Source organism: Diplotaxodon limnothrissa, linkage group LG10, assembly GCF_057381915.1.
Source record: "Diplotaxodon limnothrissa isolate DT_005_m linkage group LG10, D_limnothrissa_male_GT1.1, whole genome shotgun sequence".
NCBI classification, from domain to species: domain Eukaryota; kingdom Metazoa; phylum Chordata; class Actinopteri; order Cichliformes; family Cichlidae; genus Diplotaxodon; species Diplotaxodon limnothrissa.
This window is the reverse complement of record NC_140605.1, coordinates 13,176,635-13,288,234: the sequence shown is the minus strand read 5'-3', so window position 1 is coordinate 13,288,234 and position 111,600 is coordinate 13,176,635. Positions and strand designations below refer to the sequence as shown.

Sequence of the window (111,600 nt, the reverse complement as noted above, 5' to 3'; positions counted from 1 at the left end):
AAATAGGTCCAGTGATTTTTGTACAAACAAGAACATAGAGTATATAGGGCAAAAACAGAGTTTTCACAATTGTAATGAGCTTGAAAGTCAATCTAAACTCTCTTAGGCAGCTTTCTTCTTCAGGAATAGTTCTCCAAGGGTTCTTGAAGGACGTTCAAAGCTCTTCTTTGGATGTTCACTGTCAGGGTGATCCCACACCGCTTCAATAATGTTCAGGTCTGGGCTCTGGGCAGGACAATTCTAGACTGACAGATGTTTGGACCCCAGTTGCTTTGACCTACAACACAGCATTTAAAAGCATATCTGCTTATCCACTAACATCTCAACCATTTTCATTGTATGTGAAGTATGCATGGTATGCATGAGTAGTGACCTGTAATGCTATAGCTGTAATGTAAAATAGCAAACCAGAGAAACTCAGTGAGGTACAACTCTTTCAGCCTCAACCAACTGCATATACTGGAGTGACTCATTTGAGCTGTTGCACCCTTAGCAGTTTACCCATGCAGATATTACGCACTGAACTAAAGGTGGCGCTGCAGCGTCCACTGATTGGTTGGACTGAGGAGAAAGTAGGGGACAGGTACGACTCAGTGGTGCGCCTCTCAGACCAACAAACTTTACGTGGTCTCTGTGGCTGACCCAGAGACCACGAGTCACACAAATAAGCCGAACAGTGGTGTGTGAAACAGCCAAAATGTGATCTTCAAAACGCCTTAAAATCTTCAGTTGTGTTGCACCCACGCGATAATCTACCTGTAGTGTTGGTTGGCCGAGAAACCCCCAAACGCAGACAACTGAAAGGCTGGATGGAGGTCCAGCCACGCCCCCTTACGGTAACCCTATGGAGAGGGCGGTATTGGATGGCACTTTCCTCCAATGACGTCGTGAGAACAGGCGGGGCTTAAAAGACCGCCTCCGCTCTTCGGCAGACTGCAACCAGCCTGCTCACGTAACTTAATATAGTATGTGGACCAGTGGGCGGGGCTGTGAGCGCGGCCGCACACTGGCTGCTGCCGGAGGCTCTTCATTCAGCCTGCATGAGTCCGCGGACAGGAGGCGGACTGACCAGCGCGCTCTAATGAACGTGTGAGGTTTGTAGGCTGGGTCACCTCAGCAGCGTGCTGCAGCCTAAATACAGACAGCGGCAGGAATCGTTAGCAGACTGCAGTGCAGTTTCACATGTGAGCAACTTTCTGGAATGTAACACGTCTGAGTTTTATTTGTTAAAACCCAGACTCACAAACACATACAGCCGCTCCTGTTTGGATCATTATTCGGCAGAATAAGGTGAGTGTCCGGCTTTGTGCTCGTTACTTGTTACGGTTGTTATAAATGTGGCTTCAAATTGGAAACTTTCAAATAATAATAATATTTTAAAAAGTTGTTTTTAGTAGCTACCCTCTTCTCCTGGCTCAGTCTGCTTCACAGTGTTTATAATATCAATAGATGGTATATCTGCTTCTTTATGTCCCAATCAAACACATACATAACTGTTTAGACTGTTTTTTTTTTAAATTTCTGTTTACTAAGTGAAGAAAGTCTTAGTCCTTTAGTGTGTGTTATAATCATTATATTGTGGGAAGCTGTGTAAGAATCTTAGTAAGTGCAGTAACTACTGTATAATGGAACCTATGTGCTGACCTAGCTCTGAAATGTCAGTTTTTTCCATATGGAGACACTTGACTCCATCTGAAAAAGGAAGATTCTTGTGTGTGTGTGTGTGTGTGTGTGTGTGTGTGTGTGTGTGTGTGTGTGTGTGTGATTTGAAATATGAGGAATGAAATATGAATGTGGCTTAATTGGCACGAACAGACAAACAAACTAGAGTCTGATAAGCCAAGACACTTGTCCTAGTAAAATCAGCTCTGATATACATCTGAATGTCTGATCTGAATGACCGATGCTATGTCAGTCACAGCTGTAGTTCGGGGACCTGATGCGAAACAAAACCCAGAGCCAGGGATCCGGGGCATTTTGGTTGTTTTTTATCTTTGCTCCAAAGTGTGCTGCTGTCAGAGTCTAAAAGATTATCCTGTGTGTCCATCTACTTACACTCGTGTTGAGGCTTGTGCCATTTTTCCGGCTTGCTGTGTCAGTGCTGAGGTTGGCCCAGGAGCCATGAGCAGTGATGAGGATGTGTGCTGACAGCTGAGCGGGGCAGGATGAGGCTGTTCCATGACTGACTGAACTGGGCTGTTCATTGCACCATATGCTCCTCTTTATATCGTGCTGCTAAACATTTGGGCCTGCCTCATGACTCATGCTGTCTTCTTCTCCCTTCAGCCAATTCTAATCCTGCTGCTAAATGGGACAATCAGAACATTGTTACACGGTGAGCTTGAAAACGTTGTGGATTCCACTTTTGGCATTAGGTCTACCACTATAAAAACAGTATATAGGAGTCAATCACAATCCTTTTACAGCTTCCAGTAACTGACAGGTATCATGGAGAAGGCCATCCACTACTTGTCAGACTAAAAAATTTGGCTTCTGGGTGATAAACAAATGTAGAGTGAGCCTGGACCAGACTGTGTGGGTGTTTCGGGTTTTTTTGTGTGTGGTAACCCAGAAGACTGGTTTGAGGGTGTCAGGTAGTGGGGTTTAACCATTAACAGTGCTGATCACCTGATACACGAGTCTGTGCACAGAAGAAAAAAGGGAAACCCAATCTGCTAAGGTTCTGCTAAGATGTGTTCGTGTCAAACAAGGATTTCAGAGTTTTGAGAAATGCTGCCACAAATGTTACACATCTGTTTGTTTTTTTATAACCAACATTTATTGTAATGTAATTCGCTTGCCCTGTACTCAGTGGAATGGCAATTTGAGACTTTTCTGCTCTCAAATTGAAAGTTTTCTTCTCTAATCTTCTTCATGTGGTCTTTTTTAGTTTTAGTCTCCTCCCCCGGAGACCTTTAAATGCAGGGAATATAAGTTATATTATAAGTTCTATCTGGATTTATTTCACCTTTAAGTATAAACTGAGCATGGGGCCTTGTAGACATTTCTGTCCTGACATATAACTCTGATTAGTGTCTGTGATTTTTTCTTCTTCTTTCATCTCTTTGCTGAAACTATGCTGTGGTGAAGGTTAGTTAACTGATGACACATAGCCTCTTCTCTGATGTTACAGAGCATGTTGTGGGGAAAGTAGGTTACTGGGCCATGTCCTGCAAGCTTAAACTGAAAGCTAGTCTGAATATTGCTAGAGCTGCGTAGTGTGACTGGGCATGCACAAATGGTGTAGGTCTGTGTTACAGCAAAGGGACTCCTCCTGCTTTCTGTCTCTTTAAGAAAACAGAGCCGCGCTCCACATAGAATGAATGTTGAATGTTCAACCCATGATGATTCATCACAAACACATGAAATGGGGTGTAATCTCACAACAGGTTGATTAATAGATCAGAGGTTGCAAATAACCAAGTCCCGCTTACCTCCGAACACCAGAGGTGTCATCTTTTTGTGTGTGATTAGCTCATTTTGGCCTTATTGTCTCAGTACTGACATTGACTTCAAGTCTTATCACGGTGTTTTGCTTTTTTCTTTAACAAACCATATTGATATAAAATCTTCCACAGAAAACTAGAAGGCATACAAATACAATGTAAGACTTTAGGTTAGCCAGTTATTTCCACAGACATCAAGAAAAGCAGACATGAGCACCACAGTGGCATGCGTACTTGGACAGAGCAGCAGCCAAAACATTTAAATAGGTAAGTTCGAGGTAATAAAACAGAAAAAAAGCTGAGAGAGATGGGAAACAGGCTCCCTGACTACATGAAAGAGGCATTCAGAGTATTTGTAATTTCCATCAGAGCTAGACTTTCACTGCTTCTTACCAACAACAGCTCTTGTTGTTTCACTTCGACTTTTTCATTTCTCTCAAAAGCTTTTAAGGACACAAAGCGAGATATGCCAATTTTGTACAGCTAACAGCTCCTTGGAAATAATTTTGTTAGTGTAAAAAAACAATTTTATTCATGTTGAAAATGTGCTATGTTTTTCTTTTTCATAGATTCACCTAAAGAAATGGGAAGAAAATGTGTTTTTCAACAGGCTTCTATTAAAGTTCCTAAAGATACTTGTTAAAATTGATTATTTGCTCAGTTGTCTGTTATGTGAGAACACAACTGGGTCATCCTTTGAGTTAGGTCCATTTTTATGCTTGATTGTCTCAGTGTGAAGTGACGTAATGAATTAACAAGAGAAATGACTCCTCTTTAAAAAACCTTCCTAGCCTGGAGAACTGCTACTCAAATCCAAAAATTATAAGAAAGGCTGGCTCCTTGGAAGCAAAATATTGAGAATTGAAGGGTTGTTAAAGACTTTTACAGTCTATAAATCTATAAATGCAACTGACTATCGCAACATTGTTCCAGAAATGCTGTTGTTTGTGTTGTGGTTTGACTGAGACTTCTCGTAATTGGCCCCATTGTCCATGGCTCACTTGTCTCCTACAAAAGCCACAGTGATTTTTAATGAACTTCCCCAACAGCCAATCAGAATCAGAATACTTTATTAATCCCGAAGGAAATTAGGCAATTCTGTCGTAAACACCAGGGTGAAAAAATGAAATTAGTTTATTTAAAGTGTCAGTCAAATTGTTATTATTATTATAGTATTTTAATTAATTTGTTTATTTTTTAACTATATTATATTAAAAATTTGATATTTATATATATTTTTTCACATCCAGTTTTATGTCTAAGTTAACTATAATAACCTTGTTTAGGACAGAGCTGAATGTTAAGGAAGTTAACTAAACCTGAAATCACTGTGGCTTCTCTAGGAACTTCCTTCAACTGTAGTTAAAGTTTAATGACCATAATCTTACAACCAAGTGACCGAAGGACAATGGAGCCAATTACAAGAAGTAATTAACTCAGTCAAACCACATGACAAACAACAGCATTTCTGCAACAATGTTATTATAGTCGGTTGTATTTATGGAAAACATTTTTTATTTAGATACATGTACAGTGCAAAAGTCTTGAACCACCTTCTTCTAAAGAGCCAGAATTTCTTGCTAAAGCAACACCTTTGAATTCTTAATTTGGTGTCCAAGTCTAATGAAGTTGTCAAAGGGAATAGTTTTATTGCTGTGCACTTGCTGACCCCGATGTTACCCCAGATCATATCAGCTTTCTGTTAGCTGAGCTTTCTGATGTTGCGCTCTATTGCTCTATATCTTAGTAGTTATAGCCTTTCATTTCCTGGAGATGTGTTTTGGATCTTTGTCACAATGACAAACAAACTGAGCTCAGACCATGATGTTATGTTAGCTCTGCTGGGAAAGCAGTGTTGCCATTAATTTTGAACGAATCTCCAACAGCTGTCAACAGCAAAGTCTTGCAAAGATGCAGCAATTTGAACCAAAAATCTCAAATTTACACTTATGAGAACAAAATGCAGTTTTTCATTGGTTCATTCAGGGTATTTCTTTGTCCTATTGTGTCTTTTTATTACTTGTTGGAATTGGTAACCCATAGGAATCAACCCTTAAGGCCCAGTTTACGCAGTCTCATCCGAATATTTGGTGTTAATGTGTGTCCGCTACTTGAACTCTGGGAAGTAATGTGTCTCTAATGTGAGATGCTGGTAACTCTAATGAACTTATCCCCTGTGGCAGACATAACTCGTTGTCTTTCTCTTCCTGGGATTGTCCCCATGAGGATTAGTTTCATCAAGGTGTTAGTTGGCTTTTGCAGCTGAACTTGGGGAAAAAAACCTTCCAAACGTCTTGAAATTTAATTGAACTTTATATCTTAAAGTTATAATGGAATTTGAATTTTTCAGATTAATGGTTCTTGCTACAGTAGCTGAATATTGTTGTTGAAGCGAACATGTTTATGTTTTAATGGTAAAATCTGTACAGAATCTATAATCCTAAAATTCAAATAGGGCTGTTTCTTTAAGGCCCAATTATAATTGGTTAATAAAAATATAGAAAAACCACAATTATGATTTATATCAAACCAAGTTGGGTGCAAACTGGAAAAAAGCAGCGAAGGCTTACATTTGAGAAGCTGGAACCAGGGAAATTGCTTCAGTGATTCACTATCAAACTAGAGGGCATCATCCTTGGTCTGAGACAGCTTAATCAAGCAATATCACACAAGAGTGAGTGCTGTTTATTGAATATTAGTACAGCTCTGAATGGTTTGCAGGGACAAGGCCACAGCCATGCCGATATTCTCTAAAGCACTATGGCCTTGAGTGAGATATTGCTATCTCAGGTATAAAATTAATTTAAAGTAATAAATGGCAAGAGATTGTGCTTTTAAAAAAAAAATATATATATAGTGTGGTTTATTTTTTGATGTATTCGCCTCAACCATACGCTATTAAAAATGGACTGCTGCCAGAAAATACATAAACACATTAACTTGTCGGCTCCTTTGTGTAGGCTTTTTTTTTTTTAGTGGAACTTTATTTCCACTCTTTGCCTCAAGTTCCATGTTACATGATTTTGCTAAGGCACTGATTCTCAGGTTATGGTTGGTGTAAGAAGTAAGTGTCTTTGCAAATTCTGTATACCATCTGTCACAGCTGGGCAGAGAATATTTCAGAGCCTTTCTGTTGCAGACAGCTGGCTTTAAAGCAGCCACAATTTAGCTTTACAGTCAAATATAGGCGAACAACTATATTTAGCAACTTTGAATGCATGTGAAATGTGTATTGTCCAATAAAAATCAGTCAAATTACTTAGTTAAAATGATTATAAAAACATTGAAGTGACGCTTACCCTTTAAAGGCCAATCCACAGCCTTTATTTGTTGGCTTTAGATCGCTGTTGTCCGGTATTTCTGATTCTTAGGTAACATATTTCAGAGAACAATGACTCCTGATGGGAAGTAAGAAATGGTTCCAGTTGAAAGCTTATACTAAATGGTCCATGGGATCACATGGCACACACCTTATCATTTCCTTATATCAGTGCTGGCATATTTTTGTGACAGTGATAATGAAATTGTTATACTGACTCTGTGGAATTCTGCTTATTTCCTCTGATAAAATTTGTTTAGGAATCAATAAAAGACCCAGTTAAGAAAGTGGCCTATAAGGATAATCAGTGATGGCAGAGGTGTCAGTACAGTGTGTAACAGTATTTGGGTTAAGGCCAAAAGCCACTGTTTATTTACACCATTTATTGCTACAGGGTTTATCTTCGATGGTGCTAGAAGCAACAGTCGCCATTAAATTAAATTAATACCAAGTGAAACTGACAGTTTTAAATTATGAACTTCTCTAAATGATGATTTTTTTCAGGTTTTTTGTTTGTTGATAATCTTGTGCGGCCTACTGTGTATGTCTAAATAATTTCTATTTGTAGTGTTTGTTCAAACTGTTATAGTTTTTAGCAAACTTTGCAGACACATCCCAGTCTTATTTTCTCTGTTTTATCATCTTTAGACTCTTTTGACCTGTTGGTCTGATGTGCTGTTTGGGAATTTTTAGACTTGTGAATTCTTGATCAATCTCCAGTAAGAAGATAATGTGGAAGCATTTATAGCCGTAAGGGCAGACATAAGACAGACATGTAGACTGTTATCATTAATCAGAGCCGTTCCCTTTTGTTCCATACCCCTCTATACCGAGGCCTGCTTGCCTTTTTCTTCCTTTGGCCAGTGGAACTATGTTGCACATGACTCCTGAGAGTATGACTGGTATTCATGTCACCCTCTTTGGCCTTGTAACTATGACAGACAAAATGTTCAGCAGCAGTTATATAACTGCCTCTACTGACGTCATCGGCCTTGCTGGTGTCACTGAACTCTTGCTCTAAAGCACACAGTGATTGTCCTCAGTAGCTGCAGGCTCAGAGCCATTACGCCATCATTAAGACATTTGGCTTTTTCAAATCTATTTATTCCTTTTATAAAAAAGAGAAAGCTTTCCTTTTTCTGGCACTGAGACCAGTCACATTATGTGAATTTGCTTCCTCTCTTTTTATTTGTGGCATGAAATGACATTACCTGAAACTAACGTGTGTGAGAGCTCCTCAGTGACACTGCACTAATACTGACCTTTCGGAAAGGTTTTTATGGTACTTCATCATTCAAAGGAGTGAGAATCTACATAAATGAGGTTCTTTTAGAAGCTGTTATCATCATCTGAGTGATGATGATCACCCCCCCCCCGTGTGTCTCTAAAATATAGCTAATTCACAGGATGTAACATTTATTCTTGCTTCACTACAAAAGGTTACGTTTAAGAATCGGGTGTGGCCACACATTGTGTGTCAGATGAAGAAGAAAAATGGGCCTCGCAGTGTGTGTGTGACCTAGATCTAGTGATTCAGATCTCCAGTTGAGGGTGTTGGCTGCATGTGCATTACAACGTTGTTTGCTTTAGTGGAGTCACAACAAGATCGTGTCAGGTCTGATGGTGAAATGAAAAGGGCCCTCCCACACACATTTCTTTCTTCCTTTAATGTTAAGTAAGCCATATGTAATCTGTGATGTCATGGGGCAAAACCTGAACATGTCCACTGATGGCGAACTGGAGAGTTCACATAGTGCTGTGATACTTGAATTTCATTCTTAGTCTGGGTCCAGCCAATGAGTTCATTACACTTTCCTACTAAAACTTTCCAGTTTCCGAGTTTTTTTGTTTGTTTGTTTTTAATTTAAGTGTTTAAACTTTTTTACTGATTTTCACTCACTGTCCACTTTATTAGGTACATCTTGCTAGTACTGGGTTGAACTCCCTTTCCCATGCAGCACCACCTTAATTCTTCATGGCACAGATAAAACGAGGTGAACTCAATGTCACGTTTAAGAAGTTTGAGATGATTTGAGTTTTGAGAGATTATCCCGTAGAAAGCCATCATCAGGGTACACTGTGGCCATAAGTGGTTGGACAATATTCATGACCTCATCCAAGCTTTCATGTTGTTTTCACTCCAAACTGACCCGACCGTCTAAATGTTGCAATGCAAGACTCATCAGACCAGGCAACATTTTTCCAGTCTTCTCCCAGAACAGTGGAAAGTAGCATAAGAAAGGGCACAAGGCATTTTTGCCCAGAGTAATGAAACACCTCTTCGTTACACCCAGAAAATTTCCCCTCACTGGAAATCTCCTTTCTTCCCTTTTCCGATGCTCGATTTGAACTTCAGCAGGTCGTCTTGACCATGTCTACGTGTAAAAATGTGATTGGCCGATTACATTTTTTCCATTAACGAGTAGTTGAACAGGTGTACCTAAAAAGTAGCTGGTGAGTGCATGCGCATCTTAAGAGAAACACAGAAACATATGATAAAATTGATGGAAATCTACAGGAAGTTCTATTCCACCATCAAGAGGAAGCCAAAAAGACTTTTTTTCAGTTTTTTTTTACAGAGCTGGCAGTGATTTTAGGTTTCTTGAAGGACACTTCATGATTCATGAATTATTGTCACATTAAAGCATGAGTAATGTGCACACATAGTTCCACTCAGATGCAATGGCCTCTTTAAGCTTAGCTGTCTGAAAGAGAGAAAACCAATTGTGTTCCTTTTCATATTTGCACATATACACTGTAACAAAGGTTTATGCTCACAATAAACATGGTGGAATTTCAGTTATTAAAATCAATGTAGGTACAAGAAATCCCTTTAAGCCAAAGGTTCTTTTGTTTGCGAGGTGCAGCCAGTCTGGAGAAAGTTAACAAAAAGAGAGGGTAAACAAAGCTAAAGTAGCTGCACCTGAACTGCGTGGCATGCACAGCTACTCCAAGAAGTCCAAGAAGACAAATGTAGTGTAGGAAAGAAGCATTACAGGTAAAAACATAAAAATATGAAAACTAGTCATTATGCGAGTTGTTTTCCAGAGACTTCTGATGATCCAGCCTTCTGTCATTAATAATGTAGATGTTATTAATTCACTTTCTCAGTTGACTGAGCATCCATCCTGATTACGTGTTAACATTTGTACTACTTTTAAACCACTCATCGGATGAATAAAAGATGCACGATGAGCAGGTTTTGTATCCTGTAGTTCAGCTGAAATGTTAAACTGCCTAAAATAACATGAAATATTTTCATGTAGCTCAAAAATAATCAAATCGAATCAAATATCTGCAGTCCACTGCTTTTTGTTTCGGTAGAATAAGAATTAGGCAGAGTGGATATTTGGCCATAGAGGAAGCCAATATTCAATGTGTTTTAGTCTTTCCTCAAAGAGAATAATTTATAAGCTGCTTTCTACTGTTCTGTGAAACTTAAGAGAGGTTTGCGTGCTCTCAGGAGGAGAGCCTTGAAGATATGGAAGCCATCGTTTCATAACCAGGAAAATGAAACAGCAATAGATAGGAATGGAGACATAAGGTCATTTTTTCCATGGACTCTTTGCGAAAGGCTATTTAAGTTCACTTCAGAGTCTGTGCATAACAGAGGGGCCGGTTGCAGTTTCATAAACACTCACTGGTGAATTCATAACAATGACGTTCGGGTGAACAGCTCAAAAATGCTTCATTTGGAGGCGATGTTTAAGAATGAGACAGAATCTAATCAAAGATCTAACCTGGCATCCGAGCTTGAGTGGTGAAAAGAAAGAGCTCCGCTGCCCTTTCCACCCATGCCCCAGAATGGTGACCCACATATTTGCTCACACTGCCTTAGGTAATTGCATCTTTTTTTTTCCTGAGCAGCAGCAGCAGGCAATAACAGGCTTGGAGTAACTGTGATTCATTTGGAATTGTTGAAAGAATATAATTATATGAAAATTTGAGAGTGGATCTACCTGGTGAAAGGATGTTTGTTTTATGGGACTGCTTTCTCATTGAAAGGACGCGACCACCCACATTCACCACACACTCCGTGCTGTGTGGTGAATGTGTAATTACATGGCACTTTTGACTAAAGTGTTACCAAAAAGTAAACGTGGAATATATGAAGAAGAAAATCTACATAAAATATGCAGGTTGACTAATGGTTGACTAGGTTGATGGCTGTGAGTTGTGAATTAGTAGCTGCGAGGTTGATGTGAACTAGGATTCATGTTCTTAGCTGATTAGCTGATTATTCAACAGGTGCATTAACAGGTGCAGTTAGGAAAACAGGGTAAAAGAACAGTTTTTTCCCCCCACAGGTGTGGATGTGTTAAACTGCTCTGAGTAGAGTGGCGTTCAGCTGTTGCCTGGGGCAGGATTAGTGTGGAGCTTCTGTATGGTAGTGATGGGCAAAGCTTGTGGGAAAACTCTCCCGAGAAGGGACATAATGAATTGTTTCTTTACTGTTTTCCTTTTTCATTTCATGCATTTGAATGAGCTCTAAGGCTTTAGCCGTGGTGCTCCATCTATACTCAATTACACGGTGTGAAAAGTCATTGAGCATCACCTCCGGATGTGATTTTTCTTCCTTCTGTGAGACAGAGCTCACTATTTTGAAGCATTAAGCCACATATGTCTTGAAATTCTTTTCATTTGTTCTTCTTTAACAAGTGGCGTTGAGGTAAATCGTTTGTAGCCTGTAGCTGAGCCCACACTAACAAATTTCTGCTAAAACGAAAGCAACTGTTGCACACTGATAACATGGTGGTGTAGGTCGACACAGCAGAAAAGTGTCAATGATGATGTCTTTAAAAAAAATAGCAACAGAAAGCTACTGTCCCGTCTTACTGCAGTGTTATTTTCATTTGAGTCAGAAAATAAACTTACTCGTGTTGCATCAAGTCACTGTGTGCCACACCGAGCACACAGTCCATATAAAGAAATTTAAAATTAGGTGAAAACTCCTGTAGCAACCCAAGCAAGTGACCATAGTTTATCATAGTTTAAGAAAGATGATACATGAAAATATTGACACAGGGCTGATCAGAAAGACTAGTGTATTTAGAGGTATATTTTACTTTATTTTACAGTAGAAAAATATTAATTATGGAAGCAATAAATGTTAGTATATTGGCAATGCAGTGGCTTATAATATACACTTTATTAGGTTCACTTTTCTAGTACTGGATTGGACCCCTTTTACCTTCAGAACACTTTAATTCTTCAATAAACTGCGGGAAACCTTCCTCAGAGATTTTGCTCCATATTGACATGATAGCATCTCACTGCAGATTGTAGGCTACACATTCATGATGCGAATCTCTCGTTACATCACCTCCCAAAGGTCATTTGAGTTCAGTGAACTCATTGTGACGATCAATAAACCAGTTTCAGTTGATTTGAGCTTTGCCACATGGTGCATTACCCTGCTTGAAAAAGCCATGAAAAAGATGGGTGCACTGTGGTCATAAATGGATGAACAATACTCGGGTCGGCTGTGGTGTTTGAACAATCCTCAAATGGTACTATGGGGTCCCAGCGTTTCATTTTGTTTAAGCCAAATTCGGACCCTAAAGTCAAGATATTGCAGCAGAAATTGAGACTCGTCAGACTAGGCATGTTTTGCTCAATGTGGTGAGTCTGTGTGAATTGCGGTTCTCTGGGGGTAAATGCCCTGTTGATGCCAGAGGTTACAGGAGAAGGGCCCAAGCTACTCAAGCCGATAGGAAGGCAGCATAACTCAAGACAACCACTCATCACAACCAAGGAGTGCAGAAGAGCATCTCTGAACAGATCCAACATTGAATATACAGTATGGGCTATAGCAGCAGAAGATCACACAGCGTCCCATCACTGCCAGCTAAGAACAAGAAACTGAGACTACTGCTCTCTGGAGACTTCCCTTTTTCAGATCATTCTCTATAAACCCTAAAGATGGGTTTGTGGAAAAATCCCTGTAGATCAGTAATTTCTGAAATACTCAGAGCAACCTCTCTGGTCCACTTAAATCAAATTTCTTTTTCATTCTGACGATCGGTTTGACTTTAGCGGGTCATCATCAGACTATGTTTTCATGCCCAGTTTTAGTCATGTGATTGGCTGATTAGATATTTGCACTAAAGAGCAGTTTCAGCATGTGTACTTACAGTATTAAACTGTAGATTTTGGCACATATACTGTAAAATTAACAGTGACATGCTGGAAAACCTTGATGCCAGTATTAAACTTTAGGTTAACATGTACATTTATTGCGAAGCTTGTATCTCATCTGTTGTTGTGGGTTGAGAGTGAGTTAAAACTGCTGTAAGGAGAAATCAAAGCATGCAGCCAGCAAGGTTGCTTTGGCACTTTATTAATAGTCAACAGTATAACAAATGACTTCCTGAGTTATGTATGAGAAATCTTGTCGACCAGAAGAAAAATGGAAACCGGCAGCTTGATGGGCATAGCTGGGAGAAAGTAGACACTACACATTGTTACCATGGGAACACAGAGTGAACAGCAGTGCCACCGTCTAATTAATGAAAGTCAGTGCTTCAGCAGAGGGCCGCAATGACATCATCAATACCAGCAGCACAGATGTAGAGAGAGGCAATATGGCTTAATGTCTGAGTAATTATACAAATAGTCACTTTTCACTGATGAAGCTGGAAGCAGTCTGGAAAAAGGTGCAGCATGTAAAGAACGCAATGATGTGACTTCATTATGGAGTGACGCCTGCTTATGAGCACTAAATGTCATCTCATTATCCAATAGCATGACCTACATAAAAAGAGCGCCACTAATCTCTATGTAGGCGGATGGTGAATAATGCAGTAAAATGTGGGAGATCTTTATGAATCTTAGATCTTGTTGGTTGCTGGCAAGGTAACAATGGACTTCAGAATGTTTCTATACAATCAGTCTGGCATCCTGTACTATCTGCTCAATGATTTGGTACTGTAATGTGTGTGTAGTGTGCATGGAGTATGCTATAGAAATAAGAACACAACACAGATCTTTAGCTGCTTTCAGTTATTTGAAAGTCTTTCATTTGCTGACTTATTTATTCATTTAATACACAACCGTGTCAGGAGTTTCTGTGTTAACATGTCATTAAATATGTAAATAGTGGTCATCACTTTATATGAGAGTTAACAATGCAAACAGGACTGCAGTATAGCACAGCAGTGCTCAGAGCTAAACGCTACTGTTAGCATATGTTTAACTGATATATGTTAGCATTAGGGGTGGGTTTTTATAATCGATTCATCGATTAAAATCGATTCTGGCTTGGATAACGTAAAATCGATTCATTAAAATCCTGAATCGATTTTTTAATATAAATTTATTTTGTCCGAAATGCCAGAATCTCTGGTGACATCTCACAAAATTTCAAGAACCACCAAACAGTAAATGAGAGCAGGTACAGGGATTCTGCACATAGACTTAAACACACAGCGCGACCCGCGGATCAGAATCAGTTAGATGTCGCCTTTCTCACAGTTGGGGCTGAAAGCCGACAGCTCGCTGATCCGGGTCCGCGCTTTGTGTTCACGCCCTTTATGCGCTGATTCTAAAGCTGTTAGTTTGATCTCTCTCCAAACAATATTGACCGAACCAGCAGCTAAAGAAGATCCAAACGCTTCACATAAACATCGTCATGAATTCACTCTTTTACTGTTTTGCTTCCATTGCGATGCGCAGCTCTCTCTCTCTCCCTCCCCCCCCCCCCACCCTCTCTCTCTCTCGAACAGTTTCGCTTTCTTCATTATTCGCTTGCTTGTTACGCACAAGTCTACCGCTGTTTACAGGCTGTCGGCCGCTGTTTTTTTCCCTTTTACATTCTTCCGAAAAGAAAACCTCATTTCTGCTGTTCAATACTGAACAAATTTAAACTTTTTAATATTATTCAAAATGCAAAATGCTTAGCCGTGTGTCTAATAAAACCACTGTAACTTCAGAGGTAATGTTCATTAATTAATGGTTTTCTTTCGTTTTTGATGTACTGCAGAATATTTTTATAAAATCCCAGGCCAGGAAAATCACCTTCATGTTTTTCTGTGTTTTATCTTCAGCTACTTTGACACAAAGGCATCTGCTGTGATGCTCACACCTTGGATAAAGTCTTGCGAGTGTCAGCTTCCTTTTTATAGATTACAAAAATATGTAAATGTTCTGATCTGAATTATACTTCTGACTGTCAAAATTTCCCAGATTTAAATCGAATCGAATCGAATTAAATCGAATCGTGGATCGAATCGATTTGGGACCTTGTGAATCGGAATTGAATCGATTCTAGAAATCAGTGACGATACCCAGCCCTAGTTAGCATGCTACCATTTGCTAATTAGCACTAAATTCAGCACATTTGAGAATTACATGAGAAAAGCCATTTTGGCCCAGTTTTGCAATATACTGAAAACATACTATTGCAGTTTACTCTGAGAATCTTCAGAAGACTAAATCTATATATAATTAGGTCAAGGGCTCACCAAAGTCACTAAGAAACATTTCTGGGAATCATTACCCAGTCAAGACAAACAACCGCCAGACCTGATTGACCAGCACTGTCATCCTTAAAACTAAGCCACTACACACAGCAGTGGTGGTAATTAGGTCAGAGCGCCACATCCTTGTTAGATTTGCTCTATCAGCCCAAAGAACATTATTCGTTTGGCACCAACACTACTCATTCATGGAGGGGCACATTTGGAAGTATTTGTGCTCTAAAATGTTTTGGCGAGAGCTTCAGAACCTACAGTGTCAGACCTTTGAAAAAGACAGTCCCAGTGCTGTGTATGCATTACTGAAGCTTGAGGAAAAAATTAATGGAGCATTAAGAGACAAAGCAAGCATGTACTTAACGGGAGTTAGGTGGTGGAGGAATCCTAAAGTGAAGCACTCTGTTTAGGAAAGAAAAAGTACTCACTGACTTTGGATCTTTTTTTTTCTGATACCTTTTAGGGCATCACAGTTTCAGAGTTGACAGATGGGTAAATCTGAGTGTACCTTATGCAGTTTATTAACTTCATTTTGCTTAATTTCTGGATGGAGTTTGTAGATTTTTACCAATCATAACCCCATGAAGCCTCTGAATACCTCTGTGTGGTCTAATTGTAGGTTGTTTGAACTCCTCGTGACTGATTTATCCTCCAGGACTTCTGTCTGTTTCATTCACCATCTCATATGAGAAAAGTGTCTTTTACAGGTCTGATCACAGTATAAGCAAACCTACATTTTGCAATCTAGTTTCTAGAGGCATATTTACAGTTGATGCTTGAAGCTGACTCTTAATAATTATTTACTATTATTCATGCTTTTAGTCGGAAGTGCATCGGTTTGCTTCTTACTGTTGCCAGACTGTAAGTGAAAGTACATTTTATTCTAGTACTTTTGTGAAAGTGACTTAAGCCTCCAGAAACCATCAAAATTATCTGCAGTAACAAAGCTTTCGTTCTTACTTTCGCTCGCTTTCTTTCGTTCTTGAGCAGGCTGAAATTGCACGCGTATAGTTTAGTTTTCCGTTTTTGGTTTGCGTTAGCACACAGCGCATTTTGCATAGTTTCTTTGTTTAAGTTGAGCCATCTCAAACATGTAAATCGTGCTGTTTCTTCTTTGAGATGGCTGCATTAACGATAGCTTCCTCGGGATACATTAACAATACATCATTCTTGCTATGTTTTCTTCTATTTTTCTTTTTTCAACTTGTCAGCACTTCCTTTTTCCCCCCAAGGTTGAATTAGGTCACATTAGCTGTGCTGCATGCTCTACGACTTGATCGGCTACATTTCTTCAATATAAATAAATCCATTAATTACAACAGGTAGTGACTAAAATTTAAGGACAGTTCACCTCTTCCCAGCCCTACCTACCAGATTTGTCATCTACCTGACTTTCAAGTTTCTCAGTCGTGACAGAAACTAGAGCAACCAGTGTGATCACACTATGGGAGTAACACAGAAAGGGACAGCACTGAATGCAACACTGAATTTGCTCAGTGCCGTATGGGGGTGTCAGAGGTGCACTGTGCCCTCCACTTTGTTGGATGCACTGTTACAAACTTTAGTTTTAAGTAATGCAGACCTGTCAAACTAAGCTGTTCCTTCTGCTGTGTTTTATTTGTATTTTATTTTTTTAAAATAGTATATCTTTTTATTCATAGAAGATACTTAGGGGTTCTGCAGATATCCTAGCAGTTCTGCAGTCACTTTCATAAGTGCAGGACTGAGGATGTTGCACAAACTACACAGATGTTAGGTGTGCAAGAAGTCTGTGAAACTGTGTAGCTGCAGTGGTGCAGCCACTATCAGGAGTGGTAATACAAGGCTTTTAGTTTCAAGGTTGGTTAGCGCTGACAAATCACAGCGGAGTCATGCCAACGATGCAAGAGTCAGTTAAGAAGGTTCAATCACCTGATGGAGGATGTTTATGTCTCCAGAGAGGCTTCATGTATAACTTGGCTGGCAGAACTGGCATCATCCTGGTACCACCTCATGAGCCAGTCACTGAAATTGGGACTACTACAACAGCTGCAGGCTGCATCAGCTGTGTGGAAAATGTGACTCATTACATTAAGATGGTCATTGAGACAAGTGGTCTGCATATCTACCGTGGCCTCAAATGTGCGTCTGGAGTTCAGGGACATCTGGAGAGAAATTCAAATCATAAAACATCACGACGACCGGCCGAGCCAGAAACAGACGCTTTGACTTTGAAATTATGTGTCCATGTTTTTTTTTTTTTAAATTCCAAATACTTTTTTCCTGTCTGGGTTAAAACATTGATTTTCTTTTGTTGTCACCTTAGCAATAAAACCTGTATGCTTTAAAAGCAATGCTGGGAAAAAAGGACCCAGAAGGACCCACAAAATATAGAAAACAAAGTAAAGATTTTCATGTCATCTGTTCAGATTATTTTACTGAAACTGTTCTCTCCTCAAATTTTTAATATTTTCTTGCATTTTACAAGTTGCTCTGTTTTATTGATTTAAATGGATTTAGCAAAACCTCTTCAAAGTACACGCTGGCACTCACAGGTTAACACTCACACTCTTCATTATGAAAAGCTCAATTTTTCTAATTAAGAACATGCACTTAAAGCTCTCTGATGTCAAAGGCTAACTTGTCAAAGCAGTTGACACTCACTCTCTAATGAGATGAGGCACAACAGGTGACAACGTTGATTCTCATGTGCTCTGTGCTCTTTATTCACACGAGAACTGGCCTTGATTAAAAGATCTTCCATTAAAGAAACATATTTATGTAACCCAAAGTATTTTAAATAAGAAGGAAAGGATAGCACATCAGTGCAATCAAAGATGTGGCTATTTCCTACTGAAAAATTTTGGTTTTTTTAGTTATTATTTTACTTAACATTGTCTAAATAATCCAAAATATGGTCTCCTCAGTTGTTTGTGAGTAAGCAAGCCTCACATGCAGTTAATAATGTAAACCATCTATGTTGCTAACAAGTACAGTAGAGCTTGATATTTGGGAAAGTATAAGTGTAAAAAGAGTCTCACATTTACACATTTGGCACCTACCGTAATTGTTCACGATTACTGTTTTGAAGATTATGGTCTTTAAAGATCTTTAAAAATTAAAGGTGCATTCAGAAATGTCATAGGGAAACAAAAAAACTAATTAGTCTACCTACCATTAAGTTATTAGAAATCATTTATCAAGTAATGAGGGCTATAATCAGTAGCAGTGAAATCGTGGCTTTAGCCACATAGACTAAGTGGCATCTATCCATACAAAAGCCATCCATACATGTCATGTTAATAAAATTTAGGACTTGGTTAAAATGGCTGGTGTACTGATAGGCTTTGTCCAAATAGTACAATTAGATAAACTACTGATATGACTGTGACAGTCATATAGGCGTACTACAGTAAAACCTCTGCCTCATTTTTTAACGCTCCAAATAATTTATCCATGTAAATGCTCTCTTTGGTTCTTTTAACATTCTCGACATGCCCACATCTAGCTGCTTGTGAAGCCACTTGACAGACACAAAATACTTGGAGACTGTCCATCATTAAAGCTTGAAATTAGTCATGTAGACTGCTGACCCACATTTGGGACTTCAGCTGAGGAGAGAAGGGAACCAGGAAGTTTAAAAAAAAAACACACACATAGGAAGTGTATGGGGAAGTACTTGGGGGGCAAAACAAAAGTCTACAGCGTCTTGTTTTGGTTATACATTGAGGTGTTGTCATCTTTCTGTATGGCCTGCCTCCTTTCACCCTGCAGATTTAAATAAATGGTTTATAAACTTATAAACAGGGTCAGACAGGCTAATCTGCTCTGTGTTGCTGGCAGGGAGGAGGCACCGTTCACCACCTCCTCCTGCCCATGTGATTTGCCTTAATATATCAGCAGTACCTTTAAGGTCAATTTGCAGCATGCCATCACCCCCTCCTATAGACTCCTTCTTGTGAATGTAAAACTATATCTTAGTAGATTAAAGGTTAGGCTCCTATGGCCAAGTCTCGGTAGGCTTCACAGTTTCAAACAGTCGGAAAACTGCGGTGCAAAAGCCACATTACAAATCTACTCTTCTTTGCATTGCTCTAATGACATTTTAGTGGGTTGTTATTATTCATTAAGCACGTGTTAAAGATTGCAATCTGCCCCCTTCCTTCCCGGTCACAAGCGCAGGTTTCTTTCGGTTGTGTTGCACAGCATTGCTGCTTATGCTGCTGCTGCCTTCGTTACCCGAGTATTGAGCTACCAGCTGACCTACTTTCTCTGCTCTCAGCCACTCGGTCCTGTTTACAAGCCGCTGCCAGCGGAGGATGTGGAGTACAGACCCTGGAAAAGAGAGAGAGAGAGAGAAAGACCGCAACTACAGAAAAAAAAAAGCCACGAATCAGAAATTTGGTCCTCTGTTGTTGATAAATTAGGACTGTCAAAGCCGCAGAGAGCTCACCGGCGATTAATAACAGCACGTTATTAACTTAAGGCGCTGTTATGCAATTTAACGCTTTCAGCGCTCTCGCTTGGTTAGTCAGAGGCTGCTGATTGCGCTCGGCTGCTATGCTGTAGTTTTTACATTTTTTTCTTTTAAAAATGACTAGTTTGGTTAAAGTTAAGTGTGGATTCGGATTTCTGCTGGAGACCTGTTTTCAAGGTATGTGAGATTTAACTTAAGCTTTCAGTTTCGCGTCACTGTGACAGACGAGCGCAAAATGTTGTCATAGGCTGCTGCCACCCGCTTACTCCGTTTTATATGATCAAAGTTCACGACTGGACTCTTTTCCCAATAAAAGAGAGGTGGGCGTGTTTATTAGACGGAGCACAGGCTGATTTGGCTGGTTTGGGTAAAATCCAGGTGTCCGTATGTTTGACAGCGTTAGCGCTCTTGAATGCTGCTTACATGTTTTCAGCTCAGAGTCATCAAGTGCCCTGGTTACAAGGCTGAAATAACCTATTTTTCCCTCCACCCGTTGTGCCCCCGATGATGACATTAATGGCCAAAACACCAAAGGGGTTTTCGTCATTGCTTCCTCTAAGACGCCACAAAGAAAAATGTTAAATGTCACCGGAAAATGTATGCTTAGATAATTTCTCAGCAGGCTTAGGGTCAGGCTGATGTTACCCAACCTGGCAGCTTTAAGCCTACTGGAGTTCACATTTCTCTGACAAACCCACAGGTCTTCGAATTCACAGTCCAGTCAGGGCTTTTTGTTTATTTATTTATTTGTTAATATAATTATTTGAAACTGAAAGGGATTTCTTATTAGAGCAAAGCATTTCCACTGTTTGAGTCTACATCAAGTGTGGCAATGCTATTTATTTACCCTGTACATACTGGGAAGTTAAAGGGTCAGTGAGGGCTGTCAGTGGCCTTTCCTCTGTTTTTCATTTATAGGTTTGCAGCCAGTTGAAGTGCTTCCTGCTTTCTTATCGGTTAAAGGCAGCTACACCTACACTGGAAATCATAACACGGCACATTTAGAAAGACGTTTTTATATGTTATTGAATGCATTTTGAAACAAGTGTTCATGTTTGCATGTGCTCATCTGTGCGTACAGTATGCAGCGTTACACGTGTGTTTGATAAATGGTGGTGAGGTTGTACGCTTTCAAATAACCAATAATATGAATGTTGTACAGTCATGACGCAAATGAGAAAAGGGTAAATGCTGTGCAAATTATTTCAGATTTTATGTAATCTAGGCTTAAGCAGCAAGACCTAGATACATGTTAAAAACGTTTCCACACTGACTGAAATAAAGCTTGTCCAAGCCCAGTTAGTGTTTACCTGACGGCTTGAGCTGTCAGCTCAAACCCAGATGCAGGTGGATGTGGTCAGACAGTTTAAACCTGCAGACGAGCAGATAGTAGTCGTCCAGCGCCAGAGCCACAGAACAGCTTTCTGTGTGGAATACCAGAGTAGTTGTGGGGAATGGTGTTGGCTGTCAGAAAACCTGCAGAGAGACTTTTTCTGTTGCCTGGTTCACTTTCCTGTGTGTTATTCTAGGGTTGCAAAAAGTTATATATAATACTTTTGTGAGTCATTAGGCCTACTCAGCTTATCATGACACAGTTGTCCTGGTTATTCAGAGCCGTGGTTTATCTTTTTTCTTTTTTAATTGTAACCTTTCAATCTGGGAACCAGATTCTTGATTATTTTTGGAGGAGCAAATAATTTATATGTTTATAGCATGTCTATGTTTTTCACTTGTAACTGCATAATGTAAATGTATAACAACTGGTGGGTGACCACCGTGCAGTTTGTATTTCCTAGCTAATGTCCTTTTGAATTCATTACAGATATTTCCTCGTGGCTCCATAGTGCACTGCTTTCCAGGTTTGATCCCGGGAAAAGCACACAATTCCCCTTGGTGTTGAGACAGGAAGGGCATCTGGTGTGAAAATGCTAAAACATGCGGCGCTATCTACTGTGGTGACCGCTTGTGAATGAGGGAGCAGTTGAAAGTAGCTACTTTATTACATCATTATGTTTTTTGTTTGTATTCTAAAGAGGTTTTGTGCATTTAGCAAAATCTGTATATCAGACAGATAAAGCAATGGTGCCCCCATCTTGGGTTTTTAATCAAACAAGAGGTTAGTGTGCTAGCATATTAGCAAAGAACGTACACATACCTTTTAATTAGGGCTAACATATAGAGTATTGGAGCAGGCTTCTTGGTCAGATTGTTAATACTGCATAGCAGACCACATTATATGTAAAGTAATTTGATTTAAAGGCACTAACAGTGGTGCAGTGAGAGGTAGGGCTGGGCCATATTATACCGTTCACGGTAATACCGGTATAATGTTAGGCAACGATAGGAAAATGAAATATCGCGATAGAATGGGAGTAAAACGCGCATGCGCAGTGCCTTTGTTTTCATACGCACATGGCCGATTGTTGAGTGAAACAGATGAACCAGAATTGGTTTGTAAAAATGGTGCAACTGGTTTGGTGTTTGTCCGTCAGATACACGACAAAGCACATTTTTTTGCAGAACATGCAAGCGGCCGTTGTTATTGTTGTATTTGTCGGACTAAGATGCTCTTAAATCTGGGAGTAATCTGGGTCCTAAACTCCGTATACTTCAGGTCAAACAACACTGCAGCATCACTTAGAGTTAAAAACTGTCTAAATTCTTTCATCTTTAATAAAACGATCAGCATTGCTGCTTTACCAGGTGTAACTATAAAGTTAAACTTCCAGGCATCCATGAAAACAAAAGTTATTACATTTAACGGAGTTAGAAGTTAGCAGGAAGCTAGCGGAAGTTAGCTCGCTAGTTTCGCTAGTTACCTAAGCATGATATAGCATGTTCTGACTGAGAGATTTCTGAAAAAAATCAAACGTACAGCTCTGCTATCACTTCCAACATAAATGAAGACAGGAAACTAAACAGCAGTGACGTTTGTAGGGTTACTGAAGTTGGGCTAGCTGGTATATAATGATGTGCTACGTGATCGCTAGCGACACAGCTATGTTAGCATAACATAAACAGTGAAGCTGGAGGACGAACACTAACACTTTTCCACTTATAAAAGTTAACGTGAAGGTTCTTCATGGTTAGAGACAAATGCAATCGCATGGCAGGATGCTGTAAACGGACCAAACTTCAGTCAGGAGAACAACTGAGATAATCCATCCACAATACGAGGTTAGTCATTAATATACTGCAACAACATGGGAATAGAGCAGCTGCCAGAGAATTCAACATTAATGAATCAATGGTACAGAAGTGGAGGAAGCAAGAAGAATGAGTTTAATAAAGTTTGATTTATCTGACTGCTTTGTTTCGCTTAATGTGCCTTATAATCCCGTGCACCTTATGGTCCGAAAAATGCGTACTGCACCTCTTTTTAACTTCAGTGGATATTATACATGGTTATGCTCAGGATATGTCAGCCCATTTCTACTGGAAATGCCTTTTGGTTAAACTTTCAGCAAGGAATTTGCATTTGCACTGTTACATTTTTATAAAGCTTTAATGTACATAAAAACCAGCTTCTTGTTTAAGTGAAAATAAATGGAAGGTTGTCTTTTTGCGCTAGTAATGTTGTGGAGTTGTATTTTGTCTCGCATCAATTATATCGTCGGTTATATCGTTATCGCAAATTTTCAAATATATATCGTGATAAATATTTTTGGCCATATCGCCCTGCTCTAGTGAGAGGAACAGTTCGCTGTCTCTAATTAGCTGATGCTAACACCGCTAACACTGCTGTGTTACCATGCAGTTGTCTGTCAAACCAGCTCTGCCCAAATAAGGCATTACTGTATACCTTAATAGCATTTAAAGGCTTAGTTGTTAAAAAATATATCACCCAGTAGGAGGGATTTAACCTTTTTCTGTAGCCGTCTGTTAGCCTCAAGCTACCATGTTTGATATACTGCAGCTTTTGCATTTCCGAAATGGCCTAATTTTTCAAACCTAGACAATGCATTTAGAGTTTTTTGGGGCGGGGGTTTTGTTGTAGTTTTTAAAACAGTCATAGCTGATAGCTAATATTTAAAGGGATTTGATTTTCCGAGCTAATTTGATATTAGTATTGGTTAGTTTTGTTAGTTTTTTATGTAATGAGCAAATGCTCATTACTATGCTAATGGTTAGCAAAGGTTTGCTAGGTTCTTGTTCATGGATGGAAAAGTAGTGGGCAATAGGGATGCATTTTAAGTCGAATTGTGAATTGTGCTAGAAATCAGAGGGTGAAACAATCCATGGATACATCAGATTTGTTAACTAAATTCAACAAATGCAATTTTTGGAGATTTAGTTCAAATCTCAAAGTACTCCCAGTCTTACTCTGTGCTCAGAGACGTTAAAGAGAGAGAGCTGCCCCACTGTTAACGTTACAATCTAATTTCTTGATTGTAACTCAAAATTTGTAGTTTAAGTGTTTATTTATTAGATCTGTTCAAATGCAGGCTAACTTTGCAGGTCTTAATTCTGATTTGTAAGTTGTGAAATAAAGTATAAGTAGAAAAATTATAGCTCTTGATCAGTTAAATACAGTTTATCACATTATCTGGTCTTTTGCCTTACAAATTAAATACTGAGTTTTGCTCCTATATACTTGTGATTTTAGAAAATAACATTTCACCAAGCTGTACTTTGACAATGACACACTAGCAGTATGTGCATGCCATCAATATAGGAAAATGTTAATTAAATCTATTCTACATCACATGACAGAAAATCTTTAAAGCTCACATGCTCGCTGCCCGTATCGCTAGCGCTGTGTCAAACAGGTATTTTTTTTGTTGACAGAGAAATATCTACTGTCAGCATCTCTCTTCTCATCATGCGCCCATGCCTCTGCAAGCCAGTATTAAAGTTTGCTATCAAAAACAAAACCAGTTTGCTGCTGCTTTTGCATGAGGGTAATCCATCATTAAAAAGATCCACAGATAATATGACAGTTCCTTAGCATCTCATACGTTTTAAAACTACAAAATGAAAAAAATAAAACTCATCCTGCCTGAATGTGTTTGCAGCTCATTACCTGAGTGTTTTAAACATCATCACAAATACCCACCAAAAGGTGAAAAAGCAAAAGTGGAGAGGACATGAGAGCTTTTTAGATGTCATTCACTGCAGTAGAGGAGTACTTTTAGGTCCTCAGCTCTCAGCAAACAGCATGACACCAGCATGCTTTTTTACTCATTAAAGCCATTAGTGAGCTTCACCGACTCACATCTGAAATGAAAATAAGGGTTGTAAATGTTTCAAATGTGAATGTAAATTATTTTAATCTCAAAGTGATAATAGTTATTACGTTTAAATTAAATGCAAAGATGGAGCATATTAAACCTAATAACAAGCTATAGTTGAAGGTGGAGAGTTCTTTTAAACTGCAATACAAAGTCTAAATGCTAAGAATTCACAAAGAAAATGAACTATTTCATGGCCATTGTCATTGGCTCTGCCTTTTTTACAGCCTGTTTACATACAGTGTTCATCATGAACTTGAACTTCAGTGTACCACCTTGCGAAGTGAGCTCAGGTTTCAATGTAAAGGGTTTTAAATACCCGAAGGCATGAGTGTAACGAGACTCGGATGTTTTTTAGCTGTTGACCTTGCGAGGTGTGGTTTAACCTCAGTACTAGAATGCAGATGGATATGTGAGGTTTATTTTAGCTGTGCAGAGAAAAGATACATTTAAAGCTGCATGAGGTGATTCTTAATGCAGTGTTTCTCTTTAATCTTGCGAAGAAAAAAAGGACATTTACACAGTAGATCAGTTTATGAGTGGTAATTTCTGTTGCTTGCTATACAAACTTCAGCTTTTTTGTTTTGTCAACAATTCAGGAAGATCTTTTTCGTCTGTGTCTATGCAGTAAAAGCATAAACAGTCTAAAGAGTAGTTTGGCAGTAAGTAGGGCAGTAAATGCAGAAATTGTGTTTCTGATTAAACATTGGCATTTCCCCTCTGCGGTAGCTAATGTTTTTTTGTTTTGTTTCATTTAGTTTTTTTGCAAGGCATTTCTCATCAATCTGGCCCAATTAAATAAGAGCTTGATTTTTCAGTAACACTTGCGAGTTTCATTCTGAGTCTTTACCTTTGTGTGCAAATCTTTACTAAGCTATGGAAACCTGAAAGTGGAATGGAAGTTTGTGTGTCATAAAGAGGACATCCGTAGCTACACGCTAATGCTAAGACGTCACAAATTTATAGTGACCTAAGGCATAATGTCACCTTGTTAACATGGGAACCTTTTCCACAACAATGTACAAGTAATGACATTAAAGTTGCTTGAATTACTGCTTTGCAGTGAAAGACTTTCAGCAATATCTTCTTGCTTTGTGCCTCTCATTTGAGTTCCTTACCTTATTAGCTTACTCTGACCCATTTGACGCCCTACAAATGGCTTCATATAAGCTACAAATAGACTACATATATGCCCATGAAGTATGGGGAAAGAAGCAAACTAGAAATATAAATTATGGGTGAGTGTTTGATTTTTGCCTGCTGCTCTGTGTTTTGGATTCTTTTTGGACTGGAAGGATTTTACTGCGGAGCAGTTGCAGTAAGCTGAGGGCAGTTTCTGCAGTAAAACACAGACAAGGATAGCATAGCAAAATGTTAAACACCAGAGCCTGAATTTAACGCAAAATGTAGCATTTGGATCTTTAAAAATATGGATTGGCGTGAAAACAAAGCATAAGTGATATGCTTTTAGTTTAACAATGGTCACCTTTGAAATATCAGCTGTGTGCATAGTCTCCAAATATTATACATGCAAAGTTGAAAGTTCACATAATTTTCCTTTGCTTTGTTTTAGATTAGACCCCGACCTATTTATTGGCCATGTCGATATATTGGCTGATATTACGTATTTCAAAACATACCAGTACTGGCATTTATAAAGATCAACAAATAAAAATGTTGCACGGGGCCTGCTGACATCACAGTTCAGGTGTTTTCGTCATGCCACGCTACCATTAACTTAAGCCTCTTATCACTGCAGTGATACAGTTGGGAGGTGTTATTTATTAATAGAGAAAATTGTTTCAATATTTACCGGTGCACAGAGCAGAGAAACATCTTTTAGTTCCCTTATATTCAAGAGGAGGAACACATTTCCAGGCTGATATCTCCAAAGGTGGGCAGCTCAAAAGTAGTCTTTGGTGTTAGCCATACTGTCCCTTTAAATCAGATTTAAATGCATATAAGAGCATGAATTTCAGGATAAATGATAGAGAATAACTGAATAAAATGGTCTGAGGTAAATTACGATATCAAGCATGCCAGTGGGGAAATGTATACTTTAGCATATGAAGGAGGTTGAGAATGAGATTAATCCATGGATTTCCTCTCCAGAAGTTAGCCCATCATCTTTTCATATATTCCCCGTTAAGGAATGCACATAATTACATTTCTACAACAGTGCTGGCGTGCAAGTGGTTACTGGCTCAATTACCTCAGGCTGAAGTGGTGCTTAAACACCAGCTTCAAACAATTGTGTGTTCCTATATGCTCTATAGGAACAAGAGTCTGGAAACCCAAGATAGAAAATGATCCCTTTTATGAAGAAGGAAAGGGTGTGAGCTAAAATGCAGTTTTTCTTTTGCTTAGGCCAGAGACTTTTATTCTTTTTAGCAGTGAGCTGTTAAAGACTGCAACACATCACTCAGATATCTCCAGTCACAGTGATTCTCTTGTCCCTCTGGGTCTCGTTTAGATGCAAAATAATGGAAGCAGCAATATCTAGTAATTTTGCCTGAGGCCACTCAGTGTAGGCTACATTTGGAGTAAGACAAACACAGACGACTGCCTGCATTAAGAAGGACCACTAACTATAATTATAATTTGAATATAACTGATTCAGAGTTGAATTTATTTCCAGACCATGAAACCGCGGACAATTTTAATCAAGGTTAAACGAAAGCATGAGCGTTGCTTTCCTACTGGAAAGTGTCTGGAATATAATAATTGCTCTTAATTTCTGGCTTTCTAAGAAGATGCACGGTATTCTGTCAGCCACAATTAGGGGAAAACACATGTTTTCATGTATAGATTATATGGAGACGTGTTATTAATTGGTCTGTAAGTGAAAACAGTCTCATGCTGTTTAACTGGAGCTGTCCAAAGCTCGTCTGAGTGAGTTCTTAGTTTGGTCTATAAAAGAAGCGTCTGCTCCATGTTCTTTAAGATTGCCGCATACAAAGGATGTGTGAAGAAGGTGGCTGCTGTGCACTCTGTTTTTTCAGGCCAGGTTATCATAAGAAGTGTCTGCTTCAGACATTTTTCTAGGTCAGAGGAGCTCGTTCTAAGCAAAAACACTTCTTAGGTGATGAAGTACTCTTGCCAGGTGAAAATAGCTAATTTGTTTCATGCTGTGTTATTAATGTCTTTCAGCAGCACACATTAAGTCCTCACAGTAAAAACAGCATTTTTGAATGCAAGTCCTACAGAAAATGCTAACTTTCACGGTATTAACATTGGTGCGACTGATTGATTTGTTAAAACGGCAAGCTAATGGGGCGCCTGAGTGGCTCAACGGATTCAGCAGGCAAACCATGTGCTGTGAGAAGGCTTCCTATTGGTTGCAGAGGCCCAGTTTCAAATCTGTGATTAGGCCATTTACTGTGTGTCGTCCTGGTCTTTCTCCTATCTTTCCTGTCTTGTCTCCACTGTCCGCTCTTAAAAAAAGCTAGTGGTCTGTTAGTGGTCAAGCTCGCAACAAATGTCATATTTTCTTGATGCATTTAAAAAAGTGACTTGGGAGAACGTTCGTTTGAAATATTTGAACACAGTGTTCTAATGGAAAATCTTGTGGTGACAGTGATAGCATGTTTGCTTTGTATCCAGGACTTTAAAGGCTCAGTTATTATGGATTTAATTGCAGAAATGTCCTGAGAACAAGCAGTCAGTCTGCACTCACTCACTGGGTAGACCTTGCTAGTTTTTACCCCCGTTTGTCAACAGAACATATGCACACTGAACAGGATGGATCCATGCTTTCATGTTGTTTACACCAACTTCTGAGTTTGCTATCCAAATGTTGTAGAGAAATCAAGACTCATCAGATGGGACGTTGTTCCAGTGTTCCACTGTTGAGTTTCAGTGAGTCTGTGTGGATGGTACCCTCAGTTTCCTGTTCTTAGCTGACACGAGCGGTGCCCAATGTGGTCTTCTGCTGCTGTCGCCCATCTACTTCAAGGTTCAATTTGATTTGTGTTTAGAGATGTTCTTCTACTTGTCTTTGTTGTAACAAGTAGTTATCTAAGTTACTGTTGCCTTCCTATCAGCTCCAAGCAGTCTGTCCTTTCTCCTCTGACCTTTGACTTCAACAAGGCGTTTTTGCTCAGAGAACTGTTGCTCACTATTTGAACCTCTTGTGTTTTTTCCCCATAAACCCTACAGATGGCTGTGTGGGGAAAATCCCAGTAGATCAGCAGTTTCTGAAATACTCAGACCAGCCCGTCTGGCACTAACAAGCATGCTATGTTCAAAGTCAGTTAAATCGCCTTTTTTCTTCATTCTGATGCTCGGGTTAAACTTTAGCAGGTTGTCGAGCAGCTGAACAGGTGTGTCATTGAGTTAATGCGTGCCCTGCAGTTTTTGCTCAGGAGTTTTGTCTGTTTTCACAGGATTTGGCTTTTCGTTAATTGAACTGAGGAGGTGGTGGACAACGGGACTGTGCTAAGTTTTTCTAAAAGAGCCTTCAGACAAGGACGGCGCGGATGGGACTTAAAAGACTTCAGGAAGGGCCTGGTTGGCAGAAGGAGTGAGTATGGACAACCTTTCTGATTTCGGAGGCCCCTGTCCGTCTGGCCGCAGGGAATGGGAGTGAGTATGAAATAAAGTGCTTTATTTAGCTCATGCTTCATAACCATCACTGTAGTGGTAAACACAATATACCATTCAAATAATTGTGAAAGTTTTCATGTAATAGTTTAAAGAAATCTGGTATATCTTTTTAGACATTACCATTTAGCAAAGTTTTTCATCGTCTTTCATTGTGAGCATGCACAAAACTACAACACATTTGAGAAATGTATAAAGATAAACTGCATAACAAACATGTAGTAAATGTTGTATTTTAACAATGAAGAACATATTTATCTTGAATGACCCTCAATTTGAGTTGTGTGAGGAGCGCGCTGTTCAATATTCAGGCAGTTCTCTTAGGACATCATCTGCAATGCAAAGCAAAAAAAACCCTTTTATACAAATGTGATCAAAGCACTTACATCCATCAAGAGTAATGAAGCATTTTATGAATCACTGTGGGACTATATTAATATTGATCCAATACCACAGGAATAATAAGTTACACTCACGCAGAGTTGTGCACTCATAACGTTCAATGTTCCTCAGTAGTAGTTTTTTCTTTTTGTAATACCTGCTGTGTCTATGATGTACAAGCCGGTCACTTCTTTTGATATTTTAAAGATAACGCCCAAGTTACAGCCTGTCACATGACACTCTCATGGCAATGAATGTAATGCAGGTCATAGTCAGTGTAATCATGTAAAAACATTCTTATTTCAGTCTGTAAGAGAAAAATGCTCTTCGGGCAAAGTTGTATTTTAATGTCAGTTCACGCATAATTCACTGTTGGCTCACAAAAGCTTTCTTACAGCCTCACTTATTGGGTCACAGTCAGGAAAAAGTGAGAAAGATTGAATTTCAAAATAAGTTAGTTTAAAAACAAAACAAAATCTGCTCTGACAAATTGATACTGGCCATACCCGGGTCAAAGTCATGCACTGACAAGGTTGATTACATTTAACAAATTTTTTTATGACTGATTATCTCTGTTGCTGCTGATCAATCAGTTACACGCGATAAAAATAAACTCCTGCTGCTGTGTTCTCAGGTAGTAAATATCCTGTTACGACCAGGAGTAATTCGTAAGAAAAAAGATATGGAAGCGACTCGTGACTTGTCTGCCTTTAGACATCCAGCCACGTGAGCCTCTGAGTATAAAGCAATAATGCAAATATGGAGTAGGTCACTTACAAGCCACAGTGACCTGTTAAACATGGGAGAAGACCAGAGGCTTCAGATGCGGTTACCTCTAACATAATCACAGCATTAGTAGTGGTTGGTCCACACATTGTCTCTGATAATTTCTTGAGATTGACAATTAAATGGGCTTTTTTTTTTTTAAATTACAACATATTTTACCATCTCACAGAGGGTAGTGCAGGACCACAAGACAAAATAAACAATGGCTACATTCCTTTTATCTGCTTTACTTGTGAATCCTGGATGATTGAGCCATTGTTGAGGTTGTTAGTGAAAACTGCTCTCATACTAGGACTGCTCAAAAGTCTTGCTGTGAAAACTGTTTGTTATATTGTGCAAAAGACAAAAATATGTCCTGAACTCATTATATTATCACTGACACGTGTTTGATGACGTCAAAGGAACTTCTTCCTAACGCGTATCCTTCTTTTTCAAGCACCAATAGCTGCATGGACGATTTAATGGATGAAGATGAGAAGGACAGGGCAAAAAGGTACTGACGTCTGTGCATACTGGGCAAACACTTCATGTATAGTATCACACATTTATTACTATTTACATAAATGGGAATGGCAATGGAAAACAGATTATTGGTGGTAGGTCATCACTTTAAAAGAAACTGGACTGGACATAATAAATGAAGAAATTCATTTCATTTTCCGTGACATTACGGTTAATCTGGGCCTCTTTTGGCTCATTTTGTATTTTAAACACTTACAAATACTGGTGTCTAAAAGCGACTGAGTTCTTAGTTCACAAAGGTTCGACTCCAGATTCACATATTACTTCTTATCGGAAAAATTCCTATGGACACTCTAGGACACGGTGTCATAAGATATCAAACTCAACCGTTGGTAGAATAACCAGCCTTCTCTTTTTAAAAATGTAAATTCTGTATGATTAAATCTATGTTTAATTAATTGTTTTCATGCCCTATTTTTATAACAAAGTACCCACAGATTTGAATATATTCAGGCTCTGCTTACATTTTCAGCACCGTGCCGCTGTTACATTTACCTTTCTTGTTCTGCTTGTTTTCTTTTTTCCTTATTCCAAACTATCTTCCGTGTAAACAGGATAGCTGAACTAAAGTCACTTAATTTTCACTTGCAATAACCACTCTGTTATAGGGCATCCCGTAACAAATCAGAAAAGAAAAGAAGAGACCAATTCAATGTGCTCATCAAAGAGCTGTGCACCATGCTGCAGGGTCAGGGCCATCCGCGCAAGATGGACAAGTCCACCATATTGCAGAGGACCATCGACTTTTTGCAGAAACAGAAAGGTACGGGCTTTTATGTAGTCTTTCTATTTCTGTAGTCTTTCTATTTAGTTTTGTTAATTTAATAGACGTATTTCTAACATTTTCTCTTTTCCAGACATCACTGCACAGAACGACACCTGCGATGTGAGGCAGGACTGGAAGCCTTCGTTTCTCAGTAATGAGGAGTTCACTCAGCTAATGCTGGAGGTAAACTTCAGGAGGATGTCTTTGAAGAGTAGCTGTTATTTAACTCTGCCATTAGGTAACATTAATAAACACAAAGGCAAAGCTACATCCTCTCTAAAATGATGATTTTTATTTTAAGTGCATGTATTCATAGTTTGCTATAAAATCAGCAGTGAAGACGTGAGGTCTCTTTAGGCAATATGCGAAAGCAGAGTAAATATCAGCACGTTAACACGTCAGCATAATGTGCTGATAGATTAATTAAGACCCGATGAGACATTGTGCAATTATTGTGCAATTTTTCAACATGCTGTAATACAGTAATATAATTGTGGTAACTTCCTCCCTCTTGCAGGCCCTAGATGGTTTCTTGGTTGCATTAACTACAGATGGTAACATCATATACGTGTCTGACAGTGTTTCCTCACTTATTGGCCATTTACCGGTAAGTAAGAGGGCCTCAAATTCATGCAACCATCAAAGCTCTGTATTGTCACTTAAGCATAGCAGTGATTTAGACAACATTAGATTTCACTTCACCATATCTGGTCCTCGTTTTATTTTTGTTGCCATAACAGTGAAGTTAGACAGAAAAAAGCTCTGTTTTGCTGCTTTATCTGAAGCAGATTGCCATTGTGACTCCCATTAAGACTGTTGTGTAAGATATCACTTGTTGAAATGGTGCCAGGAAGACTGACTGCCATTCATCTGTCTTTTTTGCACCAGTCAGATATGGTGGACCAAAATATCTTGAATTTCCTCCCGGAGCGGGAGCACGGGGAGGTGTATAAGCTGCTATCATCCCACATGCTGATGACTGACCCCATTGCTGCTGACTTCCTTGACAGTGAGTATCCCGCTGAGCGGGCTCTCTGCACACACTGTGTCTGGGTCATCGTGTTGAAACACAGCGGAAGTAGAAAGGTTAAAGCCTGTAGACTGTCTCCCACTTTGGGAGATCAAAATGCTGTGGACAGAACAGTTGCCGCTGGTGTAATTCTCCACTAAAAATCAGCTCAAAAAGTTATGTTGGCTCAAGAATCTTCTTTCTTTGTTTGAAGTACAAAAACAACATTTGACTGTTGTTTTCTGTCTTGTAGAATTTTTGTCACAAAGACTGTTTGGACTGAAACTGAGATACAGAAGCTAGTTGAATTACGGTCTGCAGGTTATTGGATTGCTGATTAGTGTGTATCTATGATTAGACTTTTAGCTAATAATAGGAGCTAGCTTAGTATCATAGTTAAGACTTTAAATCACTGTTATGTTAGCACAGTAATCCAAAGCAATGTAGTATGGGAGGCTCAAGAACCTGACCTTAATCCTGTCTTACTATTGGACTTTTCTGGGGAAGAGAGAGGGCGAGTCGCAAGAGTCTCGGCCTATCTTTAGAGACCTAAATAGCAAACTGTCACAAAGCCAAGTCTGCAGTAAACAACATCCTTTGAGCACATCCATCATTTGTTTTTTACCAGTAAAAAGGATTACATTTTATTACCTTGCTATGCAAAGGTAAGTTTATTTTACACTGTCCTAGTACAGGAAACAAAGCAACCTCTTCTATTGGTGCCTGTCAGCATTTTGACTCTTTGGTTTTTCTGTGTCAAAAATACCATTGAGAAGCACCTCAGCTTTTATAATGATGCATGTAAACTTCATTATGTTCAGGGTGTAACCATGACAATATCTGCTTTTTAGGTGAGGCACACATTGAATTTTGCTGTCATCTAGCTAGAGGTAACATGAACCCAAAAGAGCCACCTGTATACGAGTATGTCAAGTTTGTTGGAGATTTTAAGTTTCACAACCATGGTAAGGATTTGTTTTCTTTTTAAAACAACTACATTTAGAAAAAACAAAACAGAAATACACATACATATGTACATGTTCTTGGTCACACAGTGCCTACGTCGTCTTGTAATGGGCTCGAGTTGACGTTACCAAGGAGTCTGCAGTCGTCTCTGGAGGAGCAGGTCTGCCTCATTGCTACCGTGCGATTAGTCACTCCGCAGTTTCTGAAGGTAAAACCAGCTTGAATGTTAAATCTTGTTCCTTTGTTTCTCTGCTTGTGACTCCACAGAGTAACACTTTACACATTTGCCTAACAAGCAAAAGACCCAGGGGGTGGAGGGTGCAAATCTCACGCGGGTTGCGTTAGGAAATCAAATATGTGGCGCTACCTGCTGTGGCATCATCATGTGAAAAAGGCAGCAGCCTGATGGCGCTTCTGTCGCTTTGTTTCTCTGCTTGTGTCGCTGTGTGTGCTGTCACTAAATCACTCGAGGGCTAAAATGTGGCACTAAAAGCAGTTTCGGTCCATGCAGCAATAGTGAGCTTGGATCAGTGGCACAATGAGGTCTGAGAGGTGACACACTTCGGCATACACTGATTCCATCGTGGCGCACACACTCTGGAAAACTTCTCGCGACAAATAGGTTCAGTGTGGCACACTGTGTACTTGCCAACTTGTTACATCATGAGGATACGCTGTGATCCCTAAAGGGCCCTTTGAGTTGAAATCTGGCCACTTGTCAAGTTACAGAAGGGAATTAAAGTCGCACTCAAATTTTTGTGAGATCAGCTCAGATTTTATACCCTTTCCAAGCATCCCAAAGGAAATTTATAAAATGGCACATTTCCAGCGATGGTTTGTTGAAGATTAATTAAATCCCAATATGTAAAAGAAGTCAGTGCAGTTTACATGTACAGGATAGTCAGTTGCTATTAAAAGCCAAAAAGCTTAGAACCCCCCCCGCCTGATCTATTGCACAGACTTCAGCTCTGCCGACTAGTTATTCCAAACTGCAAAACACACTGATTACACTGATTGGTCAGACTGGAACAATATCTACTGGGACGAATGACATGGAACGATTTTTTTCCTTTTTTCCGTCTCAAGATGAATCCTTTGTAAACAGTAGGCATCAGTTTTTCAAATGTAGAGAATACAAAATTCCCCAGTTCTTTTCAAAGGAGCATTGTTCTCATTTTCCATAGAGGTTCAAGGGCACAGCATTTTAACAGTGACACACAAGTGTTAATAAAAACGTTGGCATTTTCCCGGGCAATATGTAAAACGATAGACACAGCAACTGTGTCTTTGGTTTGTGGACTAGCATTATGGCTGTTGCCACGTTGTTTGCTAGTAATCCTTGTTTGGAAAAAGCATCCATCGTGTACATGGGTGTATTGCACAAATACAGACGCCTGTTTGTTAGTAAGTAACATGCTAGTAAAACACTTGACTTTCATTCGGCAGAGCTGGAGCACAGACTGTTTGGCAAGAAGCCATACTGTTTGTCAGATCATTTTATTAACATGTTCCAAAATGCGCACAACAAACGTAAATTAGCTAAGGCGACACCTCAGAGACTGCTAGTATCCTAGTTACCATGATGACACACAACATTAAACCTTTAATATAAAAATTATAGAGTAATAAAACAGAAATCATCCTCTTTACAGTTATTATGGACAAATTAGCCAGAGACCAAAACACTTTTCTGTACCTCCTCTTCTCTAACATTGGAATCTAAAGGGACTGACTCACTTTTGTTGCCAGCCTCAAGTGGCCATTTGAGGAACTGCAGCTTTTTGCACATGCTGCAGCTTTTTGCACAGCAGCATGCTGTTGCTGCTTGGTACCTCTAAGCATATTCTTGATGTGTAATGATCTTTTTGTGTTAAGTTTCATCATGCACTGTACCAACTCTGATATTAAAAACTATGACCATATACAGGACATACTGTACATAAAACACGATCATGCCTTGCTTCCCTGTGAAATATTAGCGGGGACCTTCCTCAGTCTTTTTGTTTTTGTTTAGGACTTGTGTAACGTGGAAGATCCCTGTGATGAATTCACCTCCAGACACAGCCTTGAATGGAAGTTTCTGTTTTTAGATCACAGGTAAAATATTTGTATTATCCTGACAGCTACCAGTCTATACTTAGAAAAAGTATTTCTTGCATGTTTATTGCCCTGTGTGCGTGTGTGTGTTTCAGAGCCTCGCCAATCATAGGCTATTTACCCTTCGAGGTTCTTGGAACTTCTGGCTATGATTACTATCATGTGGATGACTTAGAGCTCATAGCCCAATGTCACAAGCAATGTAAGCTACTTTTCTGTTGCTTTTTTTCCTACCAGTCTCCATGATCACTGTATCAAGGGCAAATGTAAAAATTGACAGAAATGTCAAAGCACTCATGTGGACTTTCTTTCTTCTCTCCTTAGTAATGCAGTTTGGAAAAGGTAAATCCTGCTATTATCGATTCCTGACCAAAGGTCAGCAGTGGATTTGGTTGCAGACTCACTACTACATTACTTACCACCAGTGGAACTCCAAACCTGAGTTCATTGTCTGCACTCACACTGTTGTCAGGTAAGCCTGGTTTCTTCTTTCTGTGTGTCTGTACACATTTCCTCTCTCTTTGGGTAAGGGGTGTATCGATCTAGCCTCCCTTAATACTGCATTTTCTGTTGTCCTTCAGCTATGCTGAAGTGCGAGCTGAAAGAAGGAGAGCGTTTGGCCTTGAAGATCTGTCGCCACCTGAGATAGCCCCGTCCTCTGTGAAGGTAACTCGGACACATACTGCACAGCGTGTGACATTTACAAGGTCAGCTTCAAACTTGGCCCACCATGTTGAACATTACTCTGTGTTCCAGGCTCAAGAGCTCTACCTGGACATCTGCTCCACACTGGACGCTCCACGGGACAGAAACAGCGGTGCACGTTCGGTGTCCTCCCACAGCTCCCGGAAGTCCTCCCACACAGCGCTGTCAGACTCTGCATGTGAGTCATCCTCTGCTCCCCAAAGTGCTAACTCACTCAACAGTAGGCCATTATTTACAGAAATGCTGCTCCTGTGTATGGGTGGAAGATCTGTTATTGGGGATTGTAGGCAGCAAAATAATGTGAGTCTAGTGATAACCCTCTGTCCCTGGGTTTGACATTTTCATTAGCAATGGAAATGGAAGATCAATTTTTAGTTTCCAGAAGAGTCCCACACTCAATCCTTATTTTTTATGTAATCTTTGTGATCACTAATAAAACTCCAGACGTTGTCACTACACCCACCTCGGTGTATGTGGGTGATGATGCATTTGTGAAAGGTTTCCAAGGCTTACTTTAGCCTGCCCTATTTGTTTGAGCCCCCATTCTCAACGACTTGCTGCGCTTCCACCCACTGCCTAGTATGCTAAAACATTTCCATCTGCATATTTATGAAGAATGCACCAGTGGCAGCTTCATTAAAGTTGTAGTTTTTGCAAAGTAAAACAGTGTGCCAGTCTTTCCTTAGCCCACACGTATATTAAACTTTGCTACAATGAAAAACCATTTGTGGTAGAATGAGAGTAATCACAGAATCCAAATCAGCAGTTTGCTATACAAAGAAGTTTTGGCTTTCTCTCAGAGAGGCTATAGTTTCTCTGTTTAGAGAAAAAATGCATAAAGGCCATTTTTGTTTGGGGAACTTATTTTAGAAATCAAAGTCTGTTGATAGGTCTTGTGGGAGTGTGGCTACAGTGTGGAAAATGTTGTATGAAGGCTTAACTGTGCTGCAGAAATTAGACATTAAAATTAGCTTCTTTTTTTTAACCTTGAATGTTGACACAGGCTTTATTTTTATCCTAAAGTCATAAGCAATTCTTTGGGCACCAATTTCCTTGTAGAACTGTTCTAAATAACTTTGCAGGGCAGGTCAGGATTTATTATTTCACGCCAAAAAAAAAAAATTACTGAGCGTCTGCAGATGAAGCCTAATACCTGTAAATGTGTTACTGACACAACGATTATGCCACTCGTGAAATGAGTATAAACGCAAGAAGGTAATTCACTCAGTTGTCGCAGTTACAAGTGTTCACATTAATTCACATGATTATGAATTTAGAGGTGACCTGTCTCTGCCCTGCAGCAGCAAACTCTTACACAGAAGCGTGCACACCATCGTGGCAGTCTGCTTCCATTGGGCCTGAAAAAACATCTGCCAGATTCCAGCCAAGCAGTTCAAAGGTCAGTTTACACAACGTTTACATGTATCTCTTTGTCTTTGGAGATAAAAATGGTTTTCGAGAAACAAGCGTGCACAGATAACACATTAATGTCTCCTAAATTGTGTTACATAAAACGATTTTTCCCATTTTTTCCCCCCTGTAGAATTTGGCACAAAGACAAAATTCCTTTGACCTTGTTTCCCCAATGAGCGTCCCCCTTTCTCCTACCTGCAGCAAGCACTCCGCAATGGTTAGTGTTAAGACTTCCTCTCCAGCCTGTTGTCTTCTGCCTTTCTGTTTGTGTACAATGTCTTACTGTTACTGCTGGATGTGTTTATTTCACCTGCTGGTTGTGCACGGTTTAATAAAAAAAAAAAAGAAGAGTTATTGTGTATTTCTCCCAGAAATCATTCATCCGTGTTACATTTGAACTGTAGAATCAATATTGCACAAAAGGTTGGAAGATTGGTGTACTTTCCTCCATAACAGGAATAAACCATTACATGACTCACGCTACTTGATTATAGCCACATTTGTCCATTTCCCTGAAAAAGCGCAAAAGTGTTCTTACGTCCCTTTCACCTGCTCTCTCTGTCCAGCAACAGCAACCACAGCAGCAGCAGCAACAGCAGCAGTCCTCCATGTATCAGCTGCAGCAGCCGCAGCTCGGTGTCATGAACCAGCTGAAGGAACAGCTGGAAGAGAGGACGCGCATTCTGCAAGCTGACATTAAGACACAACAGCAGGAGCTGCACGACATTAAGGAGAAGCTTCATCTTGCTAACCTACAGGTAGTGTTCCCACACTTTCAAATGAAGAGACTGCAGCGATTGTTTATTCAGCCGCGAGTTAATCTTGAGATCTTAACACAACACAGGTGGAGTGTTTTTGTTCTGTATTGGCAAAATGGGCAGCCTCAACTTCAGAATGAATGCTCATTACGTCCAGATCAGCTGTTGAGAAAAGTCAGCCTACACTACCTATAATAGCCAGTAATGGATAAAAGGCTCCACCTAGAGGCCAACATGAAAGACTGACTCCAGTGATTGTCTCTTTGTTTTGTGCTTACCTTCTGGATGTGCAGGCAACATGAGATGAGCTGTAATTTGAAGCATAAACATGCCACACATCAACATGTAACTAATCTGAATTGAACCTTAAACGATCCCCCTATACGTATCAGTATTACAGCATCCTGACAATGCCCTGTCTTGCAGTTAGAGACAAGTGATTTAGCCTGCGCCACAGTTTGCTATCTCTCGACCAAGTTTTGTGAAATTCAGCTTCTTTTACTTCTCTTGTGTAATCCTGCTGACATACAAATAAACAAGAAGTAATTTTCCAGTACATCCATCCATCAATCATATGGGTGCTGAGGTGTATTCCACCCGTCATGGGGCGAGGTTAGAGGTTATGGAAATCAGTAAGTTGTCTCTTTTTAGAAAGAATTAATTCAATTTGTCTATTTCTGTGTGTGTTAGATGTTGTTACAGCAGCCTATCAACAATGACTTTAGTCAGGCCCAGCAGCAGCCTCAGCAGCAACAGCAGGGCCCCGGAAGGCCTGCCCAGCAGAGTCAGTCTGGGGTCATCAGACAGCTGTCGGGCCACCCTAAACCAGTCTGCGGGGCTCACAGCTCATCCCCACACTCGCTCCTGAGAGAAAACAGCTCACCTTCAACACAGGTACATCGCTGTGCAAGAGAGAAATCCAAACTTGAAACCAGAAACACATCCAGCTGGAAGCTATCCTCTCAAGTAGTTTTATTGAAACCTCGTTTGAGTTGACGGTTGCTCTAAAGTGTCTCTGTTTCTGTAGGTCCAGCCGAGGATTTCCCAGAGTGGGCAGGCTCAGTCAGTGAGTTTGCCAGTGCAGACAAACACGAGTCTGACGATGCCCTTCTACAGCAACCCCATGATGTTCTCTCAGACCAACACGAGGCCTCAGCAAGATGCAAACCAAAGACACCCAGACAACCAGTTCAGCCAAGATGGACAACTACGGTAAGAGCCCTGAGAAACACTCATAGTACTCAGAACTCCAGGTGTTAATGTCAGTATGGCAGGTGATGATGAAACGGTATATTTTAGGAATAACATTCACTTTATGTTTACCTCTTCATGTTATCCAACCTCTAACCCTGATATGTTTCTTTTCCTGCAGAATGCTTCTCAACCAACCAATGCAGACTCTGGTTCCCACCAGCGTTTCCTCGCAGCCTTCCCAGTGCAACATGGGCATCTCCCCATCGATGTGAGTCCTCTCACCGTGCAGACGTCTCTATGTTATGTTATGTTGTGTCTAACCTCTTCATCGTGCGCCACGTACAGATACACCTTGGAGCAGCAGATCCTCGCCCCCTCGTTCCCCATGCAACAGGTCAACTGCAATGCCGTCCTCGTGCCCTCGCCGGTCTTCACGTCTCCGATAATGATCCCACACAACAGCTTCATCACGCACCAGTCGCAGTCAGCCTACCACTCGCAGCCTCAGACCTCTCAGCACTCCCTGCAGCTCCAGCAACCACAGCAGTTCTTTCAGGTACGCTGCAGCAACATGAGTCAGCATGTCGTCCTGAGCATCTTACACAGATTTTTAGACTAAAAGGCAGTTTGGCAAGGATTGCTGCATAATGCTGTTTAATATAAATAACCAAGGCTTTCTATTTATTTATGATCTTTTTGGGTATTAGACTGTATCTGAATACTGAGTTACCACAGCAACAAGCTACGGTGCATTTCCCACAGGTTTTAAAGCCTCAGCTTTGTGCCAAAGCTGTGCTGTGACTTTAGAGTGATTCTTACTGTTTTTAAGATTATAATGAATAATTTTTTTGTGTTAAGAAATGTTCATTAAAATCAACAAATGTTTACAATGAGGGCATATATCTTTAAAAACAAGCAAACAAACAAAAAAACCCACCACACAAACCATGAGGGATGGTGTTGTATTTCCAGAGTGATGCATGTGATGTTTGTGTCTATGTCAGCAAGTATGAACATGTGAGTAACGGTTCACAATTAGCTCGTTGAGGTGATGTAGGTCATCACCACTCTCTCTCTAAAGAAGGCATCCATATAAGAAGCAGCCAGCAGCAATGTGACTTCCTGGGATGATGCAAAGTCAGTCATTCAGCGAATTCAGGCAGCAACAGGTGAAATAACTGCAGGCAGTACCGAGCGAGTGGATCCCGCTTAACATTTCTCAACTTCAAGCTGTGTGACTGAGTTAACTACCAGTGAGAGCCCAGGATGACATGTGATGGGGTGCCAAATACATTAGAGGGTTACTAAGGCAATCGGGACCTAGAATGTACAGTAGCAACCGACTGTCAGTGACAAAGTGATGCCTGAAGAGCAAATTGCTCCCAGTGTGGACACCCCTTAAGTTTGAAATGACCACATTAGGCATTCTTAACCATAGCTGCTGACCTCTTACTCCCAAAAGATGTCACAGGTAGTCACACTGATGACCATCAGGGGTGTGCCTCTCCACTGTTCTTCCAATATCTCACAGTCAGCTCACAATCAGCTCCTTGGTCCAGGGTCAACTGGGCAGTGAAACCTATCCTCACAACTTGGCTTAACAAAGAGTCCACTATCTACCGAAACCCATTTTATATAATCCTCTACCTACTGCAGAGCAAGTCTTGATATTCAGAGACAGCCCTCATGTGTACACTGTTTGCACTGCACATCAGTCGAACATTAGATTCTATAAATAAAACTTGATAAAAAGTATTCTGTCTGCTTATTGTACTATATTCATATTCCTTGTTGTGTCTGCAGATGACTCAAGGACTCGTACACGGTGGATCTACTCCAGCATTCTTACACACCACTAATGTGCCACAGCAAAGCACCGTGGGATACATTCAACAGCCACTAGCGCAGCAGCAACAGGCGCCACAGCAACAGAGGCAATACCAACATTCCCAAAACCAGACTGGCAGCGTTTCAGAATATCGAAACATGCTGACTCGGTAGCGTTGTGGACTTGACCGTTGTGCTGAGATCTGCCTCTGTGAGGAGGCCGTGAAGGTGGAAGCACTTTGTGTCATGTGGGAGTCAAACTGGATGACAAGTTGGTTAAAAGTGTGGAAAACTGCTTGTTGTGATCTTTAGATGTGAAGCTGCTCTTTCCAGATGAAGCCGGCCTTTTATGTCACTGGCGAGAAACCACAAGCAGAGATTGCACTGACCCGACGTTGAACATCGGGGACCCGAAGAAGTGTGAGGCGCTGGGCCTTCATCTGCAGGCTACGTCGCACTCAGTGGGTCCATCAGTGAAACTGCTGGGACGAGTGGTTTATCAAAGCTCTTAAAAAGAAACTTTTTACATGTTTACACGTGGAAAATTTTTGTCTAACAAAGTTTCCTTTAAGTGTCTGTTCACACTTAGGTACCACCTCCTACTCAAAAGTAGAGTATTTATTTTTGCCCAATAGTTGTTTATTTCATTAACTAATGGTGAGATTCTCAACACCCCTCCCACTGGCGACATAACTCAAGTGAAAATGACAAATCTCACAATGGGATTTGTGTGCATGAGAACTCTACATTTCAGTTGGCTCCCATATTGTCCCCAAAACAAGGTATGTTCATGGTAGGTCACATGACAGGGGCTTTACGGTGAAACATGCAGTGGTAAGATGACCATCATATCAAAAATCAGGGTTGGTAAATACTAAGATGTCACACATGCTATAGGACCACGCTCAGAGAGTAATTCTCCAGTTTTTTAGTAAAGGTCTATCTAGATTTTTAAAGCCTCAATCTGGGACTAAAGAAGGGGCGTTGCAGCTATTGCACCACTTCCTCAAAACGAATGACAACAGCAGATATTTGAAGTTACAAATTTTCGGTGCTTTTGATGAGCAGTGCGGGATGAGTCCTCTTTTGATAACCAACCTACCGAGTGAGTGGGGGGGGGGGTGGCTTAAATAATGTGCCTTCAGCCGTGGTACATCCATGGCGCAGTTTGATGGTTGTGTCTGATTACGGCTTTAAAAATCCAGCTCAGGTCTATTTGGAATACAAAGTTATATTTTCATAAGGTTATAGATTATTATTTTGCTGCATCAGAGTTAAATACAAAAGCCTAGATTTGTATTGGATATATGACAAATATATATTGGAAGATTAAGGTCCCCGGCTGTAAGGATAGTGTCTCATTCACAAGTTATCCATTTCCTGAAATCCTAATGAAATCATTTCATTTTTATTTATTACACTTATAACTGAAACACTACACGGGAATTTTTTTTTTTTTTTAAACACATAAGTTTGAATTGAGTTTTGTCTGTTTGTGTTTGTGCTTTAGACATTGAAAGGTCAACACTGGTCCTTGTGTCTTGCCCTATGACAGTTTCACACAGTTCTCCATTCATCTGTATGGACCAGCTGTGGTTTTACAATACAAAGCAATGCAGTGTAAGTTGAGTGTAAGCTTGGTGATTTGAATACAAGGTGGCAAAGTTTTGGGATTTTCACCAGATGACGGTCTGGTCTTAGGAAGCGCACGTTCCATGGTTATTACACAATTATTATCGGTTACATAATAAACTTCAATTTTCAATGTAAATATTGGTTTAAAAAAAAGAAAAAATGGTTCACTTTTAACAATAAATATAAAAAAACATGCAGGTGAGATTCTCTAGTCTGCTGTGACAAGGCTATTGCCATTATTAACCATCACTTGTTATATCACGGTATAACACGACAACGCTGTACCTGCACAGCTGTTTAAATATCTTCGAAACAGGGAAAATTAATTTAAGACATTTTCATTCCATTTTTGTCTCTTTGAACGTCTATGAAGGAAAACAAAGTACGCTCCAACCGTGACCACGTGACCCAATTTATTAGCATCTGAAAAATGCAGACATGGAAGTACAGCAGCCTCTATTGCATTAAAAAAAAAGCCACCAATTTCACTTTACTGTATTCATGCATGAGAAACTGTCTACAGATCTGGAAAGCAGTCCTGGCACCATTGCAGGATGTTCCAATCTTTTTTATGCAGCCCTACGTCTAACCTTTTATATTATCGTGCTTTTGCAGCGACGTGTCCAACTGCAGTCCTGTGTCCATCAATTCAAATCTAAAGCTAAATGTAAACATGCCCTTCGGCTGAAGCTGCAAATCCGCATGGTGTGTTGTCAGATTGTGACACGATGACTTCACAATGAGGAGAATGGAGTGCGTCAGTGTAGACAGATTAACGGTAGAACCACATTGCAAAAGTAAACTCCATAAAGAACATTAATTCATCTCTTATCTTGTTAATGACAATCTCACACAAACTGCTGTGCGTTCCCAGTACAGCTCTGCGTTTCCTGAAATTCTCACTGTGCTACACTTTATTTAAAGCAGCCCGTGCGGCTCGATACGACAGCTTGGTCTCCACACCTCGAAGCTGAAGCTACTGTACTGGTGCTGTTCACGTTGGATAACAAGAAGCATCCGTCAGAATACTTTGAGCATGTCCATTCAGTGCCGTTTTACACTTTTCTATGTGCAATGTCAAACTGAAGAGAAGAATGTTAATTTATAGTTTTAAATGTTTCAGAACAGATGTATATAGAGGTGTATAATAAGCCGCTGTACCATGTAATTTATATGGAAATATTTTTTTAATGAAAATGCCCTAACATTCCCTTAACCGTTTATATCAGCAGTATCTTTAAAGGGTGTCCACTATACACCACGACTGCAGTGATCACACTTTATAGTCTGTCTGCATGGGAATGTGGTGCAGAGTGGTAGCTCCTCACAAGCAGGAGGTAAAACACGAGAGCCTAACCTAACAAAGAATCTCTGTAGTATCATGCATTTACAATAACGAAGAGATTAAATAAAGAAGATGAATCCTTATTGTGGGGTGCAGAAAAAGCTCTCCAACTGTGCAGACTTCACAAGTAATTCAGCCAAAAAAAAAAAAGGGGGGAAAGTGCAATTTTCCAGGATTATCAAAATACTTCTGATGGGTAAAATCAAGTTTCATTCTCCATTTATTCATGTCTATGCTTCTACAAGTGTGGCAAAGAAACAGTAAAGGTGTTACTCAGCAGTACAGAGGTGCCATAGACAACTATAGCTGTTTTCTTTCATTATTCAATAGTTATCAATACCATACTTTCAGACGGTGGTAGTAAAATCTCTCCTTGAGTTGATTTTACAGAATCCAGGAAATATTTCGATCCATGTCTTTATACAAAATTGTTGTCTTGTTTGCCTTGCAGAGGTAGTTGAGGGAACTGCTGTTCATTGAAACGCCACTGTGCTCAATCGCGATGGTTTTGCTCTGGATGTGAGACGATGTTTTGTGTTTTTTTTTTTCCTTTTCCTTGTACGTGTGTATTGCTTTGTTGAAGTTGTAAATAATCCATCCACTCAGTCAGTACTGTTGTTCCTTTTAGTCAAGTTTTAATACTTTCCCCAACAGTAGTTACCTTTTCTTTTGATGTCTGCACCTTTCACAATGCTCTTCTTCCTCCTGGATGTTGCCATTGAGTGTCACTGTTTTTGAAGGTATGTGAATTTAATCACATTTAACTTGTATTTTCCTTTTTTTTTTTCTGATCTGTAAAATAATGACTGACACCCTCAGTGTGAGAGTGGGCAGTCAGGTCAATGTTTTCTGTGTGAGATTTGCCAGGACATGAACAAAATAAACCTGGTATTCAGCCATTTCTGCAGTTTCAGTGCAGAAACTAACATTGAATATATTGTATAATAGAATGTAAAAAAGCAAAAACAAAAAGCACGACTTTAGGCTACATAGTTGTTTATTTTATATGTCTAATAGATTACATATGTATGTTACATGATTTTAAAATTAAAGTAATTTTGTAACAGATGAAGTGTCTTATTAGAGGAGGTGAGGCTTATTTTGCGTTCGAGTTGGTGTTGCACAGTCACTTGTATGGCTCATTTTCTTTCTGTATTTACCATCAAAATAAGCTTTAAAAGATACTGTTAACATTGTTTTAAAAGAAATTTAAAAATTAAGTTTACATTCGAAAATATCTTGATATTAATAATGATACTGAAATATTTATAAAAAATAAATCAACCTGAATATTGTGAAATATTTCAAAATAAATATTTTTAAACATATGCATGTTATTCTGAGTTTTACTTAGAATGTTATCCATCAGGAGGGATATTTCTCATCAGCTTTGAGTTCTTGGTGCAAAAAAAAAAAAAGGGCACATTTTCATTTTCACACCACAAAGTTGTTCCCTGTGGAAACATTTTAATGGTAAAAATATACACTTCAAGTAATTAAAAAAAAAATGTTATAAATTATTTAACATTCAATGTACATATAACAGGGAATCTCTTTCTATTGCTTCTATTTTAAATAACTATTAAGTTACATGATTAATGCTGATATTTACATGCTGCGTTTGCTCTCGTGTACCTTCTAGTCAAGAGAAACCTCCGTCAACCTGTACACCTTGCTGATCATGACTTCCACCTTATCTCCACCCAGGTGACAAAGGTCAAGGATGCACACGACATGTGTGTCTTCAAGCTCACTGGCAGTTGCCAAGATTTCCTCTGCAGGAAAAAAAAACAAAAAACACACATTTTAAATATTAAGTGTAAAAGATGCATGTGTTGGCAAATGCTTCCTGAATGGACGTTGTCTCCCCCACAGTGACTACCTGGCCTGGGAAGAGTCTCTTCACTGTTGTTGGCAGTGTTGCTGAGAGGACAGAGGAAACCAGATGAAAGGCAGGACAGCATCGTGTTGCCATGTGGATCCTGAGGAAGGCCCACAGCCTGTGGCTCGCTGGAGCTAACAACAGGAATATACATAGCATCAACAGCTATCTGCTTATTAATGCCTGCCAGGGAGATAAAAACAGAAAAAAAAGTTAAGTGGGAATTAATTTCCAAATGTATGTTTTTTTTTTACTCCTACTACCACCAGGTAAGCTTTGCATGATTCATAGTCCAAAGAAATTCTGATTTCTTTAATATTGGCCCCTTCTTCAGTCCCTCAGTTGAGCCACAGTATAAACCATGATTTCTTTCCTCTCCCTTTAGGTAAACCTTCCTCTCATTGCCTTCCCTTGTCAAACAAAGGGTTGGGCTGCAGGTGGGATCATCTGATATCCTCGTGTCGGTGTTGTTCCCACATCATCATAATAAATGTTGTTCCAGGTTCAACATTGCGAGTGACCAATCACATTGTTGTGACGTCATACTTTTGCGACTTCGGAAAAAAAACGCCTTAAAAAAAATCTACTTCACTTGCGAGAAACCGCCTCTGTCTGCCGATCCAGCAATTTCCATTCTTTGCATTTCAGGATAATGTTCTTTAATAAACAATAAGCATTATACATATTGTCCTTGCAACACTGGAATTTCATAAATGAATGAATGGCTTGGCTTGCAAAAGTATGACGTCACAACAATGTGATTGGTCACTCGCAATGTTGACCCTGGAACAACATTTATTATGATGATGTGGGAACAACACCGACACGAGGATATCAGATCATCCGGATAAGGCTCCTGTGCTCACAGAGCTCACACAGTCTGAGCTGTGTCTCTGAGATATATTACATGTATCTCTTTCTTTAAATATAGCTAAAAGAGGCAAAAACTGTTTGAAAATGAGTCTGAGGCCTGAGCTTTTGGCTTAGAGACACTATTTTGCACATATGCTGACCTGACTGTTAATTGTTAAGAAAAAGTCTAGCAGGTCTACCTTATTGGTTTATATATCACCATTTTTCTAATATTAAAAAAGCGCTGCTCATCATTAAGGATTTTTGTTTTCACACCATTTCTAGACGTTGGTTTTCATCCATAACTGAAGGAAGACCTAGCTAACAGCGTAGGCGGGGTTACACAATGCTGTGATTCTAAAAGCGATGTTTAACTGAACAACTAAAGGAGACCAGAAGGCACAGGAGCAATGTTAAAAGAAGCAGATCAAGCCTAATAATACAAGATCATATAAATTCTGGTCTTTTCTAAAGGTGGCTCAGACCTCTGACTGTGTGATTGTGTTTCCACTGACAGTGAGTTTCCAGCTCACAATGACTCACTGATGACGCATATGTAATATAATAAAAATCTGTTTGCTTTGGCTATTCAGGACTAAATGAATAAGACCGAAGATTTTTGTCTGGTTGAGACTCTTAATAAGAAAGAAAGTAAGAAAATTTAAGAAAGAAAAAGTGTTTGCTGACATAAAAAAAAAAAGAGTATTATGCAGGAAATAAGACAATATTCCACTGAGGCTGAAGTGGCAGGAACAGCAAAAAGTATGTTTTTAAGTTTTGGGTGTCACCACTGGGTTACTTCACCTAATATTGTTACGTGGTAGAATCCTGGACAAAGCACAGGAGAGAGAGCGTCAGCAGTCCGCAGTGGTGTCCACCGTGTTGGCTGAAGGTTACTCCACTGCAGCAGGACGTTCTTCTCATCAAGCGTGAACCTCCGACAGATGCTGTCCTGCCACAGACCGCCTTTACACAAATGCTCGGACACTTCTTGTTGTTGCCTCACCCAGCTGCTGCTTTCCCATGATAAATCGTTAGAGTCTGGTGAGAGACAAACGTATCAGCATGGCAATATATCAGGAAGCAGAGTTTTTAAGGTGCAGCAATTCACCTGGATTTGGATTTTCAGCTTGCAGACTGAGTCCCACTTGTTGAACTTCCTCAAATGCAAAGTTGCTCTCTTCTTCCGCCTGCTCTTCACCCTCGTTTGTATTTTTACGTCCAGCGTTCCTGCAGAAGACAAATGAGCTCAGACTGGTTGATACATAAATGTTGTGTTACCTGCTGAGTTGTTGTTACCTTTTAGCTGGAATGTTACCGCAATTCAAGGAGGATTGTGTGGTTTTACTGGAAAACATGTTACATCAAATGTAATGAATGGGTTAAAATTAAATAATGACTCGGCATCAAGCTCAAAAATCTGAAAGTCAGGAGTCAATCCTACCTTATTTGAATTCTTCTTTTCCTTCTGCTCTCAGAGCTGCTGTCAGTACAGTGAGACGTTAAACTCTCCACAAAAGTCTGCTTTGTTGTTGAGGAATGACTGGGGTACGTCACAGTTTGATCACACACATCAGTGGAAGCACTGGGCACCTGCAGAAAACCAGCTGACTTGTTTTATATTGTTAATGGCAACTGCTTTTGGGAAGACGATTTAAAATAAGGTCGTTCACCTCTTTGTCTTTTAGTCCCTGTGGCTCTGGAGTTTCCATGTACTGCACTGCTGCGATCTGACCTTGGATTGCGAGTTTCTTGTGTTCTCTGTACTGCAGGGTTTCTAACTCTCTCTTCAAATCAGCTGCAGCAACCAGAGGAACTTGAGCTGAAGGGAAAGAATAAAGTCAGAACCTATGCTGACAACGAAACTAAATCATTTTTGCTGCAGGACAAAGATGTAAACACGAGTAAGGCGATATATTTTATGAAATAAAGCTGTAACACATGATCTGAAAAACAATGTAAGCTAACATGCAACTACACACACCATCAGCCATTGACTGTGTAAACATCGCTGGGGGGCGAGGGTAGCGGTAATAGCCACCAACAGCTGTTTTCTGGAGGACAACATTGTCCTTCAGAGTCTTGGTCCACTGGATGAAGCTTTTCACTCTGGGGTCATTCACGTACGGCTGACCTTTATGGTAACCTGTTGTTTAGACACATCATTTACAGTTCACTTACACAATCAATTTGCCACATTATCAGGTACTTATTGTTCCAGCTTGTTCTAACCTGTGATGAACGTCTCAGTCTCACAGCTGCTCGTGAGGTACGGCAACGAGCCTTCCACATGACAAACCCTCATCTGAGTGCAAACCAGGTAGGTCACTATGGAATAGAGGATATATTTAAAAAAAACTGGCATGCTTACAGTGTGGCAGCAGACTTGACACAGCTGACTTACTCGGACAAATATGACTGAAGATTTCTGCTTGAGAAGTGGAAAAAAGCTCCAGAATAAAAGGATGGTCAGATGTTCCATCCACTGCATGTACCCAGCGATACGTCCAGTACTTTTCTGGACCTAAAAAGGTGAACATCACCGACCAAAATAAATTCTTTCAATTATCAAAAACCACTTCCACGCAACAGACAAGATAAGAACATCTCTTACCTTTCCCTTTACCCTTCACTCTTTCAACACGGCCAACAAATGTCACCAAACCAATTATATCACATGCTGAATTGTTGGCCAGCTTCTCCAACTCTGACCTGTGAGCATCAAAAACATCATGCAGCAGCTGTTTAGGCGAAACTCAAAACAACGTCTTCATTTTGTAGAAACACAAACACGTGGGACAAACAGCAAATAGAGTCCTGCACGCCGTCTAAACACACTGTAATAAATCTAATTTCCCAAACACTGTAATAACTGATTTATTTGCAATGTTTCTACACTTGACTTCATCAAGCAAACTCTAGACTGGAATGTTCAAAATATATTGATGTTTGTAAGTTAGAAATGATGTGGTAGTTTGCAGTAATGCATAAACCAATACTTGCAGCACTGAATCCATGCCTTATGTGCAGATAACAGAGAGATACATGTAAGGCAGTAGACTAACTAATACGGTTCTAATTCATTACCGAGCAGTGAACTGGTAGGAAATGTCAGGCAGTCCCCACTGAGGAAGTATGCTCTTTGGTGAGACCACGGTGATGACTGAAGCTGGGTTGCGAGGGTTCAGGCAGATTTCTTGGAAAAAAACACATGCAGACGACAGTTTACAGGTCTTTACAAAAACCATGTAAACACTAAATGGTGAATAAATACCAAAACAAACCCTAACCCCTAACCCAACAGAAAATTTATCAATTATATATGAAAATACAGATTCTAAGATAGTGTATTGATAATATATGGTGATTTTTTTCACAGAAAACAGTGCTACTATATTTTTAAAAATTACTGATTATCATCAGTAGTTACGTACATACCGACAGAGTTAAAGGTCTTCATTCTATGGTGGTCCATTTGGGGGCGTGACCGGTTTGAATAACTCTGTTTCAGAGTGTAATTTTGAAGGTACAACACTGTGCCAACATTCAGTCGCTGGTAAAACTCGGGACAAAGTTCATTCCAAAGCACAAGGGACATTGTGCCACTCTGGTCAGCAACTTCAAAGTATGCCTGAAATATGATGACATATGAGTTGAAAACATTTAAACTATGCTCTGTCACAACATGAACGTATATTACAAAAAACTGAGATCTTGTTCACATCACACCTGGTATGGGTAATCAATCTTGAGGCCAAACTTTCCATAATACCTTAACCTGGATTTGTGTATGATTTTCACCAGGAGAGGGAGGGGCTTCCACGTGTTTTTGAAGGATGAGTCCAGGCTAGAAAGAAGTGTAACCTTGGACACTGTTGGAATCAAGACATTACAGAAAACCCATTGTCGTTAATTTTACTAAAGTAATAGTAACTAAAACTTTTGTTTACTATAATTTTATAGAAATATATATATATGTTTCTGTATGTTTACTTTGTCTGTGTGCAAGTGTTTTACGTGAGTACATTTTAATTTTGTTAATGCAATCTACATCTGTTTTTAAGTATCTGTGTTGCTGCCCTGTTGGTCAAGTCTCCCGTTTAAAAGAGATCTTTGATCTCAATGGGACTGCATCATCAAGCATCCGATTAGTAGATGACCTGCTCTACCTCCTGAGCTCAACTCCAAAATCTAATACCTTAGGTTATTTCCCCATGTTAAGCCTTTTCCTGTGATGGTCATTTATAATCTTTTATTTTTTCTGAGGTCTAAGAGATAAATCAAAACCAACCTATCAATCAATAGAGGACATTATTTTTGGTCATGGTCATACACCACATCCTGCCTTTAAGCCACTTAATTGCCTCCTTATTTATGAGGCAATTAAGTGGCTGCAAATAGCAAAGTTCACTGCAGTGTTATAAATTATAGGTGACAGAATAATGATATAAACAACACAATGTGAGAGTGAGGGAGGGGTTGAGATAGCAGTATCTCACCGTCCAGCACAGTATCAGCTGAAGGGGATCCTGATATCCAGATGTCGCCCTCTGGGTCGTCGTTGTTCCAAAGTGACAGGTAATGTTTGCGGCTCACCTGAAGGGGGACATCACTTTGCAAGACCACGCTCCTCTCCATTCCCTGCTTGACCAGAATGGGCAGTGAACTGACAGTGTTTACACGAGCCAGCACAGCAGATCTTTTTGCAGCACATCTGAGCTGTTCAATGCAGATGTAGCCATGTCCCAGCCTCCTTTCGTTGTAAACAAAGGAGCACTGCGTGATGCTGATTTCAGACCCGGTCTTTAGGCTGTTGCTGTGCACCAGATGATTCAAACTGGGGTGAAGGAAGCATTTAGCTCGCCAGACTCCATCTGTGACTGTCACATCGTAGCTGTAGCTGTCGAGCTGCTGCCCTTTCGTTTGCTCGGACAGGTATCTCTGAAGTGCGATGACAGCGACAGGAGCTGCCTCCTCAGTTTTCAGTTTCAAGCTCTGTGTAGATGATAACCGCTCCAAAGTCCTCTGGAGGAAAGACGCTTGAGTGACACCACTCACCACTGAAGAAGAAGACGAGTTATCCTCCATCACAAATGTGTAATTAAAGCAGTTAGTTGGTCGGGTAGTTAGCCGTTTTCTGTCACTCTGTCATGTTAGCTTGTTGGCTAAAGTTGTCTTGCTAGTCTTAGCAATAACTAAACTAAACTAAATGCGTTTAACATGAAAAAAAAAACTATCCGAGTTCGCCCAACAGTAGGCTTATCTTACAAGCAATGCGTCATACACAACTTATTGCATTTTCAGGAGGCTTCTTCACCTGTGAAGTTGCAGTTAACGTTAGCTAACATTACAAACATCGCGGCTTGATGGCGTCACTATTAGCCTCGAAAACCAAAACATGTACAAATACAAAGAAACACACTTAATACACAAACGCAGTTTATATGTGTAACCCTGCCATGTCAAATTATTTAATATAACTTCGAAAAGAACTGCCTACTGTACTAAAGGGAAATTCCTGCTTTCAAAATCCGCGCTTTACCTAACAAGGACCATTTGATATGACGTCACCAGAGCGCCTTGCGTAATTTTGTAGTTTTTAAAAATACAATCATGATTCCAAACGTTTTCCCTTTTAACTTACACGGAGTATTATATTTTACTGACAGGAACATGCACTTTACACATTAGAGACCAGACACGTGTTTTATATGTCCTCACCCAATAAAATGAAACATACATTCCCCCAAAATTAATTTCATATCACAGTATATAACAGAGAACACCTTGTATAAAAACTTGCTTCCTCCAGTGAAAATTAAATTAAATTAAAAAAAAAATTAAATAGCATTTTTTGTTGTTGTTCATAGGTTAAAATTCAGGGATTATCCCAAAATGTCCATTTAGTAACTCAAATCTTAGAGGAAATAACTTGAAATTATTAAGTCAGAATTTTTAAATAATAACCCAAAATTTTGACAGTTTTTTTCCCAACAACAGACAGCAGCTTCCATAAACACCACTAAAGGAGCCTTCCTATTCAGTTTCATTGGATTTCTTTTAGATATCATAGCAGACTAAAACTTCCTGATATATAAGTTCATCAAATCCCTGGATGAAATTTGCTCTACAGACAAGACAAGATAAAAAAGACCTGTCTGCATTTTCCAGCATCTCATTAGATTTATTTATGTGAAAATGGAAACTGAAGCTTCAGAAACTGAACTTGTTGGCTTCTGTGTCAAAGTTGTACTCATGAGATGATAAAAGCTACAGATGCTTTAAAAACAAAAATCTCAAGGTACATAACCTACTCAGAACCTAACATTAGCAAGACAGAGACTAGCTGGTGAACACTGGAGAATTTAACAGGAAACAACAGCCTAATATTTCCCTCAGGAGCTGGAAGCCAAAAACAAACATAAAAGAGTGAATTTTGTTTTTGATGTTTGTCAGTTGGACACATATGCAGTGTGGCCAGGAAAACCTGTGATCTGTACCCCAGAGAAGAAAAGCACGGAAACTGTGCGCACTTAGCAAAGACAACGTCGAAAGGTGTATCTTCAGGGTGCTGCTCCAAACTCACTCTTTGTCTCTTTGTACTTACCTGCTCTACGTAATCTTCTTCCCTGTCCCTCTTTGTGGAGATCAAGGGAGTGGCCTCTTCTGCTCTGTGAGACACTGAGGGTTCTGGTGAGGCAGTGAGAGCAAAGAAAGCGGGAGAAATGGCAGCTCTACATCCCTCCCAAAAATCTTCATCTGGGTACTCCTGGACAAGTGGAGAAAGAGGCTACACTTCCACATTTTCATCTTCCGTGTCCAGCTCAGCCTCATCTATGAAGGAGTACCCAGAATCCTCACCGGTCCACTTTTCCCAGTCCCAAGTTCCTCGGTGTCCACATCTCGGCCAGCCTTACCTGGTCCACAAACATTTTCCACCAGGTAGGAAATGCAAAACAAAGGCTGTACTTTTTCAGGAAGCTGCGTCAGGCCCAATTACCCCAGAGACTGCTAATTAACTTCTACCGCTCCACCATTGAGAGCCTTCTGACCTACTGCTCCACACTGGTTTAACTGCTGTACTGTGGAGGACAAGAGGAAACTGCACGGCGTTTATCATCTTCGCCTATTCTAAAAGAATCTGAATGTAAATCTACATTCAATGTAGAGATGCCGAACTGTGTTTCATTCTCATTGTAATAGTGACAATAAAGATCTATTCTGTTTTATTCTATTCTATTCTAACTTTACTATTCAGTGCCACGTCGAGGTAGAAACAACCTAAATAAAAATGTAAAATGTTCAATGATTTTATAATTTCATCTGGAAGTGGTCTTGTTGAACTATTAGAAAACTACACTGGTCAAGCTCAGGATATTACAATATAACAATGTTGTTCTTGACACATACCTTTATTTAATGAGATGTCATAAACAAGTGTTATCAAAGCAAATCCACAATTTATTTTGAAGTGCCATCTAATTTTAATTCATCTCTTCTGGATTAAAAAAAACCATTTTTATCAAAATTTAAAGATATATATTGTTATGGACCAATTTGAAAAACAGGAGTCGTCACAGGAATTATTAGAAAAAGTTGTTTTTTATTTATTTAACCCAAAAGGTTACATTTACAAAAACAATAAATGTTAAGCTCATAAAAGAGGTCAAAGAAACAAAACTGAACTCAGGCAAAGAACTGTGAACTTGACGAAGCAACTGACTGCCCACACAAACATAACTGACCTAAACAGGAAATGACACACGAGGGTATATATAATGGTTGATCAGGTCACTATGACACAACAGGGGTAACTAAACGCAACACAATCAAGAACCGTTAAAAAAGATGCAGTACAGCCCAGTTAATAAACTAAACACCAAAGAAGAAAATCAAAAACACTAAACCCTGAACTCAAATATTTAGTTAAATACAAAAGCTCGTTTAACTAAAGAAAATACACTTTCTCCCCCCCTCCAGCAGGAAGTGGTGGTGCAGACCAACATCTTTATTCTGGCAGCTCCCAGGGATCAATGGGTGTAAGAAACCGGTAAAAGAAGCAAAGATTTGTCAGAATCCCAAAACAAAAAGAAATGAATTGTTATAAATATGTAGGTAAACTAAATGTGCACAGTAAGAAATAAAACAAATGTATTTAAACCATCAATAAACTTACTGCAAACTAAAGTGTGTCATTGTGTTTAGATGAAGGAATGACTAAAAATACATGAGACTGTAGAGATGACAGGTGACTTCAGGAGACATCCCTCAACACTGCTCCCGCTCACCATATTAGACAGCCCGGTGTCTACTGTGGAAATCTTCAAGTTCCTGGGTACCACCATCTCCCAGGACCTGAAGTGGGAGACCAACATCGCGTCCATCCTCAAAAAGACACAGCAGAGTATGTATTTCTGAGACAACTGGAAGTACAGTCTTCCACAGGAGCTGCTAATCCAGTTCTACACTGCAGTCATTGAGTCTGTCCTGTGCTCCTCCATCACAGTCTGGTATGGAGCAGCCACTAAACAGGATGGGTGCAGACTGCAGCGGACTGTACGGGCAGCAGAAAGGATCATCGGCGTCCCCCTGCCCTCCATCCAGGACCTGCACCTCTCAAGAACCAGGAAACAGGCAGGGAACATCATCACAGACTCCTCACACCTTGGACACAGACTTTTTGACCTGCCACTCTCTGGCAGACGGTACAGAAGCCTGCAGACCAGGACCACCCGACACAAGAACGGTTTCTTTCCCCTCGCCATCTCCCTCCTTAACAATTGAACTGTCACACTGCTTCAAACTGCTAGACTGCAACTGCACCTTATGTACATTCTGTGGTATTCATTTCATTTCTGTAATCCTGTATTTTCTGTATATAAGATTTAGATTAGTTATTTCATTGTTGGTTTATACACATATGTATATGTGCATGTGTATATGTAAATAGCAATGCGAGTCTGGCATTGATATTTGACATGACAGCAGAGAGGTGAATTTGGCATTAATATTTGACGTCTGGGCATTACCTCATCATTTAGTCATAGATGATGAATGGGTAAGTCGGTAGAAATTCATTGTTGAACTTTAAAACTAAATAAAATATGACAAAATAAATCATATGCTGAGATGAGATGCAAAGCTGTATGAAGCCGTTCCATCGATGGGTGTAAAAATATCTCAAGAGCGAAAAGTTGAGGAAAAGTTAAAGTAGCTGATTGTTTTTTGCTTGTTTGTTCTCCTCTTGCTATTTCCTTAAAATATCCACAGAAACCAGGCCTGTCTTTCCACCAGATAGCATTCTTTGACTCTGGGTATAATAGCAAAACAATGAAAAACACAGTAATTTGAGCAGAATCAGATTACATTCACATTACTCTTTGTTCCAACACAGTCTGCTTACCTGTGACTGGCCTGGCCTACGAGGTGGTGATAAACCTCCATCTGAGTCCCATCTACTCAGTGGCCGCACCCTGGGTGGAGACTGTTTGGTTTCTGAGGGCCTCCTTGGAGGAGACTGGTCAGAGTCTGAGGCGTCTCTCTTCAGGGGCCTATTCTTTGGGGGTGACTGTTCAGAGTCTGAATCATGTCTATTCTGATCCTTCTTAGCCACCGCTGACCGATCCGGTGAGCGTTTTCTACTTAAGGATTACTTAAGGATGAGCTGAGCTTGCTTTTGTTGAAGTCTGAGTCTGACAAGGACAGTTAATTTCTTGTATTAGATAAGTTGATCTGTGAGGGAACCACAGAGGTTTGATATTAGCAATCATGTCAAACGTTATTATTATTATCTAAATGAGGAGTTTTTCTTTTGTAATGACTTTTGAAAAACCTCCCTTTAGAATACAAATGAAAGATTTGTTATTAGATCATGGTATGTGTGTAAAAAAACTCATATTAAATGGTCCTCTGTTTTTTACTTTTATTCATATTGACTTGCCACACCAGCTTTACAATTTAATTGGATCACTCACCTTTACTTTGCACCTTTTCTGACTTCTCTGAACGTTGCCTCGGTGGTGACAAGTCTGGGGAGTCCTGCCGACTTCTGGGAGGAGAGAGATCCAAAGAGTTGTGCCAGGTCTTTCTGACAGGAGGATCGCGTCCTTTTCTCTTTGAAGACAACTCTGGTGAGTAATTTTGACTTCTGCTTAATGTCTTAGCCTCTGTATTTTGGTGTTCTTTTCCTTTTCCTTCCTCTGTGTCGTCATTTTGATCCACTGTCAGGATAGTAAGTAAAAGTAGTAAACAACAGTCTTCATTTATACAAACACAAATCCTTATTTAACTCAAACTACTTTCCATCTGTTGCTGGTCCTAAAGACTTCCATCTGTTTCACTTCCTTGGGTGAAACAGATGTGTCAATCACCTCAGCAATCTGGTGACATAACAAAAATGACCCAAAGTACAAACATACCCATTTTAAAATAGTAGAAACAGCGCTGGACAACAACGGAGGCATCAACTAGCTTAACGGCTAAGCCATACAGCTAAATCTGTGGCAAAACGTCGGCACCCTTTCTCGGAAACCTTGTGCCACTTCTCTTTTGTCTTTTAGACTTCGGGGAATCATTGTCGGCTGATAAATAACGTTTTAAGTTGTCAGCCTTAGAAAGTTCCTGTCCTTTCCTACTGCCAGTGGAAGCAGCTTCATTGTGTTGTTGGAAACTATGGGTTGTGCTTAGGTTCAAGGGGTAGGGTTGAAACTGAGCCCGGCTATTATCCCTAAAATCATAAATATTGATAACAAAAGTAATAATAATAATAATACACATGACTTAACAGCAGTAGAGTTAGCAAATACAATAATAAAAATAAATAAATTTAAAACAATTCCCCTCAGGACAAATAAAGTATATCAATCAATCAACCAATACAAATAAATTATGAGGTTTTTGAGAAATGTACCATTGCTGACTCCAATTTCACTCTAGGTGCAGTGCTGTAAAAGTATTTGTGTGAAGGGGGGGGAAAGCTATCCAAACACCTGGGCCTGTGTAAAAAAGTAATTGCCCTGTTGTTCAATCATTAATTAATTCATTGTCATTAACCATTTATTGCTGAGGTGCAAAAGCGAGAGTGAAATATAGTGAACATGAACTGTGTAGTTATTTATTTTTAACTGATATCAGTAAGAGGAAGTTAAAGTATCACAAAAAATAGATCATGTGTTGGTGTTGTTTCTACGTCATCATAACAATAATGGTCCAGGATCAACATCACAACTGACCAGTGATCATGTCTGAGCCTTCAGTTAGCAGGAGCAGCAGAAGCCAAGAAGTTGGCTAATCCTTTTAAACTATCTCTGGCAAACCAACATAAACTAATTAGGCTAAACTAAACAGCAAACCTAACTTGAAAATGTATTTACTATCTTGTATAAATGAATAAAGAAAACACTTATGCTGACCAATTGTTCTAGAATAGAGTTTCATATAAACAAGCACAAAAAATAATTGGTCAGTACCAATGTTGATCCTGGATCAGCATTATTATGCTGATGCAAGAACAACACCAACACAAGGACATCAGATACACCGTCACTCATCATGAAAACCACCATGGCCTCAACATAAAAGGGGGTTAGAGATACCTCTGTCACCACAGCTATTAACACAGTGCAGCATGATAGATGAAGATGCTAAGCTGCTGTTCTTAATTATTTGTACCTGCTTGGTAATTTTTCTTATTTGCATTTAGTGGGACCTGGTGTTGTGCTGCTGGAATCGTAATTTCCCTAAGGGGACCTCCCCAAAGGATTAATAAAGTTCTATTTTATTCTAAGTTTGTAGTTAAACTGACTTGTTCCCATGTTAAAATGTTTCATCTATATTCCATCAGATCCTGCTCTGACCTTTCTGTGTTGGAGATGTTGGATGAGTGCTTTAAAAGTGTCACAGTGGCTTTAGGAGCAATTCACACCAGCATCCAACATGTAAAGGTACAAAAACACTAAAGCACTGACAAAACACTTATTGTTTGTTAACATTTTTAATAGTTGCAGAACCAAATGTGTAAAGTTCTCCACATCTGTTTCAGACAAAAACGAGTGCTTGAATCCTTCGCACTTGTCCTAGTGAACTTCAATAAGGGTGTCCCAAAATCAAACGAACACTGCAGCATCACTGAGAGTTAAAAACTGTCTAAATTCTTTCATCTTTAATAAAATGATCAGTGTTGCTCCTTTACCAGGTGTAACAATTAAGTTTAACATCCAGGTATTCATGAAAACAGAATTTATTAAATTCAATGGAATTAGAAGTTAACATGAAGTTAGCTCGCTAGTTTCCACCTAAACATGATATACAATGTTCTGACTGAGAGATTTCTGAAAGAATTAAAACATACAGCTCTGCTTTCACTTCCAACAAAAATGAAGACAGAAAACTAAACAGTAGTGACTTTTGTAGGGTTACTGAAGTTGGGCTAGCTGGTATATAATGATGTGCTACGTGATCACTAGCGACATAGCTATGTTAGCATAGCATAAACACAGTGAAGCTGGAGGATGAATGCTAACTTTTTTCCATTTGATAAAAGTTACGTGAGGGTTCCCGATGGTTAGGGACAAATGCAATCGCATGGCAGGATGTTGTAAATGGACCAAACTTCAGTCAGGAAAATAATTAAGAAAATCCATCCACAATACGAGGTAAGTCATTAACATACTGCAACAACATGAGAATAGAGCAGCTGCGAAAGAATTCAGCATTAATGGCCCACCAATCAGTAGTGATTTTGGTTGGCCCTGGTTTGCCCTCATGGATGAGGTGATAGGACAGAGGCCTTCCATTAGGCCTCCTGTCCTAATTTTCTTGTTTTCTTCTTCTTTTTTTTCCAGCCGATGATCCAGTGGATTTTTTAGTGTCCTTTCTCACCGTCCCTTTTCCCCTCTGTCTTTTTCCCCTCTCCTTTTATTGAAATTCTCTTGTCTACGTCTTTTCCTTTCCTATCCCCCAGTCATGTCTGTTCAGATTGTAATAATTTAAAAGTTCCTAAATAAATAAATAAATAATAATAACGATCAATCAAGTGGACCAGTATGGCAAAGCGGTAATGATCCACTTGAAAAAACAAATCTTTTAGGCATTTTTCTTGGCTTTCAGACAATAATTCTGATTGCTACAGTGCTGAACACGACAGGCAAAAAAAAAAAGAACGCAGTTTAAGTAAGTTGCCAGCAGAGATGGGCGTTACTGTAATCAAATTACTTTTTCCAAGTAATGAGTAAAGGATTACCATTTTTTTTTAAAATAGATTACTGTTACTTTCTCATAAGCATGCTGCGTTACTAAACCGTGATTTTGTTTGTGAGAATATCTCATTACAATGACGTACAAGCATGCGATGTCGTTGGCACCAACAGACGTGTGTAGATCAACAATGGGGATCTACACATATGGCACTCTCCCACATATGGCATGTGGGAGAGAGTACAACGTGCCGTGTTTAAAAGCTGCCACAGAAATTGAAATTCATTTGCATACTAACTGCCGAGTGGTCTGCTGAATACAGTGTGAACCTGCGCACAAACAGCACGGAGGGAAAGCGCAAATGAGAGGTGAAACCTATCATCTCTGTTGTGCCTTTTCCAGTGGCCTTTTCACCTACTGTAGTAAATATCTTGTCCATATTGAGTTTGTAATCTTTTATTTTTCTCAACTTCTAAAAGTTTGAGTTAAGGGGGGAAGATGTTTGTTTAAGCCCCCTCTTGTCCCAGCGTATAGCCTACCCCGATTTAGACGCTAATTTGATCCATAATGGCTGTACAACATAGAAAGTCAACGTATACCTCTTACAACCAAAGTAGACTAGCACGTATAGTGCGTATTAATGAAAGCAGTCATTCAAAAACACTGCCTACTACTGTGTCTGAAGGTGAGGTATTGCCACCGTTAGTTTAGGCTTATAGAGATATGTGTTTAAAAAAAAAAAGACCACTAAATGAAATGTAATCATTATATGTTTGTTACAGCCACCGCACTACCTGCTGCCTAGTGATGTGCGGATCGATACTGAAATATCGATTCTTCCGATACCAGTCATTTATGTTCTAGAATCGATTCTAACATTAAAATATCGATAATTTAGTAATTTGTAGTTTATCATTAACAGGAACACAGTGGAAATAAACTATATTATTTGCATTGTCTACATTGGAAGGAACTACTTCCTTATACGCCTTTCATAGTCATGTGCGAAATACGGCTGTATAAATGTGTCGCAGCCCCTGGCGTGCGCACTCACAACAATGGCTGAGCGTAATTGGAGTTGTGTGTGGACGTATTTTACATCCACAAACAGCCGAGAAGTGGTTTGCGATACATGTGGCAAGAAAGTGAAGTGTTGTGGCAAAACCACTAACCTTGTCAAACACCTCAGAGTAAATCATATCACAGAATATGACTAGCGTATGTTGAGGCGAACTGAAGAGGATGAGAGGGACAGGGACAGGTGCTGCTAGGGCGAGACAAACGTCTCTCACGGAGTCCTTTAGTGCTGCAGGCAGGCAAGGTGTTCGAATAGTGCACAACTTCAGTTTTTTTATTTCTATATGATGAACTCTGCATTATTAAGTGATAAGAACAAGTAATCTCACGTCCTGTAATCATTATGACGCTATAATTTGAGATACAATAAAAGATACAATAAATAAAATAAGTTTTTGTACAAAGTATTGTTATCAGATCAGTATCGTCGATACTACTCTGAATTTTACTTGGTATCGGATCGGGAAGGAAATCAGTGGTATCGCACATCACTACTGCTGCCACTCCTCCATTGTCCACAGTAGCTGTAGCTGCTATTCCAACTAAGGTGAAACCAACAGCCCCCAGGACAATAGCAGCAGAGATCACTGCTGTACCTGAGACCAGGAAGAAGCACTTGGTTACTGATCATCAGGATGCTTCACAATGAATACATGTCTTGACACGTATGACTTTACCTATGAGTTTTAGAGATAAAAATAAATAAATAAGCAAATAGGTTTGTTACCTGCCCGGCTGTGATGGCTAAGGCTGTCACTGAAACACAAGAAAGAAAACAAAAGATCTTACCACAGCTCAGTCTGGAAATATTAAGACATAGGGCTGGGCGATATGACCCAAAATTCATATCTCTATATTTTTTAGCTGGATGGCAATATACGATATATATCTCGATATTTTTTTTAAAGCCATAAGTTAAGAACAAAAAGAGAGTTCTTAGTCAAAGCTGTGTCCCAGATGTCACACAGGCACTTTTATTTACATACAGTGTAGATCAGGGGTCTGCAACCTTTATCATCAAAAGAGCCATTTTGCCCCTCTTCTGCCAAAAAAAAAATCGTAGGGAGCAGCAAAAAAATAACGTAATAATTTAACTTTTCATCCTTTTTTTTATTTTAGCTGTTACAACCACTGAATAAAACAAACAGAAGTGCAATGTGCATTTGTAGGCCTGCTTTGAAATAAATTAAACTGTTAACTGTAGGCCTGTTAACTGTAGGCGTATATTTTTGTAAAAGTAAAATAAAACTAGTCCACTTTAATATAAATAAAACATTTAGCTGCAACTTAACAGCTTTTAAAATAAAAAGAAAATTGGGAGAGTCTTTGACAAGTCCATGTCAGTGTTCTCTCGTCCTCTTTGGGTTTTTTGCTCAGCCAGCAATCAACTGAAGCACCTGAACATACAAAAAATCTACATCAGCTCGAAATCTAAAATATTTTTTTGCTGAAAAATAATAGCTTGTAAAATACTATTGTCCTTACCATTTTAATGTGACTTCTGTGTCTGAAGTTCGCTGGAGATCTTCCCTATGTCGGGGCTGTAAGATGTGACTTTGATCTTCATACAGGACTGTATAGGCTCTCATCTTTGAGGCGGGAGCGGTGTTTGGACTTTATAAAATTCATGCTTGAGAAAACTTGCTCACATAAGTATGTTGAGCCAAAGATGGACAAGACTCCAAATGCATACTTTTTCATGTTAATATATGTGTCAGGAATGGCACCCCATGTTTCAAAAACAAGTTTGTCGGGTGGGGGAGTTTTTCCATATCACTCCGTTTGTGCTCTTTAGCGAGCGTAGCCTTCTGACGGGCGACTTCTTCAAGATCCGCCGTCAGTGTTTTGAACTTATTTACCCACAAATCTTTATCCGCTATGTCGGCCAGTTCAATTTCTAGATCAGACTTACATACTCCGGTGAATGCAACTGTGTTCAGGAGAGATGGGTCGATGTCCAGCGGTGTGACAGGGAAAGAGAGAGTATGTTTCTCCTTTCTGAAATCACTGAATCTTTCTCCAAATGCAGCTTGCATTGCAATGATGGCACGGTGGAAATATTCATAATTTATTTCATTGTTCGCTTCTTTGAACTCTCTTAGGGAGGGGAAGTGAGAGAAGGTACGTTTTTGTGCATCTCTTGTGAACGCTGTCATCTTGCGCTCAAATGCCAAAACATTCTCCAGCATCTGCAGGGCCGTGCTTCCCTTTCCTGCTTCCCTTTCCTTGTAGATTTGTATTCAGCGTGTTCAAGTGACTTGTCATATCCACCATGAAGTAAAATTTACCCAACCAATCAAGGTCTTCCAGTTCAGGATAGCGGAGGCCTTTGCTTTCCAAGAACGTTTTCACATGCTCCAGACAGGTAGCGAAGCGTTTCAGCACCTCTCCCCTGGACAGCCACCGGACTTTGTTGTGCAGCAGGAGAGCTGAATATGCGTTGTCAACTTCTTCTAACAATGAACAAAACGGTGGGTGGCTTAACCCGTTCGCAATTATTTTGTTCACTATCTTGATAACGAGGTTCATCGCTTCGACTCATTCGGGGGGGAATGTTTGTGCGCACAGTGCTTCTTGGTGGAGGATGCAGTGAAACGCCATCAGCTCTCAATCCAGTGACTTTTGAAGCAAATTCACAAAACACATTTCTTTTCTTTTTGTTGTCTAGTTTTTCTGTTTCCCCCCTGAGAGATTACCACCTTAACGTGGTCAGGCGGTGTGATGGCTGCAGTTACAGCCACACAGTGGTAACATTAGTGTAGAGGCTTACACACAACACTGCATTCACATTTGTCTTTCTTTAAATATAAGGTTTAATTTACAGGATAATAAATAACTGGTTTTGGTCTCAGTTAGGTTTTTGTGTGTTTTACCCCTTTTTGTGATTTTTAAGTTATCCCCCTTTGTCTCGTTTAGTGAGGTCAGTTTGTTTGAGGTATCAGTATTGGTTGCTGTTAACTTTGAGTAGAGTTCTGTTATTTTGACCTCTTTTATGGGCCCAAGATTTAGATTTTTTTGTATAATTTAACCAACTATGTTGTTGGGTTAAATAAAAAACAACTTTTTTTGGAACTGTACTGCGGTGGCCCTGAGAGGCCAAACGGACTGCAACTTAAGAAAACACCAGGAATAAGAAAAGCCCTACAAAAGCACACAAAACACAACGGAAATAGGAAAAACGACAACAGAAATAGGAGAAACAAAGCAGAAATAGGAAAAAAATTTTCCAAAAACACAAGGGAAGTGTTTCTGGGGAGACAATAATCCGACGGACCAGTTGCAGGAACCAAAATATGCTAAGAATTGCGCTGGTAGACACTTAAAAGAAGTGGAGGATCTATCAGTTTTGGAAAGAAACAGAGGAAAGAAAAGATGAGAGGTAAGTGTGTTAGCCTAACTATTAGCCTAAAAATCCGTCATCATATGAATGATGATAAAACACGCCTACCATGTTTTGGGTTTCTGCAACTGGTCCGTCAGGTTATTGTCTCCCCAGAAACGCTTCCCTTCCTCTTGTTCTTCCTTTTTCCTATTTGCGTTGTGTTTTATGTGCTTTTGCAGCGTTTTTCTTACCGCTGGTTGCAGTCCGTTTGAACTCTAAGTGCCACTGTACTTTAACCTGTGTCTGACTTTCTTTCAATGCTCGATCCATTGCAGGGGGTTTGCGTGCCTCAGTGACCCTAAAAGCTAGATCAGCGGAAGCTTAGCCTTCAGGTGTTGGTCAGGTCTTAGGGTAGAGGCCTGACAAAGTGCAATCCAATTACATGACAAAAACAGTTATCTGGAGCACCCCACCCAATCAACCGCCCTTAAGTGTTAAGTCCCCAGTTTATCATTTCTGCAAAGAGATATTGCTGCTCAGTTTTAACAGATGTTTTTCAATGTTTTGATTTTTGCTGCTTTAAGAGCCATGAAGAAACTAGCATTTTAATCTTTTCTTTTTTTCAGTTTTATTGGAGAGAAGGCCGGCATTTCCTTAGCAGATGTCTTAGAATGAAGCCATAACATTATAGGACATAGGAAAGTGAAAACATTTAGTTTTGGTGCGAACTCTTCCTCTAAAATCTGATTCGGATGTCATATAATCTAATTAGTGATATCGTCATTTCTTCTTCCAGAAAACATGCAGGGCTTGCAATCATTAAAATACTGAAACCATCATAACATTTTGACTTTGTAGTAACAAAAACATTTAATAAAGACACCTGCTTATCGGTTCCACTTGCATTTTAGCTACAACCAGCTGATTTCAGGCACCAGGGGAGGAAAATGGTAGTGCAGTATACAGCCTGGATATTGAAATTACTTTTTTGTATTGCACAAAAGGACAAGAGAGATTTCTTTCATTAGCAACCACAGCATCTTTTTTTATCATGTAGAGAAAACTGAGACATACTGTTGAAATTGCACTTCTTTTTCCAATATTGAGATAGCTCAGAAATGAAATGTGCAGTTAAACTACTTTACACGGGAGATTTTCACTGGTGGCATGTATGTAGCCCTCGATGTAAAAATGAGTTTAACATCTGTGGCTTAAACAGACAGTGTATGGGATGGAAATCATGAAACATCTGTGTACATCTTGTTGGATTCAGATGTGTAAATCCACTGAAAGCAGTAAACCTCAGGCCAAGATCAGCTGATCACAGACTGTATACAGGTTTCAGTTCAAGGAGACAGATTATTGTAAGTAGCCTCTTAACAGCTTAGTATTGACATATGTTTCTCTCTCTAAATTACATTGGAAATACAGTAAAGGCTCACAGTCAGTGTGACAGGAAACAGAGGCACAGAGTTTTAGAAACCCGTGCAATGTGAAAGCCCTTTTTTCTGACAGTTGGAGCTACCCTATGAGCAAGCACTTGGGGATGGTGGGATGGAAAAAAAACCCTTTTAAGAAACCTTTGGCAGAATGAGGCTCAAGGACGAGCAACTGGTTGGAGATGACAGAAAAGGCAAAATAAGAAACAAATCAAGAGCATACGAGGACAGGACAAAACACATGATGGGAGGAAGAGGACCAACGTTACTGACACGCAGTAGTGATATATTAACACACTGAGAGTAAAAGACAGAAGTGCTCAGTGCATGATGGGAAGTGAATCAGCAGTTGTGGCCTATAACAGCATAACTAAAGGATGGGACAGGGTCAGCTGATCCAGCTGTAGCTATAAGATTTATCAAAATGGAAAGTTATGAGTTCAATGTTAAAAGACGAGAGCGTTTCTGGTTAAACAGGACAGGGACAGGAAAGCTGAAGGCTCAGCCTCCCATTAGACTCATTAGACCTCACCAGAGTGAACAACTTTCTCTGCAGCAACACAACTCATAACTTTTATTCACACCCTGTCCTGATACTTCTGTTTCATCTGCTATAAACAATAACCATACACTATTATTGCAATCTGGACTACAGCTCAAAAGTTTGTAGAGAATTAGAAATGTCTTATCTTAGTAAAAATCTTTTTGATGTTTTACTAAATTATTCAGAAGCGTAAAGAAATATAAATAATTAATGGTAACATTTATCATAAATCACAAATGAGATTTAGTGGAATATCTACTAAGTGTTGTTGAGACAACGTCGGTCTCTCTGATTCTTTTTGTCTTGGTAGAGATCACGCAGAGATGTTTCCAAATTTCACACAATCCTTTTATTACCCATCTTCCTTACAGATGCATCTGGAGATCAGCACACTGCATCCTGTGCAGTCCTACTCTAAAGGCTGATCTGAAGAGTTTCACACAGCAGTTACAGTTATAGTCTCTGGCATCCAATTTCTACAGTAAACCCCCCACATTGGAAAAACACTGGTAAAGTGGCCAGGGGTGCTGACACCCTGACCCCCATCTCCTTTTAAATCAAATCAAATCACTTTTATTGTCACATCACATGTGGAGGTACACTGGTACAATACATGCGAGTGAAATTCTTGTGTGCGAGCTTCACAAGGAACTGAGGTGTGCAAAAATACAATACCATAAGAACAAGCAAAATATAAGAATGGCTAAATCTGACTGACACACACACACACACACACCAAATGAAATAGAGTAAACAATAAAATATACAGAGGTTGGTAGTTAGACATGTGCAAAACAAGTGGCATTTATATACAGTGTGGAGTGCATAATGTTGAAGTTCCAGTAGTGAAGCTGAGGTGTCTATGAAGTGTTCAGCAGTCTGATGGCCTGATGGAAAAGGCTGTCTCTCAGTCTGCTGGTTCGGGACCGGATACTGCAGAACCTCCTTCCTAGTGGAAGTAGTCTGAACAGTTTATGGCTGGGGTGACTGGAGTCCTTGATGATCCTCCCCGCTTTCCTCAGGCACCGCTTCCTGTAGATGTCCTGGAGGGAGGGAAGCTCACCTCCAATTATCCGTTCAGAACACCGCACTACTCTCTGGAGAGCTTTGCGGTTGTAAGCGGTGCTGTTGCCATACATCTAGTGAGGATGCTCTCAATGGCACAGCGATAGAAGATCCTGAGGATGCGGGGGCTCATGCCGAATCTTTTCAGTCTCCTGAGAAAGAAGAGGCGCTGCTGCGCCTTCTTCACTGTTTTGTTTATGTGTCCTGACCACGTAAGATCCTCAGCCAGATGTACACCAAGGAACCGGAAGCTGCTCACTCTCTCCACAGCAGCGCCGTTGATGGTGATGGGGGTGTACTTCTTTGCACCTCCGGAAGTCCACTATCAACTCCTTTGGCTTTGCAACGTTGAGGGTGAGATGGTTGTCTTGACACCAGTGGGTCAGGGTGCTGACCTCCTCCCTGTAGGCCGTCTCATCACTTTTGGTGATAAGACTCACCACTGTAGTGTCATCCGCAAAGGGTCCAATGTGAGTCGGGTAGTGCAGAGCAAACGAAGTCCCTGATCAACTTCTCGAAGCATTTGCTCACGATGGGGGTCAGGGCTACAGGTCGCCAGTCATTCAATGAGGAGATGGTGGCGGATTTGCACAGGTCTGCACAGAAACAGAGAGTGAGCAAAAGCAAGAACTGATGGAAAATGTGACATGACTGTGGCATGATACGTTACCTTGGTAATGCAAAGATCTGGTTGTTTAGAAGCCAGCATGAAGACCTCATGAGGAACAGGCGAGTAATCAGCTGATTGTTCACAAGTGACTGAGGGACAGGAAGGTGGAGGAGCATCCCCTAAAAAAGACAAGCACACGGACAACAACACAGGCATACACCGAAAGAGGAGAGGGAGAAAGAAGCAGGCCAGCAAAAGAGGGCAAGAGAACCATGACATCTACAGAGGCCCATTTTCATTTGGTACATCGTGTTACCAGATGTCAGTTTTTAATGTTAGATCTCAACTTGTCAGTCAAGAAACCTTTTTCCAAAGATATCAGCACAAACCGAAATCATTGTGCGGATTAAAAACAGTAAGTTGTTGAAGTTTGTAATGGATGATGTTTGTAATCTGATTAAATCAGATGTGTTCCTGGTTTAGAACCATGTGATCTGTCAACATAGGAGTGATTGTTACTAGAAATGGGCCCATGTATAACTGTGTAGACATTTCCTAATACATCATGGGTGATTTAACATAAATGATTCATTAAACACACATCTGTGAAAACATTTCTGATAACCGTTTTGTTATATTATGTTAAAGTAAATGTGAATTATTAATAAAAGGAGAATGTTTGAATCTGACCACAAAATTTTGAGCAGTAGTGTGTGTTGTATGCATGTGTCTGTCTGTATCTGATCAGGATTATGTCATCAGTGTCAACAAAATGCTCTTTTTTTTTTTTAGCTGTGTCTATCATCAAAATTAAGTTGGTGTTTAAACCCTGACAGCGAACTCTGCCTAACAAGTCCACTTTGCTCATTGACTTAAATTAAACCACTTAAACTAAAGAAACAATAAATGTGTCTGGATCATCCCAGGTTTTGTTTTTAACCTCATTAAAGCAAGTTGACATTTTCCTCTAAAGGGGCTGCAACACCCAGCTGCACAAAACCTTCACTTTTTTTTAACAGTTTCACTCTTTGAATATTTTTCATTTCTTACCATCAGAATTCTCCAAAAGATTTTTAGAAGAAATTTATTTTCTTTCATGCATCACCAACTGAACCTTTTATGTAAACAATTCAAGTTCCAACCTAACCTCATTTAGTTTTGCTTATGTAACGCGGTTAAAGGACCAGGGCGCCTGACTGCAGCCTCATAGACAATGAGCTATCAGAATAAGATTCGACTATGGAGCCTGAGGGTGTGAATAAAACACAGGAAACAAAAGTAGAGCTCAAATATATATATATTATGTTTGTTATGAGAAGTGTATAGACGGATGTACAAAAGAAATAAAAACATATGCATATATATCACAAACAAAAATAATGTTGACAATACAAAACAGCTTATTAGGTTCCAAAAGGAGGTGGGATGAGGTGTAGTCCAGTATGTGATTTAGTTTAGTTCCATGGACCTGTGATAGGTCATGTGTCAACAATTTGTGATTCAGTCCATAGGTTCACAATTCCTACCGCAACGTAGCGGTGGTCGGGTGGCTCGCCATCTCGCGCTGATCAGGGCTGATCGCGGGAGAACAAAAAAAACCTGACCTAAACAAGGTCAAAAAACAGAAATTATCTTTCACAGAAGAAAATGAAACAGCATTCTACTGCTGTGACAAAATAAATACATAAATAACAAAGTCAAGTAATCAATGCCACGTTTCATACAACAATCAATAAACCATCATCTCTTATAATGAATGTCATTCTAAATACTATTCTAGAAAGACATTCTCATGGGTCCCATCAAAGTATATCAGCGTTAAAGCTAATAAATATTATCCAAAGTTAATCAAATATATTTACAAAACTCATTTAATCACAGGTGTTGCGCAACAGATTCAATAATGTAAATGGAATTTAACTCAATGCAAAATCTCATAGGCCGTTTCGGCATTTCATCAGAAAAGTAACAAAAAACATCCAAAACGGACAAAACTACAAAAATCAAATCACTCGTTCAACTCTAGATACGTTAAGCCAACATTCGGCCATAATGGAATAAACAAAAACAACAATATTCAATAGATGACACTAGTAATTGCACTTACTGTCGCTAGCCTAGCATTAGCTTACCGGCATTGTAGGATGTGCGATCGCGGCTCCGCATGTACATTAATTGTGACAAAACAAAACAAACAAATAACTCACCGTTGAGTCGAGTGTGAGGTAGTGTAGAGATGAATGAATCGGCCGGGTTATTGCACGCTGTCAACTGGCCTGTAGTGCAAAATTTGTCGATATCTGACAAGTACTCCAACCACAGGGACAACAGCAGCCAGAGGAGCAGGGACATGCAGCTGATTGACCCGGAACTTATACAGGATTCATTCCCGCCACAATAAAGGGACTGGCGGAAGTGGGGTCAGAAGTTACCGTGGTTACACTTAGCAAAGTACTTGTAACTCTAATAATTAGTAAGAGTATATTTCTTATCATCTATTGCTCATCTGACCTGATAAACTTCAATTAACATTATAACACAGGACTGATTGTCTCTAAAAATGGGCTCCTGCACACTTGCAGACATTTTTCCATCACAACTTATGGATGATGAATGATTTGATTAAAGCTGTGAAAACATTACTGATAAACTTCATGTGATATTACATTAAAGCCAATTTTCTATTAAAAGCAGGGACTTTTGAGCAGTAGTGTGTACTGTATGTTTGTATGTAACTGTGTCTGACCTGGATTTCATCACCAGTTTCAAATAAGAATTTTGTTTAAAGTCTGTTTTTAAATACAAATGAAGTTCAACTTTAGCAAGGCTGATGGTAAACTGGCCCTAACAAGTCCACTTTATTGCGTGCTCATTGACTTTCTCCTATCAGAGCTGTTTAACAAGTCCACTTTATACATGCTTATTAATCTATCACGCTTATCAGTGGCTCATGCTTGCTTAAAGCCTATGTCTGAACTTGACCACAGAGCCAGAGCATCATTCAATCCTACCTGATGCCTATCCTGGCAGCAGCTCAAGGATGACAAACTCCACTTTCTCTGCATCAAGACAGCTCATAACTTTTTAACAGTCTCTCCTGATAGTCTCATATCATCTGCTCTAATCAATAACCGTACACTATAATTACAATGTAGACTACAGCTCAAAAGTCTGAGGTGAATTAGAAATGTCTTGTTTTCTGAATAGACTCACATTTGGTCTCATGTTGAATCACAGCAATTAATCAAAAGAGTAAATAATCATATAAATGCTTAATATTAACACTGATCACAAATCATGAATGATTTTGAATAGAATATCTACAGAGGTGTTCAGAGACCCATTTTCAGCAATAATCCCTCCTGTGTTCAGTGGTACATTGTCTTATCTAATGCAAATTTAACACATTAAAGCCAAACTTATCACTCAAAACAGCTTTTTAAGAGATTTTAGCACAAATTCAAACTATTGTGGTGATTAAAGAAACAATAAATGTGTCTGGATCGTCCCAGGTTTTGTTTTTAACCTCATTAAAGCAAGTTGACATTTTCCTCTAAAGGGGCTGCAACACCCAGCTGCACAAAACCTTCACTTTTTTAACAGTTTCACTCTTTGAATATTTTTCATTTCTTACCATCAGAATTCTCCAAAAGATTTTTAGAAGAAATTAATTTTCTTTCATGCATCACCAACTGAACCTTTTGTGTAAACGTCTCAAGTTCCAACCTAACCTCATTTAGTTTTGCTTAACAAAGTACTTGTAACTCTAATAATTAGTAAGAGTATATTTCTTATCATCTATTGGTCATCTGACCTGATAAACTTCAATTAACATTGTCTGTGAAGGTTCTCAGTCATCCAGGTCATCGTAGTCAAAGGAGCTTGCAAAGAAAAGCGTCTGGACTTCTTTAAGTTACTTGAAGACGTTTCACCTTTCATCCGAGAAGCTTCTTCAGTTCTGAGGTCAAATGGTGGAGAGTCCCAGATATAAACCTAGTGGGAGTAACCCCCCCACAGAGGGACAAAAGGGCCCCCTGATGGTCCTCTAATCGCCTGAGCCAAGGTGTGAAACTGGGTGTGGGTCCCAATCAGTCACAGTTTCGGGTGAGTTCATTGTGAAACCTGGCCCCACCTTATCATGCGAATTCCTGAGATCAGATGGCCCAGGATGTGAGTGGGCATTAAGGCATCTGGGAAGGGATCTCAAAACTGGATTATAGATGGCAGAGAGTTGGTGTCGTAAACCACCGCCTCTGTTCAAAGATGGTCGCTCACAGTGGACATATATGGCTTCTTTCACTCCTCTTTCAAACCATCTGTCCTCTCTGTCCAAAATGTGAACATTGGCATCCTCGAAAGAGTGTCCTTTAGGGCTGGGCCATATTATACCGTTCACGGTAATACCGGTAATATTGTTAGGCAACGATAGGAAAATGAAATATCGCGATAGAATATGAGTAAAACGCGCATGCGCAGTGCCTTTGTTTTCATACGCACATGGCTGATTGTTGAGTGAAACAAATGAACCAGAATTGGTTTGTAAAAATGGTGCAACTTCAGTGATGTGGAACTGGTTTGGTGTTTGTCCGTCAGATACACGACAAAGCACATTTTTTTGCAGAACATGCAAGCTGCCGTCGTTATTGTCGTATTTGTCGGACTAAGATGCTCTTAAATCTGGGAGTAATCTGGGTCCTAAACTCCGTCTTTTTCAGGTCAAACGAACACTGCAGCATCACTGAGAGTTAAAAACTGTCTAAATTCTTTCATCTTTAATAAAACGATCAGCGTTGCTGCTTTACCAAGTGTAACTATGAAGTTTAACTTCCAGGCATCCATGAAAAAAAATTTATTACATTTAACGGAGTTAGAAGTTAGCAGGAAGCTAGCGGAAGTTAGCTCGCTAGTTTCGCTAGTTACCTAAGCATGATATAGCATGTTCTGACTGAGAGATTTCTGAAAAAATTCAAACGTACAGCTCTGCTATCACTTCCAACATAAATGAAGACAGGAAACTAAACAGCAGTGACGTTTGTAGGGTTACTGAAGTTGGGCTAGCTGGTATATAATCATGTGCTACGTGATCGCTAGCGACACAGCTATGTTAGCATAACATAAACAGTGAAGCTGGAGGACGAACACTAACACTTTTCCACTTATAAAAATTAATGTTAAGGTTCCTGATAGTTAGAGACAAATGCAATCACATGGCAGGATGCTGTAAACGGACCAAACATCAGTCAGGAGAACAACTGAGATAATCCATCCACAATACGAGGTTAGTTATTAATATACTGCAACAACATGGGAATAGAGCAGCTGCCAGAGAATTCAATATTAATGAATCAATGGTACAGAAGTGGGCAGCACGGTGGCACGGTGGTTAGCACTGTTGCTACACAGCAAGAAGGTCCTGAGTTCAATTCCAACATCAGGCCGGGGTCTCTCTGTGTGGAGTTTGCATGTTCTCCCCGTGTTTGCGTGGGTTCCCTCCGGGTGCTCCGGCTTCCTCCCACCGTCCAAAGACATGCAGCTTGTGGGGATAGGTTAACTGGAAAATCCAAATTGCCACTAGGTGTGAATGTGCGAGTGAATGTGAGCGCGAATGGTTGTCTGTCCCTGTGTGTTGGCCCTGCGACAGACTGGCGACCTGTCCAGGGTGTACCCCGCCTCTCGCCCTATGACAGCTGGGATAGGCTCCAGCGCCCCCCGCGACCCTGAAAAAGGATAAGTGGAAGCGAATGGATGGATGGTACAGAAGTGGAGGAAACAAGAAGAATGAGTTTAATAAAGTTTGAGTTATCTGACTGCTTTGTTTCGCTTAATGTGCCTTATAATCCCGTGCACCTTATGGTCCGAAAAATACGTACTGCACACTGCAGTTTAATGTTGCAATGCACCTCTTTTTAACTTCAGTGGATATTATACATGGTTATGCTCAGGATATGTCAGCACATTTCTACTGGAAATGCCTTTTGGTTAAACTTTCAGCAAGGAATTTGCATTTGCATTGTTAAATTTTTTATAAAGCTTTAATGTACATAAAAACCAGCTTCTTCTTTAAGTGAAAATAAATGGAAGGTTGTCTTTTTGCTCTAGTAATGTTGTGGAGTTGTATTTTGTCTCGCATCAATTATATCGTCAGTTATATCGTTATCGCAAATTTTCAAATATATATCGTGATAAATATTTTTGGCCATATCGCCCTGCTCTAGTGTCCTTTATCCTTAAGATGCAGATGGACTGCTGAGTCTTGTCCTGTGGAGGTGGCTCTTCTGTGTTGTGCCATGCGCTTGTGAAGTGGCTGTTTGGTCTCTCCAATGTAGAGGTCTGGGCATTCCTCGCTGCACTGTACAGCATACACCACATTGTTAAGTCTGTGTTTTGGTGTTTTGTCTTTCGGGTGAACCAGTTTTTGTCTGAGCGTGTTGCTGGGTCTGAAATGCACTGGGATGTCATGCTTGGAGAAAACTCTCCTGAGTTTTTCTGATACACCGGCTACATAGGGGATGACAATGTTGTTGCGTCTGTCTTTCTTATCCTCCCTCGCTGGTGTCTGATCTTCTTTTCTGTGCCTCTTTGCTGACTTTAAGAACGCCCATTTAGGATAGCCGCACGTTTTGAGTGCTTCCTTTACTTGTGTGTGTTCCTTCTTTTTTCCTTCAAGCTTAGAGGGAACATGTTCTGCCCGGTGGTGTAGGGTCCTAATTACTCCAAGTTTGTGTTCCAGAGGGTGATGGGAGTCAAAGAGGAGGTACTGGTCCGTGTGTGGGCTTCCGGTAAACTTCGATGTTGAGGTTGCCGTTCTCTTCAATGTGCACGGCGCAGTCCAGGAAAGGCAAACAGTCATCCTTTGTGTCTTCCCTGGTGAACTTGATGTTTTTATCCACAGCGTTAATGTGCGCAGTGAAGGATTCCACTTCTTGTGTCTTGATTTTGACCCAGGTGTCGTCTACATATCTGTACCAGTGGCTGGGTACTCTTCCTTTGAAAGAGCCAAGAGCCTTCCTTTCCACTTCCTCCATGTAAAGGTTGGCTACAATAGGTGACACGGGGGAGCCCATGGCACAGCCATGTTTTTGTCTGTAAAAGCCTTCGTTGTATTTGAAATATGTAGTGGTGAGGCAGAGGTCTAACAGTGTGCAAATCTGATCGGGTGTGAAGTTGGTCCTGTCCTCCAAGGAGCTGTCTTCTTGTAGTCGTTTTCTGACAGTCTCCACGGCCTCCGTGGTGGGTATGCAAGTGAAGAGAGAGACTACATCAAAGGACACCATGGTTTCATCTGGATCCAGGGTAAGTTTCTGGACCTTGTCGGTGAAGTCGGTGGAGTTCTTGATGTGGTGTGGGGTGTTCCCCACGAGAGGAGCAAGGATGGTAGCAAGGTGTTTAGCAATGTTATAAGTGGCTGAGTTTATGCTACTGACTATGGGTCTGAGTGGGACAGCTTCCTTGTGGATTTTAGGAAGTCCGTAAATGCTGGGTATGGCATCCCCTGGGTAAAGGCGGTGATATGTAAGGCGGTCAATAATTTTGTCCTTTTCAAAGTCTTGAAGGCAAGCTATAACTTTCTTTTTGTAGCTGCTTGTGGGGTCTCGCTTTAAGGCTTCGTATGTATTGTTGTCACTGAGGAGAGTAGTGATCTTTGTATGGTAATCTGTAGTGTTTAGGACCACGGTGCATCTTCCCTTATCAGCTGGTAAAACAGTGATGTTGTGGTCTTTGCTCAGGGAAGCGACAGCCTTCTTTTCCTGTATTGTGAGGTTGGATGGAGGGACTTTGGCACTGGAGAGCGTGGCTGAGACTTTCATCCTGATTTGCTCTGCTTCTGTCTGTGATAATTTATTAATCCGTATGGCAGATTCTGTGGCTGTGATGAGGTCCACTATGGGCAACTGTTGTGGAGAAATGGCAAAATTGAGTCCTTTGGCTAATACTCTCTTTTCAGGTTCAGTGAGAATCCTGTCTGAAAAGTTCTTAACCCATTTCTCCTGACTGACTTCAGGTGTGTTTTCTTCTCTGGGTTGTGTAGGTTCAGGATGAGGAGTGTGTGTTTTTGAAAGCAAGGTGTGAAATTTCCTGCGTTGTCTTTCTTTTCCTCTAGAGTGTTGCGCCCGCTGAGCCTTGTCCACAAACTTGTAAACCTCTTCTAAGATTGGAGAGGGTAGAAGGGTTTCCAGTTCCTGCAGGGTCTGGCTGATCTTGATCTGGAGGGCATCTATAGTGAAATGGACCTGTCTTATCCTTTCACTTAAAAGGTGATTTTGTGCTCTCTGTAGAATCAAGTCTGCTCTGTATCCCCTGACAGTGGATCCAAGGCGCAGGCTCTTAGGAACAACTCTGCTTTGTCTACATCTTAGGTTGAAACGGAGATGGTTCCTATAATCCGCTAGTTTCCTTGATTCCCTTTCATACTCCTGCACCAGTTGAAGGGTGTCTCTCCCAAAATGTACGGCAATATGTCTGTGAAGGTTCTCAGTCATCCAGGTCATCGTAGTCAAAGGAGCTTGCAAAGAAAAGCGTCTGGACTTCTTTAAGTTACTTGAAGATGTTTCACCTCTCATCCGAGAAGCTTCTTCAGTTCTGAGGTCAAATGGTGGAGAGTCCCAGATATAAACCTAGTGGGAGTAACCCCCCACAGAGGGACAAAAGGACCCCCTGATGATCCTCTAATCAAATCATCAGGGGGTCTTTGCAAGCTCCTTTGACTACGATGACCTGGATGACTGAGAACCTTCACAGACATATTGCCGTACATTTTGGGTGGAACACCCTTCAACTGGTGCAGGAGTATGAAAGGGAATCAAGGAAACTAGCGGATTATAGGAACCATCTCCGTTTCAACCTAAGATGTAGACAATGCAGAGTTGTTCCTAAGAGCCTGCGCCTTGGATCCACTGTCAGGGGATACAGAGCAGACTTGATTCTACAGAGAGCACAAAATCACCTTTTAAGTGAAAGGATAAGACAGGTCCATTTCACTATAGATGCCCTCCAGATCAAGATCAGCCAGACCCTGCAGGAACTGGAAACCCTTCTACCCTCTCCAATCTTAGAAGAGGTTTACAAGTTTGTGGACAAGGCTCAGCGGGCGCAACACTCTAGAGGAAAAGAAAGACAACGCAGGAAATTTCACACCTTGCTTTCAAAAACACACACTCCTCATCCTGAACCTACACAACCCAGAGAAGAAAACACACCTGATGTCAGTCAGGAGAAATGGGTTAAGAACTTTTCAGACAGGATTCTCACTGAACCTGAAAAGAGAGTATTAGCCAAAGGACTCAATTTTGCCATTTCTCCACAACAGTTGCCCATAGTGGACCTCATCACAGCCACAGAATCTGCCATACGGATTAATAAATTATCACAGACAGAAGCAGAGCAAATCAGGATGAAAGTCTCAGCCACGCTCTCCAGTGCCAAAGTCCCTCCATCCAACCTCACAATACAGGAAAAGAAGGCTGTCGCTTCCCTGAGCAAAGACCACAACATCACTGTTTTACCAGCTGATAAGGGAAGATGCACCGTGGTCCTAAACACTACAGATTACCATACAAAGATCACTACTCTCCTCAGTGACAACAATACATACGAAGCCTTAAAGTGAGACCCCACAAGCAGCTACAAAAAGAAAGTTATAGCTTGCCTTCAAGACTTTGAAAAGGACAAAATTATTGACCGCCTTACATATCACCGCCTTTACCCAGGGGATGCCATACCCTGCATTTACGGACTTCCTAAAATCCACAAGGAAGCTGTCCCACTCAGACCCATAGTCAGTAGCATAAACTCAGCCACTTATAACATTGCTAAACACCATGCTACCATCCTTGCTCCTCTCGTGGGGAACACCCCACACCACATCAAGAACTTCACCGACAAGGTCCAGAAACTTACCCTGGATCCAGATGAAACCATGGTGTCCTTTGATGTAGTCTCTCTCTTCACTGGCATACCCACCACGGAGGCCGTGGAGACTGTCAGAAAACGACTACAAGAAGACAGCTCCTTGGAGGACAGGACCAACTTCACACCCGATCAGATTTGCACACTGTTAGACCTCTGCCTCACCACTACATATTTCAAGTACAACGAAGGCTTTTACAGACAAAAACATGGCTGTGCCATGGGCTCCCCCGTGTCACCTATTGTAGCCAACCTTTACATGGAGGAAGTGGAAAGGAAGGCTCTTGGCTCTTTCAAAGGAAGAGTACCCAGCCACTGGTACAGATATGTAGACGACACCTGGGTCAAAATCAAGACACAAGAAGTGGAATCCTTCACTGCGCACATTAACGCTGTGGATAAAAACATCAAGTTCACCAGGGAAGACACAAAGGATGACTGTTTGCCTTTCCTGGACTGCGCCGTGCACATTGAAGAGAACGGCAACCTCAACATCGAAGTTTACCGGAAGCCCACACACACGGACCAGTACCTCCTCTTTGACTCCCATCACCCTCTGGAACACAAACTTGGAGTAATTAGGACCCTACACCACCAGGCAGAACATGTTCCCTCTAAGCCTGAAGGAAAAAAGAAGGAACACACACATGTAAAGGAAGCACTCAAAACGTGCGGCTATCCTAAATGGGCGTTCTTAAAGTCAGCAAAGAGGCACAGAAAAGAAGATCAGACACCAGCGAGGGAGGATAAGAAAGACAGACGCAACAACATTGTCATCCCCTATGTAGCCGGTGTATCAGAAAAACTCAGGAGAGTTTTCTCCAAGCATGACATCCCGGTGCATTTCAGACCCAGCAACACGCTCAGACAAAAACTGGTTCACCCGAAAGACAAAACGCCAAAACACAGACTTAACAATGTGGTGTATGCTGTACAGTGCAGCGAGGAATGCTCAGACCTCTACATTGGAGAGACCAAACAGCCACTTCACAAGCGCATGGCACAACACAGAAGAGCCACCTCCACAGGACAAGACTCAGCAGTCCATCTGCATCTTAAGGATAAAGGACACTCTTTCGAGGATGCCAATGTTCACATTTTGGACAGAGAGGACAGATGGTTTGAAAGAGGAGTGAAAGAAGCCATATATGTCCACTGTGAGCGACCATCTTTGAACAGAGGCGGTGGTTTACGACACCAACTCTCTTCCATCTATAATCCAGTTTTGAGATCCCTTCCCAGACGCCTTAACGCCCACTCACATCCTGGGCCATCTGATCTCAGGAATTCGCATGATAAGGTGGGGCCAGGTTTCACAATGAACTCACCCGAAACTGTGACTGATTGGGACCCACACCCAGTTTCACACCTTGGTTCAGGCGATTAGAGGATCATCAGGGGGTCCTTTTGTCCCTCTGTGGGGGGTTACTCCCACTAGGTTTATATCTGGGACTCTCCACCATTTGACCTCAGAACTAAAGAAGCTTCTCGGATGAGAGGTGAAACGTCTTCAAGTAACTTAAAGAAGTCCAGATGCTTTTCTTTGCAAGCTCTTTTGACTTCAATTAACATTATAACACAGGACTGATTGTCTCTAAAAATGGGCTCCTGCACACTTGCAGACATTTTTCCATCACAACTTATGGATGATGAATGATTTGATTAAAGCTGTGAAAACATTACTGATAAACTTCATGTGATATTACATTAAAGCCAATTTTCTATTAAAAGCAGGGACTTTTGAGCAGTAGTGTGTACTGTATGTTTGTATGTAACTGTGTCTGACCTGGATTTCATCACCAGTTTCAAATAAGAATTTTGTTTAAAGTCTGTTTTTAAATACAAATGAAGTTCAACTTTAGCAAGGCTGATGGTAAACTGGCCCTAACAAGTCCACTTTATTGCGTGCTCATTGACTTTCTCCTATCAGAGCTGTTTAACAAGTCCACTTTATACATGCTTATTAATCTATCACGCTTATCAGTGGCTCATGCTTGCTTAAAGCCTATGTCTGAACTTGACCACAGAGCCAGAGCATCATTCAATCCTACCTGATGCCTATCCTGGCAGCAGCTCAAGGATGACAAACTCCACTTTCTCTGCATCAAGACAGCTCATAACTTTTTAACAGTCTCTCCTGATAGTCTCATATCATCTGCTCTAATCAATAACCGTACACTATAATTACAATGTAGACTACAGCTCAAAAGTCTGAGGTGAATTAGAAATGTCTTGTTTTCTGAATAGACTCACATTTGGTCTCATGTTGAATCACAGCAATTAATCAAAAGAGTAAATAATCATATAAATGCTTAATATTAACACTGATCACAAATCATGAATGATTTTGAATAGAATATCTACAGAGGTGTTCAGAGACCCATTTTCAGCAATAATCCCTCCTGTGTTCAGTGGTACATTGTCTTATCTAATGCAAATTTAACACATTAAAGCCAAACTTATCACTCAAAACAGCTTTTTAAGAGATTTTAGCACAAATTCAAACTATTGTGGTGATTAAAGAAACAATAAATGTGTCTGGATCGTCCCAGGTTTTGTTTTTAACCTCATTAAAGCAAGTTGACATTTTCCTCTAAAGGGGCTGCAACACCCAGCTGCACAAAACCTTCACTTTTTTAACAGTTTCACTCTTTGAATATTTTTCATCTCTTACCATCAGAATCTCCAAAAGATTTTTAGAAGAAATTAATTTTCTTTCATGCATCACCAACTGAACCTTTTGTGTAAACGTCTCAAGTTCCAACCTAACCTCATTTAATTTTGCTTAGCAAAGTACTTGTAACTTCATGTGATATTACATTAAATAATGTCTCTCTGTCCTTATACTTCTATACATTCTTCTGTAATAGATAACTATACGCTATCATTGTAATCAATCTACACTACAGCTCAAAAGTTTGAAGTCAATTTTCATCTGGTTTATAATCATGTGATCTTTCCACACATCAGTGTCCAAGAAACGCTCATTTTTTTAGGTTGTCTATCATCAAAAATTGAGTTGATGGCAAACTCTCCCTAAAAAGTTCACTTTATTGCGTGCTCATCAATCTCCTCTACAGCTCAAAGTTTGAAGTCAGTCAGAAACGTCTTGTTTTCTTAAATAAACAAGATTCTTTTTTATATTTTGTAAATTAGTTGTGAATGCAAATAAATATTATTGCTTAAAACTTGCATTGATCACCAATCATGATTGATGTTTTATAAAATATTAACTTTGTGTATGGATTACAACAATAATAGCGAGTGTGTAGATTATATTACCTATCCTCATTTTATCACATTAAATCTCAGCTTACTAGTGACCCAGCAGTTTTTCCAAATACAGCTGCACTAACCAACATCATTTTTTCAAGTAATATAAAAATCTTTTTTATATATTACCTTTTTAAACATCTGATTTATCTTTCTAATGTCATTAAAACAAGTTTGCACATTTGTATAACAACAGTTGGACGTCCAGGTCTTTTAAGCTTTCAGTTTTTTTCTCAGTGTCACACATAGATTAGTTTTCGTCTCTTTCAATAAGAAAGTTGAATCTTCAAACCCTAAAGCAATCTTTGTTTCTTTCAATCATTCCAATATTTTTCATCTCCTGTAATATAATTGCAGTTAACCAGGGCTTAGCTACTCTGATCTACAGTGATTTTGGGGGTGTGGATACCTATTCTTTTTTCACAGGTGCAGAGCCTTTTTCTACAAAATTATGAATAAACTGCATTATTTTTTAAAAGTACCATTAACATTAATGTAGACTGACAAGTAACTCTACATGTAACACAGTGGTCAGTAGAGAAGAAAGAAAATAACCCATTTCAACATTTCTAGTTCAGATCAAAATTATTGTTCTGATTAAGGAAACAGTAAATTTGGCCACATTATTGTCCTGATCCTCCAATCTTCCCTTTCCAATGTGACTAAATAAAATTCAACTTGTTTTTTAAATAAAAGCAGATGCAGACCCAGATATTTCTGGCAGTTAGAATCCTCCAACAACCTTTCAAAAGAAACCTTTTTTGTCTTTCCTCAATTTTGAGACCAACTGAACCCACAAACCTTAAGCTCCAGACTTCAAACTAACCCAATTTAATGTTTCCTTAATCAGCACAGTAATTTGTAACTCTTTGTGTGTTATGTTTACTCACAGTTTTGATGCTTGCTTCCTTGACTTGATCCACGATTAGCTCTGCACCATCGCTCTGCTGTTTTCTCCTCATGCTTCTCCTTCATGCGTCCTGTCCTCAGATATAATCCAACCTGCCTCCTTGTTTCCTCCTTGACTTGTATTAGCAAAATTTCCAGTTAAATTAAGAGAAGTCCAGAAAAGTTTTCCTGCTTCAAAAGCTCTTCCAGTTGGCTGTCTTCTTGTCCTCCTTCAAATGTGCATCTTTCTACATTTGTATTTATTTGACTTCATATTGCCATGACAACATAACACAGAGCATCATGGTAGATTAAGGCAGGTGGTTCTCTCCTGTGCAGAAATGCTGGTGTTCCATAGTGATGTAAAAGTATGTTAATAATCTTTAAACAGACACTCACTGATCCTGTAAGAGCAGGAATTTAACTACAAACCCTCACAGTACCCATCAGTATCATTCATTCTGCTCTGCCGCAATGGTCACAGTAGCTGGTTTAAGTACGTTTGTTCAGTGAGTCCCTTTGATACATATTTAGACCTTCATAATTTTCACGGTGCATGAGTGTTATATCTCCATGTCATCCTAAACATTTTACCAACATGTAAAAGGGATACGTCCATAAGATTTTGATTTGTTTAATTTTAATTTAAACTTGTTTTATTCTGAATACATGTGTGAGATGGCCCTCAGGCCTCTAAATCCACGTCCTGGTTTGGGTGACTACTTGGATTAGGGGAGTATTATTTAGAGCAATGTTTGTCACTTTGTTTAACTGCTCAACTCGGGCCGTTTTTGTTCAGTCTTTTTCTAACTGAACTTTCACATTTAACATGCTAACTGAAGCCTGTAGAGTCTGAGATGTAGCTCTTTTGTTTTCTGTATTGTACAGTCGGATTTAGGGGTGAATTTGCTGGGATTGGTGACTGTGTTGCATGTTTTGAATAATCTTCTTCAGAGTAGACTTTACGTGTAAGCTGATAGTGAATGAAAAAAAGTATAAAAAGCTGCTGTGGTTTTAACGTTCCAAGAGAGGTAATGCACATAATGCAGAGACGAGCGCACGGAGGATATCCAAATTCTAGGAAGGCAGCCTACTGCTGTACACAGGCGGATTCTTCTCAGTCATAGTTCTTAACAACTTGACTGTTTTCTCAAACCACACAAAGAGTGCTGTTTCCATTCTGGGAAGTCTACTCATTGGTCTTCAAATTATAAGTAGTTATATATGAGCAGCTATATTAGCTTTGTCTTAACATTTGTTAAATAGTATACTTTCCTGTTTTAAAATTTATGATGGCTCAAAAATGAAACCTTAAAAATTAAAACCCTGAATCATCACCACTTGTGTGAACTACAAGGGTGCCATCATTTTTCTTTTCAATCTGTTAAGTACCACATTTTACACACTGAGCAAGAAAGGAAGTAAGCTCTTCATGGTGACCCCAGAAATTTTAATGTATCACTTTCTAGCATACGGCTGACACTGCTCGACATCTTACAGTGCAGTATAAGAGTCCCGCCACAAGGAGACACTAAAGGCTTTCAAACCAACAGTTTCTGCTTCCAAAGCGGCGCCAACCGTTAATAGTGGACATTGGTTGCACACAGATGTTTTGCTTTGGCACGAGCTTAAACAGTTGAGTTGAATTAACACAAGTTATTCATATTCAATAAACCTGTGCAATTTGTGTTGATAAAATATGATTGAAACGTGTTTTAGTAAAATAATTTCAGCTCTTGGAATATTTTAATCCTTCACAATTTTCACACTTTATTCCAACACTATTCAGTGACAAACAAACAAAACACTACATTTTCTGAAATATTTGTGGGTTTTTTCTTGTTTGTTTTTATACTACTTGAACACTGAAGTGACCCTTCAATGTGATGACAGTGCCAGCAGTGGCCCACAACTCATTTAACACTTTCTCTTAATTGGCTCATAACAGTCTCTCTTATGTATGAACTATGTAGGCTATCTCTATTTTAAAATAATGGGTGGGCAATGAGAGCATCTCCTCACTGTGTACTTTACTGACAACAAGACAACAGGGAATACAGAGAACTGACTGAGGACTTTTTCCAACTGGTGCCAGCAGAACCACTTCCAGATCAACACTCGGAAAACCAAGGAGCAGGTAGTGGACTCCACCTACACCAGTGAACATCCAGAGAATGGGCATTAAGATAGCTGACTCATATAAGTGATCTGACCAATAAACTGGTCTGGAGTAACAACAGAGAGTCCATGTACACAAAAGGATAGAGACGGTTGTATTTGCAACAGAGAAATCTTTTGGAAGGGATTTGGAAGGGAGCAGGGAGAGCTCCTGGAGACCTTCTAGGACTCTTTGGTGGTATTGTCCATGTTTTATGGTGTGGTCTACTGGGGACAGGAAGAAACTGAACAGGTTGATCAAGAAAACTAGCTCTGTTCTGGGATGCCCGATACTGGCTGCTGTCTCATTGTTCAGAGAGCCTATCATTATGCAGAGAAAGGAATCTGTGTCTCTGGACCAAAATGACTGTATGTGTAGTGCTGTAGAAACAATACTGCCCAAAATCCTGATGTTTCTATATGAGGAGACCTTCAAGTTTGCATATCCTCCTGTAAGGGTAAAGTTATGGGACATTTGCACTTTTTGCATGTAAGCCTGTCGGTCTTAACTGCAAGTTGAACTTGAGCTGTCTTGGCATCTTTCCCTTGTTTGACTCCCAGTTTTGCCCTGAGCTGAACCGCTGCCTCCTTCTCTGTTGTGGTACTCAGCGGTGACCAAGATGCTGTAACGTGTATCTGGCTGCAATGACTCCAGCATCACCTGCTTCTTCCCACTAGGGACCAGCACCTGCAGACAACAAACCACACCATCATCCCAACACAGTCAAAACTCATTTAAAGTTTTGGGACTTATGGAATTCCTGGAATTCTCACACATGACAGCCGGCTGAAAGCCAGAATAGTTGAAGATGTAATGACTAGAACCCACTCACAGTGTGACCCTGGCTATCAGCTCCAGTCAATGCTGTGTAGGACACACGATACTGGAGGACATGAGCATTGGGAGATACCCAGCTAATCACCATGCTAACGGCAGTCTCATCAGAAACCGTGAGGCTGGTCGGGCCTCCACCAGACACTGCAGCAACATCATAGAAGAGATAAAGTACCACAGCTAACGACACTTAACACTCACTTTGTTCCTTTATAGGAGGAAAGTGCAAAATGTTTTTTAGACAATAAATGTATAGTATAACAGAGAATGTGATTTGATACTTTTACCCTCACTACATTTATTTCATAGCTCAGAGTTCTAGTTGCTCAAAGATGAGAATTTAGATGTGAAATTTAAACTTTAAGTGACTAGTACTTTGGGAACGGCCATCAATTACACAATGAAGTTCATTTACGTACAGGTTATTGTATTAGTAATGCTATATTATACATAGAGACAGAATATGACATGAAGGGCTACTGACCACAGAAAAGTAAAAGGTAACTGGGCCTATAGACTAACAGGAGAGAAACAAGCTTTCTGTGATTCTATGATTTTTATTTCTGTGTTTTTGTGGTAATCTTGGATATCTTAAGTTGTTTAATTACTGTCATACATATCCTATCATTAAAACATTGGCTTCTAACAACTAACAGTGTCTCGAAAATAATTTAATAAATAAACAAATAATATAATAAAAAAAATAAAAAAGGATGATTGACTCAAATGCATGACTTTTAACTTGTCTATTTTTTAGGCTGAACACTAGTGCTAATGTGACTTTGGTAAATGGTTTCAGGCTCTCCCCTCCTGTGTTTGAGAAATGCTCAGGATCAGAAAATGTGTGACTCACAGGTGCTATAGCGTACGGCCACAGCTTCACTCTGAGCTCCATCTCCATAGAGTGCAGACAGTGATATCTGATACTCCTTAAGACACAGGACAACAGTTTATTGAGATATTGTATTTTTTATTTCATAATATGTACTCCAACAACTCAATAGTTCTTCCCCACCTGCCTCAGGTCGCCTCCACTTAGGGAGATCCACTTAATGAGGTAAGAAACATCATCATCATCTGCAGCTTCCCAGCGCACCGTGATGTCACTGTCTGAGAAATTAGTTATCCTAAGGTCTGAAGGAGGAGGCACCTTCACTAGAAGAAAAGAATAATGTGTATGGGAATTTTTTAAAAATGGGAAAGCTACATCTTTATATCTTTCATTATTAATAACATTTACAGTACTGTGCAAAAGTCATGAGCCACACGCTGAAGTATTTCATTGGACATTACCTGTTTTTTCCAATCCTTTTTAATCCAGTTCTTGTACCTGACCATTTTCTGAGTAATGTTTTTTGTTTGTTTGTTTGTGTAAACACTTGTTTGTTTGTTTGTTTGTTTGTTTGTTTGTTTGTTTGTGTAAACACTTTGCACTGACCATTATTGGAGAATTAAAAAGCACCTAATTCAAGGAATATGTGTACACATAACAGAAAACTTGGGAAAGAACCAATTTGAAATCTTTAAGCACTTTGTTACTAGCGGCCTGTCACAAAAACACATTTTGTATAGTGTTTTTTTTTAATCTTGTTAATAAAATGTATACAAATGTGTGTGATTAATCACAATGTGTTAGTGTGTAATCACCCTGAGACATGCATGCCTGTCTGTAAGAGTCAGATCTAAAGCCACTTGTGATTTGGAGATGCAGCCTGCAGATTCTGTCCAGATTATCCCAGCTCTCTTCACTATATATCCAGGCTTCACTTATCAAATCTGTAAAATTCAAGGCTGGTCCTTAAAAGTTCCCAACAATGCAAAAACTGCATAGCCACACAAGTCCCAGCGTTTCCCACCGCAGCAGCTGTGAAACGAAAGAGGAGAAAGGATGAATGAGTGTTTGCTTATCGGCTCTCCGCTCTCCCCCAAGCTGGCGTTGTTCTTGGTAGCCATGACAACGGAGATAGTCCCAGCTTTGTAAATACAGGCCCCAACAGCCCAAAAAAGAAAAGAAAAAAAAAAGGATTGGGATTGCCTGCGCAGCCCAGGAATCCCCCTAGCAGACTGAAGACACAGATAGGACCTGAACTCAGTGAGTGTGTTCGAGCCGAGGATCGAACCAGGGCCTGTCTGTGCTTCAAGTTGCCAGGGGCCGGCAAGTGTTCTGCGCCACCTGCCCGCCGTGTAAGCTGTACAAATTTGCTATATTTGACTTCTCTGAATATAAATTATTTTTGAAAAGGCAAAATAATAATTTTAATGTGAGGCAAAACATGTATGGTGCTCGATAAAGATGACACGCCGACTCACTTCTTCTTCTTTCTTTTTTTTGCAAAGTTTGTTTTCATATTAAACCAGTGTCAGTGACGTCATTCTATGCGACTACCACAGTAAAGGAAAAGCCTGGATCTGTACATCTTTTTCTTTTATTTTTGTTGTCTAAAACACAAAAATCGCGAAACAGTCAGCTCACAAAGTTGCAGGTTGGTGGCAATTTGGCAGAACAGCCAATGACTTAAAACATTTAAGTGCATATATCTTGCCACAAGACATGTGCGCTAAGCTAGCCAAATTAGTTTCTGTTAGCGAATCAAGTTCAAGCTCCTCACATATCATCATCCAGGGTACAGTCATATGCTCATGAGGAGATCCCACGCAGGTAACACTACGGCAGTGCAACAAGTTAAATATGCACACATTTTAAGCTATTTCCTAATATGTAACCATTATGATAAATGTTTGCCTGCAACCGACACAACCAACACAAATGTCATTGAAAAAAACAAAACCCTGTGATCACATGTTTCTGTTTTTCTAGAACAGAAGAAGCACAATTTAAAAAGCCAGTAGTAATAAATCTTTGTTGTTACTGCATGATTCGAATGAAGTACCTGAAGTCTGGCTGGAATAAGAAGTGGTAATCTGTGTACTGTGCTAGTGATCTGCATAATTCACCTCATCTGTTTGGATGGCAGAAGTCGGCTAACTACACAGCTAATTTCATCAGGCTGCTAATGAAACATCTAAAATGATAGATGGTTAACTACACAACGGAAGTAACAGCATTACAATCACTTGATTTAATTACATTTCCCCCCCAAACTTTTGATCCAAATTAGCAAAGTACTGCAGCCATCTGAACCTTCTAGGTGTTACATGTTACAGTGTTCCACTCTGGCCAGCTTTGAAAATGGAAAACTCTTTGCGTGGTTTACTCGGTTCTGTAAATAAGGCTCCTTTCATTTGTGAGACTGTATTCCACAGCCAGTTGTCTTCTCTCCCCTTTGGTCCGCCCTTACAAGGTGAAGGTGCTGCCCACCCATGATACCAGCAAGGTGCGTGCAAGTGGATCCGGCCTTAACACCACTGGAGCGCCCACCTCTCTGCCAGTGAAGGTCACCATTGATGCCAAAGATGCAGGTGAGGGACTGCTGGCAGTGCAGATCACTGTGAGTGCATGAACGTGGACCACACAATAATGTATTCAAAGCATTGATATTTAGGTAACAGTTTTTGTTTTCTCCTGAAGGACCCAGAGGGGAAGCCCAAGAAGCAGATATCTGTGACAGCCATGATGGGACCTACCTGGTGTTTTATGTGCCAGACATGACTGACAGATACACCACTCTCATTAAGTACGGAGGAGACAAGATCCCTTATTCACCCTACTGAATCACCGGAGATGCCAGCAAGTGCACTGTCACTGAATGTTGTCCAGTGGCCAGGTAGGACTCACTTCCTTGGTTGCTTATACACTTGTAGTTTTCTTTGAAAACGGCCCTTTAAGTCACTTGATCCATGACTTGAGCGAGCACTCTCCATTTGTTCATTTGATAGTTATTGTAGAAAAGATAAGAAATGATGCTTTAGTCTTTTTGTAAATTATAGTCAAACATACAATAAACTGAGGTATTCCCTTTGGTTAACAGAGCAATCCGATAATAAAAGTGGACAAAGCACATCGAGTTGCCACAAATATCTTTGTATATTACGCAGTGGGGCAAAAAATGAGGTGACCAAATACTTCTTTTCCACCATAATTTGCAAATCAGTTCTTTAAAACTCGGACAAGTTAGAGGTATACCTATGATGAAAATGACAGGCCTCTCTCATATTTTTAAGTGGGAGAACGTGCACAATTGGTGGCTGACTAAATACTTTTTTGCCCCACTGTATTTGATCCTGTCTCCCTCAATACTATTTAATATCTAAATGCTTGATTCATCATATTATAACAAATGTGCTGTTGTAGCTACTGACAGTGAGTTTGATTCCATTTTTTCCATCTACCAAAGAGAAATAATATCTCTTAGTGGCAGGTGGATCACACGTTGATTCTAACACTTTGCATATGACTGGGTAGGATGAGCATTTTATAAGCGCTTGTGTGGTTTTTGTTTATTTAAGGAAATACATCAGTTTCCCTTGTATTTTAAATTTGAGTGAAGATCCTAAATTGGCCCCCACTCTTCACTTTGAGAAAAGGCTAATCTGTCTTATCCCCACATGAGCACAGTCAGATATAATACAGGCTTTCACTCAGGAGCAGGAAGGCTAAAGGCTGTTTAATGTTTGATCTAACTGTGTCAGACATTTGCGTTCTCACGTGCATGGACAATATCTTGAAAACTTCAGAGCTGCAGTGCATGTGTAAAAGTGGTTAGAAAGCAGTGCTTTAACACAGGTTTTGTCTCTTTGCGTAGCTGCTCGGTCCATCCAGACTCCCCTCGATATACAACAGTGATGCCAGCAACTCAAATACAAGCTCTCTCCAAGTGATTCCTTCATCATCAACATCTGCATCCATGATCCATTAGCTCAACAGCAACATCTGTCAGCTGTGCATCCAACTCGGGGGAATCGCCTGCTGTGCTCAGCCAGTGGGCCGCAATTTCTGTGCCTTGTTGATGGCCTCGCTGTATCCTGTGCTGGAGAAAGCTGGTGAGGAGACACTGCTGGTGAGCCAGGCGGCGCTGAGCTCCATGTAGGACATCAGTAAGGCCTGTGGATACACTTCCCTCAAGGAACTGATCAATGAGAACTCTGACTACCTGCTTAATGACATATCACTCAACCTTCAGAGGCTCAGCCAGCATCCACAGGTAGTTATGAGGTGTTTTTGTTTTTAGCCCAAAATGGACACAGAAATGAGTGCTGGAGGGTTTACCCGATTTCCTTCTTTGTCTGCTTAAGCCTGTGCGTCCCTTTCAGTAAGTGATTTGAATCCACCTGACATTCAGAAGGTCGTGGTAGAGCATATCGTACGAAGGCAAGATGTCAAACACATCCAGTCCCAGGTTAGACTCCGTACCTTCTCCGGTAAGGTTCCCAGACCTAACAACAAAACTGATTATGACACGTGGCGCACACAAATTAACCTGCTCCAAAATGACCCCAGCATGTCCCCGCTGCAAATATCCAGAAAGATCCATGAGAGCCTGCTCCCACCAGCAGCTGATATAGTTAAAATGTGTGACTCACAGGTGCTATAGCGTACGGCCACAGCTTCACTCTGAGCTCCATCTCCATAGAGTGCAGACAGTGATATCTGATACTCCTTAAGACACAGGACAACAGTTTATTGAGATGTTGTATTTTTTATTTCATAATATGTACTCCAACAACTCAATAGTTCTTCCCCACCTGCCTCAGGTCGCCTCCACTTAGGGAGATCCACTTAATGAGGTAAGAAACATCATCATCATCTGCAGCTTCCCAGCGCACCGTGATGTCACTGTCTGAGAAATTAGTTATCCTAAGGTCTGAAGGAGGAGGCACCTTCACTAGAAGAAAAGAATAATGTGTATGGGAATTTTTTAAAAATGGGAAAGCTACATCTTTATATCTTTCATTATTAATAACATTTACAGTACTGTGCAAAAGTCATGAGCCACACGCTGAAGTATTTCATTGGACATTATCTGTTTTTTCCAATCCTTTTTAATCCAGTTCTTGTACCTGACCATTTTCTGAGTAATGTTTTTTGTTTGTTTGTTTGTTTGTGTAAACACTTGTTTGTTTGTTTGTTTGTTTGTTTGTTTGTTTGTGTAAACACTTTGCACTGACCATTATTGGAGAATTAAAAAGCACCTAATTCAAGGAATATGTGTACACATAACAGAAAACTTGGGAAAGAACCAATTTGAAATCTTTAAGCACTTTGTTACTAGCGGCCTGTCACAAAAACACATTTTGTATAGTGTTTTTTTTTAATCTTGTTAATAAAATGTATACAAATGTGTGTGATTAATCACAATGTGTTAGTGTGTAATCACCCTGAGACATGCATGCCTGTCTGTAAGAGTCAGATCTAAAGCCACTTGTGATTTGGAGATGCAGCCTGCAGATTCTGTCCAGATTATCCCAGCTCTCTTCACTATATATCCAGGCTTCACTTATCAAATCTGTAAAATTCAAGGCTGGTCCTTAAAAGTTCCCAACAATGCAAAAACTGCATAGCCACACAAGTCCCAGCGTTTCCCACCGCAGCAGCTGTGAAACGAAAGAGGAGAAAGGATGAATGAGTGTTTGCTTATCGGCTCTCCGCTCTCCCCCAAGCTGGCGTTGTTCTTGGTAGCCATGACAACGGAGATAGTCCCAGCTTTGTAAATACAGGCCCCAACAGCCCAAAAAAGAAAAGAAAAAAAAAAGGATTGGGATTCCCTGCGCAGCCCAGGAATCCCCCTAGCAGACTGAAGACACAGATAGGACCTGAACTCAGTGAGTGTGTTCGAGCCGAGGCTCGAACCAGGGCCTGTCTGTGCTTCAAGTTGCCAGGGGCCGGCAAGTGTTCTGCGCCACCTGCCCGCCGTGTAAGCTGTACAAATTTGCTATATTTGACTTCTCTGAATATAAATTATTTTTGAAAAGGCAAAATAATAATTTTAATGTGAGGCAAAACATGTATGGTGCTCGATAAAGATGACACGCCGACTCACTACTTCTTCTTTCTTTTTTTTGCAAAGTTTGTTTTCATATTAAACCAGTGTCAGTGACGTCATTCTATGCGACTACCACAGTAAAGGAAAAGCCTGGATCTGTACATCTTTTTCTTTTATTTTTGTTGTCTAAAACACAAAAATCGCGAAACAGTCAGCTCACAAAGTTGCAGGTTGGTGGCAATTTGGCAGAACAGCCAATGACTTAAAACATTTAAGTGCATATATCTTGCCACAAGACATGTGCGCTAAGCTAGCCAAATTAGTTTCTGTTAGCGAATCAAGTTCAAGCTCCTCACATATCATCATCCAGGGTACAGTCATATGCTCATGAGGAGATCCCACGCAGGTAACACTACGGCAGTGCAACAAGTTAAATATGCACACATTTTAAGCTATTTCCTAATATGTAACCATTATGATAAATGTTTGCCTGCAACCGACACAACCAACACAAATGTCATTGAAAAAAACAAAACCCTGTGATCACATGTTTCTGTTTTTCTAGAACAGAAGAAGCACAATTTAAAAAGCCAGTAGTAATAAATCTTTGTTGTTACTGCATGATTCGAATGAAGTACCTGAAGTCTGGCTGGAATAAGAAGTGGTAATCTGTGTACTGTGCTAGTGATCTGCATAATTCACCTCATCTGTTTGGATGGCAGAAGTCGGCTAACTACACAGCTAATTTCATCAGGCTGCTAATGAAACATCTAAAATGATAGATGGTTAACTACACAACGGAAGTAACAGCATTACAATCACTTGATTTAATTACATTTCCCCCCCAAACTTTTGATCCAAATTAGCAAAGTACTGCAGCCATCTGAACCTTCTAGGTGTTACATGTTACAGTGTTCCACTCTGGCCAGCTTTGAAAATGGAAAACTCTTTGCGTGGTTTACTCGGTTCTGTAAATAAGGCTCCTTTCATTTGTGAGACTGTATTCCACAGCCAGTTGTCTTCTCTCCCCTTTGGTCCGCCCTTACAAGGTGAAGGTGCTGCCCACCCATGATACCAGCAAGGTGCGTGCAAGTGGATCCGGCCTTAACACCACTGGAGCGCCCACCTCTCTGCCAGTGAAGGTCACCATTGATGCCAAAGATGCAGGTGAGGGACTGCTGGCAGTGCAGATCACTGTGAGTGCATGAACGTGGACCACACAATAATGTATTCAAAGCATTGATATTTAGGTAACAGTTTTTGTTTTCTCCTGAAGGACCCAGAGGGGAAGCCCAAGAAGCAGATATCTGTGACAGCCATGATGGGACCTACCTGGTGTTTTATGTGCCAGACATGACTGACAGATACACCACTCTCATTAAGTACGGAGGAGACAAGATCCCTTATTCACCCTACTGAATCACCGGAGATGCCAGCAAGTGCACTGTCACTGAATGTTGTCCAGTGGCCAGGTAGGACTCACTTCCTTGGTTGCTTATACACTTGTAGTTTTCTTTGAAAACGGCCCTTTAAGTCACTTGATCCATGACTTGAGCGAGCACTCTCCATTTGTTCATTTGATAGTTATTGTAGAAAAGATAAGAAATGATGCTTTAGTCTTTTTGTAAATTATAGTCAAACATACAATAAACTGAGGTATTCCCTTTGGTTAACAGAGCAATCCGATAATAAAAGTGGACAAAGCACATCGAGTTGCCACAAATATCTTTGTATATTACGCAGTGGGGCAAAAAATGAGGTGACCAAATACTTCTTTTCCACCATAATTTGCAAATCAGTTCTTTAAAACTCGGACAAGTTAGAGGTATACCTATGATGAAAATGACAGGCCTCTCTCATATTTTTAAGTGGGAGAACGTGCACAATTGGTGGCTGACTAAATACTTTTTTGCCCCACTGTATTTGATCCTGTCTCCCTCAATACTATTTAATATCTAAATGCTTGATTCATCATATTATAACAAATGTGCTGTTGTAGCTACTGACAGTGAGTTTGATTCCATTTTTTCCATCTACCAAAGAGAAATAATATCTCTTAGTGGCAGGTGGATCACACGTTGATTCTAACACTTTGCATATGACTGGGTAGGATGAGCATTTTATAAGCGCTTGTGTGGTTTTTGTTTATTTAAGGAAATACATCAGTTTCCCTTGTATTTTAAATTTGAGTGAAGATCCTAAATTGGCCCCCACTCTTCACTTTGAGAAAAGGCTAATCTGTCTTATCCCCACATGAGCACAGTCAGATATAATACAGGCTTTCACTCAGGAGCAGGAAGGCTAAAGGCTGTTTAATGTTTGATCTAACTGTGTCAGACATTTGCGTTCTCACGTGCATGGACAATATCTTGAAAACTTCAGAGCTGCAGTGCATGTGTAAAAGTGGTTAGAAAGCAGTGCTTTAACACAGGTTTTGTCTCTTTGCGTAGCTGCTCGGTCCATCCAGACTCCCCTCGATATACAACAGTGATGCCAGCAACTCAAATACAAGCTCTCTCCAAGTGATTCCTTCATCATCAACATCTGCATCCATGATCCATTAGCTCAACAGCAACATCTGTCAGCTGTGCATCCAACTCGGGGGAATCGCCTGCTGTGCTCAGCCAGTGGGCCGCAATTTCTGTGCCTTGTTGATGGCCTCGCTGTATCCTGTGCTGGAGAAAGCTGGTGAGGAGACACTGCTGGTGAGCCAGGCGGCGCTGAGCTCCATGTAGGACATCAGTAAGGCCTGTGGATACACTTCCCTCAAGGAACTGATCAATGAGAACTCTGACTACCTGCTTAATGACATATCACTCAACCTTCAGAGGCTCAGCCAGCATCCACAGGTAGTTATGAGGTGTTTTTGTTTTTAGCCCAAAATGGACACAGAAATGAGTGCTGGAGGGTTTACCCGATTTCCTTCTTTGTCTGCTTAAGCCTGTGCGTCCCTTTCAGTAAGTGATTTGAATCCACCTGACATTCAGAAGGTCGTGGTAGAGCATATCGTACGAAGGCAAGATGTCAAACACATCCAGTCCCAGGTTAGACTCCGTACCTTCTCCGGTAAGGTTCCCAGACCTAACAACAAAACTGATTATGACACGTGGCGCACACAAATTAACCTGCTCCAAAATGACCCCAGCATGTCCCCGCTGCAAATATCCAGAAAGATCCATGAGAGCCTGCTCCCACCAGCAGCTGATATAGTTAAAATGTGTGACTCACAGGTGCTATAGCGTACGGCCACAGCTTCACTCTGAGCTCCATCTCCATAGAGTGCAGACAGTGATATCTGATACTCCTTAAGACACAGGACAACAGTTTATTGAGATATTGTATTTTTTATTTCATAATATGTACTCCAACAACTCAATAGTTCTTCCCCACCTGCCTCAGGTCGCCTCCACTTAGGGAGATCCACTTAATGAGGTAAGAAACATCATCATCATCTGCAGCTTCCCAGCGCACCGTGATGTCACTGTCTGAGAAATTAGTTATCCTAAGGTCTGAAGGAGGAGGCACCTTCACTAGAAGAAAAGAATAATGTGTATGGGAATTTTTTAAAAATGGGAAAGCTACATCTTTATATCTTTCATTATTAATAACATTTACAGTACTGTGCAAAAGTCATGAGCCACACGCTGAAGTATTTCATTGGACATTATCTGTTTTTTCCAATCCTTTTTAATCCAGTTCTTGTACCTGACCATTTTCTGAGTAATGTTTTTTGTTTGTTTGTTTGTTTGTGTAAACACTTGTTTGTTTGTTTGTTTGTTTGTTTGTTTGTTTGTGTAAACACTTTGCACTGACCATTATTGGAGAATTAAAAAGCACCTAATTCAAGGAATATGTGTACACATAACAGAAAACTTGGGAAAGAACCAATTTGAAATCTTTAAGCACTTTGTTACTAGCGGCCTGTCACAAAAACACATTTTGTATAGTGTTTTTTTTTAATCTTGTTAATAAAATGTATACAAATGTGTGTGATTAATCACAATGTGTTAGTGTGTAATCACCCTGAGACATGCATGCCTGTCTGTAAGAGTCAGATCTAAAGCCACTTGTGATTTGGAGATGCAGCCTGCAGATTCTGTCCAGATTATCCCAGCTCTCTTCACTATATATCCAGGCTTCACTTATCAAATCTGTAAAATTCAAGGCTGGTCCTTAAAAGTTCCCAACAATGCAAAAACTGCTATGCAGTTTTTGCACAAGTCCCAGCGTTTCCCACCGCAGCAGCTGTGAAACGAAAGAGGAGAAAGGATGAATGAGTGTTTGCTTATCGGCTCTCCGCTCTCCCCCAAGCTGGCGTTGTTCTTGGTAGCCATGACAACGGAGATAGTCCCAGCTTTGTAAATACAGGCCCCAACAGCCCAAAAAAGAAAAGAAAAAAAAAGGATTGGGATTCCCTGCGCAGCCCAGGAATCCCCCTAGCAGACTGAAGACACAGATAGGACCTGAACTCAGTGAGTGTGTTCGAGCCGAGGCTCGAACCAGGGCCTGTCTGTGCTTCAAGTTGCCAGGGGCCGGCAAGTGTTCTGCGCCACCTGCCCGCCGTGTAAGCTGTACAAATTTGCTATATTTGACTTCTCTGAATATAAATTATTTTTGAAAAGGCAAAATAATAATTTTAATGTGAGGCAAAACATGTATGGTGCTCGATAAAGATGACACGCCGACTCACTTCTTCTTCTTTCTTTTTTTTGCAAAGTTTGTTTTCATATTAAACCAGTGTCAGTGACGTCATTCTATGCGACTACCACAGTAAAGGAAAAGCCTGGATCTGTACATCTTTTTCTTTTATTTTTGTTGTCTAAAACACAAAAATCGCGAAACAGTCAGCTCACAAAGTTGCAGGTTGGTGGCAATTTGGCAGAACAGCCAATGACTTAAAACATTTAAGTGCATATATCTTGCCACAAGACATGTGCGCTAAGCTAGCCAAATTAGTTTCTGTTAGCGAATCAAGTTCAAGCTCCTCACATATCATCATCCAGGGTACAGTCATATGCTCATGAGGAGATCCCACGCAGGTAACACTACGGCAGTGCAACAAGTTAAATATGCACACATTTTAAGCTATTTCCTAATATGTAACCATTATGATAAATGTTTGCCTGCAACCGACACAACCAACACAAATGTCATTGAAAAAAACAAAACCCTGTGATCACATGTTTCTGTTTTTCTAGAACAGAAGAAGCACAATTTAAAAAGCCAGTAGTAATAAATCTTTGTTGTTACTGCATGATTCGAATGAAGTACCTGAAGTCTGGCTGGAATAAGAAGTGGTAATCTGTGTACTGTGCTAGTGATCTGCATAATTCACCTCATCTGTTTGGATGGCAGAAGTCGGCTAACTACACAGCTAATTTCATCAGGCTGCTAATGAAACATCTAAAATGATAGATGGTTAACTACACAACGGAAGTAACAGCATTACAATCACTTGATTTAATTACATTTCCCCCCCAAACTTTTGATCCAAATTAGCAAAGTACTGCAGCCATCTGAACCTTCTAGGTGTTACATGTTACAGTGTTCCACTCTGGCCAGCTTTGAAAATGGAAAACTCTTTGCGTGGTTTACTCGGTTCTGTAAATAAGGCTCCTTTCATTTGTGAGACTGTATTCCACAGCCAGTTGTCTTCTCTCCCCTTTGGTCCGCCCTTACAAGGTGAAGGTGCTGCCCACCCATGATACCAGCAAGGTGCGTGCAAGTGGATCCGGCCTTAACACCACTGGAGCGCCCACCTCTCTGCCAGTGAAGGTCACCATTGATGCCAAAGATGCAGGTGAGGGACTGCTGGCAGTGCAGATCACTGTGAGTGCATGAACGTGGACCACACAATAATGTATTCAAAGCATTGATATTTAGGTAACAGTTTTTGTTTTCTCCTGAAGGACCCAGAGGGGAAGCCCAAGAAGCAGATATCTGTGACAGCCATGATGGGACCTACCTGGTGTTTTATGTGCCAGACATGACTGACAGATACACCACTCTCATTAAGTACGGAGGAGACAAGATCCCTTATTCACCCTACTGAATCACCGGAGATGCCAGCAAGTGCACTGTCACTGAATGTTGTCCAGTGGCCAGGTAGGACTCACTTCCTTGGTTGCTTATACACTTGTAGTTTTCTTTGAAAACGGCCCTTTAAGTCACTTGATCCATGACTTGAGCGAGCACTCTCCATTTGTTCATTTGATAGTTATTGTAGAAAAGATAAGAAATGATGCTTTAGTCTTTTTGTAAATTATAGTCAAACATACAATAAACTGAGGTATTCCCTTTGGTTAACAGAGCAATCCGATAATAAAAGTGGACAAAGCACATCGAGTTGCCACAAATATCTTTGTATATTACGCAGTGGGGCAAAAAATGAGGTGACCAAATACTTCTTTTCCACCATAATTTGCAAATCAGTTCTTTAAAACTCGGACAAGTTAGAGGTATACCTATGATGAAAATGACAGGCCTCTCTCATATTTTTAAGTGGGAGAACGTGCACAATTGGTGGCTGACTAAATACTTTTTTGCCCCACTGTATTTGATCCTGTCTCCCTCAATACTATTTAATATCTAAATGCTTGATTCATCATATTATAACAAATGTGCTGTTGTAGCTACTGACAGTGAGTTTGATTCCATTTTTTCCATCTACCAAAGAGAAATAATATCTCTTAGTGGCAGGTGGATCACACGTTGATTCTAACACTTTGCATATGACTGGGTAGGATGAGCATTTTATAAGCGCTTGTGTGGTTTTTGTTTATTTAAGGAAATACATCAGTTTCCCTTGTATTTTAAATTTGAGTGAAGATCCTAAATTGGCCCCCACTCTTCACTTTGAGAAAAGGCTAATCTGTCTTATCCCCACATGAGCACAGTCAGATATAATACAGGCTTTCACTCAGGAGCAGGAAGGCTAAAGGCTGTTTAATGTTTGATCTAACTGTGTCAGACATTTGCGTTCTCACGTGCATGGACAATATCTTGAAAACTTCAGAGCTGCAGTGCATGTGTAAAAGTGGTTAGAAAGCAGTGCTTTAACACAGGTTTTGTCTCTTTGCGTAGCTGCTCGGTCCATCCAGACTCCCCTCGATATACAACAGTGATGCCAGCAACTCAAATACAAGCTCTCTCCAAGTGATTCCTTCATCATCAACATCTGCATCCATGATCCATTAGCTCAACAGCAACATCTGTCAGCTGTGCATCCAACTCGGGGGAATCGCCTGCTGTGCTCAGCCAGTGGGCCGCAATTTCTGTGCCTTGTTGATGGCCTCGCTGTATCCTGTGCTGGAGAAAGCTGGTGAGGAGACACTGCTGGTGAGCCAGGCGGCGCTGAGCTCCATGTAGGACATCAGTAAGGCCTGTGGATACACTTCCCTCAAGGAACTGATCAATGAGAACTCTGACTACCTGCTTAATGACATATCACTCAACCTTCAGAGGCTCAGCCAGCATCCACAGGTAGTTATGAGGTGTTTTTGTTTTTAGCCCAAAATGGACACAGAAATGAGTGCTGGAGGGTTTACCCGATTTCCTTCTTTGTCTGCTTAAGCCTGTGCGTCCCTTTCAGTAAGTGATTTGAATCCACCTGACATTCAGAAGGTCGTGGTAGAGCATATCGTACGAAGGCAAGATGTCAAACACATCCAGTCCCAGGTTAGACTCCGTACCTTCTCCGGTAAGGTTCCCAGACCTAACAACAAAACTGATTATGACACGTGGCGCACACAAATTAACCTGCTCCAAAATGACCCCAGCATGTCCCCGCTGCAAATATCCAGAAAGATCCATGAGAGCCTGCTCCCACCAGCAGCTGATATAGTTAAAATGTGTGACTCACAGGTGCTATAGCGTACGGCCACAGCTTCACTCTGAGCTCCATCTCCATAGAGTGCAGACAGTGATATCTGATACTCCTTAAGACACAGGACAACAGTTTATTGAGATATTGTATTTTTTATTTCATAATATGTACTCCAACAACTCAATAGTTCTTCCCCACCTGCCTCAGGTCGCCTCCACTTAGGGAGATCCACTTAATGAGGTAAGAAACATCATCATCATCTGCAGCTTCCCAGCGCACCGTGATGTCACTGTCTGAGAAATTAGTTATCCTAAGGTCTGAAGGAGGAGGCACCTTCACTAGAAGAAAAGAATAATGTGTATGGGAATTTTTTAAAAATGGGAAAGCTACATCTTTATATCTTTCATTATTAATAACATTTACAGTACTGTGCAAAAGTCATGAGCCACACGCTGAAGTATTTCATTGGACATTATCTGTTTTTTCCAATCCTTTTTAATCCAGTTCTTGTACCTGACCATTTTCTGAGTAATGTTTTTTGTTTGTTTGTTTGTTTGTGTAAACACTTGTTTGTTTGTTTGTTTGTTTGTTTGTTTGTTTGTGTAAACACTTTGCACTGACCATTATTGGAGAATTAAAAAGCACCTAATTCAAGGAATATGTGTACACATAACAGAAAACTTGGGAAAGAACCAATTTGAAATCTTTAAGCACTTTGTTACTAGCGGCCTGTCACAAAAACACATTTTGTATAGTGTTTTTTTTTAATCTTGTTAATAAAATGTATACAAATGTGTGTGATTAATCACAATGTGTTAGTGTGTAATCACCCTGAGACATGCATGCCTGTCTGTAAGAGTCAGATCTAAAGCCACTTGTGATTTGGAGATGCAGCCTGCAGATTCTGTCCAGATTATCCCAGCTCTCTTCACTATATATCCAGGCTTCACTTATCAAATCTGTAAAATTCAAGGCTGGTCCTTAAAAGTTCCCAACAATGCAAAAACTGCATAGCAGTTTTTGCACAAGTCCCAGCGTTTCCCACCGCAGCAGCTGTGAAACGAAAGAGGAGAAAGGATGAATGAGTGTTTGCTTATCGGCTCTCCGCTCTCCCCCAAGCTGGCGTTGTTCTTGGTAGCCATGACAACGGAGATAGTCCCAGCTTTGTAAATACAGGCCCCAACAGCCCAAAAAAGAAAAGAAAAAAAAAGGATTGGGATTCCCTGCGCAGCCCAGGAATCCCCCTAGCAGACTGAAGACACAGATAGGACCTGAACTCAGTGAGTGTGTTCGAGCCGAGGCTCGAACCAGGGCCTGTCTGTGCTTCAAGTTGCCAGGGGCCGGCAAGTGTTCTGCGCCACCTGCCCGCCGTGTAAGCTGTACAAATTTGCTATATTTGACTTCTCTGAATATAAATTATTTTTGAAAAGGCAAAATAATAATTTTAATGTGAGGCAAAACATGTATGGTGCTCGATAAAGATGACACGCCGACTCACTTCTTCTTCTTTCTTTTTTTTGCAAAGTTTGTTTTCATATTAAACCAGTGTCAGTGACGTCATTCTATGCGACTACCACAGTAAAGGAAAAGCCTGGATCTGTACATCTTTTTCTTTTATTTTTGTTGTCTAAAACACAAAAATCGCGAAACAGTCAGCTCACAAAGTTGCAGGTTGGTGGCAATTTGGCAGAACAGCCAATGACTTAAAACATTTAAGTGCATATATCTTGCCACAAGACATGTGCGCTAAGCTAGCCAAATTAGTTTCTGTTAGCGAATCAAGTTCAAGCTCCTCACATATCATCATCTAGGGTACAGTCATATGCTCATGAGGAGATCCCACGCAGGTAACACTACGGCAGTGCAACAAGTTAAATATGCACACATTTTAAGCTATTTCCTAATATGTAACCATTATGATAAATGTTTGCCTGCAACCGACACAACCAACACAAATGTCATTGAAAAAAACAAAACCCTGTGATCACATGTTTCTGTTTTTCTAGAACAGAAGAAGCACAATTTAAAAAGCCAGTAGTAATAAATCTTTGTTGTTACTGCATGATTCGAATGAAGTACCTGAAGTCTGGCTGGAATAAGAAGTGGTAATCTGTGTACTGTGCTAGTGATCTGCATAATTCACCTCATCTGTTTGGATGGCAGAAGTCGGCTAACTACACAGCTAATTTCATCAGGCTGCTAATGAAACATCTAAAATGATAGATGGTTAACTACACAACGGAAGTAACAGCATTACAATCACTTGATTTAATTACATTTCCCCCCCAAACTTTTGATCCAAATTAGCAAAGTACTGCAGCCATCTGAACCTTCTAGGTGTTACATGTTACAGTGTTCCACTCTGGCCAGCTTTGAAAATGGAAAACTCTTTGCGTGGTTTACTCGGTTCTGTAAATAAGGCTCCTTTCATTTGTGAGACTGTATTCCACAGCCAGTTGTCTTCTCTCCCCTTTGGTCCGCCCTTACAAGGTGAAGGTGCTGCCCACCCATGATACCAGCAAGGTGCGTGCAAGTGGATCCGGCCTTAACACCACTGGAGCGCCCACCTCTCTGCCAGTGAAGGTCACCATTGATGCCAAAGATGCAGGTGAGGGACTGCTGGCAGTGCAGATCACTGTGAGTGCATGAACGTGGACCACACAATAATGTATTCAAAGCATTGATATTTAGGTAACAGTTTTTGTTTTCTCCTGAAGGACCCAGAGGGGAAGCCCAAGAAGCAGATATCTGTGACAGCCATGATGGGACCTACCTGGTGTTTTATGTGCCAGACATGACTGACAGATACACCACTCTCATTAAGTACGGAGGAGACAAGATCCCTTATTCACCCTACTGAATCACCGGAGATGCCAGCAAGTGCACTGTCACTGAATGTTGTCCAGTGGCCAGGTAGGACTCACTTCCTTGGTTGCTTATACACTTGTAGTTTTCTTTGAAAACGGCCCTTTAAGTCACTTGATCCATGACTTGAGCGAGCACTCTCCATTTGTTCATTTGATAGTTATTGTAGAAAAGATAAGAAATGATGCTTTAGTCTTTTTGTAAATTATAGTCAAACATACAATAAACTGAGGTATTCCCTTTGGTTAACAGAGCAATCCGATAATAAAAGTGGACAAAGCACATCGAGTTGCCACAAATATCTTTGTATATTACGCAGTGGGGCAAAAAATGAGGTGACCAAATACTTCTTTTCCACCATAATTTGCAAATCAGTTCTTTAAAACTCGGACAAGTTAGAGGTATACCTATGATGAAAATGACAGGCCTCTCTCATATTTTTAAGTGGGAGAACGTGCACAATTGGTGGCTGACTAAATACTTTTTTGCCCCACTGTATTTGATCCTGTCTCCCTCAATACTATTTAATATCTAAATGCTTGATTCATCATATTATAACAAATGTGCTGTTGTAGCTACTGACAGTGAGTTTGATTCCATTTTTTCCATCTACCAAAGAGAAATAATATCTCTTAGTGGCAGGTGGATCACACGTTGATTCTAACACTTTGCATATGACTGGGTAGGATGAGCATTTTATAAGCGCTTGTGTGGTTTTTGTTTATTTAAGGAAATACATCAGTTTCCCTTGTATTTTAAATTTGAGTGAAGATCCTAAATTGGCCCCCACTCTTCACTTTGAGAAAAGGCTAATCTGTCTTATCCCCACATGAGCACAGTCAGATATAATACAGGCTTTCACTCAGGAGCAGGAAGGCTAAAGGCTGTTTAATGTTTGATCTAACTGTGTCAGACATTTGCGTTCTCACGTGCATGGACAATATCTTGAAAACTTCAGAGCTGCAGTGCATGTGTAAAAGTGGTTAGAAAGCAGTGCTTTAACACAGGTTTTGTCTCTTTGCGTAGCTGCTCGGTCCATCCAGACTCCCCTCGATATACAACAGTGATGCCAGCAACTCAAATACAAGCTCTCTCCAAGTGATTCCTTCATCATCAACATCTGCATCCATGATCCATTAGCTCAACAGCAACATCTGTCAGCTGTGCATCCAACTCGGGGGAATCGCCTGCTGTGCTCAGCCAGTGGGCCGCAATTTCTGTGCCTTGTTGATGGCCTCGCTGTATCCTGTGCTGGAGAAAGCTGGTGAGGAGACACTGCTGGTGAGCCAGGCGGCGCTGAGCTCCATGTAGGACATCAGTAAGGCCTGTGGATACACTTCCCTCAAGGAACTGATCAATGAGAACTCTGACTACCTGCTTAATGACATATCACTCAACCTTCAGAGGCTCAGCCAGCATCCACAGGTAGTTATGAGGTGTTTTTGTTTTTAGCCCAAAATGGACACAGAAATGAGTGCTGGAGGGTTTACCCGATTTCCTTCTTTGTCTGCTTAAGCCTGTGCGTCCCTTTCAGTAAGTGATTTGAATCCACCTGACATTCAGAAGGTCGTGGTAGAGCATATCGTACGAAGGCAAGATGTCAAACACATCCAGTCCCAGGTTAGACTCCGTACCTTCTCCGGTAAGGTTCCCAGACCTAACAACAAAACTGATTATGACACGTGGCGCACACAAATTAACCTGCTCCAAAATGACCCCAGCATGTCCCCGCTGCAAATATCCAGAAAGATCCATGAGAGCCTGCTCCCACCAGCAGCTGATATAGTTAAAATGTGTGACTCACAGGTGCTATAGCGTACGGCCACAGCTTCACTCTGAGCTCCATCTCCATAGAGTGCAGACAGTGATATCTGATACTCCTTAAGACACAGGACAACAGTTTATTGAGATATTGTATTTTTTATTTCATAATATGTACTCCAACAACTCAATAGTTCTTCCCCACCTGCCTCAGGTCGCCTCCACTTAGGGAGATCCACTTAATGAGGTAAGAAACATCATCATCATCTGCAGCTTCCCAGCGCACCGTGATGTCACTGTCTGAGAAATTAGTTATCCTAAGGTCTGAAGGAGGAGGCACCTTCACTAGAAGAAAAGAATAATGTGTATGGGAATTTTTTAAAAATGGGAAAGCTACATCTTTATATCTTTCATTATTAATAACATTTACAGTACTGTGCAAAAGTCATGAGCCACACGCTGAAGTATTTCATTGGACATTATCTGTTTTTTCCAATCCTTTTTAATCCAGTTCTTGTACCTGACCATTTTCTGAGTAATGTTTTTTGTTTGTTTGTTTGTTTGTGTAAACACTTGTTTGTTTGTTTGTTTGTTTGTTTGTTTGTTTGTGTAAACACTTTGCACTGACCATTATTGGAGAATTAAAAAGCACCTAATTCAAGGAATATGTGTACACATAACAGAAAACTTGGGAAAGAACCAATTTGAAATCTTTAAGCACTTTGTTACTAGCGGCCTGTCACAAAAACACATTTTGTATAGTGTTTTTTTTTAATCTTGTTAATAAAATGTATACAAATGTGTGTGATTAATCACAATGTGTTAGTGTGTAATCACCCTGAGACATGCATGCCTGTCTGTAAGAGTCAGATCTAAAGCCACTTGTGATTTGGAGATGCAGCCTGCAGATTCTGTCCAGATTATCCCAGCTCTCTTCACTATATATCCAGGCTTCACTTATCAAATCTGTAAAATTCAAGGCTGGTCCTTAAAAGTTCCCAACAATGCAAAAACTGCTATGCAGTTTTTGCACAAGTCCCAGCGTTTCCCACCGCAGCAGCTGTGAAACGAAAGAGGAGAAAGGATGAATGAGTGTTTGCTTATCGGCTCTCCGCTCTCCCCCAAGCTGGCGTTGTTCTTGGTAGCCATGACAACGGAGATAGTCCCAGCTTTGTAAATACAGGCCCCAACAGCCCAAAAAAGAAAAGAAAAAAAAAGGATTGGGATTCCCTGCGCAGCCCAGGAATCCCCCTAGCAGACTGAAGACACAGATAGGACCTGAACTCAGTGAGTGTGTTCGAGCCGAGGCTCGAACCAGGGCCTGTCTGTGCTTCAAGTTGCCAGGGGCCGGCAAGTGTTCTGCGCCACCTGCCCGCCGTGTAAGCTGTACAAATTTGCTATATTTGACTTCTCTGAATATAAATTATTTTTGAAAAGGCAAAATAATAATTTTAATGTGAGGCAAAACATGTATGGTGCTCGATAAAGATGACACGCCGACTCACTTCTTCTTCTTTCTTTTTTTTGCAAAGTTTGTTTTCATATTAAACCAGTGTCAGTGACGTCATTCTATGCGACTACCACAGTAAAGGAAAAGCCTGGATCTGTACATCTTTTTCTTTTATTTTTGTTGTCTAAAACACAAAAATCGCGAAACAGTCAGCTCACAAAGTTGCAGGTTGGTGGCAATTTGGCAGAACAGCCAATGACTTAAAACATTTAAGTGCATATATCTTGCCACAAGACATGTGCGCTAAGCTAGCCAAATTAGTTTCTGTTAGCGAATCAAGTTCAAGCTCCTCACATATCATCATCCAGGGTACAGTCATATGCTCATGAGGAGATCCCACGCAGGTAACACTACGGCAGTGCAACAAGTTAAATATGCACACATTTTAAGCTATTTCCTAATATGTAACCATTATGATAAATGTTTGCCTGCAACCGACACAACCAACACAAATGTCATTGAAAAAAACAAAACCCTGTGATCACATGTTTCTGTTTTTCTAGAACAGAAGAAGCACAATTTAAAAAGCCAGTAGTAATAAATCTTTGTTGTTACTGCATGATTCGAATGAAGTACCTGAAGTCTGGCTGGAATAAGAAGTGGTAATCTGTGTACTGTGCTAGTGATCTGCATAATTCACCTCATCTGTTTGGATGGCAGAAGTCGGCTAACTACACAGCTAATTTCATCAGGCTGCTAATGAAACATCTAAAATGATAGATGGTTAACTACACAACGGAAGTAACAGCATTACAATCACTTGATTTAATTACATTTCCCCCCCAAACTTTTGATCCAAATTAGCAAAGTACTGCAGCCATCTGAACCTTCTAGGTGTTACATGTTACAGTGTTCCACTCTGGCCAGCTTTGAAAATGGAAAACTCTTTGCGTGGTTTACTCGGTTCTGTAAATAAGGCTCCTTTCATTTGTGAGACTGTATTCCACAGCCAGTTGTCTTCTCTCCCCTTTGGTCCGCCCTTACAAGGTGAAGGTGCTGCCCACCCATGATACCAGCAAGGTGCGTGCAAGTGGATCCGGCCTTAACACCACTGGAGCGCCCACCTCTCTGCCAGTGAAGGTCACCATTGATGCCAAAGATGCAGGTGAGGGACTGCTGGCAGTGCAGATCACTGTGAGTGCATGAACGTGGACCACACAATAATGTATTCAAAGCATTGATATTTAGGTAACAGTTTTTGTTTTCTCCTGAAGGACCCAGAGGGGAAGCCCAAGAAGCAGATATCTGTGACAGCCATGATGGGACCTACCTGGTGTTTTATGTGCCAGACATGACTGACAGATACACCACTCTCATTAAGTACGGAGGAGACAAGATCCCTTATTCACCCTACTGAATCACCGGAGATGCCAGCAAGTGCACTGTCACTGAATGTTGTCCAGTGGCCAGGTAGGACTCACTTCCTTGGTTGCTTATACACTTGTAGTTTTCTTTGAAAACGGCCCTTTAAGTCACTTGATCCATGACTTGAGCGAGCACTCTCCATTTGTTCATTTGATAGTTATTGTAGAAAAGATAAGAAATGATGCTTTAGTCTTTTTGTAAATTATAGTCAAACATACAATAAACTGAGGTATTCCCTTTGGTTAACAGAGCAATCCGATAATAAAAGTGGACAAAGCACATCGAGTTGCCACAAATATCTTTGTATATTACGCAGTGGGGCAAAAAATGAGGTGACCAAATACTTCTTTTCCACCATAATTTGCAAATCAGTTCTTTAAAACTCGGACAAGTTAGAGGTATACCTATGATGAAAATGACAGGCCTCTCTCATATTTTTAAGTGGGAGAACGTGCACAATTGGTGGCTGACTAAATACTTTTTTGCCCCACTGTATTTGATCCTGTCTCCCTCAATACTATTTAATATCTAAATGCTTGATTCATCATATTATAACAAATGTGCTGTTGTAGCTACTGACAGTGAGTTTGATTCCATTTTTTCCATCTACCAAAGAGAAATAATATCTCTTAGTGGCAGGTGGATCACACGTTGATTCTAACACTTTGCATATGACTGGGTAGGATGAGCATTTTATAAGCGCTTGTGTGGTTTTTGTTTATTTAAGGAAATACATCAGTTTCCCTTGTATTTTAAATTTGAGTGAAGATCCTAAATTGGCCCCCACTCTTCACTTTGAGAAAAGGCTAATCTGTCTTATCCCCACATGAGCACAGTCAGATATAATACAGGCTTTCACTCAGGAGCAGGAAGGCTAAAGGCTGTTTAATGTTTGATCTAACTGTGTCAGACATTTGCGTTCTCACGTGCATGGACAATATCTTGAAAACTTCAGAGCTGCAGTGCATGTGTAAAAGTGGTTGAAAGCAGTGCTTTAACACAGGTTTTGTCTCTTTGCGTAGCTGCTCGGTCCATCCAGACTCCCCTCGATATACAACAGTGATGCCAGCAACTCAAATACAAGCTCTCTCCAAGTGATTCCTTCATCATCAACATCTGCATCCATGATCCATTAGCTCAACAGCAACATCTGTCAGCTGTGCATCCAACTCGGGGGAATCGCCTGCTGTGCTCAGCCAGTGGGCCGCAATTTCTGTGCCTTGTTGATGGCCTCGCTGTATCCTGTGCTGGAGAAAGCTGGTGAGGAGACACTGCTGGTGAGCCAGGCGGCGCTGAGCTCCATGTAGGACATCAGTAAGGCCTGTGGATACACTTCCCTCAAGGAACTGATCAATGAGAACTCTGACTACCTGCTTAATGACATATCACTCAACCTTCAGAGGCTCAGCCAGCATCCACAGGTAGTTATGAGGTGTTTTTGTTTTTAGCCCAAAATGGACACAGAAATGAGTGCTGGAGGGTTTACCCGATTTCCTTCTTTGTCTGCTTAAGCCTGTGCGTCCCTTTCAGTAAGTGATTTGAATCCACCTGACATTCAGAAGGTCGTGGTAGAGCATATCGTACGAAGGCAAGATGTCAAACACATCCAGTCCCAGGTTAGACTCCGTACCTTCTCCGGTAAGGTTCCCAGACCTAACAACAAAACTGATTATGACACGTGGCGCACACAAATTAACCTGCTCCAAAATGACCCCAGCATGTCCCCGCTGCAAATATCCAGAAAGATCCATGAGAGCCTGCTCCCACCAGCAGCTGATATAGTTAAAATGTGTGACTCACAGGTGCTATAGCGTACGGCCACAGCTTCACTCTGAGCTCCATCTCCATAGAGTGCAGACAGTGATATCTGATACTCCTTAAGACACAGGACAACAGTTTATTGAGATATTGTATTTTTTATTTCATAATATGTACTCCAACAACTCAATAGTTCTTCCCCACCTGCCTCAGGTCGCCTCCACTTAGGGAGATCCACTTAATGAGGTAAGAAACATCATCATCATCTGCAGCTTCCCAGCGCACCGTGATGTCACTGTCTGAGAAATTAGTTATCCTAAGGTCTGAAGGAGGAGGCACCTTCACTAGAAGAAAAGAATAATGTGTATGGGAATTTTTTAAAAATGGGAAAGCTACATCTTTATATCTTTCATTATTAATAACATTTACAGTACTGTGCAAAAGTCATGAGCCACACGCTGAAGTATTTCATTGGACATTATCTGTTTTTTCCAATCCTTTTTAATCCAGTTCTTGTACCTGACCATTTTCTGAGTAATGTTTTTTGTTTGTTTGTTTGTTTGTGTAAACACTTGTTTGTTTGTTTGTTTGTTTGTTTGTTTGTGTAAACACTTTGCACTGACCATTATTGGAGAATTAAAAAGCACCTAATTCAAGGAATATGTGTACACATAACAGAAAACTTGGGAAAGAACCAATTTGAAATCTTTAAGCACTTTGTTACTAGCGGCCTGTCACAAAAACACATTTTGTATAGTGTTTTTTTTTAATCTTGTTAATAAAATGTATACAAATGTGTGTGATTAATCACAATGTGTTAGTGTGTAATCACCCTGAGACATGCATGCCTGTCTGTAAGAGTCAGATCTAAAGCCACTTGTGATTTGGAGATGCAGCCTGCAGATTCTGTCCAGATTATCCCAGCTCTCTTCACTATATATCCAGGCTTCACTTATCAAATCTGTAAAATTCAAGGCTGGTCCTTAAAAGTTCCCAACAATGCAAAAACTGCATAGCAGTTTTTGCACAAGTCCCAGCGTTTCCCACCGCAGCAGCTGTGAAACGAAAGAGGAGAAAGGATGAATGAGTGTTTGCTTATCGGCTCTCCGCTCTCCCCCAAGCTGGCGTTGTTCTTGGTAGCCATGACAACGGAGATAGTCCCAGCTTTGTAAATACAGGCCCCAACAGCCCAAAAAAGAAAAGAAAAAAAAAGGATTGGGATTCCCTGCGCAGCCCAGGAATCCCCCTAGCAGACTGAAGACACAGATAGGACCTGAACTCAGTGAGTGTGTTCGAGCCGAGGCTCGAACCAGGGCCTGTCTGTGCTTCAAGTTGCCAGGGGCCGGCAAGGTGTTCTGCGCCACCTGCCCGCCGTGTAAGCTGTACAAATTTGCTATATTTGACTTCTCTGAATATAAATTATTTTTGAAAAGGCAAAATAATAATTTTAATGTGAGGCAAAACATGTATGGTGCTCGATAAAGATGACACGCCGACTCACTTCTTCTTCTTTCTTTTTTTTGCAAAGTTTGTTTTCATATTAAACCAGTGTCAGTGACGTCATTCTATGCGACTACCACAGTAAAGGAAAAGCCTGGATCTGTACATCTTTTTCTTTTATTTTTGTTGTCTAAAACACAAAAATCGCGAAACAGTCAGCTC

At 40.4% G+C, this 111,600-nt stretch overlaps 2 protein-coding genes across 6 annotated transcripts; one reads left to right on the top strand and one right to left on the bottom strand.

Moving 5' to 3' along the window:
- Positions 1–1,041: 1,041 nt before the first annotated feature.
- npas2 (neuronal PAS domain protein 2) lies at positions 1,042–46,157 on the top strand. Of its 4 annotated transcripts, none has more exons than XM_085364405.1 (22): positions 1,042–1,290; positions 29,309–29,507; positions 31,129–31,185; positions 31,823–31,977; positions 32,072–32,163; positions 32,498–32,587; positions 32,869–32,989; positions 33,841–33,954; positions 34,045–34,163; positions 35,970–36,052; positions 36,148–36,254; positions 36,377–36,524; positions 36,634–36,718; positions 36,809–36,935; positions 38,059–38,156; positions 38,301–38,387; positions 38,737–38,928; positions 39,619–39,822; positions 39,956–40,140; positions 40,301–40,390; positions 40,468–40,678; positions 41,926–46,157. In XM_085364405.1, exons 2-22 carry the CDS (start codon positions 29,452–29,454, stop codon positions 42,121–42,123), a joined length of 2,619 nt encoding a protein of 872 aa, XP_085220531.1. In that variant the 5' UTR covers positions 1,042–1,290; positions 29,309–29,451; the 3' UTR covers positions 42,124–46,157. The 4 variants fall into 4 exon arrangements, with proteins under 4 accessions (XP_085220531.1, XP_085220534.1, XP_085220533.1 ...); XM_085364407.1 differs by lacking the exon at positions 1,042–1,290 and adding an exon at positions 14,870–19,869; XM_085364406.1 differs by lacking the exon at positions 1,042–1,290 and adding an exon at positions 14,870–21,975 and having other exon boundaries at positions 23,386–29,507.
- Positions 46,158–46,504: 347 nt separating this feature from the next.
- radx (RPA1 related single stranded DNA binding protein) lies at positions 46,505–52,873 on the bottom strand. Of its 2 annotated transcripts, none has more exons than XM_085364409.1 (15): positions 52,163–52,873; positions 51,393–51,535; positions 51,102–51,294; positions 50,751–50,859; positions 50,278–50,375; positions 50,068–50,187; positions 49,896–49,991; positions 49,642–49,809; positions 49,337–49,485; positions 49,108–49,256; positions 48,963–49,010; positions 48,775–48,893; positions 48,468–48,704; positions 46,812–46,994; positions 46,505–46,704 (listed from the first exon to the last, which is right to left on the bottom strand). In XM_085364409.1, the coding sequence occupies exons 1-15, from the start codon at positions 52,749–52,751 to the stop codon at positions 46,568–46,570; spliced, it is 2,538 nt and encodes an 845-aa protein (XP_085220535.1). In that variant the 5' UTR covers positions 52,752–52,873; the 3' UTR covers positions 46,505–46,567. The 2 variants fall into 2 exon arrangements, with proteins under 2 accessions (XP_085220535.1, XP_085220536.1); XM_085364410.1 differs by having other exon boundaries at positions 49,648–49,809.
- Positions 52,874–111,600: the final 58,727 nt, after the last annotated feature.

Bases quoted from the DNA above. Each gene is read 5' to 3' on its own strand.
- npas2 (XM_085364405.1), top strand. From the start codon at position 29,452: ATGGACAACCTTTCTGATTTCGGAGGCCCCTGTCCGTCTGGCCGCAGG. The intron at 31,978-32,071 runs GTACGGGCTTTT...TCTCTTTTCCAG, and splicing joins CTTTTTGCAGAAACAGAAAG to ACATCACTGCACAGAACGAC. The intron at 39,823-39,955 runs GTACATCGCTGT...CTGTTTCTGTAG, and splicing joins ACAGCTCACCTTCAACACAG to GTCCAGCCGAGGATTTCCCA.
- radx (XM_085364409.1), bottom strand. From the start codon at position 52,751: ATGGAGGATAACTCGTCTTCTTCTTCAGTGGTGAGTGGTGTCACTCAA. The intron at 51,536-52,162 runs GTGAGATACTGC...TGATTCCAACAG, and splicing joins AGCTGATACTGTGCTGGACG to TGTCCAAGGTTACACTTCTT. The intron at 48,894-48,962 runs GTAACAACAACT...TGTCTTCTGCAG, and splicing joins GGTAACATTCCAGCTAAAAG to GAACGCTGGACGTAAAAATA.